Raw genomic sequence first — 144179 nt, 5'->3', positions numbered from 1 at the left:
CACTATGCAGTTAAACAAATGTTTCTTAGAAGCAAACATGGCCACCACCAGCTATTAGAGAGTCAGAGCTCTCCCCTTGTGGAAACACAAGAGGAAGATTAATTTACAGAAATGGAGAATGGCGTGAATTAACATTTTTCCTATTTTTGGTGAAATGTTGTTGAACCTTGATATCTAAATGAGATGTACAATTCCACAAAATGTTTTTAAGATGTTTAATTTTTCTTATTGCTGTATCAGATATGGGGATCTCTTGAGTCTCTCTTGATTTGTGATATGTTTGTTTTATTTAAAGGGACTTGGGGCAGGATCAAGAAATAAGACTCAATAGTGACTCGCCGGCTGTTGCGGCCGTTAGGGTAACTGCAGCCATCAGCCGAGCCGGCGTGGGAGCGCGCATGAGCTCTTCACAGCAGTGCAGCTGATGCCGTCTCATCCCTATTCGTCAGACGCTTGACGCTTGGTCAAGTGCCTTAATGTGATGCCAGACTTGTTTTGTATTTTCCAAGTCAATGTTATGACTGTAACTGAAAGTTGTTCAATAAAGTGTTTATAAAAAAAAAAAAAAACCTTGGTCAAGTGCCCCTCGCGTCGATACCTGACGCAGGAGGCTTCCCCTTTGCGTTGGTCTTATCCTCTACACATGAAGCAGCCGGGAAGCTGCTCGCTGTGTGTAGCGACACACAAGCGCAGCGATTTACAGTTACGGTTGATGCAGTCTGAAGGCACGGGCGAAAGCAAAGACGGCATATCGGGGGACAGAGAGATCGTCTCTGACACGGGATCGCTGTGTGTTAGCGGCTAATGTTGCTACACAGACACAAACAAACCGTTAGCCTGTGGCTACAGCCAGCTGCTAACGTCACCTCCCGGATAACAGGTTGGGCTTTCGGTCTCATATATAAAAGGGACATATTTCTAACTATTCGGTTTCAGACTAAAGGACCGTGGAAAATGCGCAGTCTGTAACTATTCAGTGTTACACAGCGGCGGACTAAGTTACATGTTTGCAGCTAACGCTACTTTGCACGTTAGGTCACTCGAGTCCTCGGTGATCTCATATGATTTTCAAATCAAGCTCTAAACATGACCTGTAATGTTTTCTTACCTGGTTACTAGGAAATGAGCCATGTCAGCATCTGTTTTCAGTCCCAATTCAAGTTGAAGCTGCCTCCATGAGTCGAAAGCGTATCCGATGTTTATTCGGGTGCCAGCCCGGCTTTGGTCGTAATTTTGTTTCGACTCAGACATGCCGCTGATAAAACCTTTGTTTTCTTCTTAGTATGACTTTTTAGTGGACTTTGTGTGGTGGTGGGTCGTTTGCTGGCTGTAGCAGAATCCATTACTACCCAAACACTAGTTTGGGTCCGCCGCGTTTGTTTACTTCCTGTATTTCAAGTCGAAAGCCGGTCGAGGACGCGCATTCAGTGTCATCTGACGTCACGTCCGCAGGACTGCACGGGAAATTCGAGCCCGAATTGCAGTACATTATGCAGCACACAGCCTGTTCAAGGCAATGGAGAGATACGTGGATGGGCTCATTCTTTTTGGTTTTGAACGCTTCATCACCCATTAGCATTAAAAATCTTAAAATGCATGTTTATAATTTCACAGATCCTGCCCCAAGTTCCTTTAAATGAAATGGCTAGAGTTTGTCTGACATGACGTTTCCAAACCTGATATAGATTTTAGATGTAGAAAGCCATAGTATCAGTGGTAAATTCTATGAAAGACTGGTATCTGCTGTTAAAAGTGTTAAAACATTTTCTGTTTCTGCTGTTTTTCACACTTAATTTGGAGGTAAATTTTAAAGTAAAAATATTATAAGAACTAGGCTTAATAGATTTATTGAGACTGAGACAGAGCTACCAGAAGGATAATGGTTACTGGTATAAGGGTTGAAGTGATCAAAGAAAGCAGAAAAATTTGTTTCTAATTTTGATTTAAAATTTAAAATTTAACATGTTATGCCCCCAGTGTTTTGTCACTTTTCCCCTTGGTATTGGACATTTTACTTCTCATCTATGTGCTGGTCTGTTCTGTACTTGCAACATCTATTGTATGTATATGCGACCTGGAAGAGGAATCCCTCCTTCCTGAGGTGTCTTCCTTTTTTCCTGAGGTTTCTTCAAGGGTTTCTGCTCATCGAGGGTCTAAGGACAGAGGGTGTCATACACTGTACAGATGGTAAAGCCCACTGAGGCAATATGATTTGTGATTTTGGATCATGTAAAAAAAAATGACATTATCGATACTATTCATAGTATTTTATCCAAGTTAGAAATTCCCTGAATCTTGACAACATTGTGTAGTTTCATTCCCAGTGTTACTAAAACTGTAGTCTGAATGTAGACTGTCGGTATAGAGCTTGTATAGGGCACCTACTCCCCCCTTCCTTCCGCTATCTGCATGTACTGTTTTCAAAAGCCCCATCATTAGTTGAAATAACAACCTCCAAGCTAGCATGGCAAATTAGTCTAAAATAACCTGGTTGCTAACAGGACAATCGTAAACAAGCTTGCAGCTTAGCTTTTGTTTTGCAGTGATTTATCCATTTTAATACCAGGACACTATTTTGCAGGTGCACTGTCACTGCATCCTGGATTTACCTTTTGGTTTAAAGGGGTGAAGAAGAGTATATCTCAGCCTCTTCAGCTTTGATTTTGACCATGCTTTTCAAAATCTGTCTTTTGATCCCCAACTTTATAGAAGTGCTGTAATAAAATCACTAGTATAACTTTAATAAAACATTAATATTGTAAATGCACTGTTTTCGACTATTACTTCTTGACAGTGAATTTAGCAGGGCTTTGTTGAAAGTTCCCTGTGTGTGACTATCAAATGACTGCGTTTGCTGTAATATGAAGTTGCTAGACAGTTTTTTCCCCTCTGTGAGAATGATAATCCTTGAATCCGTGTTCAGCATTGCTTGCTTCAGTGTTGACGTCGACCAGATGCATTTTGTTGAAATTATTGAGCTGACATATTCAGTCAAGTGAAAAGTTTTATTTTATATTTATTTGCTTAATGCTTTACTCATGTGTGTGAATTGGTCTGGATAAAAGGCATCAGTAGTGAGAAAAATTACAACTTTAGTTTTAAAAAGTTAGAAAATAGAGTCCTCTCTGTTTCTAAGCTTTAAAGGGAAGTGTGTGAAAATGCAAAGTAAGTAACGTTGAATTTGCTGTTTATTAGATCGGAAAATGAGACAAGAACAAGCTAGCGTGCTATTTCCTAATTGTGGAATGCAGTCAGTTCAATGGCCTTTAGTAATGCTGACTTATTGGCATAACAGCAACTGAAGGGGCGTAATGGGAACAAAGCTGTCAAGGCTTTCGTCATATGAAAGTGGGCATGGTTTCACCTAAGTTGAGTTGAAAAAGAATGGACACGAAAGAGACGGAGTACTGAGGGACAGACATCTTAGAGTTTGGGAGTGTGTGTGTGTGTGGCAGCAAGTGCTGATCTCCAACATTTTCCTCTATTGTTCTTAAGTCCTCTCTCAAGTAAGGTTGTACTTTGCTAGGTTTAATAAACATTGCTTCCATTTGAGTCATGTTGCAGGGATACCACACTGCACTCACATTTCTTGGCAAGAAATCTCTCCCTAATCTGCCTCTGATTGGCTAGCACTCGGTGGTCGGCCTCATACCATTGGTAGGTGGAACTACCCTTTGCTTTGCTGAAAATGATTGGTCAAACTACGTCTAAAACTTTTGGACTTTTTTTTCTTTCTAAAATAGTCATACGCCAGAAATCCGGGAGCATGCTGGAGTACTTAAGCCCTGTAATTTTCGCATTCCAGCCATAGCCAGGATGAATTCACTAACCGGCTGTAGAGGGGTATTGTTAGGATTTTATTTTCATTTTATCAATACCTTCATCGGACCAGTTCTTTATGAATACTGTTAATTAAGTCAAGTTATTTTTCATTACTTTTGAATTTGGGTTCTTATTGGAATTGGAATTATTTTTTAAGAAAAATGAATTGAGATTCATTTTTTTTAAAATATAAAGCTATTACATAAAAAGCATTAATTGTTATTACAACAAAGTCACTATATAAACTCTCATATCTCACACAGAGTAATCTAAAATATCTACATTAAATAATATTTCTGACATCAAAATACTGAGAGAAGTTTTGAAAGAATAAAAAGAACTGTCTCAGCCATTACTTAAGTTTTCAAGAATTTAGATAGACAAACAGACAGACAGACAGGGACGGAAATTAACTACACACTTAAATGGCACCAACAATGACAGTGCTGATTCATACCAAAAACTTTACCATCATTTTTCTAGTGTTTTAACATTAAGCTCATTAATGTTGCAGATGATACTTACTAAGCTAACGATTTGTAGGTTTGCATTAGCAATGGCTAAGCTAACCTTTCTAATGCAACCAGCTGATGGAAAGCAGCTATATATAGTCATGTTTACTTAAAAAACATCTGAATTTGCTTTTCATTTAAAATGAGACACTTCATGCTGTCACCGAAAATCCAGACCAGTAAAGTTACCACAATACATCTGTCAGTGGCGGATTTAGCAATTTGGGGGCCCAAGGCGAACTTAGCTAGGGGGCCCTCCACATCCGTTCTTTTAACACACACAAAAAAAGTAGGAAGGGCCACCCCAAAGGCACCTGTCAGTACTTGCTCTAAATAAAGAGTGAATGGAATGTGAGAATTAAGTTTCAGATATAACACCAGTGTATGTCAAAATGCCAAATATTTATTTTTTCTAAAAATCTCACCAGACACGCGCGTGTGTGCGTGTGTGTGTGTGTGTGTGTGTGTGAGTGAATGAGTGACTGAGACTGCATGAAGTGTGAGTGAGATTGCAATTACAAAATTAACAATTACAATATAACAATAGCAATTGCAAAACAATGTATGCAAACTGTATACTACTGTTGTATGACTAAGTGTGTATGAGAGGAAGGGATTGAGATGGGGATAAAGCGAGGGTTTGCAAGGATTAATTATGTTTTTGTGTGTCTCTTTGTGTGTGTGTGTGTGTGTGTCTGTGTGAGAGAGAGAGTGTGTGAGTGAGAGAAAAAGAAAGAGAGTGAATGAGATTGCAATTATCGAATTACAATATAACAATAACTACAAATTACTGTGCAATGTATTACAAATAAATTACAAAACAATGTATGCTCAACTACAGTAGCAGTATGGTGTGTGAGAGGAAGGGGATGGAGATGGGGAGAGAGTGAGGGTTTGCAAAGATGAATTATTTGTGTGTGTGTGTGTGTGTGTGTGTGTGTGTGTGTGTGTGTGCAGTGCCGGCCCTGACCAATTTGGTGCCCTAGGCAAGATTTTGGCTGGCGCCCCCTTGCATCGCAGTCAATTTCACAATCAATTTTCATACACTCACACAGAAACTACATGTATGTATTCAAGATTTTATTTCTTTTAAGTCAAAAATATCACACCAAATAAAAACTGAAGAAAGAAACAAGTGATACATTAAAAATACAATATAAATAAGGTATTGCGCAAACATATTAAAGAATATTCTATTTACATACAAAATAAAAACAGTCTGTATTCTTTGGGAGGAAACCTTTTGCAGCAGAAGCAGTGCAAGCTATCATTCTTTTTTGAGTACATCAGCCAGCTTCTTTTGATTTTTTCCCCACTGACTAAGACTCTGGTAAAAAAAGTCATGTGGACACTTTCTCCCATCTTTGTTTTTGGGATATGTGTAACTGTTTTTTATTTGAAATGGTCCTCTGTGAACTAACTCCTTTCTTACTTTGTCAGTTAGAAGAGATGGCCAGTCAGCAGGGTCTATTGGTGCAGCCTTTAGTCCTGATGCTGTGTCACTCTGGTGTGCTGAGGTAGAGGACAGGAGCACCTGATGCTGTGTCACTGGGGGTGGTGGTGAAATATTTTAAAAGTGCATCTGAAGAGAGAAGAGAAGTATATGTGACCACTGGATGTTACATTTTAATAAAAAACAGATGCTTGGTGTGTGCTATACATAAGACTAATATAGACTAAAGTAAAGTGCAGTGAAACTTATATATAGCTATATATATATGTAGCCTATGAATGATATGGGAAAGCTAAGGTACGGAGTATTAACAGTAATACACTTTAACTGCACTTTAACACTGATGTAAACTTTAACAAATATAAACTGTGACACAATAAACCAAAGTCTTACAACTGCCCTATTACTTATAAAGTGGATGGAAAACTCAGAGCATTTTAACTGACATACAAGCAGAGAAAAAACAGTGAACAGGTTAAAATAACACCTGAACAGGCCTAACGTTAACTTTCCAAATGTCCCTGATGAATTTAAGGTGGAGTAACATTAACTTACGTCGACTCAGCTATTTACTGATTATTAAACAATGCTACTATCGTCCGAAGTAAGCTAGCAAGCTAACACTCTGCTCCAACAACGGTAACTACGATGCATATTAGTTTCATTCACTTCATCACATTGACGTTACTGTACCTTTTTCCTTTTCACGTGTTTCTTCCTCTTCTTTCCTTCTTTTCCTTCCCTGGGCGCCGGATGGTTTCAGTCTTTTGGACATTGTGTTTCCACAGTATCAATAAACGTCTGTCTTGGGTCACGGTCCGGTCAGATTCAGGCAGCTCGCCTCTCGACCCCGCCCCCCACCCTCACAGAAGGCAGGTACAGTGCAACGAGCCAGGAACCCAGAAGAAAGGCCTCTCCATTATTTAATAGGCTTTGCTATGAAGTTATGTTGCTGTGGGCTTATATAATATTTCGAAATAATATAAGCAATAGCACTGGTAAAAAATATTATTATTATTATTATTTTTTTTTCTCCCCCCGTTTGCGGCGCCCCCCGTGGATGACGGCGCCCTTAGCATTTGCCTATACTGCCTATGCCCAGGGCCGGCCCTGTGTGTGTGTGTGTGAGTGAGTGAGTTAGTGGGACAAAGAGAGAGAGAGAGAGACAGGGAGTGTGTGTGTGTGTGTGTGAGTGAGGTTGTAATAATGAAATGGTAATTATTAACGGACATTGTGTAAAGCAACTAATGCTAGAGAGCTTGAGAGGGAGTAGGTCAACATCACTTTCGTGGTCAGAAGAAGGGGGGCTATTTGGCCTACTCACCACCACATCTTCGTCTTCACCAGTCATTGGTAGCTCCTCCACCAACTCTACTGGGTTGTCTGCACTATCGGACTCGGGAACAGCTGATTGTAGCTCCTCAACAGCGCAAAGACGTGTTCCTCGACATTAACGTTTTTATTTGTGTGAACCGGTGGTGGTAAAAAAACTAAGCGTTTTTCTTTTTAGTTTCTTCTCGCGTTTTCCTCTTATTAGACCCGCTTGGATAATTACGCTTCATTTTACCAGAACTCCGACCACACACCTCTTTCGTAAACAAACCGCAGCACTTCACTTCCTGGCTGCGGTCTTTCGTCTTTTCGCGGTCATGATGACTCATGGAATAGTCCGTTATAGTACGAATGGGGAGGGGGGGCAGATAATACGATTTGGGAATTCTGATGTTTTTTTTATTGTTTTTTCTTTATTTTCTGTTTAGAAGTACACAGTTATAATTAACAAAGACAATGGTGGGGGGCTACTGGCCGGAGGCCCCGGGCCCCTACTGGTTGGGGGCCCCTGCAGGTTGGAGGGCCCAAGGCAATTGCCTGCCTTTGCCTTAATGGTAAGACCGTGCCTGTCCAAGTACCCCCAGAATGAATTGCTGCTCACAGTAATACTGTATTCATCAATAATTGGTTACTGTGACAGCAGTTCTACAGCAGATTTTTGACATTTTTGGTTATTTTGATTACAGTATACAGTAAATTATCTGTTACTGTCAATTTTTAGAGAAGGTATCGTGACTGTAATCTTCCACAGTGTATTGTTTGTTACTGTGATTTAACACAGTAAGTTTTTTATTGCAGTGATTCTTTACAGTATATTGCTTGTTACTGTGATTCTTTACAGTAAATTGCTTGTTATCGCAGTGTTTCCACTATATGCATCTGGCAGCGGTGCACCTCCGCTGCTGAAATGTGACCGCCACTGCTGATTTTTATTTTTTTCACAAGAGGTGAGGAGGAGGAAGGGGGAGGAGAGGAGAAGGAGTTAAAGGAAGACAGGAGTGAAGGGGAACTAGGGGAACCATTGTATTGTGATTTAATACAGCACATTTTTGTTACTGTTTCTTTACAGTAAAGTTTTTGTTACTGTGATTTTGGACTGTACATTGTGGTTATCCACAGTAAATTATTGGTTACTGTAGTTTTATACAATACATAGTTGGTTACTGTGATTTGTTACAGTACATTGCTTGTTACTGTAAAACATAACGTGTTATATGTTATGTATGACATTATATGTATAACTTATAACATTACTATACATTGAAATTAACATGTAATTTCCAGCGGGTTTTTTACATATCATAATGTTTAACTCTCTTCCCAAAAAGCCCATTCTTTGGGATCTTGCCAGAACAGCTTTAGACCCAAAGTACAGGTCGAAATTTACATAAACCATTTGATTGTGGTCGGTTTGCATAATTTAGTTTATTGGTAGTTCGATAAATTGGCGTATGGTTATAATGGGATTATACAGGTCTTGGCTGAATACTTATTTCTGAATGGTGAGTGTTTATTTTCAGACATCTTTCAGACAATCTGCTGTATCACTCTAAATTTGAAATCACCCATAATGGTTAACCAGAATGTTAAGCTGACCAGATCAGTAATAGCCAACTACGAGGACAACAAAACAATGCAGCATAATCTCTATTGTGTTGGTGAAGAGTAATAGGTTGATAAAATAAGAAACAAAGTAGAGCTGAAATGAAAAATAGCTTTTTGAACATTTTAGATAAGGTCCACAGTCATGTTGAGCACCTATTTTAGAATATACAGCTCTGGAAAAAATTAAGTGACCACTGCAGAATTATCAGTTTCTCTGATATTACTATTTATAGGTATGTGTTTCAGTAATATGAACAGTTTTGTTTTATTCTATCAACTACTGACAACATTTCTCCCAAATTCCAAATAAAATATTGTCATTTAGAGCATTTATTTGCAGAAAATGACAAATGGTCAAAATAATGAAGATGCGGTGTTTTCAGACTTCAAATAAAGAAAAAAAGAAATCAAGATAATATTCATTTATAAACAACACAATACTAATGTTGGCATGTGGCAATGGCAATGTTGACTTAGGAAGAGTTCAGAAATCAATATTTGGTGGAATAACCCTGATTGTCAATCACAGCTTTCATGCATCTTGGCATGCTCTTCAGCAGCCATTCACATTGCTGTTGGGTGACTTTATGCCACTCCTGGCACAAAAATTCAAGCAGTTCAGCTTGGTTTGATGGCTTGTACCATACATCTTCCTCTTGATCACATTCCAGAGGTTTTCAATGGGGTTCAGGTCTGGAGATTGGGCTGGCCATGACAGGGTCTTGATCTGGTGGTCCTTCATCCACACCTTGATTGACTTAGCTGTGTGGCATGGAGCATTGTCCTGCTGGAAAAACCAATCCTCAGAGTTGGGGAACATTGTCAGAGCAGAAGGAAGCACGTTTTCTTCTAGGATAACCTTGTACATGTCTTGATTCATGCGTCCTTCGCAAACACGAATCTGCCCGATTCCAGCCTTGTTGAAGCACCCCCAGATCATCACCGATCCTCCACCAAATTTCACAGTGGGTGCGAGACACTGTGGCTTATAGGCCTCTCCAGGTCTCCATCTAACCATTAGACAACCAGGTATTGTGCAAAGCTGAAAACTGGACTCATCAGAGAAGATGACCTTACTCCAGTCCTCTATGGTCCAATCCTTATGGTCTTTTGCAAACCTCAGCCTGGCTCTTCTTTGCTTGTCATTGATGAAGGGCTTTTTTCTAGCTTTACATGACTTGAGCCCTGCCCCTAAGAGCCTGTTTCCAACCGTTCTCGCCGTGCACTTCACCCCAGCTGCCATTCTTTTTGTAGGTCACTTGATATCATCCTACGGTTGCTGAGTGACATTCGAATGAGTTGACGGTCATCCCGGTCAGTGGAGAGTCGTTTTCGCCCTCTGCCAGTCTGTAGCTTTGTTGTCCCCAGTGTCTGCTGCTTGACCTTGTTCTTATGAACCGCCATCTTAGAAATTTTAAGGATGGAAGCAACCTGACGCTCACTGTATCCCTCTGCCAGTAAAGCCAGAATTGAACCATTCTTTTCCTCACTCAAAACTTTTCTTTTCAACTCTTTTGGCATGGTCAATTGTTATTTTTTGATTCCAGTTACTTTTGAGGTACTACTAGCACTGTTTTGCCATCCAGCTGGTCCTATTGCAAGAGGATAGTGATGACCACAGTAGGGGTTTTTATACTTTTCCTTGTTAAAAAAGATTTGGTTCAGATGATCACCTAATCAGTACCTCATTAAGTAGAATGAGGTGTGCTTGTGTTGGAATTCAACAGACACTGACATGAAATGGCTGTCATACATACATACATATGAAACATTTGCAGTGGTCTCTTAATTTTTTCCAGAGCTGTATATACTCCATAGTTTAAATGATAATGTTACTCATAGTTACTCAAATCAGCAGGCGTCTTTTCGTGTATTCTAAAGCATTATGTTATGCCCCATTCTAGGGGTGCAGAGGCATGGCATAAATACAAAGCACAGGAGGTGGAATTAGGTACAAAACAAGTGACAATTGACAATATACAGTGACTGAATATTATTTACAAACGAAGGTTAGCTTCAGGGTGAACCAAAGGCCAAAACAACAAACAAAACCTGAACTATCTAAAAACTGTCTAAACCCTAAACAGAAAAAGAAAGAAACATTTACTAAACATTTACTACACCTACCACCCTAAACTTAACAAAAACAGGAGAAAACGATGTCAAAGGAAATGGCAGTTCACCCCTACACTTCATGCACTGTAAAATCCAATTAGTTATCATTACTTAAAAAAAGCATGCAAACCGATTGCACTTAAAAAAACAAGTAAAGAGAACTAGGTATTTTAAGTTGTACTAACTAGTGCTTCCTTCGTAGAGTACACTTATAAATGAGTTTAGGCAACTAAAACAATCAATAGAGTGTACTTGATAACTTACTTTAGATGTACTCTCAACTTAGTAAAGTACTACTACTACTCAGAATTACTATTTTAATCTACTAAATCATTGCATGTGAAATTTACTCTGTGTTTAGTCCATATAACACACTTATCTAAGTTGGACTAACTTAGCATTTCTAAGTTATGTTTACTTGAACAGCAATCTGACGTACTTGCTAAAACCATGCAAACTGATTGCATTGAAAAAAAGCAAGTAAGTGTTACTTCAGCAATCTAAGTGCCTCAAATATCTATACAGCAATGAAAAAACAGGTTCCAATCTCCTAAAATAATCTGAATAACAATTAAACATAATAAATCAAAGTCATAACACAGTTGAAAGTTCAATTATATCAATTGTTTTTTATTTTTCTTCCTTTTCAACCTTTTTTTTTAAAAGATTGCCTTTAATGACATCTAAACACAGCTTTAATACTGTAATATGAATATAGTAAACACAGCCTTAAAACTGTAATAACTAACAGCAGACCACCCTGGGTAAAGAACCAACATGCTCACAAGTGCACTTTTGTGTCCCTGAATAATGTTACTCAAAAATCACTAAATAAAAAGTGTTAAAAAAAAACCTGAGAGGGGAATGACTGGCAATGGATCTCACATGTGTGTGAATGAATATACATACATCTACAGCCTCTAATAACTTGCTGATGAACCCATGGGCTGACAATTTGAGTGGAGTGTCTTAATTTACTGAACAATAAAAAACAACTGAATCCACTCATGAACTAGTGAGATTTGCCAAATGTCACCACTCGTACATTTGCATTCTAACTCAACAAGAGATTTTCTTTGCAGTTTTGGTGGGAGTTTGTTCTCTCCCAAGCCAAGCATCACTCTTTGAATGGCTTTAGGGTAGTCCAAATGTAAAGCAAATGACAGTCCAAACAAGAGGCAAAGTGCCTCGGGTAGGTTCTGAAGATCATCCATTACAATACGTCCCTCAAAATGAGGGCAGTAGACACTGGGTGAAGGTGGAGCTGATTTGGAGTGAGTTGCACATCTTCACGGACAACAGTTAGCACCCCGACAGATACTTGTGCCCAGGTCTCATCAGTGTCACAATCCTGTGATGAAACCAAACAAAAACATTACATTACCACAGGGAAATGTTGTAAATTGTCAATTCGAAATTGTCACCATTTCATCTGTCCTGTCGACACTGCCTTCCAGCCTTGTGCATTAAAGGAATACTCCGACAATTTGGGAGTTAACCCTTTCTCTATCATTTTCATAGTGAGACACCATGATCAATATCTTTTTTGTGTCTGTACGTCCAGTAGCTGGCTTTCAGCTCTTAACATCGTGGCTTAGCTCAGCACAAACAATGGCAGTGGATAGAAGTCAGTGGCATACTCGGTAAATGTGAACAAAATATTCACTGCCATGATTTGTGCTAAGTTGCGATGCTAACAGCTGGAAGACAGCCGATGGACTATATCAATCTAGAAAACATTTAAGATTTTGTTGAGGCATTTCTGCTTTATTTGATAGTGACAGTAGAGAGACAGAAAAAGCAGGGGGGAGAGAGGAGGAAACATGCACCAAAGCGCTCCTTCCAAATCAAACCCCAGATGCTGTGGTTTGGACTCAGCCTTGATATGTGATACATCTCTACCAGGTGAACTACCAGACAAACCAAATGCATCTGCCTTTAAAACATAATACTTTTTTTTTCTTTTCTAAATCTTAAGTCAAATAGGCAAGGTCGGGAGGGCTCTGGCAGCTCACCTGGTAAAGCATGTATCACATACTGAGGCTGTGTCCTTACCACAGCGACCCCGGGTTTGAATCCGTCCTGGGCCATTTGCTGCATGTCATCATCCCCTCTCTCTCCCCCTGGATTTACTGTCTCTCTCCACTGCATCATTCAAAATAAAACAGAAATCACAAAAAAGAATATGTACAAGGTCTTGTACTTAAATAACTCAGTTTTAGAGATGAAAGATATATTCCTCTCACTTCACAGGAGCTAAGCTGGTAACTTCACCCTGCTGGCATACACCAAACTGTCAGTTAGCAAGCAGCCCATGCCAATGTTTGTACTAAACTCATGGATATATTCGGTATTAAATTTTTTTTATCTCACTCTCATTGAGACACTGGTAAATACAAATCAAATTTCCCCATAACTGTGTGTGCTCCTTTAAGATGCTCCTATGAGAACTTACGAAGCAGGTGTTGTAGAAGTCACTGGGGTCATCACCAAGTAGAACAGGGAGGCCTCGGAGTACAATGTTGGCACAGCCGTCACATCTGGTTTCTAGAAGTGGATGATGAACAAATTAAGCTCTAGATAATGCAGCATTCAAAAGCTACAGTACAAAAATGTCTCTGAAACTCTATACAAAACAAGTGTCACTGCATTATTTGACAGTGCAGCAAACAAGTTACTGATTGGAGAATTATTTTTTTAAGAAACAATCCGCAGCTGTAACAGCGAGAAGCAACATAAGTTCTACAAGGGTTGTAGGTTGTACTTATATTGTATCATATGTACTGTATATTTCTTGAGACAATCCATCTGAGTTCATCAGAGGAGGCGAGACTTTTTTCTCAGAATTCTGAGTTTTTTCTCTGAATTCTGAGATTAAAATCAGAATTCTGGCTTTTAACTGGAACGGATAAAAAAAAAAATTCACCCCTTAAATTTTTTTCCCTGTGGCCTTAATACTCTTCCGGACAGAACAGACAGGGGGTGGAGTATTGCAAAAAAAAAGGCTCACAAAAGAGAAACTATTTTATTCTATTATTATTATTATTTCAGTACTTACTTGTCTCTCCGTAAAAAGAGCTGGCCACTGCTCCTTCAAAGTTTTCACTGGAGGTCCGGCCTCCACAATTTCTCTTCTCCGCAATGGGAAGGTCTGGTCCATTTTTGAGGCAATGACAGCTCCACTGGGGTTCCGTTTTTTCATTTCTTCAACAAGGAGTTTTCTCTCAGTCTCCAGGCTATCTTCACTCTGCCCCTCAGGAATGTCCGGTAGGTTATTACCTTATACCTTTTGTGTCTTTTGAGGCCTTTCACAGCCATTTGTGGTCCACCTCCTTCCCCAGCATTTATCGCAACCTCTATACATCCTGCTCTTTTCAGTTTGCCGTGATAGTTCCCCATTTTGAATTTCAAGCTATGCTTCCAGCCAGAACACCCATCTGGTGAACCTGGTTCCCTCAAACAGGGATGTTTGCTGATGAGTGCAAGTGCCACAGACTGGAGCCGCTCAACACTTGGGTAGGCATCTAATTTGAAAATTGTTTCAGCAAGCTTTTCCAGAATACTACGCTTCAAGTATTTTGGTGGATTCCAGTGTGTTCTGTCTCGTAGATACGCAAGATTAGCCTGTCTCAGTCTAAATTCTACATCAACTAAGCAATTTGGAATGTCAAAAAACTCTGGCCATGGCTCTTGTCTCATTGATGAAGTTGAGCTGTGTGAGGACAGAATCTCTGTATCATCGGAGGCACAGGAGGCATCAGATGTGCTGGTGGTGGCGGCAGTCACCATCAGCGGAATGACCTTCACAGTAGCTCTTGTAGCTGGCAAGTCTCCTATGTCATCAAGGTTGCAGAGAGCATTATCGAAGTCAGGATCTTCAAACATAACACTGAAGTCATACTGCAGCTTGCATTTTTCCTTGATTTTGGTCTTCAGTTCTTCAACCGTTTCTGGTTTTCCATCTAGTGACACTTTCTGTATGTCCTGTTCCATTATGATGACTCTCAGTTTGTAGCATTCCATGGTCCTAGAAAAAGTGAATATAACTTTAGTGCATAGTCTACATACTGTCATTCAGCATGATATGCAACGCTTAAATGTCACATACACGTTGCCTTTCACTCGGTAGGAGGATTAGGGGAAAACGTCATTCAGCTCAGACAACTGGGTGACAGTGAGAGAACCTGCCCCACTGGGGCACAACTCATAAGCACGTAAATGTTCAACGTACCACACAGTCAAAAGCCTGCAGACAAACAGGATTTCTGTGTTGATGACAACAATGTGTGTTATTTTCCTGAACTCAGGGAGACCTGAGCAACTGCCAACTGAAATGATCATATCTGTGCTGTATTTAACACCATGAACATAAGCAGAAGATGCAACTAACACTGTACTTTGCTTGGCATTTCGCTGATGTAGCAAACTCTGAACATTGTCAGGGAAAGATGCGACCAAAACTGACCTCACTTTATCAATTTCCAAAGGAGGCTTGAAGAATGTTGAGGAGTCTAAATGAAAGGCCATCATCTTTTGGTGTCTTACAGCCAAGTTATGCGCCACATTCTTGAAATTGCGAGTGTCATGCACCGCTTTTTTGAAAAACTTGTGCTTCCCCTCAAAACGCATTGTCCACACATCGGGCCAAAGATTTTTATCATTTGAGGGTAGTGTTCAATGAAATTATGTTTTGGACGAAGTTTGTAGTTCAGAAAGGTTTCTTGCAGCAACTCTCTGTGTTCTGAGATTTTGCAATCCAGGAAGTGGATTAACTCATCTGTAAAGTGTGATGACATAACCAACTCCAGGACATCTTTAAGAAGCATCAGAATCTCCCATGCTTGGTCTCCCTCAGGGATATCGTGGCCTATCATCAATGGAAGCAGCCTCAGGAGAGACCAATTTTCATGGCCATTTGCCCCAGTAGTTCCCTTAGAGACAAAGGTCTTTGGAATGATCTGTGGTTGGTCAGCTTTATCAGAAAATGTATAAGGAAACTGCCTAATAGCCTTATTCAAAGAGTCTAAAGAAAAATACTTCTTGGTAATCAAATCCTTTGGACATAGTGACAGTTCTGCTGGTATTATACCCTCCAAAAAGTCGTGCAGAATGTCAGGTGGGAAACCATCCACCACATGGAAGTGTGTCAGGTTTTCATTTAATGGACACACTCTTTTAACACCATGATGTCTGGCCGCAGTAGGGTCACGTATAACCTCTTGGACATGTGAATCATGGTTCTCTCTTGTCCTTGGCTGGTGTAGACCTGATCGGACCTCCTTATCCTGTATGTCATCTCGCTTACACAGATAAAACCGACAAAACTGATTTGCTGCAAAACTCTCCTGGAATCCTGCCAGAGAGTGAGCCCCCAAGTTGTCTGCTGCTACATACAATACAGTGCCTCTGACACTTTTGGCTAGTTGTTCTATATAAACACCATGTTCCTCAAGAGTTGCAAGATCCTGAAGGAGTGGACGAAGAACCTCTGCATAGCCATGTTCTGTCACAGTGTTGACCTTACACAAAAGTGCTAGTTGAATGGAGTGAAGAGCTGATCGATATCTGGAGTCAAGATTAGCAAGTACCCAAAATACGGCACATAGTTTGTGTTTTTTCTTGGAAGTTCCCAGTGGATTAGCCACTTCAAAATCGTCGATATATAGCCCAAGAGCAATCCTAAATTCTTCCACATTCAAAAGAACATTTTCTTTGAAATGAGAGCCATCTCTGAATGAGTGGTCTCCTTCTGATGAATTCATCTCTACACACAGCACCTTGTCCAAAATATCCTTATTGCTTAACAAAGCCTGTAGCATTTTCAGTATGGGGACATATACAACAGACTGACTATCTCTGTCAAGAAGAAACGCAACTGGCATTACAACTGGAAATTCTCGCAGTATATAAGATGCTCTCCTGGCAGCTGTTGATAGGGATCCTCCTTTATTGGTGTACTTCAGCAGGACATTACTTTGTGAAACTACACCTAAAATCTCACTCACTATGGAATTATCCACATCACCACAATGTTGAAGGATAACCCTCTGGACTGCACTTTGTAGTAATGGCTGTGAAAGTAAATGAATCTGGTTGATCTGCTGAATTACATCTTGTGCAGCACTTTCAGATATGTGCAAGATTGCTTGCATTTTCAAAAAAAGTGCAGCCAGGTTACGTTCCAGTTGGATTTCCAAGTCCTGTATGTCATCTACAGACTCAAACTCACCCTCAATGTCATCCTGTAAAGGGTTTTCTTCCTCTACTTCAGTCAGCTGATCTGGACCTTCAATGTTTGACATTATTCCAGTTTTAAACTGTGATGTAGCACTCCCACAGTGAACTGTACTTTTATGTGCATTAAATGTTGCATATACGCTGCTCTGAAAATTGCAGCCTTTATATGGACATAGAACTCTTTGTTCAAGTTTTAAATGGCTGCGTAAATGTTTGAAAAACTCATCTTCAGTGCAGGGCTCCATGAATTCACAAAACTGGCAATGAAACGCAACTGTGGGTTTATTTGCTTGCCCAATGTCTGATTGAGAATGCCAAACAGATAAATGCACTTTGAGTGCATTAAAAGATTTGAAAACGCACAAGCAATCCGGATGAAGACATGGTATTGGTTGTTGCCGAGTAAAACCTCCATGTTTTAGGCGACAGTGTTTTAACAACTGTCCTCTTTTGTCTGCGGAAAAGAGGCACTGCTTACAGGTCCAATGCATCTGCAAGAAATATTTTCAAAGGAGATTTTAAAGAATACTCTCTCAATTAATCTAATTAAGGTGCAGCACTTTGTCAAAAACTGTTCTACTGCCCCCCCATGATTTAAAAATACTTTTGACAGAAAAACTGCACCTTGAAAAACAACTTAGACCCCATTTAGTGACCAAAGTCCGACTGTGTTTTAAGTACTTGAGGAAACTGCAAAAATGTATATTAAGAATTAACTATCATGGCACATGGAGCACTGACAATGAACACCTTTTTGTTAAACTCCATGTGTGTCAAATGTTGGGATAATCTGTGTTTATATTTGAGTCACCTTCAAATAAGGTCATCTTCAAATCAAGAGAAGTTACAACATGAACAAGGGAACCCATACAAGGATGCAAGATTTGGATAGCAAGCATTTCCCAGCTAGTTGGCTCTTGTCATGTTTCCTGAGCAAATTAACCCAAGTCAAACAAGTTACCAACATCTGACACTGAAACAAATGTTTGGTCATACAGTAAACCTCCTGGAGATTAAGAGGGGATTTTCCCTTTTTTCTTCCTTGCAAAATAAAGAATGACCAGATTTCTCACTCATTGTTGGTCACAGGCCGCTTAACGTGACTTACAGTTTATCATAGTGGGAGAGGGACAAGGAGAGGACTCGTTCATCGGCGCACTCTGTGAGGCTACAGACCGGTGCGCAACTGCAGCTGCTCTGTAGACTCACTCCTGGAGTCAAATGAACACGGAGCAAATGACTCCCCCAGTCCATGTACATTTGACTATGGCCGTGTGTTGGATTACGGCAGCCCTAAGGTTTAATGTACATGCCTCAACCGTTGCTTTCACCCGCGTGAGGTATTTTTCCTTCACCCACACTGTATTGAAGGTAAACAATATACTGCTGGCTACCGTTTAACGTTACACCCAACACGTAAATGACGCAACTTCACAGCTTACGTTAGCTTTACAGGCAAGCAGCTTGACAAGCAAGCTGCAGCCTCTTGCCAACCTTCACCATTTCTCCAAGGAAAAACAGTGCCAGTGCATTACGAACCTTGTCTCTGCATCAAACACATTCATGCTGCGTTCACTGAAAATCGTAATTTCCACGTTGCAAATTTGAAAGTCCAGCCAAAATGCCCTCGCTGTCAACTTGGGGAATATGGAAAACTCATGCTACAACATTTCAAATATGGGACTTTCAAAGTAACTAGGCTTTGGAACTGTTAAAGGGTTTTAAGATAATCACAGGACTATGGTAGGAAACCGTCCAAACTTGCCTTAACCTTGGCCTGAACAGGCTAACTTTATGCCTGTTTGGTTCGTTAGCTAGCTAACAAACGCCAACTTCAGCTAGCGAATGCTAACAGTCATAGCAGTAATTAAAACATATTAACAGACAAACTTGCTCGATAACTTACCTTATTATTCTTCAAAAGAATAAAAAGACGGCGCAAAAGTAGAGTCAGCAGGCTGCCCTTAATACCCCGGCCTGTATGCTGGACTGGTGCGTTGTTGAGTGGGAGACACTGTTGCTACTGCACATGCACACTTCTTCTTCTTCTTCTTCTTTGAATGCGCAGTGGGAGTGAGACTGTGTTGGCTACTTAGTGTTTAGAGTGAAGATTACTTTATTTAGAGTTAAGCTCACTCGCAACAATAAGTATTTTGCGTTTTTCACCATGCAAGTAACTGTTACTTCATAAATACCAGTCATAAGTACACATTGTTGATAACCTAGTTAACTAATGTTTGTATGTCAGGGCAGCTATTGGATTTTACAGTGTGCTCAGATATTTACAAGGGACTATTAACAATACAAGGTTGGTTAGCAACTAGTAGTCGGCTAAGCCACATACACAGCAAAGCTACTCTGACAATCTATACACAGAAAAACAGGCTCACCCTATATTACAAACTACACACACAGTACTAGCACAAAGTCACAAGGTTTTTGGAGGCGAGGAGAGTCAGGGCACTGCTGCCAGCAATAAATCTCCTAGACTTTTACTCCCAGAAGTCAAGAAGGAGCTGGCCCCCCTGATTGGCCAATCCGCTGTGATGTTGTCACTGGCATCCAGCCAATCCCTGCAGGAGCTCGCACCTGTCAATTAGATAAAGATCCTCAGAGTGAAAAGAGAGCTCCCACTCTCTGAGGACCACAGTTAGTTACAAAATACACAGATACTTAAACAAATCCATCATACATCATACATTTAGATTGATTGATTGTGAAGAGTGTTGTTTTACATAGGTGTAGGACAGTAGCCCGACAAATTAAGAATGTGTCTGATGATGCTTATACAGCAAACTTTTTGCATGGTCCCGCCTCAAACTGTACCTGCTTTCCTGCTTGACCCTGTCAGATTTTCACTGATGGCTACTCACCTTTGTCTCGCAGAGCTCATTCTTGTTGGTCACCGTTGTCTTGTCCCTACTTTCTTTCTCTTGTCTTTGAGGTTTTCCAGCATATTTTGTCACAGGAATGATTCTTTCGCCAGATATGATTCATTCCCATATGTCCAGTACATTATGTGCTTGTATGGCCAGCTGTGAGCTGAATAAGGAGCAGACAGGCAGGGTGCTAGCCCTGACTCCTCAATTCATCAGCAATACTTCATTTTCTAAAATAGATTGTCCTATGTTTTTCTGTGAATGTAGCACAAAGGACTCAAACCTATTTTTTTTTAAGACCATGGTGTTTTAAAAAATGTAAATAAATTGACCTTGTAATTTTACCCTGTAACCTGTTTCTCTGGGAGGATGACGTCCCCAGTGGCAGGAGGTTTGGCTTCTAGCTCAACGGCAGCCTGGCCTGAGCGCTGAGGGGATGTGACCAACTGAGCCTGGCAGAAACCTAGGCCCCGGCAATCTGCTACTCCCCTGGATACTGCTGGGCAAGGCTGTGGAGCAAAGGCTTATATGTCACAGAATCAGGGGAATATCACAGCAAAGAATGAAAACAGATAAACAAAGCAGTACATTAATGTTAAATTGACCCTAACTGGGAAAAGTCTGTGCTTTTTCAGGCTGTATCCTAGGTTAATTTAACATATTTGGATGTTTTTGAAAAACACATCATATGAATATTTTTAAATCTTTTTTCAACTCCAAAAAATTGCAATGGAAACCACATTAAAGTTTCTAAAACTATATTTGTAAGATGCCAAGTTGTGTTAAATGTCCTAAATCTGGTTGATGCTCTGATTTTTGTTTTGAGAGAGAAGTCTGGCCATTTTATATACACTCAAGTAGACCTGGAGATGTTTTGGAGCTGGGAACCATGATGAGACTAAGACTAAGACAATTTTTTTTTTTGCGGGGATTGGTCATTTCTACATTAGTTCCAGTGTCTCAAGCTCTCTCTCTCCACAAACACACGCACAGTCCCAGGGATTTGGGACTGGGTGGCATTGGTGTTATGATTACAGTGAGCAGCCTGTGACTGGAAAGTTGCCAGATTACCCTCCAGCTCTTGTGTCTTCTAAACCTCTGTCAGAGCTCTTGAAGCAATGTTTACTCAAGTTTTGGTTCAAGACACATACAGCTCTGGAAAAAATTAAGAGACCACTGTAATTTTTTCTGAAATCAGCATCTCTACATGTATGACAGCCATTCCATTCCACTGTCTGTTGAATTCCAACACAAGCACACCTCATTCTACTTAATGAGGTACTGATTAGGTGATCACCTGTACCCAAACCTTTTTAATGAGGAAAAGTATTAAAAAAAACACTGCCGTGGTCATCACTATCCTCTTGCAATAGCACCAGCTGGATAGCAAAAACAGTGCTAGTAGTACCTCAAAAGTAACTGGAATCAAATAATAACTATTGACCATGCCAAAAGAGTTGAAAAGAAAAGTTTCGAGTGAGGAAAAGAGGGGTTCAATTCTGGCTTTACTGGCAGAGGGATTTATTATTTTTCAGTATTTATATGTTTACAGCGATTAGATTGACTGCTTCACTTGCAGAAATTATGCCCGACAATCAGTAGTATCCCTCAGCTTGGGATTACATTTGAAAATAGAAGTTTTTATATGTGAACGCTATTTATTTATTTAAGATTTATTAGCTTTTTATACACACTGGTTCTGGCACTTACACCAGTACCTCCTTCCTCCATCCTGTCTAAATAACTGCAGCCCTTATCTCCGGGGACTTTGGATTTAAGTGGAGAAAGTCAGGACAAAGACACAATAAAAGAATACTTTGACCCGTACACTGAGGTTGGGGGATTTAGACCTTAACAGAACATCCATTTCTTAACATCCTGACAGCATTCAAAATATGAAATGATTTAAAAAAATATCTCCATGGTCTCTGGCAGCGACAGGGCTGTAAAAACTTCATCCAATCAATTTTACTGGCCCAACAATTTTGTATGGACAGACTACCTGTCAATCAATCTGCCCTTACCTTACCACCCTCCCCACCCTGTGCTGACTCCGCCCATCACTCATATTGCGCGTGACCGGGGTCTACACTTGAGCTGTGACGGACTGTTTACAACAAGAATGGCAGATAAACTACAGCCACACTTCTCATCACCAGCGGTACCTACAGCAGCTTACACTGCTGAACAAAGAAAGAAAAGAAAGACTGAACTCGAGAAGGCTACCAAAAAAAAATTTGGACAGCGCAAGAAGTAAAATGAGAGTCAACTTCGGAGTGGCTTTTCAGTGATGGCGACAACTGAAGCAGTCGAAGACCTGAAGATGGACTCCGTGTTACCTGTGTCTCTGTTGGACAGGTAATGAGCTTGTTTGTTTTGTTGGGGAAATGTATTATTACTCTGCATTATGTAGCTAACGTTAGCTCCTTATGTTGCTGTCGTATGTATTCACCCAACACTAACGTTAGCAGTTTGTAGCTGACGTTAGCTAGCTAGCCAGCCAGCTAAAATAGCAGACTACTGCCGTATGAGACATATTTACATGTAACGTCACCGTTTACACGCAGGCCAACGTTTACAGGTACTGTGGATCTAATCGATATAGCAGTGTTCATACATGCACTGCTACCCTGGGCTGTTTGGATGAGCTGTATGTGAGAGGAAGACTAATTCTTGTGTGCTACACATGTGAAAGGCTAAGTCCACTGTTCAGAGGTCCTGGGAAGATTACATATATCTGTGAATATGGTTTGCATTGTATTTGTGAGCAGATGTCGTTAGATGGTACTTGATGATGTACATGTGATGTTCATTCATAAAGACTTTGAACTAGACGTTTTACAAATGTGCTGATGTTTCCTATTTCTGTGTCCTATAGTTATGAGAGGGACGCATCAACTTCCAGCCTTGAAGCGTCAGTTCACAGCAGAACCATGCCCTGATGTTTCTCTCTGACAGGTGAGGGTAACTTGATGCTGATAGCAACATGGATCAAACCACTGTTATTCATGTAATATGTGTCTTTGATAGATACGTTATATATATGCATGTGTCCTTTCACATCATGTTGGTTTGCTTCATGTGCATGAATGTGCTCCTTAGCAGGGATACAATACAAAAAGAAATGGCATCATTTCATTAGCTGCACCAGGAAAATGCTTCAAGTACTGGTCCTAGCAGTCACATGTTAGCCTACTGCTTGAGGCTATTGCATATTAGTAAGATATTTTTAAAAGAAAATAGACTTTGCATTTCAATTCGTGATCTGACTGTCAGCTGACCACAGTAGAATGAGGTAAACACAGAAAGTACCTGACAATTGCTATAATCACTTGCCACCCATCACATAAGCTCCCCATGACCCACCTAACTCCAGACTTCATTTTTTTTTACATAGCAACAGTCCTGTGTTGTCATTAACATAATAACATTTTATGCCCAATAAACACATTCAGATGTAACTTTATGTCCTGTAAACACATTTAGTTCTCCATCCTTATCCAGTTTTCTGTAATTATCATAATTTTTGCAGAGATGATGGAACTCCTTTCTCTTAGGCCAGGTACTCCTAGGTGTACAAAAAAAGTCCTGCAAGTAGAGCTTGTACACATTACTAGAAAAAATAATGAGAATGTGAAACTATGTAAATTACTATGGTAAATATGAAATGACTGTAAACGGCACAATTCTGATGTAACAGAGGCTATTTCTGGTTGTCTTCAGGAATATTTGTCACTGCATAAAATGCAACTCAAGTTGTGGTGTTGAAAATAATTGTGTTGAAAATTGTGTTGAAAATTGAAAATAATTTCAAGGTCCTTGAAAAGCTGTATTTACTGTCAGATAAGTAATTGTGCTATTCTTTCTACAGGACATTCACTGCCAAAACAGTAGGGATTGAGACAGCACCGACAACAACAGCATAACCAGTCAAGCAACCTCTGGACGTCCTTCCTGTATATAGTTGTTTATGCTAATTGTACTGTTTATTGTCTAAACAATAAAGGTATACTACTTTGTAGTGTTATTTATTTATATACATGCGTTCCAAGAAATGAAATAAACAAGAGTCTTGCCTAATTTATTTGTTATTTTTAGTGCATCACATAAAGTGTAAGAACTGTAATGGGCTGGTTGTTTATGCTGGAAGTGTAAAGAAAAAGCATTTCTCATTTTCAAGACATGATGTCTTGTGTGTCCAAGTTACATGCCCGGTCAATATACTGTACAAACACAAATAGTTGTAGGTGGTGTTTATCAGGAAAAAAACCACCAGTAATGTTCTACTTTAGATGCTGACCTGCTCATGTGCAAGATCTTCTACTCGACTTACTCCATGGCCTCTGCCTCCACTTCCTCAGACATGGCTGGTTGCCCTCCCGTCATCCTCCAGTCAACTATGCTCTCATTGTGGAAGCTCTAACATGCAAAACATCATATCATCATGAGTTCAATACAATATTCACGTTCATCTGTGAATCACTGAGGGAAACAAAAAAATAAAACATGTAGTAGGCCCACCACTAATCTTAGTGTTTAGCTTTGCCATTTCTAATGTTACCATAGCCAGCTGCTGCTAGCTAACCAACAATGAGTTACAACATCAAAACACTTCCAAAACAATGTCTGAATGCTAAAAAAAAAAGCTAGCATGACAGCTTTCAGTGCTAGCAATGGCTATGTTGGTTGTTTACGTTTAATAAGATAATATTAGGTGTTTACTTACAGGTAAATGAGACATGAGGTAGCTACTTGTTACTCTTCTTCCCACCGCTCATGAGGATTTGGCAGTTGGCAATTGTCAGACAGTGCACATTCGAAGTTTGGGAGGAGTGGCTTTGGAGAGAGGCCTGAGTGCAGGGAGCGGAGTTTACTGGCTGGATACTTTCAAATCTAGCCTGGGCTTGACGGTTTTTCCAACTTACCGACCCCAGCTTTAAATCAGGTCTTAGAGGTCAGATTTCTGTCAGATTTCTGCAATTGCAGCCAAACAGTCATGTGGTTCACCATCTGCTTCTGTAGGCAATAAAGTTGCAGGATTTAATACAGTACATCAAGTTATGGTAATGTTAGGAAGTGTGAGCAATACATTATGGTAATGCATCATTGTAGCTGGAGTCAGGTGACTCGTTCTCTGCTCCAGAAGGATCGATGACACTGCATGTGGAACCAATAAGATTTAGTTTCTGATATTCCACCAACCCTGTTGATGCTAACACCACTACTGATGCTGCATCCACAGTGCAGCAGTCCTGCTACTTCAGTGTCCAACTTTGATGAGAAACAAACTACAGGTCTAAGTTTTCCCCCATGTTTCTGCAACAACACTGATAACATAAACCCGTCCTTTTCACACACAATCTGTGTAAAAGGTTGCTGTGGGTCTGGCAAGCCCAAAGTCGTAGTCCATGGTCATGTGTCATGTCCTGCAGAGGCTATGCTATTTGAGCAAAATCAGGAATCCACTTCCTACAGCAGCCTGTCATGCCCAGCAAAGCCATCATCTTTTTCTTGGTGATTGGTTTAGGAATTTTCAAGATGGCTTTGATTCTATCATCTGATAGCTTTTTCCCTTCATGAGAAATTATGTGGCATAGGAAGGTTACTTCCTGTCTTACCCACTGTAATTTTGAGAGGCTGGCTTTGTGGCCTTGTGCTGCTAAATATTGTTGCAGTGCCACTGTGTCAGCCTGGCCGGCCTGTTCACTTTCTAAACACAGAGTGATCCGGATGTGCTGGTATACTGAAAAATGCATTTGCTAGATCTTACAACAAAGAAGCACTTGCTTTCATTAGGTACCTGTGACATAATTGTGTGAGGATCTGGAACCACTGGCGTCATTCACTGCTTTTAAATCTTGGACAAATCGCCAAGTTGTAGGCTGATTTTCCTGTGAAGCCTTTTTAACTGGGAAGATAGGAGTATTACATGGTGAGTCTGGACATGGCACAATAACCACTTGCTTCACAAGTGATTCAAATACCGGAGTTATTCCTTCAATAGCTTCTGGACTCAATGGATATTGAGCTTTACAAGGTCTATAATCAGACTTAGGTGTGACAACCAATGGTGCTGCTGTTTTCACCAAGCCTACATCATATTTGTGTTTTGCCCACAATTCATTAGGAACATCAGCCAATTGTGGATCATCAGGTGTCATTTGTGTTGCAATCACAAATGGCCATTGATCATACTATGATACCAAATTCAGACATCAAACCACAAAGCCAAGGTGCCCTTGAGCAAGGCACTGACCCCTAACACTGCTTGTTGGGCGCCGTGCATGTGGCAGCCCCTTCACTCATCTCCTCTATACACTGTGTGTGTAATGTGAGTGATAAAGAGAATTTCCCTATTGTGGGACTAGAAGGGATATTAAAAAAAGTTTACACAAAACTCTCAAATCTCTTTTCCTGCAACCAACATTCTAATCATAGGCAATTGCAATTGGAGAATTATACATTGAGTCATTTCTAAATTATGCTTTTCTGTTGTTCTTTGAGAATCATACATGTATATGTGTCTCATCCTTGTGTGTGTGTGTGTCTCTGTGTTTCTGCTCACCCTTTTCAATGCCCAGTTCTGTCTCTCCTTCCAGTCAGCACTTGTGCCAGCACTTCAGTCAGACGTCCTGTATTGAGTGTAATACAGTGTTTCTAAACAAGTTTCTTTTTTTTGTACATAGGGGCTGCCAGCAGTTGGGTCAACTGGTGGTGTCAAACCACTTTGAATTCTGAAGATTTTTGACAGTCTCAGACGATAATCTGTAACACTCTCTGCAGGTTTTTGTACACAGTCTTACTATGCCCCAGTCCATTCGTTTTGCATAGCAATCACGCAGTCTTTGGATCAAGTCTGTTACTGCCACTCTATATTCTGAGCCCTCAGCCAGATCATATGGCATATCTTCTTCAATCCAGTCTCCCTGGACAGCACCCCATTTCAATTGAATCTTTGTGACCATAAATCTCTTGATTTCTGCTGTAGCAGGACAATGTTGCTGGACCAGTTCCAACAGCTGAGCTCCAAACTCAACACCCTCTGTTTCTGAGGGGTTACTCTTTCCTTCCATGACATCTCTCAAGTCAGCTGCTGTCCATGGTCGATACACATGCATAGTCCCTGCAGCTCTGGGATTTTGCTACTTCGACCATAGCAGGACAGATGTTTCCATATTGTCTCTCTTCGGTCCCCCGTGGAGACAAGTTGCTTGTTTCAGGCTGAATGGGTGCTGGACATTGACTGCCAGTGGGGCTTCTTTTAATTTTTATTTCAGCAGGTACTAATTGTGTTTTCAATTGCACATGTCCAGTCTCCATACTCATCACACATAATCTTCACACAGCATTCATATTCAATTTGAAACCCCTTAAGTTTACTTTGATTCTCTTCCATATTGAGCAATTTTGAATGACAGAATTATCAAAAGTCCAGAAATTTCAACAATTCCCCACACAATTTGTTTTCTTTTCATCAGTCCAGCTGATATAGAAGTACTTCAACCAGTCCAACTGGTTTTCTTCAGCTAGTCCAACTACTTTACTTTAACCCGATTAATGTGTCCAACATCATTAATAAGCTCGTCAGCCCCTCAGCGGGTTATCCTCTAGGCCTTATCCTATTAAATATTGTGTCCTCACTTTTTAAATTCTTTATCCCTCAGGATGCCGTGTTGAGTAATTTGTGATACACATCTGAATCAGGCGCCGCTTCTCATCCCCACCGGTCGATTAACGATCCTCTCTTGGGGAGCAGTTTTTGGGTCCGGGACCCAGTCAGCACGTATATCTCAGGAACTCCTCGAGTCAGACATCCCGGATGAGCCCCCAAAATTGCTGTGGCAACTGAAAATCAGTCGCTTATCTAGTGCACACTAGAGTTGGTCAAACACCAAGTTCGACACAAGATTTCTTTTCTAGAAGTTCTTTATTGCTTGCAAGCAAGAGCCACACACCAGCAGCGCATAGATGTTGACTGAGGAAAGGCAGTCTTTCCACTTCTTTTATAATAATAAAAAAACAATACATTCAATTGTAACAGTCACAAGATTACAGATGATCTTTCTCAAAACACTATTCCAATCTCCACGTCCATCTCATGATACACATAAACTTATTATATACTTCAATCATGTTGTGTGTCATACGTCAACCTAAGGTCAAAACACTTATACATAGAAAAGGCTTCACAGACCCCCTTCAGGATGAACTCCTTACCTGAGTTCCTTTATGTTGTATTTTCACGGCACATTATACCATATACAATACATGAATACATCCATTCATACTTTGCAACCACATAACTATCACAAGACAGAACTCATGTTGGAAGCACACAAACAATAAGATTTCACTTTACATAAATAATAATGTATCTATATTGTAAGTAAATGTATCTATATTGTAAGTTTCATAAGTAAGAAGAATATATCAAAATAAGAAGGGACATTTGAGAATTTCTCTCACAGGACCATATGTAAGCCGGTACAGAGGAGTGTTTCTATTAACATGCCAGAAATGCAGGCCTAAATAGGTATGCAAAGATGATATTTCTGTGTCTGTATAGATTATATGATGTGATGATCTGCACAGAATTGTTTTTATATGTAAAAAATGCATATGTTGGTTGCTTGAATTCAGTTAACTGTGGTACGTCTGAGAGGGGCCTCTAGTATATAGAGCAGTAGAGAGCACCATGAGAGTGCTGCATGGACCTGGAAGGGCAGCAGGTGGCGGAGCACTACAGTCAGGGGCTTGGTGTTGGTTGTTTTTCTTGTGTTCGTCCCAGATAAGTTTCCTTATGATTATTTAAGTAGTATTTAAAGAGTATTTATTCAATTTTTTTCATTGTCACTTCCACATTTATCCATTAATGGCTGTAGAAACACCCTTACACATCTGTTTGTATATCAATACTTGTGCCCACTCCATCATTCATTAGACCTGAACACTGAACAGAAAATAAGTAGCTCAATGCAGTTTAACCATATGTGATTCATCAGCAATTCAACAGTAGCAGAACAGCTTTCATTATGCTGGTCAGTTACACTATATTATAATCCTATAAATAGCCACAACCACTGTGCCATCTCAATAGTCATTATTAGACATCAGAAGGATGATCAATGATTAATCTATATAGCTGAAACAGAAATGTCTGAAACAGCTGAAACTACATAACTAAGTTATGTCTATCACCTGATACACAATTCACTTCATCAGTTCACCCGCAGCTATCTGTTAAGGTTTGTATGGAGTCTAGACCCAAATGCTCGACTCAAACAACAGGTTTAAACAGAAAATAAGTCTTTAATGTTCAAATGTGCAAAACAAGTGCAAGGGGGGAGGGGTGGTGCATAGTCCCAGGATCCAACTGTGGCTCGAGAAGTCTCCAGTGAGGGTGGGAGTGAGAGTGTCTTGATGTAGCGTCTGCCACGGGGTAATGGCGGCGCTGCGGCACGGCGCAGTGAGGTCCGTCTCTCGAGCGTACTCACACTGAGGGGAAACACAGGAGAGCAGGCAACAGGCAGGCAGGGCAGAAGCAAACGGGTGAACACGAGCTAAGCATGGCAATCTGAGGTGAAGTGGAAAAACACAGTGGTATTAGCCACACAAGCTAACAACAGGATACAAAGGCAAAAACACAGAGGAGCCAGGATGCAAACAACCACATGGACTGATGAAACGATCTGGCCACGAGCAGGAGGAAATCCAGAGGCTTTACAGAAGGGTTGATTACTGGAGTGGATACACCTGGTGCTGTCTGTGGAGGGAGACCACGCCCACATGCACACACAGAACAGACAGGGGGAGAGACACAGGAGGAATAATACAGACAGGGAATGACAACACACACATAAAAGGGAGAAGGGAGGGCTGCCATGATGAGGATCATGACACTATCTCTAGAAAAACTTGTATGAATGGTCTGAACTATGCATGAGGTACACACATTCTCACCACACATTCTTCCTTTATAAATACCAATGAATGTGTGGAAAAAGGTAAGGACTCTTTGATTCCATGTCACCTTCCACCACTGTGGATTAAATATGTACGCAATACAATTCAACAGCGCTATACTTGTAGCTGCTTAAATGATCATACAGTCAAATGAAAACCTCTCTGAAAGAGTTTCAACAAATAACAAAACATTATATATTATAACATTATTTATTGCAGGGCTGTTGTGTTAGACTGCATTATTATCAAAGAAACTGCCAACTGTTGATGTTTTCACACCATAGATGAGATGAGTGTTATGTTTGTTGAAAAACAACAGTCTGTAATAACGTTTAGTTTTTCTAAAAACAAAAGATATCCATGTTTCGAGGAATTAAAATGCCATAGCTAATCTGTTAACCCCAACAGATGACACTACACTGAAACACAGATATTACGTCACATAACCACAAACCCTGAGCTACACACAACCTCTATCATTAACATCAGTTCTCTTGTCTCTTTGCAGATGTCACGCTATGATTTTGTGTGGTTGTAGCTAAACAGCAGCAGTGTCAGCACCAGAGGAGAGTGTACCAGCAGTCAGACCATGGACCTTAGATTCACGCGGCTGTCGTCTCTCACCAGGGGACCTCTTTATCTCCTGCTGCTGGCCAGACTGGTGCTACCTTCTCACACAGAGCGTGAGTACTATATTATACAAACAGCTCAGAGCTCTGACCACATGTGAACACTTTATTTTACAGGTAAGAACCATTAGCTGCCATGGAGCTACATTTTTACACAAATATCTGTACTTTCAACTCCGAACAGGGTCGTTACCTGAGTTTTATTATATTTGAGGGGAATTTTGTGTCATTGCATGCCATCTTTCTAGCATCACAAACAAGGCTGCCAACTGTCACTGCCTACTTTTTACAAGCTCTCAAGCCATGCAATGAAAACACTTTTTTGGTTAATATTAATGTTAAATAGGGCTTCCAACAACAGCTCATCTCTCTAAAATCAATCTCTCAAATCCAGGGGTGTTTCCTGGACTTCAAGACATTCAAAGATGTGGGTATAATGAGTTGCAGCAGCTGTGTGTGTCTGTTAGCTATAGCTAATTGCTAATGGTGTTGCTTGCTACAATGCAATACAAAGTACCTAAGCTGTAACTTATGCTCTGCTCACATGTTCACGTAAATTGAAACCAATACAAACATTTACATACATTGTTTTCCTGGCTTAGCATCAAATCTTTTATGACAAGTCTCCTGACATCCATTTTGAAGTGTTAGCTACTGCTTGGAGAGACCTGTCACAGCAGCCAATAAGAATCGATTATATCTACTTTTGCAGCCCCTCTCTGATTGGTCTTGCCTCTGTTGCATTCACTAAAGATTACAATACTGCCATCTTCTTTCGTGACAAATGGCTTACTGAGAAGAGGGTTATATTATTCACCGTCTTCGTTAATCAGTTATTATAAAATAAGGAGAATTATCCAGGGCTAAAGAATATATTCTTCAGGGCTACAGCCCTGAATGCCCCAGGCAGGCAACTAGGGTTGTGTACTGAACTCGGTACTTTTAAGGGTGCAGTCTGAATTACGTCAGTACTACTGAGTGCTGAATTTCGGTACCTGAGGCCATGTCTTTACTGTAAATGTAATGTAATACTTTGATATCGATTTTGTAATAATATTGTTGGAGAACTATTGGTACAAAACATTAACATAGGGGTGTGAATCTTTGACAATTTCATGATTTGATTTTGATTTTTGGGTGTCCAATTCAGAATTGATTATTGATTATCATCGTTGTACAAGACACCTGAGCAGAAGCACAGTTTTTTGAGGTAAAAGAGACTGAGCTATTTTCTTCACCACAGAGTTTGTTTAATGTGTTGAATGCTGTGGTGTGTGTTGGTAGCCTGTTAGCAGTTGCCAGCTGGTCTTGTTTGCTACTGCTGACCACTGCTTCACTCCATTAATGATATGTTGTAACATCTCGTGACGACATAAGTAAAATTAAACACAAACATGTGGCCTACTTCACGTTCATATCTCAACAGTAATTACTCAATCATTAAATGAAAGAAACACTTGCAACGCTGCCTTGTTTGATGATGAACTTCAATGTAACTCTAGCGTGTGCACTCTGTAAATTGTTCAGATGCTGTGCTACCCTCCAAGTTAAGTTCCGCCTTTTTTGTTCCGTCAACATCATGCTACTAATTACCATTCAGAAATGTTTTGACATTTGTGAATAGATTGTGAATCGTGGGAGACAAGAATCGCAATTCTTATGGAAGGCCATAGAAGGGCATAAACCCAGCAGCAGGACCAGTATCTACTCCTTTATGCGAGGAGGAACAGGCTACTGACCAAACTATCAGAAACAGAGACCATGAAGGTGGCATGAGGGCCAGACATCCTCTAGTGTACCTTTACTCACAGCCCAGCACTGTACAGCCTGATTGGCATTCACGAGAAAACACCAGGACTGGCGGGTCCGCCATTGGCATCCCATTCTATTCGCAGATGAGAGCAAGTTCACACTGAGCACATGTGACAGGCCTGAAAGAGTCTGGAGATACTGTGGTGATAGATAGAGATAGAGACTTTATTTGTCATTGTACAAAATACAACGAAATTTCAGGTGCACTCAAGTACTGGACTCAAAATACTTAAATAAAAGTAGATAAAATAGATAATATACCCTAAATAAATAGTTATGTCATGCTGCCTGTAATATCATCCAGCATGACTGCTTTGGTGGTGGGTCAGTGATGGTCTAGGGAGGTCCATCCTTGGAGGGTCGCACAGACCTTCGTGTCATAGCCAACGATACCCTGACTGCTGTTAGGTACTGGATGAAATCCTCAGAGTGATTGTCAGACCTTAAGCTGGTGCAATGGGCCCTGGGTTCCTCTTGGTGCAGGACAATGTCCGGCCTCATGTGGGCAGAGTGTGTAGGCAGTTCCTGGATGACGAAGGCATTGATACCATTGACTGGCCTTCTCATCATCCTGCCCTAAATCCAATTGAGCACCTACAGGACGTTATGTATCGTTGATCTGACGCCGCCAAGTGACTGTCCAGGAGCTCACTCATGCCCCGATCCAGGTCTGGGAGGAGATCCCCCAGGACACTATCCGCCGACTAATCAGGGGCATGCCCAGTCGTTGTTGGAAGCGCATACATGGCATGAGGTGGCCATACAGTCTACTGAGTCACATTGTGGGTTGCCGTGATAAAATTCATTCAAGTTGGATGAGCCTGTGATTTAAACTTTTAATTTTGTTTTTTGATGTGATTTTGATTCCAGCCCTCAATGGGTTGACGATTTTGGTTTCCATTGACCGTTGTTATGTAATTTTGTTCTCAACAAATTATACAATGTACATCAGTAAAGATTTTTCAAATTGAATAATTTGTTCATCAAGATCTGATGTGATGTGTATGCCGTATATGTCGCCTAGCCCTATCTCAGAATAACATCTGTTGTCCTTCTACACATACATTTTAGCAATGACTGCTGTGAATTTATCTGCATAAGACACTGATCAATGAATGATCATTTGTGCGACATACAACATTCTTTTCATAGTTATATCATGTTACAGATGATGTAAATATTTCTGTGTAAGGGTGGTTGTTTGGTTGAAAAGACTAAGACTAAAAATGGACTGAACTGTAGTTTAAAAGCAGTAGCGGCTCCTGACAAATTTCTCAGGGGGGGCAACTGTTCTGATGATGACTAAGGTGACCCGTTCAATGGGAAAATTAATAGGCAGCAAGACAATTGCCACATCTTTTTATTTTCTGGTCAACTTACATAGCAATACCAAATGTAACAGCTACAGGGAAAAGTTACATCTGGGAGTGGTCAACAAATAAAATTATCTTGGCTCTACAAATGATGATCAATAGAGAGATATACTGTGAATCACTTTACCTTCAAATATCTTTGAACATGGGCGGATACGCTTGCTTTACTATTAATTACAAAGGGGACTCCTTATAAGTCAAAAACATTAAAAGTATTTATTTATAGTTCTTTAAAGTAGTTTTTTTAATTACAAATAGTTTATATAAATCCAAATAAAGGGGTAGTGCATTCAAATTGCTCAACATTGCACAAACAATACTCTATTTGCAGAAACAAACCGTAAATACATTAAATGTACAGATTGCCATATCAGTAACAACATTTTAAAGATTTTGTACGGTGGCCCAGAGGTGTCAGGCCAAATACAAAAGCCACAACACAAATACAAAAGTCACAACACAAATACAAATGCCACAACACAAATACAAAAGTCACAACACAAATACAAAAGCCACAACACAAATACAAAAGTCACAACACAAATACAAAAGTCACAACACAAATACAAAAGCCACAACACAAATACAAAAGTCACAACACAAATACAAAAGCCACAACACAAATACAAAAGTCACAACGGAAGTGACCCACAACGGAAGTGACCCACAACGGAAGTGACCTAAAACGGGTCCGTGCATGAAGTACAATGAATCTGCATTGTTTACGTTGTATAATGAAACATCCCATTTTGGGGGTATTTCCTGTTTCATTGTGTAAGACGTGTAACGCAGCTTGTTTCATTATCCGACTTGTACAATGAACATTGAAAAAGGAAGTCGAGTGGTGGAAACAGCCTTCAAAGTAAAAGTTGGGCGTTTTGAAGCGTGTTGGCCGCAGCTGTCAGTTTAAGGAGAGCGAAATAAAATAAATACAACCTAACAACAAATAGCCTAAATAATTTAGATAATTCATAACTGTTATACAGTGATATTTCCACCACTTTCCCACAACTGAGAGAGATAATCACCGGGATTTTCAAAGTAAACACACCGTGTTTGAGACGGAGACTGAGCCGCTGCTGCTGCAGTCGTCATGAAGTACCGGTAAGTCAAACTTGTTTTTTGTTCACCTTATCCACCAAACGTCTCCAACCAAACACTGTTTAAATCTGTTGACCTGCCAGGAACGTAGTTAGCTGTTAACTTCAGAACATAGCCAATGCTAACAATGCTATTTTGTTTGCAGGTAAAGTTGCTAGCTGTTGTAGCTAAACAGCTGTTGTAACGTTATGCTAACGTCACTCGTTTGTTATTATCAGCTGTTTTGCACGTCATTTTAATATTTGTCCATCTAAGTCTGTGTGAAATGCCTACAGTTATGCTAGAAGTGAGTTAACTGGACCCTGCCCAGTCATATAAGTAAGGCTGAGGGGTGTTTTGATATTAATTTTGATGTATTAAACTGTAGTGTGGTCTGTGTTCACAAATGTTACCAGCAGTGTTTGTGCATGCAGACAGACTGCAAAGTAAAGAAATATTCTAAATAAATAATATAATTAATGTCATGTATCCCTATAATTAGGGAGTAAAAACTAAAGCTACAATTAATACACTGTTCATCTGTGGATGTACAGTTGACACCATCAAAATAAAGAGGAAAGATGAACCTCAGCCATATATTTTCTTTATGCAGTCTTTATGTAAGACATCTGTTTTTAAACCTAACAAAATATGTATAATGTTAAATGAGTGTAATAGCACTACACTCTCTAGTGTATGGTTTCTTTCATCAATTTGAAATAAACTTGACATCTTTGTTGTTATTGTCATTACAGCTGAAATGGAAGGTCCTGTGTTGGCCCTGTGCCTGACACTGCTCATGGCCAGGGATGATGTAGAGTAGAGAGCTTATGAGACCCTTGGAGAGGCAGATGTCTGAAAACTGCCACCATAATCCCTGTACCCAAAACCTCAGCCATCACAAGCCTGAATGATTACCCTCACGTCTGTGATTATGAAAATGCTTCAAGAGACTACTGCCCCACATTAAGACATGCATCCCTCCTGACCTCGACCAACACCAATTTGCATACAGGACCAATAGATCCACTACACAGAAAACTGACAGACAAACTACAAACACTAGGTCTGGGAGACCTTCTCTGCAGGTGGATTAAGAACTTCCTCACCAACAGAACCCAGTGCGTCAGGATCAGCCACTACACCTCCTCCAGCATCACTCAGCACACACCAGCCTCCCCCAGGGCTGCGTCCTTAGTCCAGCAGGACACCTTGCACCCCGGACACTCCCTGTTCCCCATCCTCCCCTCAGGCAATAACTATGTGCAATAACTGCTGTGGTTTTATCTGTTTTTAGTCATTTATTACTGAGTAATCTATCTATCTATCTATCTATCTATCTATCTATCTATCTATGTGGAAGGAGTGTCGCTCACCTCAGGAGGAGTGAAGGAGTTTCAACACTGATTCAGTTTTGTATTTAAACACTGTCTTTTAATTAGAAGAGATGGTTAATCTTTGTACAGTACCCACATGAAACATGTAGTAGCTCATACTGGTCCCAGAAAATGAAGTCATTATGAATCACTGTGGTATTGTATTTGTTGTTTGTATTCATCAATAAAAGGTATACACATGGTCTAATTATGTCAGTAAAAAATGCAACAATTCATGAAATAAAGTTATTAAATGTATATAATATAAAATGCTAAATGTCTTAAAGAAGTGGAGGGAGTTATAAAATACCCACTAAAGGAAATTGTGTGTTGTAGGATGTGTAGATTGAGAAAATGTCAGAAGAGTGCAGTTAACAAACACATCAGAGTCAGGTTCTGAGTTCCAACTTAACATTTAATTGATGAACACAATGTGTCACAACAATATAACTTAACACATTTATAGAAACAACAACAACAACATTTTTAGAAAGTGCCTCTAATTACTTGCAAGGCCTTGGACAGGCCAGCCACAGCCACCGTACTCTCCTAAGATATTGGTGCCCTGCACTTAGGGTAGACATCATCCCTGGCCATGAGCAGTGTCAGGCACAGGGCCAACACAGGACCTTCCATTTCAGCTGTAATGACAATAACAACAAAGATGTCAAGTTTATTTCAAATTGATGAAAGAAACCATACACTAGAGAGTGTAGTGCTATTACACTCATTTAACATTATACATATTTTGTTAGGTTTAAAAACAGATGTCTTACATAAAGACTGCATAAAGAAAATATATGGCTGAGGTTCATCTTTCCTCTTTATTTTGATGGTGTCAACTGTACATCCACAGATGAACAGTGTATTAATTGTAGCTTTAGTTTTTACTCCCTAATTATAGGGATACATGACATTAATTATATTATTTATTTAGAATATTTCTTTACTTTGCAGTCTGTCTGCATGCACAAACACTGCTGGTAACATTTGTGAACACAGACCACACTACAGTTTAATACATCAAAATTAATATCAAAACACCCCTCAGCCTTACTTATATGACTGGGCAGGGTCCAGTTAACTCACTTCTAGCATAACTGTAGGCATTTCACACAGACTTAGATGGACAAATATTAAAATGACGTGCAAAACAGCTGATAATAACAAACGAGTGACGTTAGCATAACGTTACAACAGCTGTTTAGCTACAACAGCTAGCAACTTTACCTGCAAACAAAATAGCATTGTTAGCATTGGCTATGTTCTGAAGTTAACAGCTAACTACGTTCCTGGCAGGTCAACAGATTTAAACAGTGTTTGGTTGGAGACGTTTGGTGGATAAGGTGAACAAAAAACAAGTTTGACTTACCGGTACTTCATGACGACTGCAGCAGCAGCGGCTCAGTCTCCATCTCAAACACGATGTGTTTACTTTGAAAATCCCGGTGATTATCTCTCTCAGTTGTGGGAAAGTGGCGGAAATATCACTGTATAACAGTTATGAATTATCTAAATTATTTAGGCTATTTGTTGTTAGGTTGTATTTATTTTATTTCGCTCTCCTTAAACTGACAGCTGCGGCCAACACGCTTCAAAACGCCCAACTTTTACTTTGAAGGCTGTTTCCACCACTCGACTTTCTTTTTCAATGTTCATTGTACAAGTCGGATAAAGAAACAAGCTGTGTTACAGGTCTTACGACAATGAAATAGGAAATACCCCCAAAATGGGATGTTTCATTATACAACGTAAACAATGCAGATTCATTATACTTCATGCACGGACCCGTTTTAGGTCACTTCCGTTGTGGGTCACTTCCGTTGTGGGTCACTTCCGTTGTGACTTTTGTATTTGTGTTGTGACTTTTGTATTTGTGTTGTGGCTTTTGTATTTGTGTTGTGACTTTTGTATTTGTGTTGTGACTTTTGTATTTGTGTTGTGACTTTTGTATTTGTGTTGTGGCTTTTGTATTTGTGTTGTGACTTTTGTATTTGTGTTGTGGCTTTTGTATTTGTGTTGTGACTTTTGTATTTGTGTTGTGGCTTTTGTATTTGTGTTGTGACTTTTGTATTTGTGTTGTGGCTTTTGTATTTGGCCTGACACCTCTGGGCCACCGTAATTTTGGGCAGCTTAATTATCTGTAAGTGCAAATGAAAGTGCACACATTCAACAGTGAACTATAAATACAAATATAATCTCTGGCCAATTGTATAGATTTGCAAAAATGAACATGAACAAAAATAAACAGATGAACATATTGCCTGAAAGCAGCATTTGAATGAAAAAAATAACTATTAAAAACCAACATCAACAGTTAATAGATTGTGTGTGTGTGTGTGTGTGTGTGTGTGTGTGTGTGTGTGTGTGGCAGAGAGAGAGACACAGACTAAGAATGAGAGTGTCACTACACTACATTACTTGTATTGAAATTTTGCTCGTCTCTCTTTCAAAGCAGCAAAGTGATCAGTAACCTTCTCATTGAAATCAGGCATGTTCCTGACTAGCTCCCTCCCTAGTCTCAGAAAATGTCTCCTGGAGGTTGTCTCTCTGCAGAACCTGGTAAAAGTGCCAGAGCACCACAGCAGCCCTTGAATTCTGGATTCTCATAGATGAGAGACAGTTCTGTCCTGAGCTTTGCCTTGTTCAGCATGCGATATGCCCTCACAGTGGCATTCAGAGCCTCAACAGGAAATGTATGGCAGTGCTGCTCAGACATCTCTGCCTGTAGCAGTGTGGCACTCACAAGGTGGTCGCTGAAGGAGAACCTTTGGCGTGAGCCAGGATTGTGTTGCAGATCTCCCTTGACAGCTTCTGCTTCTCCTCTTCTCCCAAGGCCCTCCTTGGTCTTCTGGTTCCTGTCACTTCTTCCTGCTGCTGTTGAGAGGAGTCTCTGAGGACAAGCAGACCAACAGTGTTAGTACATGAAAATATGAGTGTAGCATTTAGAAAAGTGAAGAAAATGCTCATTTCAAAACACTAATATTTATCTAGCTATTAGTAATAATAGTATCTAGCAAATTCAATCCAATACAACAGCTGCTACAACCTTTTCAGCTTTGACATTGTCAGAATAGTGATAATTCTACTTTATCTTTATTATTGATGTTGCAGTGGGTGGTGGTGGTGGTGTACTGAATTGCATTATCTTGAAAAGTGTTTCTAATATTTTGTATGTTAATGGAGTGGACAAAATATTAGGAACACCAGTCAGTATAATGCACTCTAATACTCCACAATCACCCACTATGACCTCAGTAATAAACAAAGTAGAATTATCACCTTATTGACATCAACAAAAACTGAAAATGTATAAATTACATTAATGTAGATTTTATAGCAGGGCTGTTGTTTTGGATTGTATTAAGTTACACATGTGTACCTAATAAAGTGGCCAGTAAGTGTATTTCTTTATGACAAGGTTCAGTATTGAGAAGGATTGAACAATATTATTTTATCTTACCTTATTGTCTGCACACACTCCTTCTTCTGCAGCTACTGGTACAGCATGTCAACGTGAGGCATGATCTGATGAAACAGCTGCAGAAAAAACTGGAAGTCCTCATCCTGCAGCATCCTCAGGAAGCCAGATGCCTCCCTCACTGTGGTGCTGTCAAATGAACCCGATGTCCTGATGGATTCAAAACACTGCATGAGGTCATAAAGGTTCTCGTTCACAGTGTTGACGATCCTGGGCTAGGATGTGTCGGTTCTTGCTCACCTCATCGTTGCAACGACAGACCGCTAGCCTGTAGCTCTCATCCAGCTGCGTTGCGATGTTCACCCGCCCAGACGCAGAAAACTTCAGACAACTGTCCATGTGGGTCTTAGAGGACTCATGTTTCTTCACCTTTTCAGACAGATGATGCATGTCAGTGACTCCTGTAGTTGCCCATGCGGTGGTGTCTGCCGTGCTGCCATCAGGGTGAAACAGTGTGCAGATGTAGCAGAATAACGTGTTAGCTGCTTCACAGCCTGCTAGCCAGGTTTTCCGCTCATACCAGCCCCGCGAAAATCCCCGGTTATATGATTTCCCCCCCTTGGTAGAAACTTGTTTGATGTTTAAATTTGGTCTGGGAGGTCCTAATTGTTTCGTTGCCAATTTATCTTCGTTACTACGACGACTGAAAGGGACTTCTTTCAGTGAGACGATCGAGTTGCTCCGTACACTTGCCATGCTGACCTCAAATGTGACTAGCGCGGAGGCTACGCCGGCTATGCTCACATTACGTATGACGAAAGCGAGGGAAAATCACGTGACAAGATAGCATGGCGTACTAAGTCGTTTGGCGTCCGCATGTGAGAGAACTTAACTAATAATTACTTTTAAAAGCGCAACGTTTTGAGAATAAAATTACGAATCAACCTCCCAAGCAAAATCGGACTTTTATGTCAAGTCAAGGCCGTTCTCGAGAGACAAGACAGACGGTGAAACAACGTCAGGCTGTCTGGCGTTCAATCAAAGAGAGCATGGGAGACAATGAAGATCCACCTGCCTGGGCTAAAGAGCTACTGACACAGGTTACGTCAATGAATGACTCCTTTCAACAAAAGTTTGATGAACTGTGCAATTCAATGAAGGAGATTAAAAAAGACACCCGGGCCATTGTGACCAGAGTGGGGAACGCTGAAAAAGGTATTGGGTCCTTGGAGGACAGACACACCAGCCAGCAGCGACTCATACAAGACAGCGCAAAAGAAATAAGAAATCTGAAAGCTAAAGTGTCCTACCTGGAGTCACACAGTAGAAGGAATAACCTGATCATCGTGGGCCTGGAGGAATGCTTAATGGAGACTGGCAATCCTGCCAAAGATCCAGGTAAAGAGCTGGCAGCGATATTCCGCTATATTCTTGACCGGTGTGAAACGGACCCAGCACCGGAGGTGGACAGGCATCACAGATCCCTTCACCCACGCCCGAACCCAGGAGAACCACCGAGACCATACATTGTCCAGCTGCTGAGATGGAGTGACCGACAGCTCATCCTGGGGGCCGCGGCAAAGAAGAAAAGGCTGGTGTGGAAAGACAAAACTTTCCGTCTGTTTCAAGATCTTCCAACTGACAGCCAACAAAGACGCGCGGAGTATGGGGATATCAAGAAGAAGTTGCGCGGAGCTGGGGTTCGCTATGGCCTGCTGTTCCCCACAAGACTTATTGTGACCGTGGGTGAAGAGCAATGTATATACACAACACCTGATGAAGCTGTCAAGGGCCTGGCAGTTCGCCTTTCGTCAGTGTTTGGGTAAAAATCAAGAGGTATGATCATTAAACCAGTACATTCATTAGGTTGATTCTTGTTTCTCCCTCAAAAGGAGGGTTAAATTTAAGTTTAAAGGTGAGATAATATACTTATAATTTCTGACTGTTGGATGCTTCGAATGACTTGAAGCCTGCTACCGTTGGATCATGGATGGAGGAGGGACAATGTTCTTTCTCTTGTTTTTTTCATTTTGTTTTTTTGCCTATTGGCTTTTGTGTGTGTGGTGTGTGTGTGAGTGTGTGTGTATGTTAGTCATCTCCTGTCTTTTCCCTGAAGTTGCAGAGCAGGCTGTGGAAATTATGTGTACATGTAAATATTTGGAATATAAATTTATCTGACAGGTTCTAATGCTATAAAGGTGGTTAGTTGGAACATTAATGGGGTCTCTAATAAAGTTAAACGTTATAAAATAATTTCACATCTGAAATCTCTTTCATGTGATGTAGCCATGCTGCAGGAGACTCATTTAAATGAAAGCGAATCATTAAAATTAAAGCAAAGATGGGTTGGCCAGGTGTTTGCTGCACCAGGAAATGGAGCATCGAGAGGCACAAGTATTTTGATATCAAAAAAAATATCTTTTCATCACACTGATGTGATTGCGGATAACAGTGGCAGGTATATTGTGGTATCTGGTCTTCTTCAACATAAAAAAATTACATTTATAAACATTTATGCTTCTAATTCCAGGCAAGCTTTTATCAAACTTAGCTTTTCTTGCATCAAAGTTTATGGGGGATCCTATTCTACTCGGTGGGGACATGAATTTAGTAAATAATCCATTGTTAGATTGCTCTAGTCGTCCCCTCCCAGCAGATGTGGCTCTTTCCACTGCTTTAGATGAACTCCAGAAGTTGTTGGGGGTAACTGATGTTTGGCGATGTGTAAACCCAGTCTCACGTGAATATACTTTTTATTCTAAAGTACATAACTCCTACTCTAGGATAGATTACCTGCTTCTGTCGAACTCAATAATAGAAAATGTGATAAATTCAGAGATCCACAGCATCTTAATTTTAGATCATGCTCCTATTTCTGTTATATTCTCTCCTTGCTTTAATGTGCAAAAAACAAAACAGTGGAAGTTTAATAACATGCTTCTATGGGACAAGGAATTTGTTGCTATGATCAATGAAAGAATATCTGATTTTTTTGAGATAAACATGAATTCTGTTGCATCGATACAAACGGTCTGGGAGGCTTTTAAAGCCACATGCAGAGGTTGGTGTATTAGTTATAGCACTGCAAAACAGCGGGACAGAAGTCAAAGGAAAAACAAACTAATGTTAGAGTTAAAGAACTTGGAAATGCAGCATATGAGAGACCCTAATGATCAGAAATTAAAAACGACGATGTTATTGACCAGAACAGAGTTACAATCAATTATACATGAAGAAACTTCTACTGCATTATACAAACTAAGGAGAAAATATTTTGAATCCGGCGATAAAGCTGGTAGAATGCTAGCACTTAGATTAAAACAAATAGAGAGTAACTCATCCATAACTACCATATATGATCATAAAAGATCTTTAGTATGTGAGCAGAAATAAATAAATGTGGCATTTCAAGAATATTACTCAAAGTTGTATGAATCAGAATGTAGATATAATCCAGATATGATTGATGACTTTCTCAAAGCTGCACCCCTCCCTCAGTTGAAAGAGGATGAGAAGTCATATTTAGAGGAAGTTGTCCAGGAACTGGAGGTTAAGGCAGCTATTAAAGGTCTCACTGCTGGCAAAGCACCTGGTCAAGACGGTTTTAGTGTTGATTTTTATAAATGTTTCCAGGAAGTCCCAAGTGGGTTTTATTGCTGGACGTTATTCTGCTCATAACATGCGACGACTGTTTCATGTAATGTCAGAGGCTGCATCTCTTCAACATCCTGTGATTGCAATTTCTCTAGATGCTGAAAAAGCATTTGACCGGATAGAGTGGTCTTATCTGTTTCACATCTTGTCTAAGTTTGGCTTCGGACCAGTATGTATACAATGGATTAAGGCCCTCTACCATAACCCGGTCGCATGTGTCAAAACTAATGGCTTAATTTCACCCTCTTTTTAGCTTTTTAGATCCACCAGACAAGGTTGCCCAGCCTCCCCAGTTATCCTCACGCTAGCACTTGAGCCCCTTGCCTGTGCTATTAGGAATAATCAGAATATAACGGGTATTACACTTTTTAATTATGATTTTAAAGCTAGCCTTTATGCGGACGATATTTTACTGACATTGTCTAAACCTGCCCTTTCTGTACCCCATTTGCTCAAACTCATCAGTGATTTTGGCATGTTTTCTGGTTACAAGATCAACTGGTCAAAGAGCGAGGCCATTTCTTTAAATCGTCTCACACACCCTGGTCACCTGAGTTCCACCCCTATTGTGTGGAAGACCGAAGGTATGCGATATCTTGGTGTTAACATTATATCTCCCACTGACAGAATTTTTTAGTTGAATAGCCCCAATTTATTGAAAACTGTGCGGGACGATTTGAACAGATGGACAAACTTACCATTATCACTGTGGGGGAGGGCGGAAGTGCTTAAAATGAATGTGCTCCCGCAATTAGCTTTTCTTTTTTCTTCCATCCCATTAGAGGTACCACAGAGATGGTTCAGAGAAATTAATAAATTATTTTCTGTGTTTTTATGGAGAGGTAAAAAACCTAGAATAAGTTTGAAAAAACTATCTATACCTAGGAAGAAGGGAGGATTGGGGATACCGGATATATATTCATATTACTTAGCATATAATGGTGTATATCCCATATCCTGGGCATACAAGAAAGAGCAGGCAGTTGTGGGTAGCTGGAGATGGCTGGAACAGAAATTGGTCGGCACAAATTTTAAAAATGTCTCCTTAGCCTCTCTTTGGTATCACACCAAACTTAACAAAAGCATAAAAAACCCCATCATTTCATTTTCATGTAGAATAGTTAAAGAAATACATAAACAACTTAAAATTAATGGTTTATCCCTACCCTCGTGTCCTATATGGAACAACCCAGTATTCATGGCCGGTGGGAAACCTGTTAGTAATGACTCATGGCGAGAAAAAAATATTGCTGACTTAGGTCAAATTATAGGATGCAATGGAGAAATGTTTTCTTTTAATGAACTTAAGATGAAATTCGGGTTGAGCAATTCAGATACATTCCAGTATCTTCAAATTAAGTCTATCATACAAAGTTTCACAAATACTACTTTAGCAGATAATGATTTTTTTGACATTAAGTTTAAGGATGCAGTCTCTGGCAGTGGAAGTGTTTCCAAGATCTATAAGTTGTTATGTTGTATTTCTTCTAAAGGTACTGAATCCATAAAAACACAATGGGAGAAAGATCTGGGTTTACACTTCACAATAGATCAATGGGAAAAAATTCTGAGCCGCTCAAACTATTTATCAAAATGTATCAGGTATAAAATTATGCAAATTAAGATTTTGTTTAGATCCTACATCACCCCACACAAACTTAAGAAAATGAACAGCAATGTCTCAGAAAAGTGTTGGCATGGGTGTGGAATGACTGGCACTCTTATTCATTTACTGTGGCACTGTCAAGAAACACAAGAATTTTGGTCAAATATCAGAGATTTTTTATGTAAACTATTCAAAATCAATTTTCAATTAAAGCTGCAAGCAGCGATGAACGGGCCCTCGCAGTCCACGCGCGTCGGGGCGTGCTGCTGTCGGGGCATGCTGCTGTCGTTACATGCTGCTGTCGTGACATGCTGCTGTCGGGGCTTGTACTTGCAACAACTTCCATTGAGGAAATGAAAGTGAAGGCAGTGAAGCTGTCATTTCGTCATTTAGCAATCAAAGCGCCACCTATTGGTCGATTTGCACGAAATTTTTTAGAATTGCTCATCGTGCCATGGAACACAATTGCCAAAAGTTTTGTGTTCATCGGACTGTATTTCATCAAGATACACAAGAATGTCTGTTTGACCACAATGCGCAGGAAATTGTTGTTTTATATTTTGGGCGTTCTGTGGACTAGCACATTTCTTTAAATAACTTTTTGTCAGGAGGGTCCAGAGATGCTGCGTGCAAAGTTTGGTGCAAATTGGAAAAATTGCCTGGGAGGAGTTCGAAAAAGTAGGTTTGCGACATTTGGCGAATTTGCAAATGGAAATTCAGTGCGAACGTGGGCGTGGCCTACATGACACTGTTCGGATGTATTCAGGGAACACGTAGATATAATGTTTAACAATGTGCACCATATTATGTGGGAGTAATTAGCAAAAAACGTTTTTTCTTGATAATAGCGCCACCTGTTGGTCATTTTTGGTGTGTGAGTTACAGAGGCCAGTCTATACCACCCCTATGAATTTCATATCCATAAGTGTTATGGTGTGGGCACAGTGCCAATTATAAAATGAAAGTGCCACCAGAGCGCCACCTAGTGTCAGATCTGTAACCCCTTTATCAGCTGTCCTCAGGAGGGCATTGGCAATGACTGTACCAAGTTTCGTGTTAATTCGACCCACCGATGTCGAGATATAAAATAGTTCAATTAAAAGAGCGCCACCTAGTTGTCATGGGCCAAGATTTTGCACAGAGCCTTAGGGGTTCATGGGGAAGTAGTATCCTGAGTTTCACGTCATTCGGACACACCAATGTGGAGATATGCAACACTTCCTGTTTGGAACGAAATCTGCAGGAAGTTTTTATGTAATAACTTGAGTATTCTTTGGAATATCAAAATTCTTTTAATAACTTTTTGTCAGGAGCGTCCACAGATGCTGTGTGCAAAGTTTGGTGCAAATCGGTGAAATTGCCTGGGAGGAGTTCGAAAAAGTAGGTTTTCGACATTTTGCGAGCTAGCGAAAAAAAACGGTAGGCGGAAATGGGCGTGGCCTTTATCAGAAGATTCAGCACAATTCACTGAACGCGTGGATATAAGGTTTTTGAATGTGCGACAAAGTATGTGGGAGTCATTAGCCAAAACGCACTTTCCTTGATTGTAGCGCCACCAAGTGGTGAAAAATCACAACGACAACAGATTATAAAATTTTTCGCCAAGCCTAATGTGTTTGCCAAATAAAATTGACTTTTCATTCACATTCAGGCAGTGAAAAATGCGATCATTTTGGACAAAGAAAAAAAACTAAAAATAATTAAAGCTGCAAGCAGCGATGAACGGGCCCTCGCAGTCCACGCGGGTCGGGGCGTGCTGCTGTCGGGGCATGCTGCTGTTGTGACATGCTGCTGTCGGGGCTTCTACTTGCAACAACTTCCATTGAGGAAATGAAAGTGAAGGCAGTGAAGCTGTCATTTCGTCATTTAGCAATAAAAGCGCCACCTATTGGTCGATTTGCACGAAATTTTGTAGAAATGCTCATCATGCCATGGAACACAATTGCCAAAACTTTTGTGTTAATCGGACTGTATTTCATCAAGATACACAAGAATGTCTGTTTGACTACAATGCGCAGGAAATTGTTGTTTTATATTTTGGGCGTTGTGTGGACTAGCACATTTCTTTTAATAACTTTTTGTCAGGAGGGTCCACAGATGCTGTGTGCAAAGTTTGGTGCAAATGGGACAAATTGCCTGGGAGGAGTTCGAAAAAGTAGGTTTGCGACATTTGGCGAATTTGCAAATGGAAATTCAGTGCGAATGTGGGCGTGGCCTACATCACACGGTTCGGCTGTATTCAGGGAACATATAGATATAATGTTTAACAATGTGCACCATATTATGTGGGAGTAATTAGCAAAAAACGTTTTTTCTTGATAATAGCGCCACCTGCTGGTGATTTTTGGTGTGTGAGTTACAGATGCCAGTCTATACCACCCCAATCAGTTTCATATCCATAAGTGTTATGGTGTGGGCACAGTGCCAATTATAAAATGAAACTGCCACCAGAGCGCCACCTAGTGTCAGATCGGTAACACCTTCATCAGTTAACCTCAGGAGGACATTGGCAATCAGTGTACCAAGTTTTGTGTTAATCCGACCAACCGATGTCAAGATATAAAATACTTCAATTTAAATAGCGCCACCTAGTGGTCATGGGCCAACATTTGGCACAGAGCCTTAGGGGCTCATGGGGAAGTAGTATCCTGAGTTTCACGTCATTCGGACACACCAATGTGGAGATATGCAACACTTCCTGTTGTGACCCGAATCCACAGGAAGTTGTTATTTAATAACTTGAGTATTCTTTGGCATATCAAAATTCTTTTAATAACTTTTTGTCAGAAGGGTCCACAGATGCTGTGTGCAAAGTTTGGAGCAAATCGGTGAAATTGCCTGGGAGGAGTTCGAAAAAGTAGGTTTTCGACATTTCGCGAGCTAGCGAAAAAAAACGGTAGGCGGAAATGGGCGGGGCCTATATCAGGAGATTCAGCACAATTCACTGAACGCGTGGATGTAAGGTTTTTGAATGTGCGACCAAGTTTGTGGGAGTTATTAGCCAAAACACACTTTCCTTGATTATAGCGCCACCTACTGGTGAAAGTTCACAATGACAACAGATTATAAAATTTTTCGCCAGGTCTGATCTATATTCCAACTTTGGTGAGTTTTGGGGTATGTTCAGGCAGTGAAAAATGCGATCATTTCGGAGGAAGGAAAACTAAAAATAATAATCATTACAATTACAATAGGGTCCTCGCAGTTTCACTGCTCGGGCCCTAATTAAAGCTGCAAGCAGCGATGAACGGGCCCTCGCAGGCCACGCGGGTCGGGCCGTGCTGCTGTCGAGGCGTGCTCCTTACCCGGACCCATTGCCCCGTTATTGTGCGCGCATGTCTTAACTCATAGCCAAAAAGCGGTTATGTGTTGATAATGGCGCCACCTGCTGGTGATTTTTGGTGTGTGAGTTACAGATGCCAGTCTATACCGGCCCAATCAGTTTCATATCCATAAGTGTTATGGTGTGGGCACAGTGCCAATTATAAAATGAAACTGCCACCAGAGCGCCACCTAGTGTCAGATCGGTAACACCTTCGTCAGCTATCCTCAGGAGGCCATTGGCAATCAGTGTACCAAGTTTCGTGTTAAGTCGACCAACTGACGTCAAGATATAAAATACTTCAATTTAAATAGCGCCACCTAGTGGTCATGGGCCAAGATTTTGCACAGAGCCTTAGGGGCTCATGGGGAAGTAGTGTCCTGAGTTTCATGTCATTTGGACACACCAATGTGGAGATATGCAACACTTCCTGTTTTGACCCGAATCCACAGGAAGTTGTTATTTAATAACTTGAGTATTCTTTGGCGTATCAAAATTCTTTTAATAACTTTTTGTCAGAAGGGTCCACTGATGCTGTGTGCAAAGTTTGGTGAAAATCGGTGAAATTGCCTGGGAGGAGTTCGAAAAAGTAGGTTTGTGACATTTCGCGAGCTAGCGAAAAAAAACGCTAGGCGCAAATGGGCGTGGCCTATATCAGGAGATTCAGCAAGATTCACTGAACGTGTGGATATAAGGTTTTTGAATGTGCGACAAAGTATGTGGGAGTTATTAGGCAAAAATGGTTTGTGTTGATGATAGCGCCACCTGCTGGTCATTTTTGGTGTGTGAGTTACAGGGGCCAGTCTATACCACCCCTATGAATTTCATATCCATAAGTGTTATGGTGTGGGCACAGTGCCAAATATAAAATGAAACTGCCACCAGAGCGCCACCTAGTGTCAGATCACTAACCCCTTTGTCAGCTGTCATCAGGAGGGCAGTGGCAATGAGTGTAACAAGTTTTGTGTTCATCCGACCAACCGATGTCGAGATATAAAATACTTCAATTTAAATAGCGCCACCTAGTTGTCATCGGCCACAATTTCGCACAGAGCCTTTGGGCCTCATGAGCAAGTAGTATCCTGAGTTTCACGTCATTTGGACAAACCAATGTGGAGATATGCAACACTTCCTGGTTGGAACGAAATCTGCAGGAAGTTGTTTTTTAATAACTTGAGTATTTTTTTGAATATCAAAATTCTTTTGATAACTTTTTGTCAGGAGGGTCCACAGATGCTGTGTGCAAAGTTTGGTGCAAATCGGTGAAATTTCCTGGGAGGAGTTCGAAAAAGTAGGTTTGCGACATTTTGCGAGCTAGTGAAAAAAACGCAAAGCATAAATGGGCGTGGCCTATATCAAGAGATTCAGCACAATTCACTGAACGCGTGGATATAAGGTTGTCGAAGGTGCGACAAAGTATGTGGGAGTTATTAGCCAAAACGCACTTTCCTTGATAATAGCGCCACCTAGTGGTGCACATTCACAACAACAACAGATTATAAAATTTTTCGCCAAGCCTAATGACTTTGCCAAATAAAATCGAGTTTTCATTCACATTCAGGCAGTGAAAAATGCGATCATTTTGGACGAAGGAATAAAATAATAATAATAATTAAAGCTGCAAGCAGCGATGAACGGGCCCTCGCAGTCCACGCGGGTCGGGGCGTGCTGCTGTCGCGGCATGCAGCCGTCGTTACATGCTGCTGTTGTGACATGCTGCTGTCGGGGCTTCTACTTGCAACAACTTCCATTGAGGAAATGAAAGTGAAGGCAGTGACGCTGTCATTTCGTCATTTAGCAATAAAAGCGCCACCTATTGGTCGATTTGCACGAAATTTTGTAGAAATGCTCATCGTGCCATGGAACACAATTGCCAAAAGTTTTGTGTTCATCGGACTGTATTTCATCAAGATACACAAGAATGTCTGTTTGACCACAGTGCGCAGGAAATTGTTGTTGTATATTTTGGGCGTTCTGTGGACTAGCACATTTCTTTTAATAACTTTTTGTCAGGAGGGTCCACAGATGCTGCGTGCAAAGTTTGGTGCAAATCGGAGAAATTGCCTGGGAGGAGTTCGAAAATGTAGGTTTGTGACATTTGGCGAATTTGCAAATGGAAGTTCAGTGCGAACGTGGGCGTGGCCTACATCACACGGTTCGGCTGTATTCAGGGAACATATAGATATAATGTTTAACAATGTGCACCATATTATGTGGGAGTAATTAGCAAAAAACGTTTTTTCTTGATAATAGCGCCACCTGCTGGTCATTTTTGGTGTGTGAGTTACAGGGGCCAGTCTATATCACCCCTATGAATTTCATATCCATAAGTGTTATGGTGTGGGCACAGTGCCAAATATAAAATGAAACTGCCACCAGAGCGCCACCTAGTGTCAGATCGGTAACCCCTTTGTCAGCTGTCCTCAGGAGGCCATTGGCAATGAGTGTACCAAGTTTTGTGTTAATCCAACCAACCAATGTCGAGATATAAAATACTTCAATTTAAATAGCGCCACCTAGTGGTCATGGGCCAAGATTTTGCACAGAGCCTTATGGGCTCATGGGGAAGTAGTATCCTGAGTTTCACGTCATTCGGACACACCAATGTGGAGATATGCAACACTTCCTGTTGTGACCCGAATCCACAGGAAGTTGTTATTTAATAACTTGAGTATTCTTTGGTGTATCAAAATTCTTTTAATAACTTTTTGTCAGAAGTGTCCACAGATGCTGTGTGCAAAGTTTGGTGCAAATTGGTGAAATTGCCTGGGAGGAGTTCGAAAAAGTAGGTTTTCTACATTTCGCAAGCTAGCGAAAAAAAACGGTAGGCGGAAATGGGCGTGGCCTATATCAGAAGACTCAGCACAATTCACTGAACGTGTGGATATAAGGTTTTTGAATGTGCGACAAAGTATGTGGGAGTTATTAGCCAAAACGCTCTTTCCTTGATTATAGCGCCACCTAGTGGTGAAAATTCACAATGACAACAGATTATAAAATTTTTCGCCAGGTCTGATCTATATTCCAAGTTTGGTGAGTTTTGGGGTATGTTCAGGCAGTGAAAAATGCGATCATTTGGGACAAAGAAAAACAAATAATAAAAATAATCACGAGAAAAACAATAGGGACCTCGCAGGTTTCCTGCTCGGGCCCTAATAATAATTAAAGCTGCAAGCAGCGATGAACGGGCCCTCGCAGTCCACGCGGGTCGGGGCGTGCTGCCGTCGGGGCGTGCTCCTTACCCGGACCCAATGCCCCGTTATTGTGCGCGCATGTCTTAACTGATAGCCGTCGTTACATGCTGCTGTCGGGGCTTGTTCATGCAACAACTTCCGTTGAGGAATCAAAAGTGAAGGCAGTCAAGCTGTTATTTAGTCATTTAGCAATAAAAGCGCCCCCTATTGGCCGATTTGCACCAAATTTGTCAGAAATTGTCATGTGGTGATGGAACACAACTGGGAAAAGTTTTGTGTTAATCGGACTGTGTTTCATCAAGATACACCAGAATGTCTGTTTGACCACAATGCGCAGGAAATTGTTGTTTTATATTTTGGGCGTTCTGTGGACTAGCACATTTCTTTTAATAACTTTTTGTCAGGAGGGTCCACAGATGCTGCGTGCAAAGTTTGGTGCAAATCGGAGAAATTGCCTGGGAGGAGTTCGAAAAAGTAGGTCTGCAATATTTGGCGAATTTGCGAATGGAAATTCAGTGCGAACGTGGGCGTGGCCTACATCACACGGTTCGGCTGTATTCAGGGAACATATAGATATAATGTTTAACAATGTGCACCATATTATGTGGGAGTAATTAGCAAAAAACGTTTTTACTTGATAATAGCGCCACCTGCTGGTGATTTTTGGTGTGTGAGTTACAGGGGCCAGTCTATACCACCCCTATGAATTTCATATCCATAAGTGTTATGGTGTGGGCACAGTGCCAAATCTAAAAAGAAACTGCCACCAGAGCGCCACCTAGTGTCAGATCGGTAACCCCTTTGTCAGCTATCCTCAGGAGGGCATTGGGAATGAGTGTACCAAGTTTTGTGTTAATCCGACCAACCGATGTTGAGATATAAAATACTTCAATTTAAAGAGCGCCACCTTGTGGTCATCAACCAAAATTTAGCACAGAGCCTTAGGGCCTCATGAGGAAGTAGGATCCTGAGGTTGACATCATTTGGACAAACCAATGTGGAAATATGCAACACTTCCTGTTTGGAACGAAATCTGCAGGAAGTTGTTATTTAATAACTTAAGTATTCTTTGGCGTATGAAAATTCTTTTAATAACTTTTTGTCAGGAGCGTCCACAGATGCTGTGTGCAAAGTTTGGTGCAAATCGGTGAAATTGCCTGGGAGGAGTTCGAAAAAGTAGGTTTTCGACATTTCGCGCGCTAGCGAAAAAAAACCATATGCGGAAATGGGCGTGGCCTATATCAGGAGATTCAGCATGATTCACTGAACGCGTGGATATAAGGTTTTTGAACGTGTGACAAAGTATGTGGGAGTTATTAGCCAAAACGCACTTTCCTTGATTATAGCGCCACCTAGTGCTGAAAATTCACAATGACAACAGATTATAAAATTTTTCGCCAGGTCTGATCTATATTCCAAGTTTGATGAGTTTTGGGGTATGTTCAGGCAGTGAAAAATGCAATCATTTTGGCAGAAGAAAAAAAATTAAAGCTGCAAGCAGCGATGAACGGGCCCTCGCAGTCCACGCGGGTCGGGGCGTGCTGCCGTCGCGGCATGCTGCCGTCGTTACATGCTGCCGTCGTTACATGCTGCTGTCGTGACATGCTGCTGTCGGGGCTTGTACTTGCAACAACTTCCATTGAGGAAATGAAAGTGAAGGCAGTGAAGCTGTCATTTCGTCATTTAGCAATAAAAGCGCCACCTATTGGTCGATTTGCACGAAATTTTGTAGAAATGCTCATCGTGCCATGGAACACAATTGCCAAAAGTTTTGTGTTGATCGGACTGTATTTCATCAAGATACACAAGAATGTCTGTTTGACCACAATGCGCAGGAAATTGTTGTTTTATATTTTGGGCGTTCTGTGGACTAGCACATTTCTTTTAATAACTTTTTGTCAGGAGGGTCCAGAGATGCTGCGTGCAAAGTTTGGTGCAAATTGGAAAAATTGCCTGGGAGGAGTTCGAAAAAGTAGGTTTGCGACATTTGGCGAATTTGCAAATGGAAATTCAGTGCGAACGTGGGCGTGGCCTACATCACACTGTTCGGCTGTATTCAGGGAACACGTAGATATAATGTTTAACAATGTGCACCATATTATGTGGGAGTAATTAGCAAAAAACGTTTTTTCTTGATAATAGCGCCACCTGCTGGTCATTTTTGGTGTGTGAGTTACAGATGCCAGTCTATACCACCCCTATGAATTTCATATCCATAAGTGTTATGGTGTGGGCACAGTGCCAAATCTAAAAAGAAACTGCCACTAGAGCGCCACCTAGTGTCAGATCGGTAACCCCTTTGTCAGCTATCCTCAGGAGGGCATTGGCAATGAGTGTACCAAGTTTTGTGTTAATCCGACCAACCGATGTTGAGATATAAAATACTTCAATTTAAATAGCGCCACCTAGCGGTCATGGGCCAAGATTTTGCCCAGAGCCTTAGAGGCTCATGGGGAAGTAGTATCCTGAGTGTGACGTCATTTGGACAAACCAATGTGGAGATATGCAACACTTCCTGTTTTGACCCGATTTTACAGGAAGTTGTTATTTAATAACTTGAGTAATCTTTGGTATATCAATATTCTTTTAATAACTTTTTGTCAGAAGGGTCCACAGATGCCGTCTGCAAAGTTTGGTGCAAATCGGTGAAATTGCCTGGGAGGAGTTCGAAAAAGTAGGTTTTCAACATTTCGCGAGCTAGCGAAAAAAAACGGTAGGCGGAAATGGGCGTGGCCTATATCAGGAGATTCAGCACAATTCACTGAACGCGTGGATGTAAGGTTTTTGAATGTGCGACAAAGTATGTGGATGTTATTAGCCAAAACACACTTGCCTTGATTGTAGCGCCACCTAGTGGTGAAAATTCAGAATGACAACAGATTATAAAATTTTTCACCAGGTGTGACATATATTCCAAGTTTGATGCGTTTTGGGGTATGTTCAGGCAGTGAAAAATGCGATCATTTGGGAAAAAGAAAAATAATAATAATAATAATAATAAGAATCATTCGAAAAACAATAGGGTCCTCGCAGTTTCACTGCTCGGGCCCTAATTAAAGCTGCAAGCAGCGATGAACGGGCCCTCGCAGTCCACGCGCGTCGGGGCGTGCTGCTGTCGGGGCATGCTGCTGTCGGGGCATGCTGCTGTCGTGACATGCTGCTGTCGGGGCTTCTACTTGCAACAACTTCCATTGAGGAAATGAAAGTGAAGGCAGTCAAGCTGTCATTTCGTCATTTAGCAATAAAAGCGCCACCTATTGGTGGATATGCACCAAATTTGGCACAAACCCTCATGTGGGCATGAAAGACAAATCAAAAAAGTTTTGTGTTAATCGCACTGTATTTCATCAAGATATGCAAGACTGTGTGGTTTACCACAGCGTGCAGGAAATTGTTGTTTTATATTTTGGTCGTTCTGTGGACTAGCACATTTCTTTTAATAACTTTTTGTCAGGAGAGTCCACAGATGCTGCGTGCAAAGTTTGGTACAAATCGGAAAAATTGCCTGGGAGGAGTTCGAAAAAGTAGGTTTGCGACATTTGGCGAATTTGCAAATGGAAATTCAGTGCGAACGTGGGCGTGGCCTACATCACATGGTTCGGCTGTATTCAGGGAACATATAGATATAATGTTTAACAATGTGCACCATATTATGTGGGAGTAATTAGCAAAAAAACTTTTTTCTTGATAATAGCGCCACCTATTGGTCGATTTAAACGAAATTTTGTCGAAATGCTCATTGTGCCATGGAACACAATTGGCAAAAGTTTTGTGTTAATCGGATTGTATTTCATCAAGATACACAAGAATGTCTGTTTGACCACAATGTGCAGGAAAATGTTGTTTTATATTTTGGGCGTTCTGTGGACTAGCACATTTCTTTTAATAACTTTTTGTCAGGAGGGTCCAGAGATGCTGCGTGCAAAGTTTGGTGCAAATTGGAAAAATTGCCTGGGAGGAGTTCGAAAAAGTAGGTTTGCGACATTTGGCGAATTTGCAAATGGAAATTCAGTGCGAACGTGGGCGTGGCCTACATCACACTGTTCGGCTGTATTCAGGGAACACGTAGATATAATGTTTAACAATGTGCACCATATTATGTGGGAGTAATTAGCAAAAAACGTTTTTTCTTGATAATAGCGCCACCTGCTGGTCATTTTTGGTGTGTGAGTTACAGATGCCAGTCTATACCACCCCTATGAATTTCATATCCATAAGTGTTATGGTGTGGGCACAGTGCCAAATCTAAAAAGAAACTGCCACTAGAGCGCCACCTAGTGTCAGATCGGTAACCCCTTTGTCAGCTATCCTCAGGAGGGCATTGGCAATGAGTGTACCAAGTTTTGTGTTAATCCGACCAACCGATGTTGAGATATAAAATACTTCAATTTAAATAGCGCCACCTAGCGGTCATGGGCCAAGATTTTGCCCAGAGCCTTAGAGGCTCATGGGGAAGTAGTATCCTGAGTGTGACGTCATTTGGACAAACCAATGTGGAGATATGCAACACTTCCTGTTTTGACCCGATTTTACAGGAAGTTGTTATTTAATAACTTGAGTAATCTTTGGTATATCAATATTCTTTTAATAACTTTTTGTCAGAAGGGTCCACAGATGCCGTCTGCAAAGTTTGGTGCAAATCGGTGAAATTGCCTGGGAGGAGTTCGAAAAAGTAGGTTTTCAACATTTCGCGAGCTAGCGAAAAAAAACGGTAGGCGGAAATGGGCGTGGCCTATATCAGGAGATTCAGCACAATTCACTGAACGCGTGGATGTAAGGTTTTTGAATGTGCGACAAAGTATGTGGATGTTATTAGCCAAAACACACTTGCCTTGATTGTAGCGCCACCTAGTGGTGAAAATTCAGAATGACAACAGATTATAAAATTTTTCACCAGGTGTGACATATATTCCAAGTTTGATGCGTTTTGGGGTATGTTCAGGCAGTGAAAAATGCGATCATTTGGGAAAAAGAAAAATAATAATAATAATTAAAGCTGCAAGCAGCGATGAACGGGCCCTCGCAGTCCACGCGCGTCGGGGCGTGCTGCTGTCGGGACATGCTGCTGTCGGGGCGTGCTGCTGTCGGGGCGTGCTGCTGTCGGGACATGCTGCTGTCGGGACATGCTGCTGTCGGGGCGTGCTGCTGTCGGGACATGCTGCTGTCGGGGCTTGCTGCTGTCGGGACATGCTGCTGTCGGGACATGCTGCTGTCGGGGCGTGCTGCTGTCGGGGCGTGCTGCTGTCGGGACGTGCTGCTGTCGGGGCGTGCTGCTGTCGGGGCATGCTGCTGTCGAGGCTTGTTCATGCAACAACTTCCGTAGAGGAATCAAAACTGAAGGCAGTGAAGCTGTCATTTCGTCATTTAGCAATAAAAGCGCCACCTATTGGTCGATTTGCACGAAATTTTGTAGAAATGCTCATCGTGCCATGAAACACAATTGCCAAAAGTTTTGTTTTCATCAGACTGTATTTCATCAAGATACACAAGAATGTCTGTTTGACCACAATGCGCAGGAAATTGTTGTTTTATATTTTGGCAGTTCTGTGGACTAGCACATTTCTTTTAATAACTTTTTGTCAGGAGGGTCCAGAGATGCTGCGTGCAAAGTTTGGTGCAAATTGGAAAAATTGCCTGGGAGGAGTTCGAAAAAGTAGGTTTGCAACATTTGGCGAATTTGCGAATGGAAACTCAGTGCGAACGTGGGCGTGGCCTACATCACACGGTTCGGCTGTATTCAGGGAAGATATAGATATAATGTTTAACAATGTCCACCATATTATGTGGGAGTAATTAGCAAAAAACGTTTTTTCTTGATAATAGCGCCACCTGCTGGTGATTTTTGGTGTGTGAGTTACAGATGCCAGTCTATACCACCCCAATCAGTTTCATATCCATAAGTGTTATGGTGTGGGCACAGTGCCAATTATAAAATGAAACTGCCACCAGAGCGCCACCTAGTGTCAGATCGGTAAGACCTTTGTCAGTTGTCCTCAGGAGGCCATTGGCAATGAGTGTACCAAGTTTTGTGTTAATCCGACCAACCAATGTCGAGATATAAAATACTTCAATTTAAATAGCGCCACCTAGTGGTCACGGGCCAAGATTTTGCACAGAGCCTTAGGGGCTCATGTGGAATTAGTATCCTGAGTTTCATGTCATTTGGACACACCAATGTGGAGATATGCAACACTTCCTGTTTTAACTGTAATCTACAGGAAGTTGTTATTTAATAATTTGAGTATTCTTTGGAATATCAAAATTCTTTTAATAACTTTTTGTCAGGAGCGTCCACAGATGCTGTGTGCAAAGTTTCGTGCAAATCGGTGAAATTGCCCGGGAGGAGTTCGAAAAAGTAGGTTTGCGCCATTTTGCGAGCTAGCGAAAAAAAACGGTAGGCGGAAATGGGCGTGGCCTATATCAGGAGATTCAGCAGGATTCACTGAACGCGTGGATATAAGGTTTTTGAATGTGTGACAAAGTATGTGGGAGTTATTAGCCAAAACGCACTTTCCTTGATTATAGCGCCACCTAGTGGTGAAAATTCACCATGACAACAGATTATAAAATTTTTCGCCAGGCCAAATGTGTTTGCCAAATAAAATCGCGTTTTCATACACGTTCAGGCAGTGAAAAATGCAATCATTTTGGCAGACAAATAATAATCATTACAATTACAATAGGGTCCTCGCAGTTTCACTGCTCGGGCCCTAATAATAATAAGAATCATTCGAAAAACAATAGGGTCCTCGCAGTTTCACTGCTCGGGCCCTAATTAAAGCTGCAAGCAGCGATGAACGGGCCCTCGCAGTCCACGCGCGTCGGGGCGTGCTGCTGTCGGGGCATGCTGCTGTCGGGGCATGCTGCTGTCGTGACATGCTGCTGTCGGGGCTTCTACTTGCAACAACTTCCATTGAGGAAATGAAAGTGAAGGCAGTCAAGCTGTCATTTCGTCATTTAGCAATAAAAGCGCCACCTATTGGTGGATATGCACCAAATTTGGCACAAACCCTCATGTGGGCATGAAAGACAAATCAAAAAAGTTTTGTGTTAATCGCACTGTATTTCATCAAGATATGCAAGACTGTGTGGTTTACCACAGCGTGCAGGAAATTGTTGTTTTATATTTTGGTCGTTCTGTGGACTAGCACATTTCTTTTAATAACTTTTTGTCAGGAGAGTCCACAGATGCTGCGTGCAAAGTTTGGTACAAATCGGAAAAATTGCCTGGGAGGAGTTCGAAAAAGTAGGTTTGCGACATTTGGCGAATTTGCAAATGGAAATTCAGTGCGAACGTGGGCGTGGCCTACATCACATGGTTCGGCTGTATTCAGGGAACATATAGATATAATGTTTAACAATGTGCACCATATTATGTGGGAGTAATTAGCAAAAAAACTTTTTTCTTGATAATAGCGCCACCTATTGGTCGATTTAAACGAAATTTTGTCGAAATGCTCATTGTGCCATGGAACACAATTGGCAAAAGTTTTGTGTTAATCGGATTGTATTTCATCAAGATACACAAGAATGTCTGTTTGACCACAATGTGCAGGAAAATGTTGTTTTATATTTTGGGCGTTCTGTGGACTAGCACATTTCTTTTAATAACTTTTTGTCAGGAGGGTCCAGAGATGCTGCGTGCAAAGTTTGGTGCAAATCGGAGAAATTACCTGAGAGGAGTTCGAAAATGTAGGTTTGCGACATTTTGCGCATTTGCGAATGGAAATTTAGCGCAAAAGTGGGCGTGGCCTACATCACACTGTTCGGCTGTGTTCAGGGAACATATAGATATAATGTTTAACAATGTGCACCATATTATGTGGGAGTAATTAGCAAAAAACTTTTTTTCTTGATAATAGCGCCACCTGCTGGTCATTTTTGGTGTGTGAGTTACAGGGGCCAGTCTATACCACCCCTATGAATTTCATATCCATAAGTGTTATGGTGTGGGCACAGTGCCAAATCTAAAAAGAAACTGCCACCAGAGCGCCACCTAGTGTCAGATCGGTAACCCCTTTGTCAGCTATCCTCAGGAGGGCATTGGCAATCAGTGTACCAAGTTTTGTGTTAATCCGACCAACCAATGTCGAGATATAAAATACTTCAATTTAAATAGCGCCACCTAGTGGTCATGGGCCAAGATTTTGCACAGAGCCTTAGGGGCTCATTGGGAAGTAGTATCCTGAGTTTCACGTCATTTGGACGCACCAATGTGGAGATATGCAACACTTCCTGTTGTTACCCGATTCCACAGGAAGTTGTTATTTAATAACTTGAGTATTCTTTGGTGTATCAAAATTCTTTTAATAACTTTTTGTCAGAAGGGTGCACAGATGCTGTGTGCAAAGTTTCGTGCAAATCGGTGAAATTGCCTGGGAGGAGTTCGAAAAAGTAGGTTTTTGACATTTCGCGAGCTAGCGAAAAAAAACGGTAGGCGGAAATGGGCGTGGCCTATATCAGGAGATTCAGCACAATTCACTGAACGCGTGGATATAAGGTTTTTGAATGTGCGACAAAGTATGTGGGAGTTATTAGCCAAAACGCACTTTCCTTGATTGTAGCGCCACCTAGTGGTGAAAATTCACAACGACAACAGATTATAAAATTTTTCGCCAGGTCTGATCTATATTCCAAGTTTGGTGAGTTTTGGGGTATGTTCAGGCAGTGAAAAATGCGATCATTTGCGACAAAGAAAAAAAAAAAATAAAAAAATAATAATCACTACAAAAACAATAGGGACCTCGCAGGTTTCCTGCTCGGGCCCTAATAATAATAATCATTACAATTACAATAGGGTCCTCGCAGTTTCACTGCTCGGGCCCTAATTAAAGCTGCAAGCAGCGATGAACGGGCCCTCGCAGTCCACGCGGGTCGGGGCGTGCTGCTGTCGGGCGTGCTGCTGTCGGGGCGCGCTGCTGTCGGGGCATGCTGCTGTCGTGACATGCTGCTGTCGGGGCTTCTACTTGCAACAACTTCCATTGAGGAAATGAAAGTGAAGGCAGTCAAGCTGTCATTTCGTCATTTAGCAATAAAAGCGCCACCTATTGGTGGATATGCACCGAATTTGGCACAAACCTTCATGTGGGCATGGAAGACAAATCAAAAAAGTTTTGTGTTAATCGGACTGTATTTCATCAAGATATGCAGGACTGTGTGGTTTACCACAACGTGCAGGAAATTGTTGTTTTATATTTTGGTCGTTCTTTAGGCTATCACAATTCTTTTAATAACTTTTTGTCAGGAGAGTCCACAGATGTTGTGTGCAAAGTTTGGTGCAAATTGGAAAAATTGCCTGGGAGGAGTTCGAAAAAGTAGGTTTGCGACATTTGGCGAATTTGCGAATGGAAATTCAGTGCGAACGTGGGCGTGGCCTACATCACACGGTTCGGCTCTATTCAGGGAACATATAGATATAATGTTTAACGATGTGCACCATATTATGTGAGAGTAATTAGCAAAAAACGTTTTGTCTTGATAATAGCGCCACCTGCTGGTCATTTTTGGTGTGTGAGTTACAGGGGCCAGTCTATACCACCCCTATGAATTTCATATCCATAAGTGTTATGGTGTGGGCACAGTGCCAAATATAAAATGAAACTGCCACCAGAGCGCCACCTAGTGTCAGATCGGTAACCCTTTTGTCAGCTATCCTCAGGAGGGCAGTGGCAATGAGTGTACCAAGTTTTGTGTTAATCCCACCAACCGATGTGGAGATATAAAATACTTCATTTTAAATAGCGCCACCTAGTGGTCATGGGCCAAGATTTTGAACACAGCCTTAGGGGCTCATGGGGAAGTGGTATCCTGAGTTTCACGTCATTTGGACACACCAATGTGGAGATATGCAACACTTCCTGTTGTGACCCGAATCCACAGGAAGTTGTTATTTAATAACTTGAGTATTCTTTGGCGTATTAAAATTCTTTTAATAACTTTTTGTCAGGAGGGTCCACAGATGCGGTGTGCAAAGTTTCGTTCAAATCGGTGAAATTGCCTGGGAGGAGTTCGAAAAAGTAGGTTTTCGACATTTTGTGAGCTAGCGAAAAAAAATGGTAGGCGGAAATGGGCGTGGCCTATATCAGGAGATTCAGCACAATTCACTGAACGCGTGGATGTAAGGTTTTTGAATGTGCGACCAAGTTTGTGGGAGTTATTAGCCAAAACACACTTTCCTTGATTATAGCGCCACCTACTGGTGAAAGTTCACAATGACAACAGATTATAAAATTTTTCGCCAGGTCTGATCTATATTCCAACTTTGGTGAGTTTTGGGGTATGTTCAGGCAGTGAAAAATGCGATCATTTCGGAGGAAGGAAAACTAAAAATAATTAAAGCTGCAAGCAGCGATGAACGGGCCCTCGCAGTCCACGCGGGTCGGGGCGTGCTGCCGTCGCGGCATGCTGCCGTCGTTACATGCTGCCGTTGTTACATGCTGCTGTCGTGACATGCTGCTGTCGGGGCTTGTACTTGCAACAACTTCCATTGAGGAAATGAAAGTGAAGGCAGTCAAGCTGTCATTTCGTCATTTAGCAATAAAAGCGCCACCTATTGGTCGATTTGCATGAAATTTTGTAGAAATGCTCATCGTGCCATGGAACACAATTGCCAAAAGTTTTGTGTTGATCGGACTGTATTTCATCAAGATACACAAGAATGTCTGTTTGACCACAATGCGCAGGAAATTGTTGTTTTATATTTTGGGCGTTCTGTGGACTAGCACATTTCTTTTAATAACTTTTTGTCAGGAGGGTCCAGAGATGCTGCGTGCAAAGTTTGGTGCAAATTGGAAAAATTGCCTGGGAGGAGTTCGAAAAAGTAGGTTTGCGACATTTGGCGAATTTGCAAATGGAAATTCAGTGCGAACGTGGGCGTGGCCTACATCACACTGTTCGGCTGTATTCAGGGAACACATAGATATAATGTTTAACAATGTGCACCATATTATGTGGGAGTAATTAGCAAAAAACTTTTTTTCTTGATAATAGCGCCACCTGCTGGTCATTTTTGGTGTGTGAGTTACAGGGGCCAGTCTATACCGCCCCTATGAATTTCATATCCATAAGTGTTATAGTGTGGGCACAGTGCCAATTATAAAATGAAACTGCCACCAGAGCGCCACCTAGTGTCAGATCAATAACCCCTTTGTCAGCTATGCTCAGGAGGGCATTGGCAATGAGTGTACCAAGTTTTGTGTTCATCCGACCAAGCGATGTTGAGATATAAAATACTTCAATTTAAATAGCCCCACCTAGTGGTCGTCGGCCAAAATTTCGCACAGAGCCTTTGGGGCTCATAAGCAAGTAGTATCCTGAGTTTCACGTCATTCGAACAAACCAATGTGGAGATATGCAACACTTCCTGTTTTGACCCGATTTTACAGGAAGTTGTTATTTAATAACTTGAGTAATCTTTGGCATATCAAAATTCTTTTAATAACTTTTTGTCAGAAGGGTCCACAGATGCTGTGTGCAAAGTTTGGTGAAAATCGGTGAAATTGCCTGGGAGGAGTTCGAAAAAGTAGGTTTGCGACATTTTGCGAGCTAGCGAAAAAAAACGGTAGGCGGAAATGGGCGTGGCCTATATCAGGAGATTCAGCCGGATTCACTGAACACGTGGATATAAGGTTTTTGAACGTGCGACAAAGTATGTGGGAGTTATTAGGCAAAACACACTTTCCTTGATAGTAGCGCCACCTAGTGGTGAAAATTCAAAACGACAACAGATTATCAAATTTTTCGCCAGGTCTGATCTATATTCCAAGTTTGGTGAGTTTTGGGGTATGTTCAGGCAGTGAAAAATGCGATCATTTTGGACAAAGAAAAAAAAAAAAAAAAAAAAAAATAATAATCACTACAATTACAATAGGGTCCTCGCAGTTTCACTGCTCGGGCCCTAATTAAAGCTGCAAGCAGCGATGAACGGGCCCTCGCAGTCCACGCGGGTCGGGGCGTGCTGCTGTCGGGCGTGCTGCTGTCGGGGCATGCTGCTGTCGTGACATGCTGCTGTCGGGGCTTCTACTTGCAACAACTTCCATTGAGGAAATGAAAGTGAAGGCAGTCAAGCTGTCATTTCGTCATGTAGCAATAAAAGCGCCACCTATTGGTGGATATGCACCGAATTTGGCACAAACCTTCATGTGGGCATGGAAGACAAATCAAAAAAGTTTTGTGTTAATCGGACTGTATTTCATCAAGATATGCAGGACTGTGTGGTTTACCACAACGTGCAGGAAATTGTTGTTTTATATTTTGGTCGTTCTTTAGACTATCACAATTCTTTTAATAACTTTTTGTCAGGAGAGTCCACAGATGTTGTGTGCAAAGTTTGGTGCAAATTGGAAAAATTGCCTGGGAGGAGTTCGAAAAAGTAGGTTTGCGACATTTGGCGAATTTGCGAATGGAAATTCAGTGCGAACGTGGGCGTGGCTGACATCACACGGTTCGGCTGTATTCAGGGAACATATAGATATAATGTTTAACAATGTGCACCATATTATATGAGAGTAATTAGCAAAAAACGTTTTGTCTTGATAATAGCGCCACCTGCTGGTGATTTTTGGTGTGTGAGTTACAGATGCCAGTCTCTACCACCCCAATCAGTTTCATGTCCATAAGTGTTATGGTGTGGGCACAGTGCCAATTATAAAATGAAACTGCCACCAGAGCGCCACCTAGTGTCAGATCGGTAACACCTTCGTCAGTTGTCCTCAGGAGGCCATTGGCAATCAGTGTACCAAGTTTTGTGTTAATCCGACCAACCGATGTCGAGATATAAAATACTTAAATTTAAATAGCGCCACCTAGTGGTCATGTGCCAAGATTTTGCACAGAGCCTTAGGGGCGCATGGGGAAGTAGTATCCTGAGTTTCACGTCATTTGGACACACCAATGTGGAGATATGCAACACTTCCTGTTGTGACCCAAATACACAGGAAGTTGTTATTTAATAACTTGAGTATTCTTTGGTGTATCAAAATTCTTTTAATAACTTTTTGTCAGGAGGGTCCACAGATGCTGTGTGCAAAGTTTGGTGCAAATTGGTGAAATTGCCTGGGAGGAGTTCGAAAAAGTAGGTTTGCGACATTTCGCGAGCTAGCGAAAAAAAACGGTAGGCGGAAATGGGCGTGGCCTATATCAGGAGATTCAGCACAATTCACTGAACTCGTGGATATAAGGTTTTTGAACGTGCGACAAAGTATGTGGGAGTTATTAGGCAAAACACACTTTCCTTGATTATAGCGCCACCTAGTGGTGAAAGTTCACAATGACAACAGATTATAAAATTTTTCGCCAGGTCTGATCTATATTCCAAGTTTGGTGAGTTTTGGGGTATGTTCAGGCAGTGAAAAATGCGATCATTTGGGAAAAATAAAAATAAAAATAATAATAATCATTACAATTACAATAGGGTCCTCGCAGTTTCACTGCTCGGGCCCTAATTAAAGCTGCAAGCAGCGATGAACGGGCCCTCGCAGTCCACGCGGGTCGGGGCGTGCTGCGGTCGGGGCGTGCTGCGGTTGGGACGTGCTGCTGTCGGGGCGTGCTGCTGTCGGGACATGCTGCTGTCGAGGCTTGTTCATGCAACAACTTCCATAGAGGAAACAAAACTGAAGGCAGTGAAGCTGCTGTTTTGTCATTTAGCAATAAAAGCGCCACCTATTGGCCGATTTGCACGAAATTTTGTAGAAATGCTCATCGTGCCATGGAACACAATTGCCAAAAGTTTTGTGTTCATCGGACTGTATTTCATCAAGATACACAAGAATGTCTGTTTGACCACAATGCGCAGGAAATTGTTGTTGTATATTTTGGCCGTTGTGTGGACTAGCACATTTCTTTTAATAACTTTTTGTCAGGAGGGTCCAGAGATGCTGCGTGCAAAGTTTGGTGCAAATTTGAAAAATTGCCTGGGAGGAGTTCGAAAAAGTAGGTTTGCAACATTTGGCGAATTTGCAAATGGAAATTCAGTGCGAACGTGGGCGTGGCCTACATCACACGGTTCGGCTGTATTCAGGGAACATAAAGATATAATGTTTAACAAAGTGCACCATATTATGTGGGAGTAATTAGCAAAAAACGTTTTTTCTTGATAATAGCGCCACCTGCTGGTGATTTTTGGTGTGTGAGTTACAGGGGCCAGTCTATATCACCCCTATGAATTTCATATCCATAAGTGTTATGGTGTGGGCACAGTGCCAAATCTAAAAAGAAACTGCCACCAGAGCGCCACCTAGTGTCAGATCGGTAACCCCTTTGTCAGCTGTCCTCAGGAGGCCATTTGCAATGAGTGTACCAAGTTTTGTGTTAATCCGACCAACCGATGTCGAGATATAAAATACTTCAATTTAAATAGCGCCACCTAGTGGTCATGGGCCAAGATTTTGCACAGAGCCTTAGGGGCTCATGGGGAAGTAGTATGCTGAGTTTCACGTCATTTGGACGCACCAATGTGGAGATATGCAACACTTCCTGTTGTGACCCGATTCCACAGGAAGTTGTTATGTAATAACTTGAGTATTCTTTGGTGTATCAAAATTCTTTTAATAACTTTTTGTCAGAAGGGTCCACAGATGCTGTGTGCAAAGTTTCGTGCAAATCGGTGAAATTGCCTGGGAGGAGTTCGAAAAAGTAGGTTTTTGACATTTCGCGAGCTAGCGAAAAAAAACGGTAGGCGGAAATGGGCGTGGCCTATATCAAAAGATTCAGCACAATTCACTGAACGCGTGGATGTAAGATTTTTGAATGTGCGACAAAGTATGTGGGAGTTATTAGCCAAAACACACTTTCCTTGATTGTAGCGCCACCTAGTGGTGAAAATTCACAACGACAAGAGATTATAAAATTTTTCGCCAGGTCTGATTTATATTCCAAGTTTGGTGAGTTTTGGGGTATGTTCAGGCAGTGAAAAATGCGATCATTTGGGAACAATAAAAATAAAAATAATAATAAGAATCATTACAAAAACAATAGGGTCCTCGCAGGTTCCCTGCTCGGGCCCTAATTAAAGCTGCAAGCAGCGATGAACGGGCCCTCGCAGTCCACGCGCGTCGGGGCGTGCTGCTGTCGGGGCATGCTGCTGTCGTTACATGCTGCTGTCGTGACATGCTGCTGTCGGGGCTTGTACTTGCAACAACTTCCATTGAGGAAATGAAAGTGAAGGCAGTGAAGCTGTCATTTCGTCATTTAGCAATCAAAGCGCCACCTATTGGTCGATTTGCACGAAATTTTTTAGAATTGCTCATCGTGCCATGGAACACAATTGCCAAAAGTTTTGTGTTCATCGGACTGTATTTCATCAAGATACACAAGAATGTCTGTTTGACCACAATGCGCAGGAAATTGTTGTTTTATATTTTGGGCGTTCTGTGGACTAGCACATTTCTTTAAATAACTTTTTGTCAGGAGGGTCCAGAGATGCTGCGTGCAAAGTTTGGTGCAAATTGGAAAAATTGCCTGGGAGGAGTTCGAAAAAGTAGGTTTGCGACATTTGGCGAATTTGCAAATGGAAATTCAGTGCGAACGTGGGCGTGGCCTACATGACACTGTTCGGATGTATTCAGGGAACACGTAGATATAATGTTTAACAATGTGCACCATATTATGTGGGAGTAATTAGCAAAAAACGTTTTTTCTTGATAATAGCGCCACCTGTTGGTCATTTTTGGTGTGTGAGTTACAGAGGCCAGTCTATACCACCCCTATGAATTTCATATCCATAAGTGTTATGGTGTGGGCACAGTGCCAATTATAAAATGAAAGTGCCACCAGAGCGCCACCTAGTGTCAGATCTGTAACCCCTTTATCAGCTGTCCTCAGGAGGGCATTGGCAATGACTGTACCAAGTTTCGTGTTAATTCGACCCACCGATGTCGAGATATAAAATAGTTCAATTAAAAGAGCGCCACCTAGTTGTCATGGGCCAAGATTTTGCACAGAGCCTTAGGGGTTCATGGGGAAGTAGTATCCTGAGTTTCACGTCATTCGGACACACCAATGTGGAGATATGCAACACTTCCTGTTTGGAACGAAATCTGCAGGAAGTTTTTATGTAATAACTTGAGTATTCTTTGGAATATCAAAATTCTTTTAATAACTTTTTGTCAGGAGCGTCCACAGATGCTGTGTGCAAAGTTTGGTGCAAATCGGTGAAATTGCCTGGGAGGAGTTCGAAAAAGTAGGTTTTCGACATTTTGCGAGCTAGCGAAAAAAAACGGTAGGCGGAAATGGGCGTGGCCTTTATCAGAAGATTCAGCACAATTCACTGAACGCGTGGATATAAGGTTTTTGAATGTGCGACAAAGTATGTGGGAGTCATTAGCCAAAACGCACTTTCCTTGATTGTAGCGCCACCAAGTGGTGAAAAATCACAACGACAACAGATTATAAAATTTTTCGCCAAGCCTAATGTGTTTGCCAAATAAAATTGACTTTTCATTCACATTCAGGCAGTGAAAAATGCGATCATTTTGGACAAAGAAAAAAAACTAAAAATAATTAAAGCTGCAAGCAGCGATGAACGGGCCCTCGCAGTCCACGCGGGTCGGGGCGTGCTGCTGTCGGGGCATGCTGCTGTTGTGACATGCTGCTGTCGGGGCTTCTACTTGCAACAACTTCCATTGAGGAAATGAAAGTGAAGGCAGTGAAGCTGTCATTTCGTCATTTAGCAATAAAAGCGCCACCTATTGGTCGATTTGCACGAAATTTTGTAGAAATGCTCATCATGCCATGGAACACAATTGCCAAAACTTTTGTGTTAATCGGACTGTATTTCATCAAGATACACAAGAATGTCTGTTTGACTACAATGCGCAGGAAATTGTTGTTTTATATTTTGGGCGTTGTGTGGACTAGCACATTTCTTTTAATAACTTTTTGTCAGGAGGGTCCACAGATGCTGTGTGCAAAGTTTGGTGCAAATGGGACAAATTGCCTGGGAGGAGTTCGAAAAAGTAGGTTTGCGACATTTGGCGAATTTGCAAATGGAAATTCAGTGCGAATGTGGGCGTGGCCTACATCACACGGTTCGGCTGTATTCAGGGAACATATAGATATAATGTTTAACAATGTGCACCATATTATGTGGGAGTAATTAGCAAAAAACGTTTTTTCTTGATAATAGCGCCACCTGCTGGTGATTTTTGGTGTGTGAGTTACAGATGCCAGTCTATACCACCCCAATCAGTTTCATATCCATAAGTGTTATGGTGTGGGCACAGTGCCAATTATAAAATGAAACTGCCACCAGAGCGCCACCTAGTGTCAGATCGGTAACACCTTCATCAGTTAACCTCAGGAGGACATTGGCAATCAGTGTACCAAGTTTTGTGTTAATCCGACCAACCGATGTCAAGATATAAAATACTTCAATTTAAATAGCGCCACCTAGTGGTCATGGGCCAACATTTGGCACAGAGCCTTAGGGGCTCATGGGGAAGTAGTATCCTGAGTTTCACGTCATTCGGACACACCAATGTGGAGATATGCAACACTTCCTGTTGTGACCCGAATCCACAGGAAGTTGTTATTTAATAACTTGAGTATTCTTTGGCATATCAAAATTCTTTTAATAACTTTTTGTCAGAAGGGTCCACAGATGCTGTGTGCAAAGTTTGGAGCAAATCGGTGAAATTGCCTGGGAGGAGTTCGAAAAAGTAGGTTTTCGACATTTCGCGAGCTAGCGAAAAAAAACGGTAGGCGGAAATGGGCGGGGCCTATATCAGGAGATTCAGCACAATTCACTGAACGCGTGGATGTAAGGTTTTTGAATGTGCGACCAAGTTTGTGGGAGTTATTAGCCAAAACACACTTTCCTTGATTATAGCGCCACCTACTGGTGAAAGTTCACAATGACAACAGATTATAAAATTTTTCGCCAGGTCTGATCTATATTCCAACTTTGGTGAGTTTTGGGGTATGTTCAGGCAGTGAAAAATGCGATCATTTCGGAGGAAGGAAAACTAAAAATAATTAAAGCTGCAAGCAGCGATGAACGGGCCCTCGCAGTCCACGCGGGTCGGGGCGTGCTGCTGTCGGGACGTGCTGCCGTCGGGGCATGCTGCTGTCGTTACATGGTGCTGTCGGGGCATGCTGCTGTCGAGGCTTGTTCATGCAACAACTTCCATAGAGGAATCAAAACTGAAGGCAGTGAAGCTGTCATTTCGTCATTTAGCAATAAAAGCGCCACCTATTGGTCGATTTGCACGAAATTTAGTAGAAATGCTCATCGTGCCATGGAACACAAGTGCCAAAAGTTTTGTGTTCATCGGACTGTATTTCATCAAGATACACAAGAATGTCTGTTTGACCACAATGCGCAGGAAATTGTTGTTTTATATTTTGGCCGTTCTGTGGACTAGCACATTTCTTTTAATAACTTTTTGTCAGGAAGGACCAGGGATGCTGCGTGCAAAGTTTGGTGCAAATTGGAGAAAGTGCCTGGGAGGAGTTCGAAAAAGTAGGTTTGCGACATTTGGCGAATTTGCGAAAGGAAATTCAGTACGAACGTGGGCGTGGCCTACATCACACGGTTCGGCTGTATTCAGGGAACATATAGATATAATGTTTAACAATGTCCACCATATTATGTGGGAGTAATTAGCAAAAAACGTTTTTTCTTGATAATAGCGCCACCTGCTGGTCATTTTTGGTGTGTGAGTTACAGGGGCCAGTCTATATCACCCCTATGAATTTCATATCCATAAGTGTTATGGTGTGGGCACAGTGCCAAATATAAAATGAAACTGCCACCAGAGCGCCACCTAGTGTCAGATCGGTAACCCCTTTGTCAGCTGTCCTCAGGAGGCCATTGGCAATGAGTGTACCAAGTTTTGTGTTAATCCAACCAACCAATGTCGAGATATAAAATACTTCAATATAAATAGCGCCACCTAGTGGTCATGGGCCAAGATTTTGCACAGAGCCTTAGGGGCTCATGTGGAAGGAGTATCCTGAGGTTCACATCATTTGGACACACCAATGTTGAGATATGCAACACTTCCTGTTGTGACCCGAATCCACAGGAAGTTGTTATTTAATAACTTGAGTATTCTTTGGCGTATTAAAATTCTTTTAATAACTTTTTGTCAGGAGGGACCACAGATGCGGTGTGCAAAGTTTCGTGCAAATCGGTGAAATTGCCTGGGAGGAGTTCGAAAAAGTAGGTTTTCGACATTTTGCGAGCTAGCGAAAAAAAACGGTAGGCGGAAATGGGCGTGGCCTACATCAGGAGATTCAGCAAGATTCACTGAACGCGTGGATATAAGGTTTTTGAATGTGCGATAAAGTATGTGGGAGTTATTAGCCAAAACACACTTTCCTTGATTATAGCGCCGCCTAGTGGTGAAAGTTCACAACGACAACAGATTATAAAATTTTTCGCCAGGTCTGATCTATATTCCAAGTTTGGTGAGTTTTGGGGTATGTTCAGGCAGTGAAAAATGCGATCATTTTGGCAGGAAAAAAAACAAAAACAAATTAAAGCTGCAAGCAGCGATGAACGGGCCCTCGCAGTCCACGCGCGTCGGGGCGTGCTGCCGTCGGGACATGCTGCTGTCGGGTCATGCTGCTGTCGTTACATGCTGCTGTCCGGGCATGCTGCTGTCGAGGCTTGTTCATGCAACAACTTCCGTAGAGGAAACAGAACTGAAGGCAGTGAAGCTGCTGTTTCGTCATTTAGCAATAAAAGCGCCACCTATTGGTCGATTTGCACGAAATTTTGTAGAAATGCTCATCTTGCCATGGAACACAACTGGGAAACGTTTTGTGTTAATCGGACTGTATTTCATCAAGATATGCAAGACTGTGTGGTTTACCACAACGTGCAGGAAATTGTTGTTTTATATTTTGGTCGTTCTTTAGGCTATCACAATTCTTTTAATAACTTTTTGTCAGGAGAGTCCACAGATGCTGTGTGCAAAGTTTGGTGCAAATTGGAAAAATTGCCTGGGAAGAGTTCGAAAAAGTAGGTTTGCGACATTTGGCGAATTTGCGAATGGAAATTCAGTGCGAACGTGGGCGTGGCCTACATCACACTGTTCGGCTGTATTCAGGGAACATATAGATATAATGTTTAACGATGTGCACCATATTATGTGGGAGTAATTAGCAAAAAACGTTTTTTCTTGATAATAGCGCCACCTGCTGGTGATTTTTGGTGTGTGAGTTACAGGGGCCAGTCTATACCACCCCTATGAATTTCATATCCATAAGTGTTATGGTGTGGGCACAGTGCCAAATATAAAATGAAACTGCCACCAGAGCGCCACCTAGTGTCAGATCGGTAACCCCTTTGTCAGCTATCCTCAGGAGGGCAGTGGCAATGAGTGTACCAAGTTTTGTGTTCATCCGACCAACCGATGTTGAGATATAAAATACTTCAATTTAAATAGCGCCACCTAGTGGTCGTCGGCCAACATTTCGCACAGAGCCTTTGGGGCTCATGCGCAAGTAGTATCCTGAGTTTCACGTCATTTGGACGCACCAATGTGGAGATATGCAACACTTCCTGTTGTGACCCGATTCCACAGGAAGTTGTTATTTAATAACTTGAGTATTCTTTGGAATATCAAAATTCTTTTAATAACTTTTTGTCAGAAGGGTCCACAGATGCTGTGTGCAAAGTTTGGGGCAAATCGGTGAAATTGCCTGGGAGGAGTTCGAAAAAGTAGGTTTTTGACATTTCGCGAGCTAACGAAAAAAAACGGTAGGCGGAAATGGGCGTGGCCTATATCAGGAGATTCAGCACAATTCACTGAACGCGTGGATATAAGGTTTTTGAATGTGCGACAAAGTATGTGGGAGTTATTAGCCAAAACGCACTTTCCTTGATTGTAGCGCCACCTAGTGGTGAAAATTCACAACGACAACAGATTATAAAATTTTTCGCCAGGTCTGATCTATATTCCAAGTTTGGTGAGTTTTGGGGTATGTTCAGGCAGTGAAAAATGCGATCATTTTGGCAGGAAAAAAAAAAAAATAATAATCATTACAATTACAATAGGGTCCTCGCAGTTTCACTGCTCGGGCCCTAATAATCATTACAATTACAATAGGGTCCTCGCAGTTTCACTGCTCGGGCCCTAATTAAAGCTGCAAGCAGCGATGAACGGGCCCTCGCAGTCCACGCGCGTCGGGGCGTGCTGCCGTCGTTACATGCTGCTGTCGGGGCAAGCTGCTGTCGTTACATGCTGCTGTCGGAGCAAGCTGCTGTCGTTACATGCTGCTGTGTGGGCATGCTGCTGTCGGGGCTTGTTCATGCAACAACTTCCGTAGAGGAAACAAAACTGAAGGCAGTGAAGCTGCTGTTTGGTCATTTAGCAATAAAAGCGCCACCTATTGGTCGATTTGCAAGAAATTTTGTAGAAATGCTCATCGTGCCATGGAACACAATTGCCAAAAGTTTTGTGTTAATCGGACTGTATTTCATCAAGATACACAAGAATGTCTGTTTGAGCACAATGCGCAGGAAATTGTTGTTTTATATTTTGGGCGTTCTGTGGACTAGCACATTTCTTTTAATAACTTTTTGTCAGGAGGGTCCAGAGATGCTGCGTGCAAAGTTTGGTGCAAATTGGAAAAATTGCCTGAGAGGAGTTCGAAAAAGTAGGTTTGCGACATTTGGCGAATTTGCAAATGGAAATTCAGTGTGAACGTGGGCGTGGCCTACATCACACTGTTCGGCTGTATTCAGGGAACACGTAGATATAATGTTTAACAATGTGCACCATATTATGTGGGAGTAATTAGCAAAAAACGTTTTTTCTTGATAATAGCGCCACCTGCTGGTCATTTTTGGTGTGTGAGTTACAGGGGCCAGTCTATACCACCCCTATGAGTTTCATATCCATAGGTGTTATGGTGTGGGCACAGTGCCAATTATAAAATGAAACTGCCACCAGAGCGCCATCTTGTGTCAGATCGGTAACACCTTCGTCAGTTGTCCTCAGGAGGCCATTGGCAATCAGTGTACTAAATTTTGTGTTAATCTGACCAACCGATGTTGAGATATAAAATACTTCAATTTAAATAGCGCCACCTAGCAGTCATGGGCCAAGATTTTGCACAGAGCCTTAGGGGCTCATGGGGAAGTAGTATCCTGAGTGTGACGTCATTTGGACAAACCAATGTGGAGATATGCAGGACTTCCTGTTGTGACCCGAATCCACAGGAAGTTGTTATTTAATAACTTGAGTATTCTTTGGAATATCAAAATTCTTTTAATAACTTTTTGTCAGGAGCGTCCACAGATGCTGTGTGCAAAGTTTGGTGAAAATCGGTGAAATTGCCTGGGAGGAGTTCGAAAAAGTAGGTTTGCGACATTTCGCGCGCTAGCGAAAAAAAACGGTAGGCGAAAATGGGCGTGGCTTATATCAGGAGATTCAGCAAGATTCACTGAACGCGTGGATATAAGGTTTTTGAATGTGCAACAAAGTATGTGGGAGTTATTAGCCAAAACACACTTTCCTTGATTATAGCGCCACCTAGTGCTGAAAATTCACAATGACAACAGATTATAAAATTTTTCGCCAGGTCTGATCTATATTCCAAGTTTGATGAGTTTTGGGGTATGTTCAGGCAGTGAAAAATGCGATCATTTCGTCAGAAGAAAAAAAAAAAAAATAATAATCACTACAATTACAATAGGGACCTCGCAGGTTCCCTGCTCGGGCCCTAATAATCATTACAATTACAATAGGGTCCTCGCAGTTTCACTGCTCGGGCCCTAATAATCACTACAATTACAATAGGGTCCTCGCAGTTTCACTGCTCGGGCCCTAATAATAATAATCATTGCAATTACAATAGGGACCTCGCAGGTTCCCTGCTCGGGCCCTAATTAGATCCAGCAGTGGGCCTACTGGGAAAGCAGATAGATGGAGTTATATTATTATATAATATATTATACAATATTTGCTGGATTTAGCTTTCCTTTCAGTTAAACGTATAATTCTTATTAACTGGAAGATGAGGAAATTGAATTGTTTCCATGTAGATAATTGGCGAAGGGATTTTCTGGAGCTTGTATCTATGGAGCAAGCAGCTTCTGTGCTGCAAGATCTGGGTAGTGACCACACAGATCTTTTAAACCAAATTATGTCACTCTTGAAAGAGACTCAAACAGACAGGGACTCACCCTGATGTAGTATTGACAATGATAAGCCGTCATGTTTATTGATTCCTCATATGTTTAAATGTCAGGTCCATCTTCGAAAACACCAGTTGCACCTTACCCTCTCTCACTTTCCTCACCTACCCATAGTCCTGATCTTTGCTGTAGTTGTCAGTTATTATTATCTTGGCGATGCTGACAGTGATGATGGTGGTGATGATGATGATGATGATGATGATGATGATGATGATAACAATAATAACTACTGTTGTTGTTATTTATTTATTTTATTTTTCATTATGAATGTAGTTGACTGAGAGGTGGTCACTGGGCCTTGGGCCTGATGACTCCCTCTCTATGTTCTAGAAGTGGGGGAGAACAGGATAAAAGATGTATATCTCTCATGGTAAACACGTAGCGTGATAAACTTAACCTACCCTTCTCTGCACCCCCTTTGTCTGGTACCTGGTTCTGGTAGGTGGGGACTGGGCCCCAGACCTGCCCTTTGGGTTGTGTGTGTGTGTGTGTGTGTATGTGTGGTGTGATATGATATGAATGTATGTATGGAACTTATATTTATGTTATGTAGTGTACTATTTTTTGTTGTTTGTCGTTGTATTGTATTCAAAATTAAAATAAACTTTATAAAAAAAAAAGTATGACGAAAGCACGTTAGGGCGAGCCCTCCCGGAACCCATAGAGAACGCATTGTAACGACTGAAATATGAAAAAAACTGATTTTACATAAGAGTCTATGAGAGCGATCTGGGCGATTTTTAACCTGACTGAAGTCGCCCAAAAGGGGCGGTACTTCAGGGAGTACTGCCCTGCGCTGATTGGACAATGACATACCGAGCAGCTCAAACTGTCTAGAACTGTCACAGCCACTGTAACACTGTGGAAGAATATGATAGAAAAAAATCCCTCCTTTTTCCCCTTTTGTGGTGCGTCGCCCGATCGCCCTTATGAACAAACCGCCCATGTTTAAAAGTGAGTTTTTGAATAAAGACTGAATATACTTAGTCTTCATTTGTTCTGGCAGCATTTCAGTGACTATGTTTAAATCTACACACATGGAAATATAGTCATTAAATGATGTTGAGAAACATTCTTATCTAAAATAGACATCTAAAAATTTACACTCAGCTAGAGCCTAGTCACGTTTTACACTGTTAATCCCCTAAATCATTATTATAAGGTCAGATATCTGCTTGATCCGTATTTTCATCTTATTGCCACCTGCATTACCTTGCTGTCAGATTACAGCTTAATAAATATAGGCTATTTAAAAATTGAATGCACTTTAATATACAGTTGGATTCCAACACTTTATCTTCCATTAAGGAAGTTGAAGTCTGGTAAATAATGAATGTGGACTATTCTGAATAAAATATAATAGTCTTAAATTATTGACTACTTTATCCACTGGTGTTTTTTTAAATGGGCTTATTGGATCCAAAATTTCTATCCATCCATCCGCTTATCTGGGGTGGGGTGTCGGTGGCAGCAGGCTCAGTATGGTGTTCCAGATGTCCCTTTGCCTAGCAACGATTTCCAGTGCCTCCTGGGGGATCTTAAGGCGTTTCCAGGCCAGGTGGGATATGTAATCTTTACAGTGAGTTCTGGGTCTGCCCCGGGGTCTCATCCCAGTTGGATGTGCCCAGAAAACCTCCAAAGGGAGGCGGCCAGGAGGCATCCTGATCAGATGCCCAAACCAACTCAACTGGCCCCTTTTGAGCAGCGGCTCTACTGTGGAAGCTTCCTGCGAATGTCCAAACTCCTCACCCTATCTCTAAGGCTGAACCCAGCCACCCTACTGAGGAAACTCATTTCGGTTGCTTGTATCCGCAATCATATTTGTTCACTACCCACAGCTGAGGGTGAGGATAGTGACTGAAAGAATGAGATTTGGTCACATTTTCAGAAGACCTCTTTTAAATTCATTATTGAACCAAACTTGATGAATGTTTCTGTGACAAAGTGGTATGTGTTCTGGTCATTCAATCACAGAAAAATTAGAGATGTAGAAATCACTGGAACTCAGGAGTACCATGATATACTCATGTTCTTTACAAGTGTATGTAAACTTTTGATTGTAAATCTGGTTTTACAGCCATTTCTAGGGGTTCTGTGTTAGAGGCTTAACTGATACCATCGGAGGTCAGAAGGTGATGAATGTTGTCTCTTATAAGTAGAATTTCATCATTAAAGAATCCCATAAAGTCATTATTGCTCAGTGTTATAGGAATACAAGGCTCCATAGACCTGTGACTCTCTGTCAGCCTTGCTACAGTGCTGAAAAGATACCTGGGGTTGTTCTTATTTTCCTCTATCAATGCTGAATAACAAGCATTGCGGAGGGCTGTCTCATTAGTTTTAAGGCTTTCTGGTCAAACCAAATGAGCTTCCTCCAGTTTGGTAGAATGCCATTTACTTTCAAATTTTCGTGATGTCTGCTTTAATATGCAAGTTTTGGGATTGTACCATGGAACTAATCTCCTATGCTTTACTGTTTTCTTTTGTAGAGGGGCAATAGGGTCAAGTGTCATTCGCACAGAGCCTGCAACACTATCAACAAGATGATCAATCTGGGAGAGACTAGGGTTAGCAGAGTCTTCTGTTGTACTGGGACATGACACTGAATTTAAAGCAGATGAAATAATTCCCTTAAATTTAGCTACAGCGCTATCAGAGAGACATCTAGAAGAGAAATGTTTGCCTTGTGGCGTGTAGTCCAGTAATAGGAATTCAAAAGTTATTAAATGGTCTGATAAAAGAGGATTCTGTGGGGAAACTATTAAATGTTCAATTTCAATGCCATATGCCAGAACAAGGTCTAGGGTGTGATTAAAAAAGTGAGTGTGTTCATGTGCACACTGACTAAAGTAAATCAAATCTACTAATGAGGGAAATGCAGCACCAAGGCTATCATTATCAATGTCCACCCGAATATTAAAACCACTCATGATATTTACTTGATCTGTTTTGAGGACAAAATTTGATAAAAACTTCAGAATTCAGATTTTTAAAAAAAAAAGAATAATAACCAGGATGGCAGTACACTATAACAAAAAGGATTGGCTTCATTTTTTTCCAGGATCTGGTGAGAAAGAATTTCAAACGGGTTATAATTGAGTTAAGGTTTATGATTGGTTAATAGGCTTGAGTAAAATATCGCTGCAACTCCACGGCCAGTGTCCTGAGGAATATGAGTATTGATATGATTGATGGGAGTGGATTCATTAAGGCTGACATATTGCTCATTACACAGCCAGGTTTCAGTAAGTAAGGAATAAATCAATGTTATGATCTGATATTCAATCATTTGCTTAATCAGCTTCTGATGATAGAGATCAGATGTTTAAAGGTGCACTGTGTAGTTTTGGGGAGGAAATTTTAATCAGAAGAGAAAGATCATTGACTAATTTTAGTAAAACTAAATAACTAAAGAAATAGACTCTTTGTTTTCATGACTGAATAAACTGAATTAACAAACTGTAACAATTTAATACTATTTTACTTTGTTTATATGTGGCGGACCCTGCCACCTTTATAGCTTCAAACAGTGTTCTGGCAACCTTATTTTCTTCTGAGAAGAGCTTGTTTATTCACTTATGGAAAAAATAAATATTTTTGTATTAGTTTGTATTATTACCTCATTAATATTGTAAATATTAAAATGCTGAGTCCACATCTAATGTTCCTAAAAAATTTGATCAGTTGTAGTGTTGATTTTTATTAGTTTTTCATGTGAAACACCTCTTTTTTAGTTGATTTAGGTGGTTGGGGGACAGACAGTCTCAATGGGGTTTTGGGTAGGTAACTGCTGTAAAAGAAGTGCAGAAAAGCATGCGACCTGCAGCTCTGCCTCCTGATCTGAACTCTGTCATGGTTTTCTACCACTAATAAACTCAAGAGGTCCTGGCTGCAGACCTCCACTGTGAGGTCGCTACCGCCGCAGGCTCCACTCTCAGGCCGCCTCCACTGTCAGGACAGGAAATGCACGGGATACATTTCAAAATAAAATCGCGAATGCACTTCCGGTTGAATCGTTTTCCTCACAAATGCATTAATTAGTAAACAATATGACGTAAAATCTATTAATTCCTTGCCTATAGTATAAATCGTTATATCGTATTTATATAGTAAACTTTTTTGTTTGTCGTTTTTGGTCCGTGTTTTCCTTTTATGTTGCGCATGAGCCCCAACGTGGGCATTTTGATTTATTCTGTCCAAATGTAGGACAAAAAGCCAGACTAATATACACTGCACTGCGTAATTTTACAACTTAGTCATTACGAAAAACAAACGGTGGGTGATATGAGTCGGGGCTCAATAGTCTATTTGCAGCCTACTACAAAGCTGAGGATCTTGAAAAGAGAAGGTCAAATAGTTGATAAATGAAAACAATGGAGGGCAGGAATAAAATTGCTCAGTGCACAAATTGTCTTTTAAGTTATTACTCATATTCATAAGCCAACATCTCATAAGATGTCATTGGCCTATACATTTTATTGTGCACTATACAGTACTTAACTGACTTTTTATCATTTAACTTTGACTTTATTGCACTGCTCTTTTTCTATATATTTTTTCAATTTTTTTTCCTGTTGTATTATTCTGTATTTTTATTCTTTACCACCATAAATTTCATGTTTGGTTCTATGTCTATGCTAATTATGTTCTTGTTCTGCTGCAACACCCAAGTAGCTACCACTAAATACTACCCTTACTCTTGATCTCTACAGTATAATCCAAGTGAATTATTAAGTGATCCATGAGACAAACAAAAAACACACCAAGTCACAACATGAATAAATGTTCTGTAGCCCTTTATTCTTTATTCTAATACAAACTCACTCATCTGTGTGACATTCACAATAGGCCAAATAATTTCTTCTGTCCATTATTTCTTCGCAGAATTTCCACATGTCCTCAGTATTGTAAAACGTGAACTTGAAGGGATTGCTTCCTTTTCATGCTCATCCGCCAGAACATCAGGCAGGTCCACTTTGGCAGACAACAGTTGTCTGTTGGCCTCAACCCACTCTGCTGCATGTCTGCAATCGTGAAGAATGCGATCTTCAACCGACTCCTATGGAAAAGACAGAAAGAAAGATGTCTGTACATAGCTGCTGCACCAACAGTATCTGACCAATAGATACTGTGAAAAAGCTTTCCCCTTCCACTGGTGTGTCCACATCGGCAGGTCTGACTGAGACCTCAGCCTGCTGCTCTTCTTCCTGAAAATATATAGACAAGCAAAATGATCAGTTGTAATATTCAAAACACAAGCTCCAAAAAGAAGAAAAAGAAAAGATCCCATCAGTCAGTCTGGAGGTCAGAGGGCCCTTCTCTTCTCAGACGTCACTCTAAATGTGTATTTCCTTCCTCAGTATCAAAAATAAAAGTACTGATGGTGCAGAAGCTACTTCTCAGTAATTTCAGTTACTATTCGTTTTGTTTATATACTGTAGTTTACAACAGAGGTGGAAAAATAAAAAAGTAAAAATGTGCCATGTAGTCCTGCCACATTTTGATTCCACTTGTGCACTTAAACAGGTGATATCACTAATTAGCTAGTCGACCTCTGGCAAAACATCGTGGTGTGTTGCATCGTGTTGGCAGCTTGGCTGTCTCACATATCACGTCTGTGAGTTTAGAAAGACACGTTTTCAACTTTGTGACGATGCCCAGCTGATGCAAGGAGAGTTTACAAAAATGTTTTATAACGTTACATACAAACAAATGCGAACAGTTACTTTAGGTTATGCACTATACAGTTAATAATCCCTGATAATTTACGGTGTTGATGCTAACCGCCATTAGTGAAAGTGAACTTTGACGTTATCTAACTAATTTGCATCATTAATGACTTCTATAACGTTATTATTTTACGGCACCTATATTGACGAAGAACACAAGAAACCATGCATTTACTTTCTGTGGATAATAAAAATCAGCAACTCACCGCTACTCGGAACACATGCTCACTCGCTGGTCTCTCTCGAATGAAAATGCAGGTGAAATCCAGATTTAAATGTCGTCACTTCCCGTCCTGACAGTGGAGGTGTCCTGACAGTGGAGCCTGCACCGGAAGCGACTTCACATTGGAGGCCTGCAGCCAGGTGCCTCTCAATAAACTTGGATTTCTAGATATGAGAGTCACTCCATCTAAAGTGGGATGAATGTTGTCTCTCCTTCTCAGACCAGGTTTTCCTCAGAAAGTCTGCCATTTATGTACAAAGCCTGTATTGTTTGCTGGACACCACCTCAACAGCTAGCAGTTGAATGATAAAATGCGGCTAAACATGTCGTCACTGGTCTGATTTGGCAGGGGCCCAGAGAAAACTATGGAGTCTGACATTGTTTTAGCAAATGTACACACCAGCTCAACATTAATTTTAGTGACTTCCGGGAGCCCTTAATGGGAGTCATTAACGCTGAGTAGTATTACAATCTTATTGTATTTACGCTTATCTTTAGTCAGCAGATTCAAATTTGATTCAGTGTCGCCCGCTCTGACCCAAGGAATGCATTTAACTATGGTCGCTTTTGTCGCTAACTTAACCAGAGTTGTGTTGATGAGGGTTCTCATGGTAATTCTAAGTGCTGTATCGTAGGCAGCTGGACTTGTTTCCGTTTCTTGAAGATGTTTCACGTCTCATCCAAGAGGCTTCTTCAGTTCTAACTAACTGGAGTGGATTTGCAGGCTTTAAAACTCTGTGTGGGAGTGTCCTTACAGAGTCGTTAAGGACACGTGTGAGCTCTAAGTTTCAGAGTCGTTAGGGCCACTAACGACGTTTTTAACCCAACCGGCCTTCATGTGGGTTGCTTGGGCTAGGTGAGCCCAGGTGTGAATGGTTGTTAAGCTGTCTGGGGAGGGAACTCAGTACCACATTGTAGGTGGGTGATAAGTAATGTGGCCACCTCCTCTGTTCATAAAAAAGTGTTTTTTTTTTTTATTTTGCAGTTTCCATAAAATTTCTAATGCAATGTTCTTCAAAATGCGCAAAAACTGCTATATGGAAACACAGCTATTGTTGGTCACAGCCATCTTTCTGTCAGGTTACATAGAGAGTCTTTTTCTCTTGTTCCCTCTCTTTCTGGTGCTGTCAATTTTCTTCACTGTCAGCCACACTAACTCCGCGCACTAACTAAAGGTTGTGTCGACTTTTACGTACATGCAACCAATCATGTGTGTTGACAGACAAAGATCATACCACCAGGTTAAATGCAGGGTGGCTGACAGTTTGCAGTTGTGAGGAGCAATAGTTTCCCTGTGTTGTTTTATCTCTGATTTACTCATTTTTAATTTAGCATTTTTAACAATGGCTTGACACTTCAGGCCAATCAGCCTTCCAAGCCACCAGGAATTCTCTCAGTGCTCCTGACAGCCAATCTGCACCTGTCTGTGTGCTACTGGAATCAACAGAACAGATTCTTTCCAATTATATTAGTATCTCCAAACAGAAATAGCTAGCAACAATGACAATGTTTATAACTACCTGGAAAACTACCAGGCCTCACGGATGCATAAAAAACCCCAAAAGAACAACTCTCCTGTATTTATTTTGTTTTTCCTACCCTATTCTAGCAGTTGTTAATTTGAGAGAGGACTCAGGTCTCTTTCTGGTCCATTTCAGCTCTGATGGGACATCAGTCCTCTTTCTTTTGATGACTGCACCATCCTCCACTGGAGATCACCTGTACATCTGTCAACACTGTACATTTTTAATAGTTTATTTACAGTGATAACAATAATAAGGTAACATTAATTAACATTACATAATGGTGTATTAAAGTGGCAATCTCGAAGATTTACGGAATCCAGTGTCACCTGTGTGACGTCAGTCAGTTGTAAGTTGGCAGCTTTGCCACGCCTCCATAACAACACCACATGAAAGCGAAAAGGGAATGATGTCTTCTGAAACAGTAATTATAACACTTACTATTTACTGAATAAAAAGTGGTTGCTGTAAAAGTAACGTTATGTACATCAGGTGACGATGTCTACAGTGAAACATTGTGATGGACGATGACATTGTTGTTTACGAATTTGAGGCAGCGTGTCCCCTCAGTGTTGCTGTAAGGCAGCAGTTGCGTATTAGCTCACCAATGTAGCCGCCGCTGTTTCCAGCAGTTGCTCTGACATGAATCTCCAACTGTCTCACCCTGCAGAGGAAACTACCTCCCTCAATGCTGCCACAAATTTAACCGAGTGTCTTGGGTTCGCCTAAGTGCACTGGTTTAATGAGAAAATAATAAATGGGTATGAAGACGTAATGTTGGTGCACTGGGTAGCAACATACTTCTTTTCATTTCCTCTCCCCACATATCACAAACAACAACAACTCTTGCCCGACGGCAATTCTGAGGGGACATGCTTCTTGATTGTGCTCTCTGGTGGGGAGCATTTTAAATTACGATGTTCTGATGGGCAGGGATTAGTAGTCCATGGCCGTCAACCATCGGCCCAACCCTAGTACTTACTTATTCATTGTCCAACATTATGCTAACTTATTCCGGTAACTGTGTGCCGCTTGTGATTTTTTCCTGGAAAGTCACCACCGACACCCAGTGTACAACTTTGGTACTACAGCACATGCAAGGGCTTTCATCAGTGGGCCACAGGCTCAATCATCATTGTGTTACCTCAGTCGGCGATAGATAGTGACTTAACAGATTTTTATTTACATGAAAACCTTCAAGATTATTACTTGAACATTATCAGAAAAAAATAAGTATTACTGCCTTAATTTACATGAACATCATTAATTAATGAGTACTTAATGAGACATATTAGTTTACTACTGTTTGTTAATTTAATATGCTATTATATGGTGAATTCATCCATTCTCAGATGAATTCACCAGAAATTTTAAAGAAGCCAGTTGTGTATTTTTACTGTGATCTCAGACAGAACCTCAAGAAGTTTATTTACATTTATTACATTTGTTTTTGTCAGTGAAAAACAGGTGTAATCCTATATTTTATTTGTTTTCCATGTAGATGTGTCCACAAAAGTTCATAGAGTAAATAAATTTAAAACATAACAGAGGACACTGAAGCAAAAGTTACTTTTTTTCAGAGAAATATTCAATATACAATTTTACAATATTCAATATACTATCCAATATATTTCTGATCCAGAAGCTAAAGTTTATTTTTCAAAACTTTGATCTTCTTAAACTTCAACGTCTTGCTTTTTCTTTTGGTATTCTCTTCTTGTTTTATAACACCCCTCTACAGATAGCTGCTGCCTCACTATAACTTCTATAACTAAAATAAACAAATGAAAAGTTAGCATATGATAGATTTACCATTCAATTAGGGAAGTTAATCATGTTTAATTTGGTAAAATTTTGGTGAACTTTTATAAAATGGTTGTGAAATTGTGCTGCTGTTCTCCACTATTCCCTCTCCCACCTGGAAAATAAAGACTCCTACATCAGGACGCTCTTTGTGGACTACAGCTCCACCTTCAATACGGTCATCCCCTACAAACTCACCGACCAAACCTCACCCTCAACACGGACAAGACGAAGGAGATGGATGGTGGACATGAGGAAAAACGGGAGACCTCATCGACCACTGTACCTCCGGGAGCTTAAAGTAGAGAGGGTGAGCATGAGCTTTAAATACCTGGGCGTTCACATCAGGGAGGACCTCACTTGGTCACTCAACACCACACAGCTGGAAAAGAGGGCCCAACAGCGGCTGTATTTTCTGAGCGGGCTGAGGAAGTTTGGCATGTCCCCTGCATTGTTGAGAGCATCTTGACCAGCTGTATCACCGTGTGGTACGACAGCACTTCTGCTATGGACCGCAAACACCTGCAGAGAGTGGTAAAGACTGCTGAGAAGATCACCAGGACTCCACTGCCCTCTCTGCAGCGCATCTACCACCGCAGTACACAGGAGAGCCGCCTCCATCCTCAAAGACCCCACCCACCCCCAGCACAGACTGTTCACACTTCTACCCTCAGGCCGGAGGTACAGAAGTGTTAAATCCAAGACCACCAGACTAAAGAACTCTTTCTTTCCCACTGCCATCAGACTCCTAAACAGCTGATAGGAGTTTGCAACCACGTTAAAAAATTCTACCTCATATAACTGTCCCGACTACTTACATTTTGCACATGCATAATTGCACGGCTCAGATTTGCAGTTTTATTATTATTATTACTATTATTGTTGTTGCTTTTTTCTTTATTTATCACATGTGCCTTGTAAAATTGCTTTATTTTGTACATTTTTGAGAATTTCATTGAACAGAGAAACATGTTTCCTTACTGGGCATATGACAATAAACACTTTGAATCTTGAATTTTGCTCAGTGAAAGCCTGCTGAGTTGTTATCTCAGTTAATGTGGTTCTAGTACAAGAGTACAAAGTGTTTCTAATTTTGCTTCTCAGTGAGTGTGTTGTTGATCATCATGGTTTTACTTACTGGTGTGGGTATTTTACTGTTTACTCTCATTAGGGCATGTAATAGGCCAAGCTGATAGGGAATTTAGGAGCAGGCATTGCCTCCGACGCTGTATTTTGTTCATATTGTATGTCAAAGCTTGAATTCTAACAGTTCATTACAGTTTGAGAGTTTATTTTTTTCCCATTTCAGATGAAAGTTGGAATTGTGACTGAAAAAGTTGGGTCGCCCAAGTCTACCTTGACGTGTGGTAATTATGGTGATTAACATGTTTCATGTTTAGTCTTGGGCCGTAATTGCAATTGCCATGATTGGTTAAATTTATCAGGAGACTATGGTAAGAACACGGATCTTTAATGCGGACTGGTATTATTATTATTTTTTACTCTGTTTGTTTATTTTCTGCCAAATGTGATAAATGGGGGAGAGGGGAAAGGTCGGGAGAGAGATGAAGCGTGCGGCAGGTGAAGACCGTCAGAGTTTGGAGGACGTGGCCAGCAGGATTGTTCAGTGGATCTCCCCAGGAGAAATCTAATAGAAACCAAAAAAGGATTAAAAGACCACCGGATTACTACATGCCCGCGATCCGGTTGCCAAACGGGCTGGGTGAGCTTTACATGGGTTTGCTCCTTTTTTTTGGCATTAAGACTTACGGCGGCTCGCCATGTTTCCACCTGTCAAAGGTAGTTTTATTTTGATACTTTCCTTTCAGGACTAATTCTTTCATGGACACTTTACGTTGGGTTTTGGACGTTTGAACTGTGGGGATTTTTGGGGTTATTGTGGGTTTTTTGGCCAAATGTTTGTTTGTATTGGGGTGTGCCTCTCTTCTTTTGTTTGGTGTGTGCGTCCGGGTCAGACATAATTTAATTTATTTCCCGTTAATACAGAGTGAGGAATCAAACCTTCTGTGTGTTTTCGTTTTTTTTTATAATTTATTCCGACATTATCGTAGGCGTAAGGGAGAGATTTGCTGTTTAATTTTGGGGGTTAAATTAGTTTCGGTCAGCCGGCAGTGGCCGTTCACGGCATTTATCAGGTCCACCCATTCCCTTAAAATTTGCGTTTGTACTTTTCCTTCGTTGAGTTAGTAATTGAGGGAGATTGTTACAAAGTGACTGCCCAAGTACACTTTGTTAAAGGAGAAATTCATTGCATGCAACCCCCTGACGTTCCACCCCCTAACCCAGGAATTCCACTGGTTGCATGTTTGTTGCAGAACGGCACCGCTGCAGTTTCGCTCCATGCTCCCTTGTCTTTCTGCTACAGGAGGGTTCGGACTGCCGCAGCTGCAATGGAGTAGATATGCAACGCAGTGGAGCCAGTGGAAGAACATACATAGACTAGAGTGAAACCTATCAGCTCTGCTGCCGTGGCGGATCAGAGATGGGCCGAACACTGATCTTAATACTTCCTAAACCTGCCCAGCATGTGGAGGTGGCCGTGTCAATTGGGGCTGTGTACAAAAAGGCATCTGAAATGAAGTTAACTGTGATCGCCGGTAAAGGGGAAGAAGAGGAAGAAATTATGTGACTAAAACATATTTAATCGTAGTCAGGTAGAATATTCATAGACTCGTGTATCCTGTTCAGTAAAGAAAAGTATGAGAAAACATTCAATGAGAATACAACAGAAACAATGATATGAAAGATGGCTGAGTGGACCAACTTATCATGTTTACTCAGGACCTGCATTACAGTTACAGTCAAATAATTGGTCATTTCAAACAACGCTAAATGCAACAAGAAGAAAAAAAGTGTCCTCTTACCTTACCTCCTCTACCCTCATGTTAAAATAGGCTTGTTAGAGATGACTGTGCCTTGGCTGGAACTTGGACTAGATCAGGCAGCAGCCTTCAGCCTGTACAGGAAGTCACAGAAACACTCACATCGCAGTTTGTACGCAGAGCTGGAGACTAGAAATCCAAGCTGAAATGGCGAGTCATTCTTCAGAGTACCAGTTAAATGGCTAATAAATTATGCTGTAGATCCACTACTGAGTCATGACTTCCAATTTGCCAGGGAATCAACACCACTCAGTCAAAACCAGGGAAACTTTCTGGATGAGAGGCAAATTAACTCAAGAAATCTATAGGGCCTTCAGGCTTGAACTGGGACAAGGAGCCTGAAACTTAGCTCTTTTATCTATCTATCTAGACCTGAATTAGTGGATGACAATGATCTTGTGTGTCCAATAGAGGTGGCAAAAATATTGTGGTGTATGAATGTAGAAAATCCTGCACAGACCTGGTTCTTGACAACTGATGCACTGCATAAGGCCAAATGTGCAACCACTGCCCAAGAAATACTTTTGCCTTAAAGCAGCATTATGTAACCATTTTACCTTAAAATAACAGCTTCAAAATAATTTTAATCTTACAGTATATAACTTCAGTGAGTGGCTAGCATCACTGTGCATAATGCTATATCACACACAGCACCAACTATTAGTAATTTTGATGACACTGGATCATATTTTATGGAGAAAATGTTTTTTTGTTTTCTGTCTGATGTCCCACGGCTGTTCTGCCGAACTCTGCTATTTACAGGATGCTTTCTATTTACAGGATGCTTTCAGGATGTTTCCTGAAAGCATCCTGTAACAGGCTGGGCACACTGGATGTGTGTGCAGCACTCCTGCATGTCATGCGTGGCTGCTGCATCGCGTGATCTAAAGATTCAGAGTCTCGCCTATTTCTAGCGCAACACATGCACGGTTCTTGGCAAAAATCGACCTGAAAACGACCTGTAGACAGTCATATCCACATTATACCAGCAATTCACTACAGTTTTAATGTCTGTATCTGTAGAATATGTCACAGACATGAAGAAGAATACACACAACAGGTGAGGGGCACTCTTTCTTTCGCTTTCTCCCCCTCGCTCCCTCTCATTCCCCCTCTGGCTCTCTCGCTCACAGAAACATACACCTATGAAAATAAGCTAGCCAGAAAAACTAGCAACTTTTTGGGGGTCTAGACAGAATTTGCAAGACATTGAGTCTTGATTGATTAAAAATTTGACCACTTTAAGCTAAAAGAAAAAAAAAGACACATCTACTCATATCAGGCTCCTTCATGACCCTACAAATAATGTGCTAATTCTGACAACTCCTCTGATATGGACAACCATTTTCTTTTCCATCTGGTATGGACAACCTTTGTCCAAGCAAATCCAAGAAGTGAGAATAACTCACTAAAATGTCAAGGTTTTCCTTTAATTTGTTTTGGAGGATCATCTCATTTACTCCACTGTATATCTGAGCTGAAAGCAGTGAGCTGGCTCTTCAGAGACACGCTAGTCTTCCCTCTGTGCAGCCATGTATCAGCCTTTTACCTGCTCACTCTGTTACACCACGGAAACAAGAAGGTTGCAGCTGTGCAGGGCTGACAGTTTCTGCTGACAGCTGCAGTGGCAGCACTGGGGAACTGGCAGGATTTTCTGTATTAGAGTGCAGGAGAGTTGTTCTGCGAAAGTCAATGAGCAGACCTTTGCCCTACCCTCCATTCTCTTTAGAGTTTGTTCATTTAATAGGCTATCTAAACATAGTCTTTCTGTTTACATAGGATTACTTTTCATAAGGGGTGTCACGATTTTGATTCCAAATTGGAAATTGATCGAAATGAGCTTTCAATTTCAATCATGGAATACAAAGGTAGTGTCTGCAATTGCTTGCTTGGGAAGATGTTTGACCTGGGACAGATTAGAGAAACCAAACTTTGTTACAAGCTGTAAATGCAGATGAAATTCGAATAGCCATCAGTGTTAAAATGAACTAAAAAATAAATAACAAATTGAATCAAATAGTAGCCTTAAGATCCAAAATCTAATCAAATTGTGGATTTAGAGAATCAAGAAAATTCTTTCCTTCTACAGTATCTGCACATATCAACTATGATATTTTTTTCCAGGAAAGGCCATAGTTAAGGTTTGGTGAAGAACTGGTGAAGGTTAGGCATCTAAAACACATTGTAGGGAAAGTAAAGCAAAGTAAAACTGTGTTGCTTCTCCACACCCTCACATTCCATAGCTCTACATGAAGTGCACACTATCTGCAAGTCTGCATTAACACTGACTAATGGCATTGGATGTTAATTGTCAGGTAGCAATTGTCCAAAAGGGGTGCAATTTCTACAGACACTGCTGTTAAGACTTGCTCGTAGTGAATTATGAAATTTTCTCAGAATTTTTCCTTTAAATTAAGACCGAATCCTAGGGGGAAAAAAGTTATTATTTCAAGAGCCTTTAGAGTTTCCTAAGCAGAGTAGAAAATGGTGGGAAAATAAAGAGAAAAGGAGAAATATCCTCTAAACATGACAGTGAGTTAATGGAATGCTACAGTTGTGCAGGGATAATGTTTGTAGTCTGTCACTAAAGAGAAGAGCTTATATCCCTGTTAGAATGCAATAACATTTTAAAAGCAGAAATTAAAGTGATCACAGCACTGAGATACAATAATTGGTAACTGTGAAAATGTAATAAATAAATAAATAAAATGGTGCAACCTTCCATAAAAAGTGATCATAGAAACAATTATTAATTAATAATGCTCTTATAGTCCCCCTCCTTTTTTTTTAAAGGGTTTTATGCTTGTTAATGTCAAGAAGACTAAGTAGGCCCACGAAAATGACCAGCATGGTAAATACATGTAAGCAAAGAACAACCCTCATCATATGAAAAGATTACTGTGCAAGTAGGCTTGTGTTTTTACATTGTGTAGGCTTCTTTAAAAGTATGGCTTACAATTTTTCCAACACAGATGTTCATTTTATAAAATAATAATTACTGTATTGTAGGCAGCTGTACTTGTTTCAGTGTCATGAAGACGATTAACAACTCTTCCAAGAAGCTTCTTCAGTTTTAACTATCTGAGTTTCAGAGTTGTGGCCATTTGTGAGTCATTGACCCAACCGGCCTTCGTATGGAATGTTAGGGCGAGCTGAGCCCAGATGTGAATGTTGTTAAGCTGTCTGGGGAGGGAACTCAGTACAGCATTGTAGGTGGGTGATAAGTAGTGTTGTAAGCCACCTCCTCTGTTCCAGTTTGACATAGATGGATTCTTTTACTCCTCTTTCAAACCATCTGTCCTCTCTGGCCAAGATGTTTACATTGTTGTTCTCAAAGGAATGATTTGTCTCCTTCAGATGTAAGTGGACAGCAGAGTCTTGACCAGAGGAGGTACACAAATCTGTGCATTCTCTTGGCTGCACTGAACAGCATAAACTACATTACTCTGTTTATGCCTGGTTGTTTTGTCCTTAGGATGGACCTGTTCCTGCCTCAGACCACTGCATGGAGGGATTGACACAACCCTACAGTAATTTTAGTTGCTGAAGTCTGTGTGAGCCAATCTTCCTATGGCTGTATTGTTTAAAAGTAATATTAAACCTCCATTTGTGTTAAAAATTTTAACAACAAAAACACAATTTTCACTAAATTTCACACACACACACACACACACACACACACACTTCTAACTGAAGTAAGCTTTATCCAAAACTAAAATAATGCAGCCTGAGTCCTGGCTTGAGAACTAATTGTCAAAAAAATGGCTGCTTCACCTGCTAGTATCACCAGCTGACACAAATCTTGTCTCCTTAATAAATAATCAACCAAAACCTTAAACCTATCATACTGAGATAGTTATAGTTTCCAGTGCTGGATAATAACATGAATTACACTGCCAATACAGATGTCTACCACACTGAGAGCTATACTAATGTCATTAGCATGCTAACGTGCAAATTACGACTAGTGCCTTAATATGCTAATGCAAACTAGCATGCTAATGCACTAATTACGATTAGCACGCACTATCATGCAACGCGCTAATTGTGAAAGTAGTACAGTATTAAAACCATACATTTACCTTCTTATGTCTTCAACCAGGCAGTGCTATTCCTCATTACAGTTTTTGCCGAATGCTTACACACATGTTACAGACTTTGGCTCACTGTGTCATAACTTAACACACAGGCCGAGTAAGACACAGCACATGAAGATAAACTCCTAACTTATACGGCAAAATGAAACTCTTGAAACAAAACTGGTAAAGTGTCATCCTGTCTGTCCTACTTTTTGTCACATTTCTGCCCCAAAAACAGCATCTGTCCCCAGTAGCAGAGCCAGGCGGCCTCCGCAGTTAAATGGCACTAATTATGTGAGCTGATTTAGAGCAAAAAACTGTAACCCACATATCTTTGTTGCCTTCCACTGCTGTGTTATTGTAGTTACTGTCTCTGGAAACTTTTCACCAGAAAACAGCATCCCTCCTCGTGAGTGAAAGTCAGACAACGTCTGCTGTTTACTGATGGTGATTATGTAATTATGTAATTTAGAGCAAAAAACATAACTTTTTATATCATTTTACACCATTTTCCAGGATGCATGGTGGGTCAGGATCTCAATCACAACACATTATAACTGCATCAATATGATTCTAAACAGCTGGCAGATACATATTTAGGTTAAGAGGTGGACACCGGGGGAAAGACGTTGCTGCTTGGTTCAGTGTAACAAACAAAGGCGGAGAATTGCCGAGCCTTGGCTGCCACGATAATGTGGAGTCTCTGTGTGAAAAGGGCTATAGTTAAATACACAATCAAATACCTAATACAAATAAAAAAGTGAAAAAATGCTGTCAAAATGTTGTCAAAAAGTGTGTGTCTTTTGGTGACTGAATAATACTTCATTCTAGCATGGCCGTGAACAGGGCCGGACTGGGAGACTTTTTCAGGCCAGGAGTCAGTCATGTAACCAGGCCACCCTGGCCTTGCCCACACACACACGTTCACACCCACACCTACATGCATGGGCACGCATGCACACATGCACGCACGCACGCGCACGCACACGCACGCACACACACACACACACACATAGTGCATTCCAAATAGAAGTCCACATATAGGACCTATTGTACAATCTAAGGTTGGAATATACAGTAACTTTTATGTTTGGGCTGGTAAATACAGTAACACAACAATCCTCAGCAAAATCCACTAACACACTTAATAGAAGAGAATAAAGGTTTTACATAATAAGTAGTGCCAAGGTTACAGCTATACATAAAAAGTCATGTCTGTAAAACCGCTAATTTAGCTAACGTTAGCGGTTAGCATAAACAAAGTGTTAACGTGCAGCGTTGGCCTAAGTTACTCAAAAAGTCTTAACTTACCTTTCATGTGACTGGAGAGCGCAGACTCTCCCATTGCACAAATCTGAAAATCTTTTTTGCAGACCTTGCATGACGCCACTCTTTGATTCGGTCCTCGTCTTAACCATTGTTTGTAGTTATCATTTTCAAGCCAACGCTCGTTAAAACGGCAGCCTCCCGGCATTTTGTCATCTCCTGCTGTCTCCCTTCGAAGGGGACAGGGCGGGGTTACACACAGACTGGCAGGTCGCACAGAGGAGCAGAGAGGCTCAGCGGAGCCAAGGCGAAAAAATCTCCATATACGTTTCTCTTACTGATTTTATTTCTCCTAGTAATAAGCAAACTATCCAGTCTGATCCCAATTTTGTGAAAGACACAGAGTTATAATGTCAAGCACTTTCAAGCACTTAAACTAAAATCCAAGCACTTTTCAGACCTTCAAAACACACCATTGAAATTCAAGCACTTTCAATGATTTCAAGCACCTGTACGAACCCTGTCTGTCCTGGGGTGAAAAATAAACAAAAAGAGATGGGGTCACTTTAATGTTGTAGATAGCAACATAATGAAATAAGATAAGATGTGTTTTTGTTTGGCAAATGAAGTTTCAAGACGACAATATTCACAACTTGGATTAATTTTATGAAAAATCCTTTGATTTTTTGTTGATCACTGGACTCTTACGTACTAAAGGAATGTAAATTATCAAGCCATGGACACGTATTCGGACCGTATGACCGCCTAAAAGGTAACTTATCTAATGAGGTATAACATGCCTATATTCACACCATTGTAAACATCGCTTTGAATGGGCCGGGTTTAGAGGGGTTAAAATCATTCATTATTAACTTACGTCTGTTAACATTTTGCTGTCATTGTTGCAGACCTCAGACTTTATGCAACATTTACATTTGGACATTACATTTAGATTAAAACAAAAAAAAGTGTGTCTTTGATTATAAAGTTAAAATAGCATTTTAACTGTGCTGTTGACACAGGGGCTTTTTGCCTGAGCTTCCCACAGAAGCCCTCATTGGATCCCCACAGGGAAAAATTGCTTCAGGCCCCACACAGGCTAACCCAATGGAGGGCCTGTATGGGCTTTCTGTGGGCAAGCCCAGCCCAGCTTCATGGGGGCCCCAGAGGACAAAACAGCTGAGGGCTGCTGTCGTGTAATGACTTCACTTGGTTCTTGTTTGTTCAAAAGGTTTTCCAAAGTTTCAAAAGTCAAAAATCACCAGGAGTCCGTAAAACTGAGTGCAGTAAAGCTTTTATTGCCAGCAGTAAGAGCATGAGATCATACACAGACAATGTCCATGAACAACTTGTCTGATCTTCTATATTAGGTGTCTTTTTTTAAGCCTTAAAACTGGGAGTGTCCTCCCATGGCCTCATGGTCTCATCCAATCCTTACTCTTCCTCAACTTCTGCTGACACGGGTATTTTTCCTCGGAAATCCTCGTCCTCACAGATGCACCTGGCTGTGCCTTGCTGTGCCTGACACCAATAGCTCCTTCTCTCTTTATTTGGCAATTAAAAAAAACAGGTACTTTCCTCAGAATACACCATTAGCTCTCAGTGACTCTGGCCTTAGTTTTTTTTTTTTTAAAAAGAAGTTTCCCTCTTGATATATCCCATTAGATTTGATCTCTCTTCTTACTGCATTTTTAAAAAATAATAGAAGTGTTATATATTTGGTTACATGATTTAATTCTTACATCTGTGGTTACATGTCACTTTATGTTATCACAATACAGTAATTCAATCAATAGGTGCATGTTCAATCAAATGGTGCAGAGTAATACATGTTTTCAATCATTCATTGTGATTTCTTCACACTTGATTATTTTCTTTAACATCACGGCAATTATTACCAGTTGTCATTTACCACCAACTACTTACTTAAGCCCACAGTGGGTTGCCCTCAGAGAACCATTGCTTAACCCTCAACCCTCAACTGCTGCGTGCCCTGCATGGGCTACTCTTCCGGGGGCCCATAGCTGTTTATTGTGGGCAGGCCCATAGCTGAGCTTGTCCACAGAAAACCCTCATTAGGCCCCAAAGGGCAAAACTGCTGTGGGACCCAAATGGGCCTACCCACAGGGGGCCCTTATGGGGCTGGAAACTGAAACTCTGTTCCAAATTAGAACTAAGTACTTAATGCCAAGTACTGGGTACCTGTGAAAAAGAAAATAATTTTGTTTCTGCTTATTGGTTCTTAAACGTGACATGAAAATGTATTATGCTACATATATCTGCAAGGCCATGGCTACCTTCCAGGACCTGTTTTCCTCTACCAGGAGTCAGGACCTGTTACGTCATGCATCAACACAACAATGAGCTTGAGAGCTAGCGTGCATGCAGCAGTCACAGTGTGAAAGATGGACTGTGGAAAACGGTCAGAAGTGTGGCTTCACTTTGTAAAAGAAAAAGATGACAACGCAAAGTGCAATGCATGTGGGAAGTTCATTTGCTGCAAGTCAGGTTGTACTTCAATTCTGATGAAACATTTAAGGCAGCATGGCATTGAGTGTGTCAGCCAGCGCTGGCACATCGCCAGCATCCACACATCTTTAACATACCCCTCTGTTTTTTTGTATTGACTTTATTTGGTTGCAGTTAGGTGTTGTGCACAGCCACTGAATGCACTTCAGTTTTAGGCTTTTGAGTGTGGGTTTCCTTTTGTAATGTTGCCTGTCTACCAAAACGCACTGCTGCTGCCCCAGTGTAACATAAAGTACAGTTATTGCCCGTCAGTCAAGGCTCAATTCACCCTTGGTTCAATAAATGCTGTTTGCGTTATCTTGGAATCAAATTCAGAATCAGCTTTATTGGCCAAGTATGTCTACACAGACAAGGAATTTGACTCCGGTTAAATTTGCTCTCAATGTACAGGGAATAGTTTTTTAAACATTAAATCTAAAAAGAAAATAAATTAGTGAAAAAGTAAGACTAATATGTTCAAGAAAATAAAAGTGCAATTGTAAGGAGTGCAGATTTTTCCGCAGTATTAACATTAAAAACAGTATTAAAAACAGTATTTACATTATATATATAGTATAGTGGCAGGATTTATTGCACATTTTGGTCGTTTTGGTGTACTGTGCTCTGTTACACCTACTTGAGGGGAGGAGCTTTAACAGTTTGTGTCCAGTGTGTGAGGGGTCTGCAGAGATGTTACCTGCCCATTTCCTGAACCTGGACCAGTACAAGTCCCGAATGGAGGGCAGGTCATCTCCAATTATTTTTTCTGCAGACCTGATTTTCCATTGCAGTCTGTTCCTGTCCTGTTTGGTTGCAGATCCGAACAAGATAGTGATGGAAGTGCAGAGAACAGACTGTATGATCCCAGTGTAGAACTGGATCAGCAGCTCCTGAAGCAAGTTGAACTTCCTGAGCTATACTGCAAATACGATCCTTGCCTAGGTCCCTGGGGAGTCAAGGTGATGCAGGATGTAGTGGGGTCCCATGTAAACGATGTTGTAAAAACATGTAAAATATTAGCCCCTCTAATGTTTATTAATGCACGTCTGTGTGTAGATCATACACTTTTGTTATCAAAACATTTTTAATATTTGAACCAAAACTTGGAATTGATAAGGGATCGATAAGCAGAATCTGAATCGATAAAATTCAAATGATACCCAACTCTAGGCCCACATAGGATTAGTGTGGGTTTGCCTCTGCCCACAGAAACCTACACTTTCCCACATTGGGCTAGCACGGGCATGTTTGCTGGGTAACTGTAAGTTATTTTATCATAGAAAATTTTGTTAAATTCAAGTAAGTTAACACTGTTTGATTATACAACACTGTGGTGACGCCAGTTAATTTCGGTCATCAGCCCAACAATTACTGTGCACTACTAATTCCAAACTGTACATGCACTTCCTTCCACAGAAAATATTTTTCCAGAGATCAGAAGAGAAAAGCTGTGTGTGCCTACTGATTTTGCAAACTTTGCCCTCAGAGTTTCAGTCCGTGTCCATAGATTTGTAGAATGTGCGTACTAATAAATATATGTACACAGGACCTGGCTGTACTGCTTTCTGAGCCAATGCTCTGGCTCGCATGGCTCCATCGCAGTTTCAGTGTCCACTGGAAACATTTCAGAAGCGAGGGTCTGTTCTTCAGCATGATCATGTTTTACAAGCTCATTTGGATGTGGTAACACATGCTTTGTGGATGTAATGCTGTAATTAACCTGTGTTTTTTAAACTGGCACGTAAGTCCTCCTAGAGTGTCATGGTTCCAGTGCACACTCTCAGTGAATGCGGGCGCCATTGTTGATTTTTCAAGTTTCTTTCTGTCAATTCACATCTGCCTGCCACTAATAATAAGACTGACAGGTTATCTTCTCCTCCGTGGTCTCACCTCTCTTCCTTTCCCTGCCTTGGTCCTGCTGTCTCTCTCTCTTAGGCATGCCCAGCTTCATCAAGTCCCCTGACGATCAGACAGGGATTTCAGGAGGAGTGGCATCATTTGTATGCCAGGCAGTGGGTGAGCCCAAACCTCGTATCACCTGGATGAAGAAGGGGAAGAAAGTCAGCTCTCAGCGCTTTGAGGTATGAGTCTGTAGCAGGCCTCAAAGTTTTCTGTCTGATGTGACAATGTGTGGAACCTTTTCTAACGCCTTCAATGGTCAACAGTTCTCTGTTTTTATGTGCGACTAAGACAGAGGGAGAAAGAGCAGGATAGACTTTGTGATGTAATTTTGTAATCAGTTACAGTGTGTAAACATACCTTCTCCGGCAAATGTGTGAGAGGCTGAACTATATGCTGTGGCTGTATTTACTAATTAACACCATGCTCAAAAAACTTCACAGCAGCTTCCCTCCATTTAGTGCCAGTTTGAAGACCATTTAAATGCTAATCACATTAGGTTGATATTCTAATGAGAATGCCTGAGGCTCAGCGTCACAGTGAGTACAGAGTTCAGTTTCTGCAGGTTAAACAGTGGCACTAACAGGTTACCAGAACAGTGATAACCTGCTGTAGCTGAGCCAGAGGTCAGCTTTATTCAAGGTACCAAATACAAGGGACATTTATTTGTCATTTTTTAATTAATGGCAGCGGATACTTCTGTATGTTTTGCCAGATGTGCAGACATCTCACTTCATGGATGTCCTGGGCTTTGCACGAACCATGCCAGTTTGTAATGTTTCTAGTTATGATGCTTTCTATTGCTCCTCTGTAAAATTTGACCAGAATCTTGCTCTACAGGAAGTAAAGCATTTTTTTGCTTTTTTGTGGTGATCTGTGATGACCAAGATAGGTTCTCAGTGATGGTAATTCCAAGGAACCTATAACTGTTCACCTGCTCCACTGATGATAGGGATGTGTGTCTTTGACTCCTTTTTTCTGAAATCAACAATCAATAGTTTCAGTAGTTTGAAGTTGGTTTGTGCTGTGGTAATGACCATGGATAAATTGAAAAGTAAAGGTAAGGAGACTGAAAGTGCTGCACCTAACAATTATTTCCATTATCCATTAATCTGTTGATTACTTTTTTAATGACCAGATTGATTGTTTGGTTAATAATGCCTCTGGAAATAGTGAAAAATGTCCATGCCAAGTTTCCAGTGCCCAAGGTGACATCAACATGTTCTCTCATGTTTCTTTGAAACCCAGCTCACAGAAATTGTAACTCACTTGAATTAGGTAACCCTGCACCTGTTGTTCTTGTCAAATTTCATGATGTAATGCAGGCAACACCTTTATTGTCTTATAATTATCAGCAATCCTTATTAAAAAATAAAAACCAACAGTCGATTCAACCTAATTATTACTATTATTATTTATCCAAAAAAAAAAAAAAAGACGATTAATGTTGTGAAACAGTCGAGGTTTGGTTAGATTTAGGCACAAAAACTACTTCAACAAGTTGGGAATGAGACTCAAACATCAACTTTTCTTACAGGCTGGACACACTGGATGTGCTTTTCACTTTTTGTTTTCAGCAAATGGAAAGCTCTCTCAAGGTTAAGTTAAACTCTATTGTGTAATATGGGTCTGTAAAACAAAGGAGCAAAACAGATTTTGAATGAATGAATCTGAATGAAAATGTTACAAATGATTTGTTTAATCCTCCTCTGCTGTTGTCTGGCCAGGTGATTGAGTTTGATGACAGCTTGGGCTCTGTGCTGCGTATCCAGCCTTTGAGGACCCACCGCGACGAAGCCATATATGAATGCACAGCGACAAACAGCGTGGGAGAGATCAACAGCAGCGCAAAGCTCACTGTCTTAGAGGGTAAGACCTGACTGCCCATCCACCTCACTCCCTGTCCCACTAATCCTCCTAATTTAATTTTGTGCTCAAATTTACACAATTTAAGCTGTTGCTAATATGGAGTAATGATGTATAACTATAGTAGAGTCTTGGACTCATGTGTCATCCTGCATCCAGCAGCAGAGCTCCTCTAAGAAATAGAGCAGTGCGTAGTGTGTGAGTGGTCAAGTGAGAGAAAGAGAGAGAGTGACGGTGGTTTCTCAGAGCAGATTTTGGCAGAAAGGGAAAGTTTAGCAGTGAAGTCGTGGTAAGTTGTAGGGAGTGATGTAGCATCCATCCATTGTCAGAAAGTTAGAAAGTTTGGTTTATTTTCTTTAGCATTGTTCCTGGACCTAGTGCTGGAGAATTCTAGTTGGAACGAGACAGCATTGCAACCTTCCAAAGACACTGTCTGCAATAGAGCCTGGTGATGCAGAGTGTGAAATCCCAACATGCCAAAATACATCAGCTAGTCAGTATCCTTAAGCTTTAAGCTGTGACACTCCACCTAAACCTCCAGTGTCACTTTTGTATGTGAAGGGCTTTGCAGGCAGGTTAGCAATAATACATATGCAATGTCCGTTTAAGCTTATAAAACTTGCTGACAAAATAAAACTTGCTGACAAACAGTTCATATGATACGACTCCTGGAGTCTTAATAACATTATGAAAACAATTCAGTTTGGCAATGTTTAGGCACCAATACTATTAGGTTAGGTGTAGACACTGAAACTAATTGGTAAGGCTGAGACACAAAAACTACTTGGTTAGATTTAGGCACACAGACTACTTGGTTTGGTTTAGGCGCAAAAATGACTTGGGTAGATTAAGGCACCAAAACTAAACACTCAATTGTCACAGTATAACACAAAGTCAGTTAAACTTCAGGCATATCAATTTGTCCATTAGGATGCATAAGTGATTGTGAATCAATTTCACCTGCTTTGGTGCAAATGAAAGTGACAACTGGAGGTGCAATGGAGAGGCAAAAGCAAGACAACCCCCCAAAAGGGAATGTTTTTGCATGTGGTGGCCACAGATAATTGCTCTCTTCTTATCCTTTTTTTAGAAACTTTATTTAAATTTCAATGTCAATAGCACTGATCAAACATTGTTAACATTCCTTGACAAAGGGCTTCTCATTCTATTTACCTTTTTCAAGAGCATTTAGCTACATGTTTATATCTGTAAATACAACATAACTGGAGTCCATCTTTGTAGAAAAATGTCCATTTTCATTTGCAGCTTTGCTGTCATGTGTTCCATTATATAAACGTGTTTCAGTCTCTGGGTCCATTGGGTTCTTGTGGGCAAAGGTGCTTTCCTCCAGTTCACAATTATGATTTTTCTTGCGATCAGCAAAAGTATATGCAGTATATACATCTGATCTTTTCCTGTGACATTCTCTGGAGGGATTCCCAGTACAAACAACATAGGATCCATTGAAATAGTGGTGTTCATTATCTTTTCAATCTCTCCTTTTATATCCTGCCAGTAGCTCTGTATTACTGGACAATCCCAGAAGACATGTGCATGGTCACCCGTCATCCCACAATTTCTCCAACAAAGTGGAGATACTAAATCTTTATAAAATGTTGAAATTACCAGTGGGGTCCTGAAAAATCTATTTTTTGTCTTCCAGTCAAATTCCTTCCATAGATTACTGTTGATACCTTTGTCCTCTCAAATCTTGTCTTCAGTTATCACATTTAGTTCTAGCTTCCATTTTTCTTTTACATTGAAGGTATTTTCTGCCATGTCAGCCATCAACATCCTATAAATATGTGAGACATGATTCTTGGTTGGCAAATGTTTTTCTATTATCATAATAAAATATTGTTCGAAATCTGTTGGGTCTCTTTTAATCCTACTCCCTGTATGGGTTTGGCTGTAGTGCCTCATTTGTAAGTAACAAAACAGATCTTTTGGGGGCAGTGCAAATTGAGTTTGTAGTTGGGAAAATTACTTTATTTCATCGCCCTCAAAAAGCTGGTTGATCGTATTTATGCCATTATATTCCCACCGTTACCAGCTAGTAGCATAGCTCGTGACAAAGTGAGTGCTCCCCCTAAGCTCTTTCTGACTGTGTCCCATAGTATGCCTTATCCATACATTCTTTATTTTAAGTTAATTCCACAGTTTCTTGTTAAGGAAAGGTAAGACTGATAAACTAACCCCTTGTACTGACTTCTGTTCTATTTGGACCCAACCTGTCTCCTGGTTATTGTTCATCCATTGAGTTACAGCAGTAAGTTGACTTGCTTAATAATACATTTTCAGGTTTGGTAGACAGACCTCGTTTCTCTTTTGTTGAGCACAGTACTTTTAGTCTTACTCTAGGTCTTTTATTTTGCCATACAAACCCAGATATGAGTTTATCTAACAAACCAAAAGTAGACATGGGGAACCATACAGGGAAGGACTGAAATAAATATGGAAGCCTCGGCATTAAGCAGCATTTTCATCGCTTCTATTCTGCCAAACAAAGAAAGCGGAAGAACCTCCCATCTTGTTAAGTCTTCTTTTATTTGTTTTGGTAGCTTGTTATAGTTCAATTTAAATAACTGTGTATGGATAGGTATGAGTGTGATTCCCAGATATCTAAAACCTTGCTGAGAGTGTTGAAAAGTCACTACATCATTCAGTTGTGTGGGCCAGGTTCCAGATAACATCATTGCCTCGGATTTACCCTCATTAACTTTGTAGCCTGAGATTGGGCCAAATGTGTGCAGACATCTCATAAGTGCAGGGATCGAGGACAAAGGATTTTGTAAAAGTAGTAGTATATCGTCCGCAAATAGTGCTATCTTATGTTGTGTCCCTCTTTGGTCCGTTATACCATGAATCTGTGGCTTCTGCCAGAGGTTCAATACTGAGTGCAAATATAACTGGAGACAGTGCATCTCCCTGTCTTGTCCCACATTTGAGCAGTATCCATTAACTCTGACTCTGGACTTAGGGTCCTGATAAAATATTGTAATCCATTTAACCAACTTATCCCCCGAAACCCATGCTCATCAGTACCTGCTGTAAATCAATCCAATCCACCCTATCGAATGCTTTCTCAGCATCTAAGCTGAGAAGCATTGATGTTTATCTGCTAGATGTGGCTAATGACTGTAAATTTAGTGCCCTCCTAATATTACTGGTACCTTGGCGGCCATTGATAAATCCAGTTTGATCTGGTTTAACTAATTTTTAAATATATTTTTGTATTCTTTTAGCTAGGTTGCTAGTTAAAAAATTTTTATCCACACATAGAAGACTTACAGGTTGGTTTCCCGTACAGAGTGTGGGATCTTTTCCCTCTTAATCACTGCTATTATAACATCCGACCAGGATTTAGGTGGATCTCCCATTTCTAGTGCATAGTTATATGCTTTACTTAGCACTGGGGCAAGCTCATGTACCAATGTCTTGTAATATTCTCCAGGAAACCCATCGATTCCCGGAGACTTGTTAATTTAACTTTAAGAATTGATTATTTTATTTCAGTTTCTGTGATTGGCCTAGCCAATTCGACTGTAATATTTATATAATATTTAATATAATATATAATATTTGGTCATATTAAGGGGTCATATTAAGGGGTCCCAGAAATTTTTGGATCTTTTCAGTCGTGTTATCTAGGTTTTGACTATCATATAACTTTGTAAAGTAGGCTGCGAAGGCATCTGCCATTTCTTTTGGTTACTAATTGCCTTATAGGTAAGTAGCACATCTAGGTCTTGTTTTGCTTCTTGAAGTAATTTGAGTGTTTTTTTCATTCTTGTTTGTTTATGCTCTTGTTGTAGTTTATTATTTTTTGACTCAAGGTTCTGTTGTTCCTTTAACCTTTGTTTCTTTATTCTGAAGATATGGCTATTATCTTCCCTCTCATCACAGCTTTAGCCTCACAACATGGAGGGAGAAACACTCTCATCATCATTTAAAGACAAATAATCAATCAGGTCCTTCTGAATTTACTGTCTGAGCAAGGGTTCAGTCAATAATGAGACATTAAGTAAGTTAAGAACAAAGGAACTTAAAATAACTAATATGAAAACATAGAGAACTTCCACATCACCAACTGGCTGTAGCAAGACCAGTTCCCGATAACAACAGGACAGAGATATGTGATGAGTTATTTCTGGGATGTAAATAAGGCAACAACACAGGACACACACACCAATTGCAATCAATAATCTGTCTATTAACATGAAATAATTACGTCTGGACCAAAAAGAAACATACATAAACAGTGAGAACCATGTTCAATTTCCAGGCTCAGTTACCCAAGTGACTTATAGGATGAACTGATCTGCAAATAAGCCACTTTCTTTCTTAAATGTCAATTTACATTTCCTAAAGAGAATCTAACATTCAAATGAATTCAAATATAAATGTACATTTTAAGGTCCACGGTACATTTCATAGAATAAGCAAACTTGGAGCACTTGCTCTCTTGCAAAAAATAGACCCCAGAGAGTCAGAGATCTCACATACACCTGAATCAGCCTAGACAACAACACGTGTGTGTCTGTGTGTAATTGTTTTCTGTTGTTGAATGTAAACACTGAAAAAGAAAACTACAAGAAATTTTCAAAAGTCTCTAGTAGCTATAAGCCTTCACACTAGTGCTTGTTAATCTTAAGAAAAGCACTTCTTTCCAGTGTGTTTCTTGCTCTGTTGCGGCGGCCACTTGAGAGGTCACAGGTTACACTAAAGACCCGCTCAGCAAAGGCCTATGATGCTGGCATTGCCAAAAGGTCCAAAGCCAGAGGTTTGAGCAGTCCAAACACAGAGCAACTCTGAGAAGTCCAAAACTCCACCCCAGATTCCTCAGCATTATCAGCAGCAGCATGGGACAGCCCTTCTTTGTATTTCTGAATCTCCTGTCTGATATTAGAGGTCTTGGAGGTCCTGGGCCTCGATGGATGAGTGGTGCTGAAAAACCTGAATCTGGGCCGCTTTGCCACTGGCAGATGGGTTGCCTTTGAAGTCTCTGTGTTTTCTTCTTTCTCCTTATCATCAGTCACCTGCAGTCTTGGTGGCACACTGTTAACAATGTAGTCCTCCGCCTTTTTTAGAAGATTATGAATTTCCTCATCCTCATTTTCCACAAGGGCTTCAGTTGATACACTGGGGTCAACGAAACATGCAGCTGCAGCAAGTGGAGAGAACTTGGAAGCCGTGACATCAAGGAAACAGCTGAAGCGTTGCTCCATATTTGCACTCTTCTGTGCCAGTGTAGCTGCTTCCCTGTAGCTCCTGCTGGCATGAAGGGAGAACTCAGACAGGTGATTCCTCAAGTCCAATAGTGCAGGCACAACAAGGGATAGGGAACTGGTGTCACTTTCAAGCACCTTTGTGTGTTCTGCAAATGGTAGGAGAAAGTCTTTGAAGATAGCCACCTTCTGCCACTCACTGGGTAGCAGGCCGTCCCAGTTCATGGTGTCAGCTACCGATGTAAGATGGTCCCTCACTTCCAGAACACGAGACATCATCAAATATGTACTGGACCACCTGGTTGGACAGTCTTTGATGAGGATGAGTCCACACTGTTGCAGTAACCACTCTGTGGCAACAGATGATTTGCGAAATAGTTTGACCAGGTGCCTGACTTTGTCCAGCAGTCGTTTGATTGTGGGTTCCTTCTGGATCATGTTAACAACCAGCTGAAGGGTATGGACCACACAGGGGGTCCTCTCCAAGGTTCCAAATCCATACCTAATGAAAAGTGGAACACAGAACGCACAGACTTTTCATAAATCCTCCCAGAATAATTGATTTCATACATTAGCACATAATTTATCACCACACAAAATATTAAAAATGCTGATTATAAATCAAACTTTATCTAGTATCTAAAACAGTGAATAGTCACAGTATCTGGGAAGACTGTGCATTGGGTTTTGTGTTGGGCACACACATCACATGTACAAGCATTTTAAAATACATAAATATAAATGACAAACATCATGCAGACTGACCTTCGTCTTCTTCTCCCTCTTCATCATCACTATCCTGGAGACTGTCCTCCTCAGAAGAACTGGTGTCCTCCTCACGATTGTGATGAAAAGCAACAACCATGTTGCTTCCATTATCCGTAATAACAGTGAGAATTTTTTGGGATCCCCCATTCTTCTGTACACTCCTCCACAAGAGCAGCAATAGCCATAGCAGTGTGTGGGTGAACCATTTGCTTTAGGTTCAGGAGTATGTGTTCAGCCTTATTATCCTGGGAGTTAAAATAACAAGCGCTGACAGCAAGAAAGGATGCTGAGAGCCCCTTTTTAGTCCATATGTCTAAGCCGATGGTTATTTTGCGTGCCATTGACAGTCCATGTTTGATTTTTCCTTTTCGGCCAGGTACATTTTAGGTTTAGAATTTTGTTTTTTTTTGGCACAGTGAGTCTTTTATCAATTTTTTCCATCATCAGGAGGAAATCCTCATCTTCCACTGTACGTGGAGGGAGGCCTGTCCGGCCTATCCATTGGGCTATCGCCTCTTCTTTGTTATGTTGTTCCTGTGAGTCTGGTTTGTACTTTGTGTGAAAAAGGAATGCACCTGCGATAGCTGGCCTCTCCTCTTTCCTGGGTGTTTGCTTTACCGTAGGTATATCTGGAATCTAGGACAGGAGTAAACACAGTGATGTCAGGACAGACGCAACATCAGGAAATCCAAGTGTTGCACTATAAGTAAATCATTGCTATGATTTTAACTTAATAACACAAACCCTGGCTGAAAAAAAGGAAACTCTATACAATCAAAACTAGGTTATATTATATTCACAAAGTAAATACTTTATACAGGTTATGTAGGCATATTGCAGACACCTTGAGGTATGTTTTGGAGGGAATTAGTCATAATATATTCAAATTCATTTTGATGCTAAGTCAAATTATATTTGATGGTAATGTGAAGGACAAATAAACACAGCATTTTTATGTCACCAAATGCATAATACATCAGTTAGTAAATCTGCTCTGGTGTTAGCAGGTGCATACTGGCCTGTTTATGATTGCAAGGCATGTGGCTTTTAGCTACTCACTCGCTAGTTATAGACTTAAGTGCTACTTGGAATCTAGCTGAAACATCAATGTCTCCCATAAAAAAAAGTTTCCTGGCTGAGCTTCTACTTTTTCTCAGTAGAAATGTTAGCAATGTCCCATTGTTTAGAGATGCTAGCTCCTTCACAAGTTTCACAACAATTTGCTAGCCTAGCTTAATGAGTTTGGTTATATAAAACACAGCCCACATAATGTAACACCACCACCGTATAGCTTAAAAACAACATATTGTTTTGTTAGCTTACCTCAATTTCTTTGTGGTGAGCCTTTATGTGTCTCTTCAGGTTTGTGGTATTCTTACCAGCTATTTTATGAGCACACTGCTTCCCTTCTGATAAAATAATGCATTTGGTTTTTTTTCTCAGTCTCATGATAATGAAAATGGGTCCATATATTGCCTCATTTTCTTCTCCCAAGCCCTGTTGTTGTCATGTTGCTTCTTCTTGGTACATCCATGTGTTGCTCCCGGTCGTTCATGGTTGAGTGCACAGAGCCGATACAAATCTACCGTGCGTGCCCGTGCGCCGCTCACAGGTAATGGAACTGCTGCATTGTGGGTAAAAAGTAATTTCATGATTTCGTCTCCTCTTTTTTCGTCAACGAAAATAAAGAGAGACTTTGGCAAAGTTTTTATTTTGTAAACTGCATTTTCATCTCGTCTTTTTTCGTCAACGATAATGCATGTTGGTAATTGTCACAGTTAGTGTAACATGACGACGGTGCCATCTTGTCATCGTCTCGTCTTAGTCATTGAAAAAAAGGTCGTTGACGAATATATTTCGTCATAGGTTTCGTTAACGAAATTAACACTACCACCACAGACTCATAAAACATCCTGAGCATAGTCTGGCAGATGTTGAATGACCTCAGCCATCTCAGAAAATAGAGACGACTCTGTCCCTTCCTCTAGAGGGCATTAGTGTTCTTAACCCAGTCCAGTTTATTATCAATGTGGATACTTATAATCCTCCAGAATGTCCACACTGACCCCCAGGATGGAAACAGGGGTCAATGGCACCTTGGTCTTCCTCAGGTCCACAACCAGTTCCTTGGTCTTTGTCACATGGTGTGAGCGGAACCATCTACAGCTCAATGTGACAAAGTTGTCCACAGTAATCCTGTACTCATCCTCAGCCCCCTCACTGATACATCCAACTATTACTGAGTCATCCTAGAACTTCTGGAGAGGACAGGTCTCTGTGCAGTAGTTGAATTCTGTGGTGTAGAGGGTGAAGAGGAAGGGAGAGAGGACAGTCCCCTGTGGGGCCTCGGTGTTGCTGACCGCTCTATCTGATACACAATGTTGTAAGCGCACATACTGTGGTCTGCCAGTCAGATAGTCAATAATCCAGGTCACAAGGGGGAAATCCACCTTCATTGCTGTCAGCTTCTCACCCAGTAGAGCCAGATGGATGGTGTTGAATGCACTGGAGAAGTAAAAAAACATGACTCTCACAGTGCTCGCTGGTTTGTCCAGGTGGGCGTAGACACAGTTGAGCAGGTAGATGATGGCATTCTCAACTCCAAGTTTGGGCTGATAGGTGAACTGTAGGGGGTCCAAGAGTGGTTTGACCAAGGGCCGGAGCTGTTTCAAGACGAGTCTCTCCAGGGTCTTCATGATGTGGGAGGTCAGAGCCACAGGTCTGTAGTCCTTGTAGCCACAGGGACGCGTCGTCTTCGGCACATGGACAAGGCAGGACATCTTCCACATCACAGGGACCCTCTGTAGACTCAGGCTCATGCTGAAGACATGGTGAAGTACTCCACATAGCTGGGGGGCACAGGCTTTGAGCACCTTGGGGCTGATATCATCAGGACCCGCAGCCTTGCCTGAGTGGAGTCTCACCAGCTGTTTCCTAACGTGATCAGCTGTGATGTTCACTGTAGAGGTGACAGGTAGGGAAGGGGGAGGTGTAGAGTCAATTGGTTGTAGTTTGTAGTGAGGTTGGAGACCAGGGGAGGAGGAGTGGGGAGGGATCTCACAGGAGGATGAAAGGCTGTAAGGAGGAGGAGGGGGTGGAGAAGGTGGCCGTCGGCAAACAGCAGTAGGATTGATGGTGGTGTTATCAGGGGCTGCAGGGGTCTCAGTATCAAATCTGTTAAATGTATAATATATACAGAGGTTTATACTGTACTATATGTATGTCTGGAGACAGCTGTGTTGGGGTTTATGGGAAAGTGAGTGAAAAGAAAACCAGCTCTTAATAACAGTGTCCTGGCCTGTCTAAGTAACATCAACTAGCATGAATAAATCACCATCAGCATAGACTGCACACCTATATTTAAATTTTTAGAGAACATATGTGTTTGAAATCAACATAATGTAATGCGTTAGCAGCCTCATTGTTGTGGTGGCGAAAGTGACCTCTGCTGTTCTCAGCTGACGCAGGGCCTTTGCAGTAGGTCTTATCTGGAAGAAGGTGATAGCTTTGGAAGCACTGATGTCCCCTTAATAAACACTCATTAGGCAAGTGTTGCTTCACTTGCGCTGCCAGTTCTGCTCAAGACAATGTGCATACTGGAGGTCTGAAAGCCTGTGGGTGTAGCTTTGTCAGTCAGGTAAACAAAGTGTGAGTGTTTTCTGATCTGGCATCCCTATTGGCAGAAGAACATTGTTTGTCAATGGCTAAAATAATGATGATAAAATATGATCTGCCATGGCTGTGGTTAAGGTCTTGTTGGGTTTAGGCACAATTTTTATTTATTTCAATTTGTCATGTGCATGTGGTTTCTGCTTTTTCTTACACTTGGTAAAAACATTTGTTATCATAAGCATTATTATTAGGCAAAAGAAAAAAAAATATGGATAAAGTCAGATGTCGTGCCTCTTGGGTGAGGGCAGGCCTGAGCGATATGGCTAAAAAGTCTGTCACGAAGTTTCATATCGGCTAATATAGATAATTATTGATCTTTTTATTGATCTATTTTTTGTTATTTTTAAAGACCAGGTGAAAAAAGGTTCAATTCAACTTTTATTTATTTTGAATTTAACCACTTTATCAAGGTGCACAGGTTAGAATTATGTAAATACAACAATGGAAAACACACAAATAAAATCACACAAATAAACTAAAATATTGTCATTCCGGCGATATTATATTCACAATTTCTTCTCTGTCAGTACTCATTTGTTGAGTTGAAACTTACTACGATGAAACAGCCACTCGAGCAAGGGGTTCTGGTGGTGCCAGATATTAAACATTACCAAATTGCATGCCTTTGTATTTATCTGTGGCATTGGTTTAGAGATTACCCTAAATCTACTTGGCTTTGTATGGAGGCTGCCCCAGTGGCCCCTATTCCTCTTCGTAACATATATATATATATATATATATATATATATATATATATATATATACATACATATACATATATATATATATATATATATATATATATATATATATATATATATATATATACACATATATATATATATATACACACATATATACATATATATATATATATATATATATATATATATATATATATATATATACACACATATATATATATACACACATATATATATATACGCTACTAAGAAACGGGTTTGTCTTCAGGTAAGGAGCAACTTTATCCTACAGAACACTCTCAAAGTCTGGACTTTGAGACTTCCTTGTGGTCCAGCAGTGGTATACGGACTGTGGGTGACTTGGTGACAGATGGCATTGTGATGTCTTTTGATCAGCTCAGAATGAAGTACAATCTTCCCCAAAAAAACTTTTTCAGATAACTTCACTTTCAGGAAACTTACCTTTATAGCGCCCTGTCAATCTCAAATAAGAATGCACAGCTGATACCAGGTCTCTCTGACAAGCTGACTTTGGAGAGAATATCTCAAATGATAAGTGGGACAGAGTGTGGTCCAGCTCCTCAGGTTACTTATTCACCAACAAAGCCAAGGGAGTTGCAATTCAAAGTTATACACAGGCTTCAAATGTTACTTACACTGAAACGTAATCAGTTTAATCATTTGCTTTCAAAATACTGTAATAAATTAAACACTACTGAAGGTTAATATTTCCACTGTAATGACTTCCTGGTCAAAGTGTGTAAAGAAATTGATAATATATTTAAGAAAAAAATGGCCATGGAACCTATTTTTTTTGCATTCTGGGAGTCCAATCAGCAGCAGTGAACCTCAGCCCCACATCACTGAAGCTTCTCAATGTGCTTATTTTCAGTGCAAGGAGATGTGCAATGTGCATTGTGTGTTCAATGGATTTCAGTCTCTGCACCTACAGTTTCACATTGGATTTGGAGTGTTATGAAACTTGTCCCTTTAGAAGCTATACGCTTCTTGCTCAAGGACAAACCATTTCAGTTTTTTCATATTTGGGACCCCTTTCTGGATTACATTGGTGATGACAGGGCCTGGGCCCTTAGGAGTGGTCTGTATGGACTAGCATGGACTGAAATCTTGAGGTACATTTCAATGTAAGCCTTTGTGTTTTTTTAATGTTTGTTTTTGTTTTGTTTTTTGTCTATTTTTGGTTCTCCTGTGTGTGGAGAATGGGTTGAAGGTTTATTGGAAAAGAGGTCACATATGTTTGTCATGCTCTTTCATCTTTGATTGTTTGACCCATTGGAAATCAATAAACATACTTTTTAAAAAAGAAAACAAGTAATAGGCTGGGGAATTAATGATTTCACCGGAAGAAAAAAATGCTTGAGCAGCACTCGTCTGAGTGGCTGACTTAGACTGAAGGCTAAATGCCAACAAATATGGATTGAAGAAGAACATTTCGTTAGGTAAAACCTGTAGTGGATTTTGGAAATGATTACATCGATATTTCTTTTATACATGTCAACTTTTGGAATTTTTAACACTCTGAAGTTACTTCATGTGAGGTTTGCAGATATGTAGTAGCCTAAATCTGTCTTTTTTCAGTAGGTATGTTGCTTATAACAACCTTGAGCTAGCTAAGCATTTTTGTGTTTATATATCCAGTATTTGTTCAGTTTGGGAAATCCCACAATCTCTGGAGCCTTCAAGGCGGACTCAACAGGGGCTAGATGTCTTCATTGCTCGCGCTAATTTGCCTTCAACATTTGCAGAAAAATGGAAAAAATAGTAGATAGTAAATGTTTTTGTCTTTGTTTTGTTCTGACTAGGATTGCTTCCAACTCATGTAATCCAAACATTTCTAATAATTTCAGAGCATTGAAAAGTCCAAAAGTCAAAATATATTGAAAAAAGATTGATGTAATAATTTCCAAAATCCATAACATGTTTTTTCCTAATGGAATATTCTCCTTCAATCCATATTTGTTAGTGTTTAGCCTTTAGATTTTTTTATCTTCAAAAGGCTTATCTCTGGAGAAAATCTATAGCTGGGATCTGCATCTGCGTTTACTGTCAGGTTTTGTGGTTTCTGTATGGTACAGTACCTAATTCTCTGAATATTCCATCACTTACTGAACATATGAGTTGGTTTCATGATTATTAGTTTTGTGAAAACAAAGCTTCAGTTATACATGTTATGTTTTCTCTAGATTTCTTTTGTTAAACCCCAACCTTAAATTCAAACTGTGCCAATGCTTTTAATTGGGTCTTAATAAGACTTCTGTCTATTTTTGTGAACACTGGCTATTGTGAGAAGCCTTCCTTTTGTTCTCCAATTAAAAATGTCATCTAGAATTTTAGTTTTTTTTTAATTCAGTTAAAATATTAAAATATATAGGCCTGTTTTAAATAAATCTGCCCTCCATTGACTCAAATCATAGGGTAGCAGCAATCCTAGAAAGGCTGATTCACTAACTCCCTATTTTTCCTGCTTTAAATTGTTCTATAAATTAAAGATACTGCTTTGATCCCCAGTCCCCATGGGGAGATTAAGCATATGTACTTGCCCCATCCAAACTCAAACACTCAACCATTAACTGGAGAGGCCTGAGAACACAATGGCAGGAGCTTACATCTGATCTTGACTATGACAACCTTATAGTTGACAGCTGTCATTTTGCATTTAGATTTTTGTGCCATCTGGTCAGGGATTCTAACTGGCCACAAACTCCCCTCCTCTCACATCCTGATATCGTCTCTACCATACATTGATTTCCGAATTCAAAACTATTTAATTCCCACACCACCAGACAGCAGCTTCTTTCATCAGGCTGTGAAACATTTGAAAAATTATAGATTTTTTTGTTTTTTTGTTATTATTAAATCATCCTGTAAATTACTGTATGTAATTTTTTTTTTATAAGTAGCATACAGAGAATACAACTATCATTTTGTCGTACAATCCTGCTTGTATAGAATATATATATGATTCCTAAATTAATTTTTTTGAATCTTGAATCTGGACCCTGACTACTGGAATAACTGGCACCTTTGATCTCAATATTTTGGCCTGAATAGTGCCAGATAAGTATTAACTTCTTTGGAGGAGTTTTGGGTAATTCCATGCCAACTCACCCAAAATCCAGAACTTTTCCCAGTTCATGTAATAGATTTTCTTGAAAAGAATCATGTTGAAACTTCTATTTAATTCATAAGACCTTGCAAAATTGCTGTGCGCCACATACTTTTTAAGTTTTCAACAACGCTTACAGATTCAGTGCAGCTGCCACCATTCATACTTTATTTTCGCAGGAAGTAAATTTTCTAGTTTTAATTTTTTTCACCTGCCTTTTTTTGGCTCCTCCTTCCTTTTTCAACATATACACATCATTCAAACATCAAAGTTTTCAGCTAAATTAAGAATCGTATGCTATGACTATTCTCATTCATTTCTCAACTCGATTAAAATGAATGGCAGAATGTTCTAAAAGATTTTACACACTTTCTATTTTACACTTATGCACTCAACCAGAAACACCATTCAAACTTCCACATCTTGCCGACTATTATCACTCTTCATACCTCATCATTTAAATTAAATCTAAATCTTGAAATAAAAGCCAGCATTTCAGTGTAGTGTCAGTCTTTCAACAATCCTTCAACCATTCAACATAAAAAAAAAACTAATTTTCACTACTTCTGAACTATTTTCTACTACTCTGTGATGAAGCACCAGCTCCCTCACTATTTGCTTAACCCTTTTTTTGTTCAGGAAGGTTGACATACACTCACACACAGTTTTCTGTTTTCTTTATTTAAATTATAGTTCCAGAACATTATTGATAAATGCAAAGAATTGTACTTGGCATTAGAGTTTGAGAAGGGAAGAAGTTTATTTCTCAAAATTTATTAAAAGACATGCTATGATCAAAGCAATAACCTGTAAGAGTTTGAGTCCTTTGTGGTGGCCATCTTGTGCTGGGGATGAAAGAGGAAGCGCACCTCAACAGTAGCCTTTTTATGTGGTGTATGAGTAGGCGTGTGCTCAGATTTGATTGGATAGTGGATGTGTGAGGAAATTTCAGGTAATTAAGATAAATACTGAATGATGTACAAATGATTAGTTTATTTTGAATGTACAGTGGTTCTCTTAATGTGTTGAAAAATTAATTTAGATCTTGCTGGTATGAGCAAGTTAAGAAAACGATGTGTATTTGTTATTTAAACTCGTCAACTCTCCATTGTAGAGATCTGCCCTGATAGGCCAGTTTGAACTGGAAAGTCGGACTCACCTGCTATATATGTGGAGAGAAGGGGGAGAGAATGGACTGTTTTTTTTTGTTTTTTTTGAAGAGTAGCACCAGAGCTGTGTGAATAATGTTTTCTTTGTAACATGTTTTTTTTTGAGACTGTTAATAAAAGTCTGACTATTTTTTTCTGCACAACTCCCTGCCAGCGTGATGTTTTATCTTCCACCAGGCTATCCTGCACCTCACCTTACAACATCCTCATTCATGCTTTCAGCTAGAAACTCACAACTCAAACTTCAAAATGTTCCACATCATACATTTCAGGTATATACTGTATGTCTATGTATATACATTAGGGCTGTCAACGTTAACGCAATAATGCTTTAATGCAAATTCCTCTTAACACATTTTTTTGTCACGTGATTAAGGGCGCTTTCACACCGCTAGTTCGATTATTTGGTCCGCACCAGGCAGTAAAATTGTTACATTGTAGCATACAGACTGCGGTGTGGTGGACGTTTCGTCATCTTCCGGTAGAAATAAGCGCCAATTTGGACTTTCACAATGGAGCGACAAGTTCGTACACTGTTACTTGCGCTGGTCCTTGCTTTTTATATTGTCAATATCAGCCATTTCTGGCAAAATATCCAATTTCAGAATGAGTCGCGGCTGCAGCTGGAGAAAAATCCACAGATGTACTGGATTCGCCGAAGACGTATAGTGCGTCATTTCAGGGAGAGGAGACACGCTATATTCACAAGTGCTGTCATGGTGATGATGAGACAAGCACCTTTCCAAAGACCCACAAGGTAGGCTATAGCCTGACAAGCCAGACTGCTAGGGTCTAGATTTCTAGGCTGTAGAATCTGTTTTGCTGTTTAGACATTTCATTTATACCTGAGTTGGTCCAGGTTCGCGTTCTCACCAGAGGGGCCGCACCAAAGGTTGGCATTTGGTGCGGAATCAAGCGGACTGAGACCACCCCTTTTTGGTGGTCTCGGTCCGCTTGATTTAGTGCGCACTCGAGTGCGATTGATGCTTTCACACCAACGAAAACAAATCGAACTAAGAGCTTTTGGTTCGAATGGACTGTTTAGTGCGCACCAACTGCTGTTGGTGTGAATGCGCCCTAACACACACACATTATGACCCTCAGCCCGCACCATAGTTTAAGAAATCAGGAAGGGATGTAGCAGTTACATTGTGGATGGCAAGCAGAAACAAACCTCCTTGAGCAGAAATGGATAAAGATGGCATTTACTGTCGATGTGAACAGAGTTACCACCGGAGTGCGTTGAGTCGCAAATACAACTTGCTGGCCAACAGGGGCGGTTTCTCATATGGGCAGTATGGGCAGTCGCCCAGGGCGGCATTTAAGGAGGGGCGGCATTGAGCGCCCTCAAAAAAAAAAAAAAAATACCGAGCAGACAGTCGCCCACAGTAACCGGCTCTGTAGCAGCCACCTCTGGGCTTATCTCGTCATCTCGGTGGATCGACCCCGGTGCCGACCTGTACCGGCTGCCTTAATTTTGTTTGCATTCATTTCATCCGGGTTTTGTATTGCTCATTTAAACGTCAAGTCAACTATGACATGTTGCCGTGTGGGGAGTGGGCGGCTGGGCGCCCACCGTTTTGTAAAGGTGCGTCTGCTGCTGCTGAGAGAGTCTCTCATACAGAGGCTGTGTAAGAAGGGGAAGGGGGAGGGGGGCGGATAGGTTCACCTACTGGACCTCAGCTCTGGGGGCTGAAGGTGAGGTTCGCCCAGGGCGTCATGCAAGCTAGGACTGCCACTGCTGGCCAAGCACACACATATATATATATATATATATATATATATAGTATATATATATATATATATATATATATATATATATATATATATATATATATATATATATATATATATATATATACATACATAGGCGGCACCAGGGTAGGGCTTGGTTAGGCTATAGCCCCATCAAGAATTGTTTTAGCCCTACCATAAAACAACCAAGAAAAAAAAAAAGAAAAAGAAAAAAAAAAAACAAGAAAAGTGCGGAGTCCAACAGCGCCACCGCGGCGCGTCGTAACGGCATTCAGGCAGCTGCAATGACAACTGTCACTCATCGGGGTCCCTCCTGAGATCAGTGGGGTCCTGTCAGTCCATACGTCACTCATGTGAGCGCGCTTTTAGTGTATGCTCGATAGACAGTAGCTACTAGTTGATTAACTAAGTTACCTGGCTTGAAAATCTCAGTCTGGTGAGTTTAATATTGTTTTTATTGTTTTGCTGACTTTGTTAAGCGTTTTGCATTTTGCCTCCTTGCTGCGGTCTTGTTGCCTAATAAGCATATTTAATTTGTTGATGTGTTTAGACTCTTGGCTGTTGTGTGGTAGACTATGGCTTTAGGACAACTCGAGAAAATGTGTGGTGTTGAATTGGGGGATCTGTGTGTCAAAGTTTGCCTTATGGCCCCTCTGATCTTATATTGGTCTCATCGCCTCCTATCTCTGCCTTATTTTCACTCGGATCCACCTGCTGTGCTGTTAACGTAACTATTAGCGTTTTTCTCCCTCTGTGTGTGTGTGTGTGTGTGTGTGTGTGTGTGTGTGTGTACTCTGGCGCCGCCACTGTATATTTATATATATATATTTATGTACTTAACTCGGGAGTGGACAAATATGCTTGCTTTATGAACAACACACACACACATACACACACACCGTCATAACCTGGCTCGAGGCCAATGGCAGGACGTTGAGTGCCAAAATGAACATAAGTAATGAACATAAGTAATTTAGAATAATAAACATCTGAAACTAAACAATAAACTTCAAGATGAGGTGAGATTGTCAGTGGCATTAGTGGTGTAAATGTGGATTTGTGGAGAGATGGTTTGGTGTAGGTGTTTGTGGAGCAAAACAATAGCTAAACAAAATCAAAAATTGCACTTGCACTGGTAAGGGCAATGTGAGAGAGTGCCAGCCCAGTTAGAGGCTGGACTTTTATATCTTCCAGAGCACTGAGCCCAGGTGCTCCAGATCTGGCTGTTACTGCAATCAACTTCCTCTGGCAACCTCAGAGAGAGACAGGTAGAGGGTGTCAATAACAACCCACATACAATTCTATGGGTTTAGCACTAAAAGTTCCATAATATTGATTTTAATTAATTATATTTTCAAAATTCCACAATCCAGTATTCCAAACTGCTTGCAGAAGTGACATGGGGTCATATTCCCTGAAGGAGAGGAAAGTTAGGTTACTGTTTTTTCTCCACCTGATAAGAAGAAGAGGCAGGGCAAAATGACTGACTGAAGTGGACACTATCAGTACACCAACATTCTGCATGTACACACTCTTTGGCTGACTGCTAATCAACTGCAATATAACTGCTCTTGTTATGTTTCAGCATTGCTTGAAAACTTTAATGGACAATTTCTAAGAGTGTTGGTGGATTAAGTTGTAGAGTCTTCCATAAAGGCATGGTAACTATTGCCAGTCTAAAACTGCACCCCAAAACCCGATTCAATAGCTAGGGATCTGCTTTAGTTATCTAAAGCACCATGGGCAGGGGAATCTGCAGACAAAGAAACCAGCTGGCTTATATTTACACAGTTAATTATGTTCAGAGCAAAACCCGTGGAAAATTTGTATGATTTAAACTAGGCCAATTATCATGGCCAGACAAATTAACTATACAATAGTATCACAATGTCAATAGAAATGCCAAATCAATCCTATATTAACTTAGTTTTCTGTGTGGTTTGTCTCCCTTTTAATGCCTCTGTGCCGGCGATAGCCAGGGCTGGAGGCATTATGTTTTTTGATTGTCCGTCCATCCGTACACGCCATTCTTGTGAACACGATCTCTCAAGAATGCTTTGAGGGGTTTTATTCAAACTTTGTACAAATGTCTTCTCTGACTCAAGGTTGAACTGATTCAATTTTGGAGGTCAAAAGTCAAAGGTTACAGCAACCTCCTGCCTTATGAACTGATATCTCAAGAACGCCTGAAGGGATTTTCATCAAATATGGCACAAACCCACACTTGGACTCAAGGATGAACTGATTAGATTTTGGTGGTCTAAGGTCAAGGTCACTGTGACCTCAAATCTTATATTTCAAGAATGCAGGGAGGGATTTTTGTCAAATTAAGCACAAACCTACACTTGGACTTGAGGGTGAACTGATTAGATTCTGGAGGCTTGTATTATATTGTAGCTTCTCAGGAGTTTTACCTCCTTTAAAGCATTATCTTTTGAAGTGGGTATACATCTGTCTTTTACCAAGAAATGTTTTATTAGATGTTGTTAAGCATGTGAACTGCTTTCACTGTCCAGTAATTGTATGTATGTATGTCCAGCAATTGTATGCATGTATGTCCAGTAATTGTATGTATGTATCCTGCTGTGAGCGACCGAGTGACACACAAACACAAGAGGGATCTGCCTGCACTAGTGATTTGAAACTTTGAAACTCAAAGCAGGATGTAAATACCAGTGTGTATCTATCGCGAGTTCTCGTTGATCTTGTCTGGCGCGGCTTCCGTTGTGCAAACGCCGTGAGGGAGACTCGCGTGCACACGGGAGCATGCCTCCAGGCAAATATAGTAGAGTGACTGTTTAGGCTATAAAAATGTACTAAATGATGTTGTTTCGAGTAAACTCTGGATGTCGCCACTTCAGGACACTTGGATTGCAGCGGACGAGCAGTACGGAGGAATATTACAAAGTTTTTGTGCAGTTTTATGGACCTTTTCGTCTCGGACGCCATTTACGCTCGTTATATGGATTATTGCTGCAGGAGGGTACCCCCGCGGGTCTCCAGCTGCACTTTGAGGAATACAGGGTGTTCGCGGGGTTGTAAAAGGTATTAAAAGGTAGTAAATGAAATTAGCAAAAATTAAGGCCATTAAAAAGTATTAAAAGATAATAAACGTCATCTGACGAGGTATTAAATTTTTGAACCACTATCCAACTATGAGTTTTTTTCCATTTGTGGTAAGTGCAGGCCTATCTCCTAAAAATCGCGTGAATTATTTATATAAATTATATGTGCGAGTAGGACCTGAGAGGTATCGATGATGTGAAGTCAGACAGTGTGCTACGCGGTAAAACTATTTGTGCCTCAGTCTATGCTCCAACCGGATTGCACACGGCTGGCTTGCTGCCAAAAGTTTCCAAAAGTTCGCTACTATTGATGAAGTCATGGGAAAATGTAATTTTTCGGACCTCTGGTTAGAGGACTTGAGATTCAGAGACTGGCTTAGGCCAGTAGTTGGTAACAGCTGAGAGGCTTATTGCCACGTCTGTAAAAAGACAATGAATATCACCTGGATGGGAGTGAATGCCGCCAGGTCACACATGGAGTCTAATAGCCACCAAACAAGAATGCGCGGACGTAGCGAACAACTACCAATTTCGATGTTCTCCGCTAGTGCGACGGCTACATCTCCGCAAACCTCCACCGCTCTCCCGCAAGCCACAGCCAGCACCATGAGTAGACCTACACAGACGTCAGACAGCAAACTCTATGTCTCTCTCTCTCTCTCTCTCTCTCTCTCTCTCTCTCTCTCTCAATTCAATTCAATTCAATTCAATTCAATTCAATTCAATTCAATTCAATTCAAAGGGGCTTTATTGGCATGAAAGTTTAACAACAATGTTGCCAAAGCATCAATACACAACTTGTCCAAACACTCAGACAGAACATAACAAATAACAACACAAACACAACACCAAGATTGATTTACATTAATTATATATACAGTATAATACAGTGTGCGTGTGTGTGTGTGTGTGTGTGTGTGTGTGTGTGTGTGGGTCACTCACTGTCCCTCAGGTTGAGAGGTCATTCAGCTCTTTGAACGCTGAGATTACAGAGTTGAACTTGTTAAAATAAATGTTCCTGGTTTCGTTAAATGCTTTACATTGTAGGAGAAAGTGCATCTCTGTCTCAACCTCACCTGTCGAGCAGTGACCACATGTTCTGTTTTCTTTTGGTTGCCATGATTTTTTGTGTCCCCCTGTTTGGATTGTCAGTTTGTGGTCACTAAACCTGTACCTGGTGAGGATCTGTCTCTGCTTTCTATCTCTGACAGTAGAGAGATATTCTGCTAATTCATAATCTCTTTTTAGGGCTAGATAACATTCTGATCTGCTTTGGCTTTTAGTTTCTTCTTTCCAATGTTCCAGATAGGTTTCTTTACATTGTGTTATAATTTGCTTTACTCTGATTGGTGTTTGGAGAGCAGTGTTGTTGTGAGGCTGGTCAGACTGTGTCTGAGAGGAGACAGTTAGCCTCAGTACCAACTGACATAGGGGACTCTTTTCTGGGCTCAGCTCTTGAGTTTGGAGGGCTTTGGAGTGGAGGGTGTCTCGGGGACTGGATTTCAGGTGGTTAATGAAGTTGAGCGTTCTCTTTTGAATGTTAATTATCAGTGGGTATCTGCCTAATTCTGCTCTACATGCATTTGTTGTTGTGTTTCTGTGTCATGTAAAATGTGTCTGCAGAATTCTGCATGTAAAGACTGTTGGATGTTGGTTTCTCTCTCTCTCTCTCTCTCTCTCTCTCTCTCTCTCTCTCTCTCTCTCTCTTTCTCCTTACTGCTACCTTACTCATTTGGAAAGGAATTATTATTTTATATACTCGTCACTTTAATTTTTACAGAAGTCCTTTAATTAAACCTTTCTGTTTTTAAACTTTTTAAACCTTTTCTGATTTTCATTTGTCATTTTGTCTTCATTGAGATAGAATGATAGTGAAAGAAAGAGTGTAGCGCTGGAGAAGTGGTGTGTGCTCTTCCTACACATGACAATGAAATAATTTTTTGTCTTGGGTTAGGATTAAATAACAAATAATTGTGTATAGGTCAGTGTTTTTATTGAGGCAAAAAAGTAACAAAGTATCCAGTAATAATAGGTACTTGATTTGAATTGTAAGCATCACTACACTTATTCACTCAGAAAGTTAAGTAACAAAATGACAGTAATCCGTTACTTATAATTAGTTACCCCCAACACTGAAGTTCGAAAGGTTGCCACTACAGTTGCATCTCGAAGTCGTGTTGGTATTAAAAAATATTGTGAAGGTATTAAAAAAGGTATTAAAAGGTATTAAATTCAACTTAAGAATTTCTTTATATACCCTGGAATTAGAAACTACACTGGACTTCTCATCAGCATGAGGGTGAGTCGATAATGACTGAATTTCGTTCTAGAGTGAACTATTCCTTTAAAAAAAAAAAAAAAAGTTTTCAGATTATCTTCTAACCAACCCCACTTTGAAATGCTACTGCTTCAACATACTTTTAGCTACCACTGGTACTTTAACTTTAAACATGTCTTTAAGACTTTGAATTATTAAGCTTGTGTTCAACTTTTTAAAAATCTTTTTTCTTTTCATTGTTGTAGTTTAATGCTTTTTAAGCTCATTTTCAGATTGTATAATGGGTGTGTATTGAGCTTGTTAGAGTGAGTAACAGCACCTATGATGTCACCCATTGAAGTTTGTGGTGTAACGTTATCAGTTTGCCATTTGACCTATTGATGATGTCACGGTGTAGCAGTCCCATTGTGTAGCACTTGCTACCTTATTTATTTTGGCTGAATTTCAGCCAATCAGGGTGTGACGATGGCACCCAGGAGAGACTCATTCCCATTCTGATTCTGTCCATGGCACACCGTGGATCCAATCCCCAAAGATTGTTTAGACGTTTAGTTTAGGCCCCATTGAGATTTCTTTGCTGGCCCTGTTAGTTCTAGTTGAGGGAAATTGTTTGTGTGCTTTCAACAACCCAGAGCAGCAATAGTCACCCTTCAACTAGGCTACCTGCATCTGGGCCGGGCTTATTTATGTCTGTGTCACTTGCCTTTCAAACAGCCTGACGCCTACCTAATTGATTGTACCAAGTAGCCTCCGCTAAACATCGACAGACACCAAGAGCTGTTTGGCTAACAAATGCTCTTTCAGTAGTTCTTTAAATCTGTATTTGTTGTTTTCTTGAATAATATGTCCTGGCAGAGCATTCCATAAAACCATGGCTCTGTACATTACCGTACTTTTCATCTTGTTTGTTTTCACTTTAGGTAGAATAAATCTACCTTCCGTAGCATGCCTTGTATTGTAGCCATGTTCATCTGAACTGAAAGACAGACATTTGTATAAAACCCTTGGCAGTTTAGATGCAGATATTTTTCTAATAAGAGTAAGTAATGTGGCAATAAATCTGTTCTTTACACTCAACCAAGCAAGACAGTTGTGCATTTTACTGACATTAGTTTGATATGGACAACAATGTAAACATCGTGCTGCCTTATTCTGAGCTGTTTGCAGTTTCTTTATAGATGATTAGGCAGCGCATGACCAAACCTCTGAGCAATAATCTAGGTGTGATAACACAAGACTTTTAATGACACTTCCCCTTACATTTAAAGGTAGAAAATCCCAGCATCTCCTTATGGTCGAAAGACTCTTGCCCATTTTATTTATTACTTTCTTAATGTGTTTAGACAATGTTAATTTATTATCAAATATTATTCCCAGAAGTTTGGTTTCTTGCACTTGTTCTACAGCCACATTATTTACATGTAGCCTCAGTTTCGGCTCGTTCGTTAACATAGTTTTTGTCCCAAATACAATGCTATTTGTTTTAGCGGTGTTAAGAACTAATTTATTGTTGGTCATCCATCTCACCACTGCTTGAAGTTCCTGATTTAGAACACTACTAAGTTCATCAGTTGTGAGTTTTGCTGTGTATATTGTCAAGTCATCTGCATACATTGAAAATTTAGCATCCTTTAGGGTCAGTGGTAGGTCGTTAGTAAATATTGAATATAACAATGGACCAAGACTACTTCCCTGTGGGACTCCACAATCAATTGCTTTTGCTTCAGACAAACTTCCATTAAATAAAACTATCTGTTTCCTGTTTTTCAAATAGCTCTCAAGCCAGCGGGTTGCAGTCGAACTAAAACCGTAACATGCTAATTTCTGTAACAACAAATTATGATCAATAATATCAAACGCTGCACTAAAATCTAGTAATACTGCTCCTACTGGGTGTCTGTTGTCAATTTCTCGTAGCCACTCATCAGCCATCTGAGTGAGAGCTGTGACAGTGGAGTGCTCTTCCCTGTAGGCATGTTGATAATCAGTGTTCAAATCATTAGCTGCAAAATAATTTTGTATTTGTTTAAAAACAATTTTTTCCATGATTTTACTCAAGGCGGGCAGCAAGCTTATTGGTCTACTGTTTGAGCCACAGAAAGATACAGTAGGATTCTTGGGTAATGGAATAATTTTTGCAGTTTTCCATGCCTGAGGAAAAATACATTTCTTTAAACTTAAATTAAATACGTGACAAATTGTGGTGGAGATCAAGTATATATAATGTGTCACTTTGTTAGATTGCACAGTAATTTACACACATTGAACTACTGTCCAGTGTTGTTTTTTTTGGTTTGTTTTTTTTATTTTTGTATCTCCCCCTTTCCCTGCAAGAAATGGGTGATACAGCATTTTGTAATTTAATTTATTTCCTGTATTTATTTACTTTGGCTGATATCTGTAAAACTAGAAGATGACACACGTTCTATAATAGTATGGTGACTTGTAATCCCGTGTAGGATGGGCCAGATATTGGCATGAAACAGAAATAAAAAAATAAACTAACTACTACCACAAATGCCACTACGAATGTTATTAAGCAAGTTTTTCCTCACTTGAATTGAGGGTCTAAGGACAGAGGTTGTCGTTCACTGTACAGTTTGTGAAGCCCACTGAGGCAATTTGATTGTGATTTTGGGCTATATAAATAAAATTGATTTGATTTGATACAGCTTATACTACTACCTTGAGACAACACCAATAGCCTTAAATAATTACTGCTTTTTTCAATAGAGTTCAGCATGCACACACACAACTTATTTTTATATACTGTAGTTAATCATGGCAGATCCTGATCTATTTCCTCTTTCTCTCACTTACACTCAACTCCATCTACATGCAGAGAAAGACACAGAAAAACACATATGACTTATGCAAAATCACCTGCATTGCTCTTATTTTGTTTTTACAATTCTACTGTTTTCTTGTTGGTCACTCAAACTTAAGGTGTTCTGGCTACTTTCTCTTCTGTAGGCGTACAGTGAAAGGTAGGCAGACTAGAAATTAAGTAAGGGGAAAATCTTCACACATCCACAGACAAACAGGATAGATCAGAAAATCATTTGGGGATCATAAAATTTGATTTAATTCAAAATAAAATGATTATATGGATTTTTTGTATATTTATTCCTGACCATAATCATCAAAATCACTACTCTACTACAAGCAGCATGTATCTCCTTAACCAGTAGCATTTAGAGCACTGATGATAATTGGGATGAAGAAGTTCCTTTCCCTGCATTTGTATGTATGGCATTCAAGGGACCAACATGTAGATCTGATAATAACAACTTAAAAGTCTGAGTTTAGGGGGTGAGCACATTCTTTGGCCATTGTCTGGAAAAAAATCTTGACATTTTGACATGGTGTTTTTTAGGCATTTCTCTTCTCTTCAGAATTCAATGGACAGAATAAAGTAGCACAGTTGTAGGTATTTGGTTAAAATCAGTCTTTTTTTGAGGAAAAAAAACAAAAACAAAAACAAAGCCAAACACTGTGGCAAGAGGATCAAATATCTAGTTATTCACAGGCTGGTTGAAAACTGGCAATGGAATTCTTCTAGTGCAAGTACAGACTGACAGATAATCCTAATAAACCTGACCTTTGAGACTCTGATGGCATTGTCATGACATAACAGTGTGCGCATCCAGGGCCAGGCGGAGTAGAGTATATAGACCACAATATTTCTTTCGGCAATATAGAGGTAACAAATATATGTCAAGAAACAACTCTATGCCCCATTCTAGCACAGTCAAGGCCAACCAAAAAATACCATTTATAAAATAACATTAAAAAATCACTTCATATCCTCAACTAGTTTACAGTGTTAGAAAATATTAACCACAAGAGCAACTAAAAGCAATTTAATCATACATTTAGTGAATCAACCCCAAATGTCTCTGATCACTTTCTAATATATACATCTAACTCTAACTTAGCAAAAAGATCAAATTCACTGTGTTTGCAGACACAAGCCTCTTATTTTAGCTGTAAGCTAAAAGGTCAATATAAGCTAATATAATGCTAGTCAATAAGAGGTGAGGTGGACTTTATCCATACACTTATCAAATCAATTTCATTTACTTAGCCCAAAATAACAATCCCATTGCCTCAGTGGGCTTTACAATCTGTACTGTGAATGACATCCTCTGTCCTTAGACCCTTGATTCGAGTGAGGAAAAACAAACTTTTAACAGGGGGAAAAAAAATGAAAGAAACCTCAGGAAGAGCCACAGAGGAGGGATCCTTCTCCCAGGGCAGACAGACATGCAAAAGATGTTCCATGTACAGAGCAGAACAACAAAATCAAAGTTTACAAATTTCATTGACAGAATATCTGATACAAGGAAGTTATATCAAATATATGTGAAGAGTGTGGAACCAGGAGCATGATTGAGCAGGCCAAGGCAGTGCCAAGTGGTGCCAAAGCCACATGGCCTCCACGCCACCATGGTGACGTAGAAGAGGACAGGCCACACAAGATATTTAGCAATAGGAAAAAACCCATCTGAATTTAAAAGGGTTAAAATTTTACAAAAGTACAGATATAAGGAGATAATGAAACAGAAGAGAGCAATGATCCATGGGAGTCCATGGTATGACAATCCACATTTGTCAATATGTGAGGCAGCGTGACGCCAGGTTCAGACAGGATGCCGAAGCACCGCGATTAGCTGCGAAGCGCCAAGGAGCAGAGCCATTTTCAATTCGGTGCTGGAAAATCCAGCATGAGCTTGTAGCTGGTAACCAGCTTGACCAGTTTGAGCTGGGTTTGAGCTAGGTTTTTGACAGCTGGTAGGCCAGCTACCAGCTACTCCTGGTGACAACAGCTACCAGTTCCTATACTAACCAGCTACCAGCTCAGATTTTCACCATTTATTCACCAGCTCATATTACCATTTACTAGCTCTTATTACCAATTACCAGCTTAGATTCTTACCAGCTCCTTTTAGTTGCAGAGATTAACACCTGTTAAGATCCACCCGCTTGTAGGAACTACTTTTTGGTTTACAGTTGTTTACAAATGAAGTGCTGTGCCTAGCTTAAAATTATTTTGACATACATTCTCTACAATACTTTTTTTTACAGCAGATTGCATGTTATTTTTACAACATACACCACCACCACCTCATTTTAAGCTTGCATTTAGAAGAAAATAAACTTAAATTCTTTTAATTGAAAATTCTACTATGTTATTATTTCATCATCTAAACATGGCAAAACAAAATATATTGCTTCTGTTGGGTGGTATGGCCTTATATTAATAAAAGGTTTATATAATTAAAATAATAATAATAAAATAAAATACATATATCAATAAAATGATAATATCATTGACATTTTGAAATATTCTCAAAAGCCCTTTTGAAATGCTAGGACTGGGCAACAAAATCAAAATATCACTCTATTTTCACAAATAGATATTTAGATATCAATGTTTTATTGTATTGTAAGGATGACTATTGGCACTTTCACAAAATACTAACACAGTGAGATGTCTGTTATCAGTATTGTGTATATAATGACTAAGTGCATAAGTATTATAAAAAGAACAGTCTGGTAAGTTCAGAAAATTAGATCATTTTACTGTAATGAAGCCTTTAAAACCTGGAAGAGCCAACACTTATGTCATATCACAATTTTACAATATCCAAAATCTAAGACCATATACAGTCCCACATCACGATAATGGTATGTATCGTATATATACTGGGTAGACCTGGTGCTGTTTTTATTTATGTCCATACATTTCTCTGTGACGTATCTCCCTGCCTTTGAATGCCAGTTTTTCTATTCCTCTGCAGTAGAGGTCTTCACGGGTCCTATTTGACCCAAACGGACCCGTGAAAATTGTACCCAGAGCCGACTGCTCCTGAGCTTTTATTATAAATCTGAGTTCCGAACCCAAGCAGCACCGAGATATGTCGGAACCGGCTCTGAATAGAACCATGACATACCAGCCCTGAACCCTAAAAAAACTGTGGACCTGAAATGCTCGAGTTGCTTTATGATTTAATACAATTTGTCTAGCATTAAATAAGACTTGTTTTTATTACTTTCTGTTTCTTACATAAACGTAGCCTTCTTCTACCTGGTTCCTGCTGCGGGCACTGCCAGCCCCCCTGGCCATAACGTGATGTAACCAAAAATAAATCCACGTTGTCATTCTCTTTTTTAGATGGTCATACTGTAATCCTTCTTCTTAGCCATTGCTAACGCTAATCCACCGGTCAGTAGAACACATTTTCTCTTATTTAATTAACGTTATAATTTTGGAGTTTCCATTGTGCTTTGCAGAGCATACCGGTAACAACACGCTATGGCAACTCGATTGTTTAACCATTTTGAACCATAAACCAAAACGTTACGTTAATAAACAATCTTTTTAACTGCCCCGAGTCCTGACCTAGGCTCTTACTTTTGCTTGAACTTTCACCTTTGACGTCATCATCAGAATGTGACAGTCATGAGTCAATCATTTCGTGCCCTCTTGTGGCGAGAGTTTTGTGAAAATGACATACAAATTATCCATCATCAGGGGACAACAGTCTAGTTCAAATGTTTTTTTTTTTACTGAACAAACTACAGTCCACACAGCTGTGACCGCCAATCGCCGGGTCCTCTGGGGTACTATATAACCCGGGCTTTCACTATAAGAGCCCCGAGACAAACTCTCCCGGTTCCGACCCAGCCCAGGAGTCACTTCTTGTGAATGGACCCAAAACCCGAGCCGGGTCGGGTCGGAACCTCGGGTTTTTCGGGCTGTCCGGTTTTTCCGAAGACCTCTACTCTGCAGGCAAAAGAGAGAGAGGAGTGAGAGAGAGAGAGACTTCTGACTTTTAAAACAACGTTTATTTACATAATATTATAAGGACAAATCTCGGTTCATTCTCATCTACTTCAACTGGTAAAACTGAAAACAATAGGTTACTACAATTCCATCAAATCATTTTATACAAACACACACACACACACAAACACACACAAAGACACGCGCTATAATGGGTTAAAAATTAAGGACCAGAGAACCATCTTCCGTCAGTGTACATAAAGCCTGTCTGATCCCCCACAGAGCCTTGAAAGAGTCCAGATTACTGGTCAGAGTATAGAAAGTGTGCTCTATTTTTAGACGAGCCGCCACCAGACCCTCAGACTCTGCACAACATCAGTCCAGCCCTGACCTAACATCTGATTCTTCCTGGTCTTCCAGCTGGCTAGCTTTGCAGCTCCAAACAGGAAATTGATTAGAACCAAAGCTGATCTCTTACTCAATACATATCTAGGCCCGAAAACAAACAAGGGGACAGAGAACGTCTCTCTCAAAGCTTCCACCCATTCCTGCAGTACTCTAAATAAGCCCGCTAACCGAGGACAAGATACCACTAAATGCTCCAGTGTTTCACTTTGTGCACAGAATGGACATCCCTCCCCAGTGCTTAGGTCCAGGTGAGCTCTGTGTCTGTTCGTGGCTATTGCTCCAAGTATAATTCTCCACTGGAGGTCAGCCACCCGTTTCTCAACAGGAGGCTTATACAGGACCCTCCACCTGCCTTTAGGGGTAGAGTCTGAAGTAAAAACGTCATTCCACCTCGACTCTTTTACCTCAGCCAGACAGCGAAGGTTCAACACCTTCACACAACTGTGATAGAGCTGCTTCTTCCCACAAGAACTGAACACAAGAATTGCCCAGCCCTGGTGTTTTTTGTTGAAGAAGCTTTTTCGTATAAAGCCAGGCTTTCTTTCAATGCCTGGACGTCTCCCTGATCCTGGACAAACACATTTATATCATCCGCATATGCGGATACAACAACAGGAGGGCTCTGAACCAGCTCTGGCAGAGAGAGACCCCTCAGCTTGCTCCTCAATCTTTGGAGAAGAGGTTCAATTGCAAAACCATAAAGCTGCCCTGAGATGGGGCATCCTTGCCTTATCCCTCTCCTCACTGGCACAGGGCAGCTCAGCCCTCCTCCTACCTTTACCACACAACAAGCACCACTATACAACAGCTTTATCCAGGACATGAATCCCTCCCCAACACCAAAAGCCTGCAACGTGGAAAAGAGAAAAGCATGGTCAACACGGTCAAAAGCCTTCTCTTGGTCAATAGATATGATACCAACATTGATATCATATAACTTACAAATATCAAATACATCTCTCATCAGGAATAAATTATCCAGCATAGACCTATCTGGAACACAGTAGGATTGATCTGCACCAATCAACAGTTCAATGAAGATTTTTAGTCTATTTGATAAAACCTTGGAGATAATCTTATAGTCCGTGCATAAAAGAGCTACTGGTCTCCAGCTTTTTAAAAGGGCTAAGTCTCCCTTCTTAGGCAGCAGAGAGAGAACTGCACGCCTACAGGAAGCTGGAAGTGTCCCTTTTTCAAAACACTCTTTAAAAATGTCCAAAAGGTCATGTCCCAAAACACTCCAGAAGTGTTGAAAAAGTCTGATGGTAAGCCATCTATTCCTGGAGCCTTGCCTGACGCCATCTGAGACACAGCAGCATTTAGTTCATCTAGTTATGTCCAAACTTGAAGTGGCCTGATCCTCTGGACTCAGCTGAGGAAGCCCCTGCAGAAGCTCTCCAGCAGCATCCGCATCACAGCTATCCGCCCTGAACAAATCCGTGTAGAAATCCACTGCATGTTTCCTCATCTCTGCTGAATTAAAGAAGAAGGTGGAGTTTAGTAAAGCGTACTCAGACTAGAGCTCCTTTAGCTCTCTCTTGCATGAAAGAGTTTAGTTCTTGTCATTTAGAGAGTAAGACATTGTTATTGTGCTGATCAGTTTGTGAAACAGCAAGATTTTCCAGGTCTCTTATCTCTTCTTCTAGCCTCTGCACAGCTCTCTTAATGTTAGCTGTCGAATAAGATGTATATTCCTGGCAAAACACCCTAATCTGAGCTTTTCCTACCTCCCACCACTGGGAAAGGGAAGTAAAATCATCTTTCCTGGATCTCCAGTAGTGCCAAAATAATTTAAATTTTTCACAAAAAGTATGATCATGTAATAATTTAACGTTAAAATGCCAAAAGGATTTTGGTTTTCCAGTGGGAGATAAGATCAGCTCCATTACAATTAAATGATGGTCTGTAAAAACAACAGGGAGGATCTGACAATTAACAACTCGAGTAGTAAAAGAACCGGACACATAAAACCTGTCTAATCTAGCTGCACTAACTCTACCATCTGTTATTTTGACCCATGTGTACTGTCTGACTGAAGGATGTTTCATCCTCCACACATCAACCAAATCTGTTTTCTTTAAAACATGAGATAAGACAGCAGATGACTGAAAGTGTGGCTCCTCTCCAGTCCTATCTAAAGTAAAATCAGTGCAGCAATTCCAGTCTCCACCCAATACAATACACTACCCTTGATCAATGTCACTTAACTTTTCTTTAAATATTATAAAAAGCCCTTCCCGCTCAGAGCCTTGGTTAGGTGCATAAACATTGATCAACGTAAAAACAAAACCACCTATCTTAACTTTCATCATGAGGACTCTGCCCTTCACTATCTCTGTGCTGGTTAAGATGTTAGCTTTTAAGGACTCATGTCCTTTAGAAATTAAATTGCACTGGCAAAGTCTTTCGTTTAAAGAACTATGGTTGGTCTTAATTTTCTAACTCTGAATGTGCGAGGCTTAAACTTCCCGGTAAAAAGATTTAAGTGCCTGCATTATTTAAAGCAGAAAAATGTAGATATCGCTCTCATGCAAGAAACGCATCTGAAGTCTGTTGATACCAGTAGATTTCAAAATAAATTGTATAAAGTGTTAGCTTTTTCCTCTGCCCCAAACAAGACAAAGGGGGTATTGATATTAGTTAGAAGAAAATTAAATATCTGCTTAAAATTATCTGGTTCTGATGGTGAAGGAAGATTTTGCTGTGTGATTGTGACTATTAATAATTCTAAGATATGCCTGGCTTCAATTTACGCCCCTAATGTCTTGAATTCTGATTTTTTTGACTCTATTAAATCTACCCTGCTGTCATTTCCTGATGCTATCCTGATTCTGGTAGGGGACTTTAATTTGTTAGCTGATCCTGATATTGATTCCTCTAGTCCTATACTGGATTCACGAAGGGCCTCATCTACGTATTTAACATCTTTTTTAAAAGACTTAAATGTACTGGATATATGGCGTCTATTAAACCCTGATGTTAAGGATTACACCTTTTTTATTTCCCCTATATTATTAAAGTGCACCTCCTGTATATCTATACATCCCATGCTACTCTCCGATCACTCTCCAATTATACTTTCTTCAGATCATATGATAGGGTTGGCTAAATTTAAGCGATGGCGTTTTAATGCAAATCTTTTGCTGAATAAGAATTTTTTTATCATATATTTCTCAGAGTGAGTGACTTTATATCTTTCAACGTTGACCCTGAGGTTAATCCTCATGTTATGTGGGAAGTCACTAAGTGTCATATAAGAGAAGTGTGCACTTCTTTTTCTTCACACCTTAATAAAACTCGCCAAGAGAAAACTGAAAAAATTGTCTCTGAAATAGCTCTTCTTGAATCTCAGCAAAAGTCCAATTATAATGATGACAGGCAGACATTGCTGTCCTCTGCTAGGCTAGCATATAGGTCACTTACTACTGCACAGGCTGAATTTATTTATTTGAAAACCTGACAAAAAAATTAGGAATTTGCAGAACGACTTAGTAGGCTCTTGGCTCTTAAATTGAAACAGTCAGAACATTTGGCCTCCGTGGAGTGTGTGAAGGATAAGGATGGTGTTTTGTGTACTAATCCATCGGACATTAATCATGCCTTTACATCCTTTTACTCCAATTTATATTCATCTGAAGCATCTCGTGAAAGGCAGGATATGGTGGAGTTTCTTGACTCTTTAAGTTTACCATCCCTCTCATCTTTGCAGTCTTCCCAGTTAGATGCTCCTATCTCTTTAAAAGAGCTCAAGGATGCTCTTGATGCAATGCCAAAAAATAAATCGCCAGGCCTGGATGGAATCCCTCCTGAATTGATTTCTGAACTATGGCATATACTTGGTCCCATCCTTCTTGATTCTATAAATTACTCTCTTATGATTGGCTCTCTCCACAGGGATCAAAACATTGCTCTTATCTCTCTGCTTTTAAAAAAGGATAAAGATCCAATGGAGTGCGCTAGTTACCGTCCTTTATCCATTATTAATTGTGATGTTAAATTATTTGCCAAATTACTTTCAAGGAAATTAGATTCCTGCATTTTATCTCTGTGATTCATCCAGACCAGACTGGTTTTGTCAAGAGCCGTTTGGCCTCTGATAATATTCGCCGTTTATTACACATAATAGAGGCAGCCCCTGAAGATCATCCTTGGGCAGTCTTGTCCTTAGGCACGGAAAAGGCATTTGACCAAGTAAAGTGGAGTTTTTTATGGGCTGTTTTACAACGTTTTGGTTTTGGCTGTTCCTTTATAAAAATGGTTGGTACCCTCTATTCCTCTCCCTCTGCGCGTATTCAGACTGGTCACCCTGGCTCCTCTCACTTTGTTCTATCAAGAGGAACCAGGCAAGGCTGCCCTCTTTCACCGAGTCTCTTTGCTTTATGTCTGGAACCATTAGCTCAGGCAGTCTGTGAAAGCCTTGATATATCAACCATTATAATTAAAGGAACATCACATCACATGTCTTTGTATGCTTGTAGGAACACATGTCCATCGCCTCTGCATTACATTGAGGCCCTGTTTTTCTTGTTAACTCTTTTCATCTGGATGAAGACTATTCACAGGAAGAAGGCGCCCTAAAGTCTGCCACCTTATCTCCTGGCAGAGAGGACAGTGTTTTTCCTCAACCACAAAGCCTTCAGATGAGGACACTCTTAATTAATTTACAACCTAAACTCCTATGATTGAACTTTCTCTCCCCTCCAAACAGATAAATTCTTCCCTCACAGGTCAGTCTGAGTGAGCATGGAGTCACCTTCTCTCTGTTCATCAGGAGTGACAAACTAACTGGTCATCAGAAGGTGTCAGCTTATTTTCGCTTATTGTCTCTGGATGGGGGAGTTGAAATTCACTAAGACTTTTGATATAACATTAATGTTAAACTTTGTATGGTAACTGTTAGCTTACCTGTCTTTATGCTTCCTTTCGAGGTGACGGTAAAAGTTTGACGTCGTCCCAGCTGTTTCGGTGAGCAGATCATTGCAGAATTTGCACACTGACGAGTGTTTTAAATTTACAAATAAACTCCTTGTGGTGTGCAAAACCAAATTTAATTATAGCCGAGTTGGCAGACATCTTTCCTTACGAGTTTTCCACTTTCCTCCTGTCGTCTCCATATTCTGTGTGCAGGGGGCCGTGTCAGTCACTCTCACACTGACACCGGGCAGGTAGCAGATGCAGCTGGGGGAAATCTTTACACTACCAATGATTTGAAGTTATTAGCTGTTTTTGAGAGTGTCCTTTTTCACTCTCTCATCAGTAAGGCATGGACAAAAAACCTATCAGCGATGGTCTTGACCGGTCTTGTTCAAAAAACCCAATGTCCGCCCAGTCCGAGACCGAGACACGACTGAGTAAAAATGCCCTTGATTCCAAGACAAGACCAAGAACCTCAAAAAATGGTCTCGATACTGGTCTCGAGACTAAGACCGATCTCGAGTACTACAACACTACTTCATACACCTGGGACTAAACTCTGTGTATATTCAGGTGTAGAAGTCTGTGTTCACACAAAACAGGAAACATGCATAAACATGTCCCCAAACAAACATGCCCCCAATTACCTGGTATGCATATAAAGGGCCAGAATTTAGTTTAGTATTGAGGAGAAATGTTAGAAGCAAAGAAGCAATTGAAGAACAGGAAGCGTAATTTCATGGACCGCGAACTTGAAGTAATGATTGATCAAACTGACAGACAAAAAAAAGCATTATTTGGAGGCTTCAGTTCTGGCTTTAGCAATGAAATGTGGCGCATCTGCACACAGCGTGCTACAGTAAGAGGAGAGTGGATCCCTGCACTCTCTCCATTTGATGAGCGGTCATCATCACTGCCCAGAATATTAGTACAGTCCTTGAAAACTCGCTCTAGCCTAAATTGCACATTGACAATGTCCTTTCGCAAAGCCAAAGCAACTATTGTGTCATGTGGCTAGGCCTGTCACGATAACAAATTTTGCTGGACGATAAATTGTCCCAAAATTTATTGCGATAAACGATAATATTGTCGTTTAGGTACCATTTTTCAAATATAATGATATTCTATAAAAATGCAAATTCACCCTTTTTTAAAGATCAATGAACATTTATTTTTAAATTAAAATGTAATTGTTATATAAAAAGACATTGCAAATATCCAAAATAAATAAACAAACAACCAATAACAATGAATGAAATGGACTCTCAAAAAAATTAACTTAAATAAAAACCTTACCACACTGAAACTATAAATAAAGTATAAAAGTCTGTAAACACAAAAATGCACTTAAATACAAAACACACCACTGAAACTATAAAGTATAAAAATCTGTAAACAAAATTGCACTTAAGTAAAAAACACACAACTGAAACAATAAATAAAGTATAAAAATCTGTAAACAAAATTGCACTTAAGTAAAAAACACACAACTGAAACTATAAGGTTTAAAAGTCTGTGAAAAAAATTGCACTTAAATAAAAACCACACACAAGTGAAACAATAAATAAAGTATAAAAGTCTGTAAACAAAATTGCACCCAAGTAAAAAACACACAACTGAAACAATAAAGTATAAATGTATATAAACAAAATTGCACTTGGATATATATTAAACTGTAAGGTGAACAGTGTATACATTCTTTAACAAGCCAAACTGCCTATCCAGTTAGGACCTTTGCAAACAAAAAGTGCAAACTAACAACAAAAAACAGGTGCCTTAACAGGCCATATGCAAATCTGTAGCTTTAGTTAGGCAGATTGCGAGCAAGGAAAACTAGCATGTTAATCTTCTGTGGCTTCAGGCAGGATCGTTCGGGGGTAGCAATGTTGCCAGCTGTGCTGAACATCCTCTCTGAGCTGGTACTTGTGGCACAAATACACATGTATTTTTTTTGCCAACTTGGCCATCAAGGGGTACCTTTTTTTATTGTCACGCCACCAGACCAAGGGATCGCAAGATGCATCAAGTGCACCTTCCTGGAGGAACTTTGTAAGCTCCGCATCAGCCTTTAGTCTTTTTGGAATTGCATCCTGGGCCTGACCAGCAAGATGAGCTCTTCTGTTTTGAAGAAGATCACTAAGCCTCATCTTCTTGGTGGGCAGGGCAGTGGGAGGTTCATTCTTGTCTCCTCCAGTAGCTTTGCTGCAACTCTCACCACTGGCACCTTCTCCACTTGCTTCTGGCTCCTCTAGGTCCAGTAGCTCTTGTACAAACTGCTGTTTGACCTCCTCCAATGTTTCTGCATCCTCCATGCTGCCACGATATCTTGGATCCAAAATGGTGGCCTTTCTCAGGAGGACTTGGATTGCAGGTGAATTGTATTTTTCAGTCAGTACCCTGCAAATGGTTTGTCTGATACTGGCGGTCAGCGTAGTGTCGTCAGGGTTTGGAGAGAGAAGGTCGCCTTTAATCAGTTCCAACACAGGCTTGACTGAGGACACTGTGACGTACTTTTCCCCTGAAAGGACATCTGTGAATTCAGCCAGTGGTTTCATTGCTGCATTAATGGACTCCAACACAGAAACATCCTGCCAGGTTGGGTTGAGGTGGCTATGTTTTCTGTCTTGAACCAGGACATGTCTTATCGCTGGGAGTTGCTCCAACACCCTCTCTACCATCTTCTGCTTTGTGCCCCATCGTGTGGCAACATCCTGTGGGAAAGATAACATTGTTCTTGTTCACTAATTGGTCTACACTAACATTATTAAACAAATACTACTTTTTACATTTCCATTATTTATCATTATTAATTTTAATGTTTGTTATTTTATATGCTAGTGCATAAAATGCTACAGTCTCAATTAGATTCTGATTATGGTATTTCCCCAATTTAAAGCCGGTCTCTTTAAGTAACAATTGTTAATAGATAAACATCAGCCTCTTTTTTTAAGGCATTTGTAACCCCAGATTACATACACAAAAGCACATCCCCCCCCCCACACACACGCACACACACAGAGTCACATACAGACATTAAGAAGAAATAATATTTTTGCTAAATTAAGCTATCAATGAATTAAACACACCACTCACCAGTATTAGACTGTGTTGGGGCAGATTGGCATCACTCTGGGCCTTCCTCAGGTCTCTCCTCCTAATCCAGCTCAGGTTGAATGTGTTGACCAAATTTTTACAGAGTCCTATGGCACGTGCTGTCCGATCTTTGTCGCGGTCCAGACCATGGGACACAGCAAGATGGAGGTTGTGGCCAAAGCAATTGAGCCAATTCCAGCCAAGGTTCCTCACTGCAGCAACAATATTAGGACCATTGTCTGTCGTGATGCAGACTAGTTTGTGCTCATCTAGTCCCCAGTCTTCTAAAGCAAACTTCAAGTTTTCTCCAAGGGTGTCAGCAGTATGGTTTTCTGGAACATATCTGGTCTCTAAACATTTGGAGTGCAGGGTCCAGTCAGCACTTATGTAGTGTATGGTCAAGCTCATATAGGGGGTCATGTTTGAACTTGACCACATATCTGTAGTGGCAGAGTAAAATGCAATTTCTTTGATCTCTATGTCTTCTTTGACGCGGTTGTAAAGTTGTGGAATTGCAGTTTGTGACACATACGTTTTCCCAGGCAACTCGTACTGGCGGTCAAATGCTTGCAACATTTGCCGAAATGCCGGCTTTTCGACGGTATTAAAGGGCTGCATTTCTTGTGCAATGTAGCGAACTACACTGTCCGTTAGTGCGCACCATTTAGCACTGTTGCGCTTATATTTTGTTTGCTTAGCAAACGCACCACTAATGGTGGCCTGTCGCCAAGACGGAGACTGCCCCTCTGTAGTTTTGGTAGCAGTTTTTTTTCCAAGCTGGGAATACTGCATGGGATGGTTGTGCTTCAAATGCAGGTTCAAATTAGTTGTGTTACCACTTTTGGTTAACACCGTTTTGTGGCAGATGCGACATACTGGCTCATTCAAGTTTAATGGCTCACCGCGGTCATTTGGCTTGAATCCAAAGTGCTCCCACACATCCGCCGTTGATTTTGGCTTTGCAACCAACTCCATGTTGTCATCCAAATCTCTCTCTCTATTTCTACTCCTCACCTGTCTCGCATGCTGCACTGTATGCCAGGAGACCCGCCCCTCCCCCTCACACACACACAGACAAAGAGTGAGTGATTGACAAGACGGTTCACTCCACGGAGGAGTAAGGAACCGCGAGTAATCAGTCAAGATCAATGCACTGGAGTTAACTCTCTTGACATCCAGTGTCTTTGATAAATGAAAATTATCGACCCCAGAAAACTTATCGACCTCCTTTTTTGTTATCGTTAGATTAATTGATTTATTGATTATCGCGACAGGCCTACATGTGGCACAACAATTACGCATGGTTAGAACTCTTACATTGTGCCAATTACACCTGAATGTATTCTTACTCCCCAATAATACAGGAAAATAATCTTAATTTACATATTTAAAGATCATGTATTTATTTTTTTATTTATATAAAGATCATTATCATTATAATTAACAAAATGCATACTGACAAACATTTACAGAAGACAGTAAAAACAAGGATGACAACTTGTACACATCACTGTGTAATCATAGTGAAGGTTTTTTAAACCATAGAAACCTAACACAATTTAGTGAAAAAAACCCATCTCTAAATAAAATGTCATCTTAATTCACACTTTTCCTATCATTTTTGCCAACTCACAACATCACAATAATTAGCCTGACAAGACTGCGTGCATGGTACGCATGGTGTTACATTTGTGTACCAGTACACACAGTCTCTACCTCTGTGGATTTTTTTTACATTCGGAAATCTGCGTGGAAAGCGGCAGTGTAAAAGATACATACAAGTACGCACAGTCTCTCCGCCCATAGATTTTTATACATTTGGAAACCTGCGTGGAAAGTGGTTTAAGTACATTTTTTGTGTGCACGCATGGTTTATACATTTGGCCCCAGGATAGATTATTTCCTGTGGACACAATTGTTGCCTTATGCTGTGGATGCACAAAATCACAATATTATAATCTCAGATCACAGCCCTCTCACTTGCACCTTAAATTTTCAGAACATGGTAAAGCCACAAAGGAGTTGGAGGCTTAATCCTGTGTTACTAACTGAAAAGGAATTCTGTGATTATCTAAATACTCAGATATCTGTTTTCTTTGAAGCTAATGACAACCCATAGATGACCCCTTCTACACTCTAGGAGGCATTCAAAGCTTTTCTAAGAGGATGTGTTATTTCATTCGAAGCGTCTAGAAGGAAGAAAAGGGAATGTCAGGACCTCATCTACTGAACTACATAAAAAAATATCATTCTAAAATATGAGTATAATAAGATACTCTCAGAAAAAGTTAGCAAAGCATTTTTGTACACAAAACAGAAATATTTTGAATTTAGTGACAAACCACATAAACTTTGGCTTGACAACAACAAAAACAGGAAAATTAATCAAATACGATCTTCATATCCATGGGCAGGATCCCATGTTAACCCTAGCAACCTAAGCAGTTGCCATAATCTCAAAAGGCTTTCTCTGTCTCAGTAACAAACATAACAACAATAATAGGAATATGCACATAATGCAATGTGACCTGTGATCAGTAAGATAATAATAAAAAAAGATAATAAGATAACAAGATTTCAATAAGTTATTTAAGAGTAGGGGGAAAAGATCTGCACAAACTATTAAAAACTATTAGATAAAAGATTCATACAAACTGCTTTTTGCATTTTTGTATTATTACATTAATAATGGAAACAAAAAGCTGTTTGGGGCTCCTGTGTTATAATAAAGGTTGATTTATGCACATAGGCTATGCCTATGCAGAGCAGACGCAGTAACCTATGTAAGTGTCCTGCGCTGTAATGAGCATTTATACATGTGCGCTGGTGTGTCTGCATTGCTGGTGGTGGTGAGCCGATTGCCAGCTTGACTTTCGCCTTTAAATAAACCGACTCACAGCTGTTTCTTTGGGCAAGAGAGAGCGGACAGGCAGAGTGTCTGCAGCGAGGGCTGTAGTTCCATACAAACCCGGCTTGAATGACTTGGTTTTGCCACCAAGCTGCTTGTTGAGGGGCAGCCTGCCTTTCAGACATTCAGTCAGTCTGCTCTCTCTAGCCCACAGACTCTGGCAGCGGAGGCTGCGGAGGAGGACGATACGGAGAGACTGCAAAAGCCAAAGAGTTAAATGTATTTGTTGAGGAAAATACAGGTTACAATCCCCATTATTAGCACCAGAGGAGAAGCTACAAAAGGTGATGCTTTCAAGCAGATCAATCATATTCCTTGCAGCCCACATCACTGCAGCGTGAAGTTACATTTCTGGGGGGTGCATGTCAGGCTACACTGTGAATACGCCGTTGATTCAACAATCAACCACATCCCATTGTTTGTTGGTGAAAGAATGTAAAGCGTTAGAAACTCTGGCTGGAGTGGGGCTGTAGTCATCTGCCTCCATCATGTTTACAAAGTTGCTGGTCAAGAGCCATCATAGAGTGCGATTAATCTGCCCTACTTTTTTTTACGCATTATTTTTTCTGGAATTAATTAATATAAATTAATGTGTTGTATTGACAGCTCTAACATTTATATTAGAGCTAGATCTTATAATGTTTGAATTTCAGTGGGGTAAGCTCACAAGCTTAAGCTTGTGGGATGAGCCGGCAGATCTTACCACAGGGTCTCACTTGAAGAACACATAAGATTGTTGTTTTAAGTACTTTCATCATCCACTTGTGTCCAGCTGTAAGAATGTTTGTTGTCTCCGTCTTTGTCACAGAGGACCAGATCCCTCATGGTTTCCCCACCATAGACATGGGGCCCCAGTTGAAGGTTGTGGAGAGAACGCGTACTGCTACAATGCTATGTGCAGCCAGTGGCAATCCTGACCCACAGATCTACTGGTTCAAAGACTTCCTACCTGTTGACATCAGCAGCAGCAATGGGCGCATAAAACAGCTGCGTTCAGGTAAAGCACCCATCTCAACAATTTCACACACAGGTATCTGTTCTGCATACTGTGGTACATGTCACTTGGAGCTTGACAATTGTGCAACTAGCTGCACTTTCAGGTGTAAGTGGGCCACACATCATGACAATATTGTATATTCATAAAATGACAATAATATGGGAAGTCTGCCAATTCTGTCTGGTACCCAGTCTAACGGACTGGGTATCAAAACCTCAGTACCTTTTTTAATACCAACCCAAATATGCCCATAGTTTACCAGGAAGTATCAAAAAATGATTTTCTTGATAAAAACATTTGTTAAAACTGCAACTAAATATAATGTATATTATTCATTAAACTTATTTTTCTCTTTCCTATTTTTAAAATTAAACCAAACATACCAAACATATCGAGTTTACAATGTACAAGAGAAGCAGCAAACTCTCACATTTGAGAAGCTGGAACCAATAAAATGTAAAATGCATGTCCCCTTGATAAATTACACAATCAACTGATTATCAACATTGTTGGCAATTTTTTATTGATCAATTAAACAAATGATTGTTTACATTTCTCATAGTAAGGTTTAAAAAAGTGTTTTTACTACCAAAAAAGTGTGTGCAAAAAAGCTCGTAGCTGAATGATTCTGTTTTTATGCCTATAAAATGTATTCACCCACGTGGATGTTTTCCCCTTTTATTGCTTTTATAAATGGAATCATGGTCAATATACAAAAAATATATTAAAAAAAACAAATTTATAAAAAGAAAACAACTCTTTAATGTCTGAAGGTCCAATCACTGGTTAATCAGTATTCCTGACTACAATTACAAAATGAAAATAAAATAACACTCCAAGCAACTCCGTGAAAAAGTTATTGAAAAGTATAAGTCAGGGGATGGATACAAAACATTTCCAAGTCACTGATCATCCCCCGCAGTTCAGTTAAATCCATCATTAAGAAAAGGAAGGAATATGGCACATGTGTAAATCTGCCTAGAGCAGGTTGTCCTCATAAACTGAGTGACTGTGCAAGAAGGAGACTAGTGAGGGAGGCAACCAAGACACCTATCACTACTCTGAAGGAGTTAAAAGCTTTAGCAGCTGAGATTGGAGAGACTCTGCATACAACAACTGTTGCCCGGGTCATTCATCAGTCAAAGGTTTATGGGACAGTGGCAGAGAGAAAGCCATTGAAGAAGAAAGCTCATTAAATATCGACTAGAGTTCACCCAAAGGCATGTGGGAGCCTCCAAGGTCAACTGGAAGAAGGTTCTTTGGTCTGATGAGACCAAAATGGAGTTTTTTGGCCATCAGACTAGATGCTATGTTTGGCAGTCACCAAACAACACACCATCCCCACCATGGTGGTGGCAGCATCATACTGCGGGGATGCTTCTCTGCAGCAGGCCCTAGAAGGCTTATTAAGGTAGAGGGTAAAATGAATGCAGCAAAATATAGGGAAATCCTGGAGGACAACCTGATTCAGTATGCAAGAGACTTGGAAGAAGATTTATTTTCCAGCAAGACAATGCTCCAAAGCATACAGCGAAAGCTGAACAGAAATGGTTTAAAAACAACAAGGTGGATGTTCTGGAGTGGCCGAGTCAAAGCCCAGACCTCAAACCAATAGAGAATTTGTGGCTAGACTTGAAAAGGGCTGTTCCTGGGCTATCTATGCACTTAAATAGCGTCACTCATATTAGAAATGACAATTATTACAATAATTCTGAAAGTCTAAGATCTTAAGGTTGATTTTGCTTTTTATTTACAGAAAATAAAACACTCAAAAGACTTATGATGGAAATAAATGTTTCTTACCTTGATCATAGATTTCTCTAATTACAGGCACCTGTGTGGGAATATAATATATATATCCCAACAGTGCTTTACAAACCATAGACAGTCATGAATGTGAAAGCAGAGGCAGCCATGTGAGCAGCTCTGTGAGCAGGTGGCCAGGAGCCAGAGGAGCAGAAAGGGCATCTTTCTCTATGAAACAGCAGCATACAACAAAACTGCATGTTTTCTGGCTGAATAACCAAGCTCAGCAAGTCAGTTGCCCTTTCTCTTACATTCTGTGAGAAAATAGAAATGTTTGTTTCTTGTCAACAATTGTAAGCACCTACAGAACATTGAGACAGCTTGACAGGGTCAAACTTTCTTGCCAGCCCTTGTATCAAGAGTAAGAAGCAGATTTACGATCACTGAGGGCCTGGGGCCCATCCTGTAGCTGTTCATCTCATCTCAACACAGGCAGAGAGGAAAGACTGAGAGACGGCCTCCAGGATATAATTGACTTTGAAGTCCACTCTTAGGATTTTCCCAAGTCACGGTTTGGGCTTAGGTAAGGACAATCAGCCATGTATTATTAACCAAGCAGCATGGTAATTTGTTTCAATTTAGTTCATAGGGCCCCATCTTCGCATAACGTCCCACAGCAGCCAAGCAGAGATGGCTGTTCACCTGTGCCACACAAGGCATGTGGAAGTGTGTCTGTTCTCCACAACTATTCAATTTATTTGGTTCAATTGAAATCATTATATATTGGAGTGATTAGGTTAGTCTTATTAAATAATACTGATCCATTAAGAAACACTAATAGCATACTTTTTCAATTGAGACCTTTGCTTTCTTTTGGTAAAGAAAAAAGTGCCCTCTTTCTTCTGTAAGGCTTCCTCCTCCAGAGCTCAAATTCAGTAATTACAAAAAAGCTTTTCAGTCGAAGAATAATCTGACCCAGTGCAGCTGATTCTGTGACTGCTTCTGATCCAGGCAAAGAATAGTAAGTGCTACAGAACACCCTCCCCCTGGTAAACAATGCCGGATTGAAACATCAAGTTCCTGATTCAGCAGCTTGGACATAGCCCTAACTGTGTCTTCACACTTGTCACAACACCCATCACTGAAAGCTATTCATTATCAAGATTTGCAATTTTTTGCAATTGAAGAAAGCACAAAACTCCAGTCACCAATGTGTGGACAACGGTTGATTAAAGATTGCTCCATCTGAATTATTTTGAAGTTAGCTACTAAAGGGGTACCCCAGTTATTAAAAAGAAAGGTCAAACTTGAAGTGGCAAAGGCACAGATATTCTGACTTTTATTTACTATTATGGGTCAGGCTCGTAAATATTAGTCCTGAACTGTTCAATACAAGATGTTGGAACTATGTGGCTATGAAGTCACATTACTCTAACACTGTAATTAGTGCACTGTAAAACGCTAAAAAGTGCTTAACCGGATACAATTAGAAAATTGCTAGTTGAGTAGGAGTAGGAGTAGGATCACCAGCTGTTGAACTAGAGCTTTAACTGAACTGCTGGCTCTAATAGCTGATTGTGTTCTGCTGTGCCAAAAATGTAGCCAACTGAAACCCAATGATCGATCATACAACTCCTATAACGCAAACAATGAAGATATTCCTTTAGGGGACTCAGCCAGTGCTCTGAGTGCATATTGTTTTCCAATAATTTGTGTATTTAACCTCATCTGTGTGCATGGAATGTCAGATTTTGACAACAAGTGTGAGGACCCAAATGCAAACCACTCAGGAGGCAGGCAGAATAAGGATCAAAAGGTGAGCTTTATTTAACAAAAGCTGAATAATCCAAACACCAAGAATCCAAAAACCAAGAAGTGCAAAGACCAAAAATGCAGAGACCAAAAACAAAAGCTAAACAAAGTACAACCAAAAGCAAAGTACAAACCAGTAAAACACGACGAACAGAAAAACAGAAACATACCATGGGGGGACACACGAAGACACAAGGCAACAGGCTCAGGTAAATCACACAGGATGGACTGAAAAGGACATCAGGGAGCACAAAGACTATATACACACAAGAGCTGATAAACAAACAAGACACAGTTGAAAACATGAAAAAGGGGTGGGTAATCAGAGAACCACCAACGAAACATGACACGGAAGATGATATTCTGCCTTGTAAGACCATCTGGGTGGCTTTATGAGAGGTTTCTGTTGGAAAACCTTTTGGAAAGGCAGGTCTTTAGAATATATAGTATTAAAATACTCAATACTGCAGTAACTGACATGTTGCATTGGCCAAGTGGACAAGGTATACCATTTTTCCACCAGCACTTTAGGCCGCGCCGAGTCAAACTGAGTGGTGCCGATTTGCTTTCCATCACCAGTTTTACCAAGCCAAGTCGAGTCGCGCCCGCATTAAACCTGAAGATGTTTTTAAAAATCTGTGTGTTCAGCTCTCAGCACTTTAGTAGCTTCTAGCTGAATCTCTTTAGTTTCTCTCGTTCTGTTTGTACTTTCTAACATCTGCTGTGGTTTACTGTTTCGTTGTGTTTGCTTTCAGCTTTTTCAGAAGTCATGTTAAGTTACTGCTGGTGTAATGCTACTTCATAATAAAAGCTTTTAAAATACTAAATAACAGGGGGTTGTTATTGTGAAGAAGTCATAGGAAATCACTGTTCACAGTGATTCTTCAATAGTACAGTGGGGATAGGGACAAGTGCATCACTGGTTTAAGACACACCATCAAGCAGGTAGCCCAGTTGTGTTGCAAATCCCTGCTGCACCGGGCCGAGTCAAAATGAGTAGAACCAGGCTGGCAGATGTAATGGAAAAACGACAGTAGATTACTTTTAGAGTTGGCCACAGTTCACGCCCCGCGTGGAAGGACAGTTTAGTTTTATGGCCTTTTACCATTAGATTTCGTGAATTTATTGTTTTCAGATATGTGAAAAATATTGCCAATTTTCGGTCACAGTTTGCTTTGGTTTAGGCAAACCAACTACTTGGCTTAGTCTAGAAACCGAAGGCTAGAAAATTACTATGACTATGATCACTACAACATCATTAAGGTTATTTTCACAGAGTTGACAAAGCTCCTCTAGTGCTACAAAAGACATGAAAGGGTTTTCACACACTTAGTAGTACTCCATGGTGAGAGTGATGTATAGAATTAATGGAGGTCCCCTTTAACAGCCAGTCAGACTTCCTTGTGATGGAATTT

At 40.5% G+C, this 144179-nt stretch overlaps 2 protein-coding genes across 2 annotated transcripts; one reads left to right on the top strand and one right to left on the bottom strand.

Moving 5' to 3' along the window:
* Positions 1 to 29397: 29397 nt before the first annotated feature.
* Positions 29398 to 143427, top strand: LOC140993507 (receptor-type tyrosine-protein phosphatase F-like). The gene is made up of 7 exons (XM_073462964.1): positions 29398 to 29421; positions 30457 to 30601; positions 96501 to 96646; positions 98192 to 98333; positions 139018 to 139206; positions 142701 to 142768; positions 143413 to 143427. The coding sequence occupies exons 1-7, from the start codon at positions 29398 to 29400 to the stop codon at positions 143425 to 143427; spliced, it is 729 nt and encodes a 242-aa protein (XP_073319065.1).
* LOC140994007 (E3 SUMO-protein ligase ZBED1-like) lies at positions 133905 to 135738 on the bottom strand. Its single transcript, XM_073463573.1, has 2 exons — positions 135302 to 135738; positions 133905 to 134919 (listed from the first exon to the last, which is right to left on the bottom strand). The coding sequence occupies exons 1-2, from the start codon at positions 135719 to 135721 to the stop codon at positions 134050 to 134052; spliced, it is 1290 nt and encodes a 429-aa protein (XP_073319674.1). The 5' UTR covers positions 135722 to 135738; the 3' UTR covers positions 133905 to 134049.
* Positions 143428 to 144179: the final 752 nt, after the last annotated feature.

Source organism: Pagrus major, chromosome 3 (genome assembly GCF_040436345.1).
Source record: "Pagrus major chromosome 3, Pma_NU_1.0".
Taxonomy (NCBI): Eukaryota; Metazoa; Chordata; class Actinopteri; order Spariformes; family Sparidae; genus Pagrus; species Pagrus major.
Note: the sequence above shows the minus strand (reverse complement) of the source record. Positions and strands in the feature narration are given on the sequence as shown.

What these genes read in the sequence shown, in the direction of transcription:
- LOC140993507 (XM_073462964.1), top strand. Translation starts at nt 29,398, where the DNA reads ATGGCGGCGCTGCGGCACGGCGCA. An exon ending in GCTACCTTCTCACACAGAGC is followed by an intron (nt 30,602 to 96,500) that starts GTGAGTACTATA and finishes TCTCTCTCTTAG; the next exon opens with GCATGCCCAGCTTCATCAAG. An exon ending in AAAGCTCACTGTCTTAGAGG is followed by an intron (nt 98,334 to 139,017) that starts GTAAGACCTGAC and finishes TCTTTGTCACAG; the next exon opens with AGGACCAGATCCCTCATGGT.
- LOC140994007 (XM_073463573.1), bottom strand. Translation starts at nt 135,721, where the DNA reads ATGACCCCCTATATGAGCTTGACCATACACTACATAAGTGCTGACTGG. An exon ending in CCCAACACAGTCTAATACTG is followed by an intron (nt 134,920 to 135,301) that starts GTGAGTGGTGTG and finishes TCTTTCCCACAG; the next exon opens with GATGTTGCCACACGATGGGG.